At 45.5% G+C, this 144,179-nt stretch overlaps 1 protein-coding gene and 2 long non-coding RNA genes across 8 annotated transcripts in view; 1 reads left to right on the forward strand and 2 right to left on the reverse strand.

The window, feature by feature from the left end:
* LOC128119383 (uncharacterized) overlaps positions 1-1,933 on the reverse strand; it is a 5,506-nt gene extending 3,573 nt beyond the window's left edge. The window contains exons 1-2 of one of the 3 annotated variants that reach the window (XR_008221526.1): positions 1,415-1,933; positions 562-678 (exon numbers count right to left, since the gene is read on the reverse strand). This is a non-coding gene — a long non-coding RNA (uncharacterized LOC128119383). Of the gene's footprint in view, positions 679-1,414 lie in introns of all 3 variants that reach the window. The other 2 variants (XR_008221525.1, XR_008221527.1) reach the window with 2 other exon arrangements.
* Positions 1,934-8,010: 6,077 nt separating this feature from the next.
* Positions 8,011-68,786, forward strand: Prag1 (PEAK1 related, kinase-activating pseudokinase 1). Of its 4 annotated transcripts, none has more exons than XM_052752037.1 (6): positions 8,011-8,320; positions 12,897-13,313; positions 16,181-17,985; positions 49,408-49,565; positions 59,375-60,132; positions 67,228-68,786. In XM_052752037.1, exons 2-6 carry the CDS (start codon positions 13,023-13,025, stop codon positions 68,356-68,358), a joined length of 4,143 nt encoding a protein of 1,380 aa, XP_052607997.1. In that variant the 5' UTR covers positions 8,011-8,320; positions 12,897-13,022; the 3' UTR covers positions 68,359-68,786. The 4 variants fall into 4 exon arrangements, with proteins under 4 accessions (XP_052607997.1, XP_052607994.1, XP_052607996.1 ...); XM_052752034.1 differs by lacking the exon at positions 8,011-8,320 and adding an exon at positions 8,358-8,820; XM_052752036.1 differs by lacking the exon at positions 8,011-8,320 and adding an exon at positions 8,926-9,040.
* Positions 68,787-75,415: 6,629 nt separating this feature from the next.
* On the reverse strand, positions 75,416-80,174 carry LOC128119384 (uncharacterized). The gene is made up of 3 exons (XR_008221528.1): positions 80,067-80,174; positions 79,811-79,881; positions 75,416-77,374 (listed from the first exon to the last, which is right to left on the reverse strand). It is a non-coding gene; the product is annotated as an uncharacterized LOC128119384 (long non-coding RNA).
* Positions 80,175-144,179: the final 64,005 nt, after the last annotated feature.

Genomic DNA, 144,179 nt, shown 5'->3' on the forward strand with positions numbered 1-144,179 from the left:
TCTCACCTCCCGGTCCAGGCTCCTAGGGCCCTGCTGTACTATATCCTATGACAACTTCACCTTCCTTCTGCCTCGGCCACTCACCTGTGCGTGGTCTCCACGGACGTTTTCCCTAGCATCGTCTGGTCTCTGTGCCGCAAAGGGTAGAAGCCACATCCCTCAAAGAGCACTGGGATGTAGTTCTTCCTAGTCCACATCAGTAGATACTCTGATCCCCCAAGAGCATGAAACTGAATAATAGACTAGATAGCCTTTCCCACATCCTGGCTCTTGGATCCTTGAGCTCTCAGATCCCAACATCCCCGGGTAGGTAGGGAAGTCCAGTTTGGCTCCCTGAACCTCAGAGTTCCCACTCTGTGGCCTTGGAGTGCGGTGTCCCTCCAAAGTATAAAATTGTGATCCCACTGACTTTGTCACCTTAAGAAAGTCACGAAGCACCTAGCTGCTTCATTATCACACCATTGGAACTGTGAGGAAAGCCTGGCCTAGCAAGTGTCCTCCGTTATGGGACATTGCTATGTAAAAAAATGGCCTCCATTGCTGGGCGGCGGTGGTGCTCACCTTTGAACCCAACACATGGGAGGCAGAGACATCGAGGCAGCAGATCTCTGAGTTTGAGGACAGCCTGGTCTATGGAGTGAGTCCCAGAACAGCCAGGGATACACACAGAAACCTTATCTAAAGAAACAAAACAACAACAACAACAAAAATGACCTTCATCATTTGATGGAAGATTTAAAACCGTCTGCATTTACTGAAAATACATATCAGACTCCAAACTAGATACAATACAAAACTTAGTGTCCTTAACTTACAAAGTAATCCCTCTGAGGGCTGGAGAGATGGCTCAGTGGTTAGGAACACCTGTTACTCTTCCAGAGGACATGGGTTCATCTCCCAGCACCTTCATGGCACCTCATAACAGTCTATAACTCTAGTTCCAAGGGATCTGATGCCCTTTTTTAGCCTCTGTAGGTACCAGGCACGCATGTGGCAAACAGACATATATGCAGGCAAAGCACCCATACACATAAAATAAAATAAAAACAATTTTAAAAAAATTAAAGTAATCCCCCTGAAGATGTACATACATCCCATTTGATAGGTAAGGAAATGAAAGTCAATAAAAGAACCAAGAAGGACCATCCCCGAGTCAGAGGGATAATAGTGATGTCATCCCTATTTAAATCCTGGACTGAATTTAAGAGTTGACTTATCCAGCACCCTACACTGCCAGATGGTGGTGGCACACTCCTTTAATCCCAGCACTTGGGAGGCAGAGGCAGGTGGATCTCTGTGAGTTCGAGGCCAGCCTGGTCTACAGAGCGCGAGATCCAGGACAGCCAGGGCTACACAGAGGAAACCTATCTTGAAAAACAACCAAAACAAAGCAAAACAAAAGGAGTTGACTTACCTGGCATCCAAGCCACCTCTGTAGATACACAATATACACAAGTTGATATTTATCAAGACATGGCCATCCGGGATAAATGTGGGCTGAACTGACTGGTTATGGAAGGCATAGAATTTTTTTTTCCATTCTCCCTCCGCCATGGCACCCAAATGTAGCTCCTTGGAAAACAAGGACTGGGGTCCTTCTGTCCACCATGAGTCACTGAGGCCAGTTTGCTGAGCACAGGTTACACCGTAGTGATGTGGCTCTCAGGCCTCTCTCTGCAATACAATAGCATCATGGTGTGTGCCACTGGTCAGTAAACAAAGCTGGTTTGTGCCGTGATCTGAAAGTCACATTTCTTGTCCCCTGGACACGAGCAATGGAGGGCCCTGCAAGGGAACGCTGCCCTCATCCCGGGCTCAGGCAGCTGAGTGGCAAGAGATTTTGGTGTTTGTTTTATTATTTTTGTGAGAATCCATTTCTGTTGGGAGACGGCTTCCGTAGTGATCAAAACCCCAGCTCTGTGCCATGGCTGTGAGTCCTCTCTCTCTCTCTCTCTCTCTCTCTCTCTCTCTCTCTCTCTCTCTCTCTCTCTCTCTCTCTCTCTCGTGTCTTGTGATGCTGACCCGGGGTGAGAATATTAGATAATGGGAGATTTATTTAAAGGAGAATTAGAGATAACACTCTTCAGTTCCCTTGTCTGCTTTTATGCTTCTGTGCTGCATCTTTCTGGAACCTGCTTTCTCATCCAACTCCCCACGCCCCCACCTCTTCACCCCTCCCCAGCCCTCCGAACCCCGACCCCCCCCCCTCCACACACACCCAGGCAAGCCTGTCTGGCAGCTCTGCGGGTGTCCCCTCGGCCACGGCTCACAAAGCCTACTTGTTAATCAGCCCATCACGTGTCTTTTGACCCCCTTCCTACCCTGTTTTCTCCACATCTCTTCCAGCCAACCGCTGCTACCACTTCGAAAGGAGAAAAAGCCAAACAGCCCGTCAAAAGAGCTATTATCCTACAGAGTCCTTAGCAAGGCCTAGAGCCTTCCAGTAAATGAGTCCAAGCCGCTCTTCCCCTCCCCCCTCTAGGGCAGCTGCCCCCTGCCCCCCAAACTTTCTCCCATTTCTGGGTCACTGCAGAGCTTGCTAATTCTATGTTCTGTGGCCCCTGGGCATTCTGGGAAGCCTCTCAGCCGCCATCACTGTGTCTTCCCTTTCGGAACTAGCTGGGAATGTCAATCCTCATGTTTGCCACCCTCTGACTATACGTGAAAGGCAGCAGTGGTGATACTGTGCATAGCTATTGAGTTATTTAAATTAGCGGTGTGGTCGTTTGAAGGAAAATGGCCCCCATAGGTTCATAGGGAAGGACACTACTAAGAGGCATGGCCTTGTTGGAGGAAGTGTGTCACTGGGAGTGGGCTTTGAGGTTTCAGATGCTCAAGCCAGACCCAGTGTCTCTCTCTTTCTGCTGCCTGAGGATCTAGATGTAGAACTCTCAGCTACCTCTCCAGCACCAGGTCTGCTTGCATGACCCCATACTTCCTGCCATGCTGATAATGGACTAAAGCTCTGAACTACAGCCAGCCCCAATTAAATGCTTTCCTTTATAAGAGTTGCCTTGGTCATGGTGTCTCTTCACAGCAATAAAGATCCTAACTGAGATAGGGGACCGGTAAGCAACATCTATTTTCTAGAACTTTCGATGGTGGATTATTGACTGGTCTAGCTATGAAAGTCTCCTGCACCTCACTTCACTGAGATTCAAATGAGAAGAATATTAATCGTATGGGTTATGACTAGGAAGATGCAGTTGCATTTGCAGACGTCTCTGCGATTGGCCCGATGGGCTTAAAGACAACCTTGGTAACTGTGTACTGTGGGCCCGAAATGGAAGGAAGTCTTCACCCACCCCCAGATTTTAGACTGGAGGTTTCGCTTCCTCTCTGTCACCTCCCATGTCCCTCACAGAAATCAGATAACATCTGACTCTGGGCCAAACTTTGTGCCATCAGAAGCCTGAAAAGAGAGACGTGAACATTCATTTTTTTTGGATTGGTTTTACAATTGTGATGTACCATGCAGAGAAATACGAAATTTTCCCAGATGGGATTTCCTCAGCCCTGGTTATGAGCAAAATGCCAGAGATGGTGAGGCCCACTGGTGCCAGAGCAACCAAACCCCCAGGGGCTGTGGAAAGACAGGGAATAGACTCTAGGAGGGATGGGACCTCGGCGAAGTTATACTGTTTTCTCACAAAGAGCTACTCAGCAGCAAACTACCCAGGGTTTCCCTAATTTTATAGGATCACAGATTGATCTGTTTCCTTCTCAAGCTTTATAAATGATGGCCTTTTCGGTGACGAAGGCCATGAGGTTTCTCTGACCTATCTCAACTTTCAAAAAATATTACAGAAACAGATTCCCTCTCTCTGGCTCAAACCAAGAGAAGTGTGTGTGTGTGTGTGTGTGTGTGTGTGTGTGTGTGTGTGTGTGTAGATATCATAAGGTTTACCGTTTTATCCATTTTAAATACACAAATTCAATGGTACCAAGTACATTTTCTCACTTTTCTGCACCCATCGGGACCATCCATCTGCAGAACTTAGCATCTTCTAAAACTACAGCTTTATGCCCATTAAACTTGAAGTCTCCATCCCCCCTCTACCAGCTCTGGCCACTCCTGTTATCTGTCCTGCTTCTTTGAAATCGATTGCTCTGTGCATCCCAAATAAACGGAACTGTATGGTGAATGTCATTTTAAAACTGGCTTTTTTTACTAGGCACCATTTCCTCTGTGCTCATGAGTGTTGGAGCAGGCATCAGAACTTTCTCTCTTTCCAGCCTGAACACCAACCAGTCCGCTGCCTTTCCTCCTTGAGCAACATGGCTGATGCACAATCCACATAAAACTAAGATCAGTGATAAATTATAGCAAATTGGTCGTGTTGTTCAACCATGGTCAAAAACCTCGTTTTGGAACATTTTCAGTATCCCTCCCAGATCCCTCGTGCCTATTGATGGCAGGTCCTCATTCTCAAAGCCCTTTAGCTCCCTCTGCTCGATTCCACCCCACCCCCACCCCCCTCACCTCCCCTACCCCCGGTCTCCTTCCTGTCTTCACAGACTTGCCTTTTCTGGATATGCATACACATGGATGATACCACAAGCGGTTGTCCGTGTTCGTCCTCTTTCATTTTGCATAGGGGTGGTGAGATTCCAGAAGAACATAGAGTGTTATAATGCGAATCAATAGTTTAATTCTTTTTTTTCAATGTCTGAATATTAATTCCATTGTACCAAGTATATCACATATTATGCACTCATTCTTGACCTGATGGACACGGGTGCTCTTCCCACTCTGCCTTTTACTGGTTAGGCTGTATGACTGTATGTGCAAGCCTTTGTGTGGGCATACTTTCATGTCTCCTGAGTAGATAGCTAGCATGGGACTGCTGGGTCACGTGACAAATTATAACCTGTAAAGAAATTGTGCAATGGTTTTCCAAATGTCTGTCCATGAGGGAGGTTTCTTTAGGGCAGCCTAATGGACCATTAGGGGGTGGAGTGATGTCTTCCTCTGCAATTCCCTCTCCAACTTCCTAGTCCATCTGGAGCACTGGACGAGAAATTAACCTAGGTGATCCTGCCACTCAGAAGTGTCCTTGCTTTCTTGTGGGCTCACCTGGAAACCAACCCTTTCTACCCAGGGTCACCTTACAATTCTAGAGTGTCTCCTGTCATGCTCCAGCCAGACTGCCAGAGCAGTCTTGGGCCACTCCCACATCCATTCTTTGTAGATACCATTCCTTCAGTCTGGAAAGTCCCCACTGTCCCCAAATAGCAACCTTTCTTGTTGTGCAAAGGCCCCTTCCTCCATGAAAGGATGGCTTGTGTCTCTTTTTCTGGACTGCCCCAACTCACATCTATTCCCTTCTGAGAGTTTCTATTTGTCTCTTACTGTTTTTCCTACAAAATTTCATCCAATGCTTCCTAAGTAGAAACAACTCAATAAATATTCTTTGGCTGAAATTGAATACCTTTCTTATGTTAAGGTGAGAGACATTTCTGTTTCATCCAGATGGAAAAAGACCATGCGTGAGAATTCTTTGGCCCACTCTTCGTGCTGTCTGAGCCCTCTCAAATATCCCAGCCTGCCTTTTCCCAGGATAATTCAATGACACACACTTCGTGATTCGGCCTCTTTGACTTTCTAGTTAAAAACTACTTTACCTTACCCCCAAAGCAACCCTGTCCCAATCTTGTCTCTCAATCTCCTACAGTCGAACTGCTCTCTTGTACAGCGTGGTGCCTAAGCGCTAAAATACCCAAGAGAATGACTCTTGGGGAAGGTCTGATCCGTATCAGAGACCCCAAGCCCCAAGCAGAAAGCACCATGGAAATCAACCAGTCAGTTGCAATCAACCAGTTGCAAAATGCTGTGCATACACAAATTGCACTGCATGGCAGGCTGCAAGTCCCAGCAGAATGTCCACCACATGCATGGGCTTACCAGCTTCACAGCGGCTGCAACACACTTAACAGCCGCAGGAGGAACACTGTGCAGGAGGGTGGTATTTCATGTGCATCTCAGCCACTCTTTTGAAGTTTTGTTTTGTTTCGTTTTCTCTTTTATTCTTCTTTTCATTAGGCAGGCCGAAGCCCTTTTTGCGACCATGTTGCTAGCATTAAAAAGGAAGCCACGTTATGGATCAGCAGCAGCAGCAGCAGCAGCAACAGTATTGTGCATGTATCTCCTGTGAGTGCAGCAAACCACCAGAGAACAGTTTATTGAGCAGAAACCCCAAATTAACCCCTCACTTGCTGTGGTATGCTCTAGAGCCAGCAGTCTTGCTGTGTTGCAAACTTCAATTCTTTTCATCATGTTCCTCGGGTTATTGGTGCGCTAAGGATAAGCTAGGTAAAGAGACTAAAAAGTGTGAACGTGTCTCCTATGTGTTTGGCATGACTTTTATCTATCCTATGAGGTGGGTGTGCCCCCCAGAGAGGACTTTACAGAGAAAGAAGCGAAGGACTTGTGGAGCCCGAATCCTAGGAACCACGGATGTCTCAAAGACCCTGGAAGAGGGCCCAGAGTTACTGAACTGCAAGCTCCAGCTGTATCTGGATTGTGTTTCACCGGTATGGACCATTTTCTACCGGCCTGCTCACTGGCATCTCCCGTCTGGTGTCTTCGTAAGCGGGCTGGATCCTTCATCAGACCTGAATGCTGCTGGAGTTCAACCAGAGTTTTCCTTACATGTTTGTTGAAATGATTTCCCCTCCCGTTGAGAAGAGTCACAGGGCAGAACTGCCCGTGTCTGGTTAGGCAACATGGCAGACGATCCCTGGAGTCAGCAGGCTCTTGGTTCTAATCTCAACGCTGTCACTTTTCACCTGAGGAGCCTAGACAAATTATATGACCTCCTGGGCATGTTTTATGCTGTGTAAAATGAGATAACCAGGTCTTAGCACAAAGTAGGTTCTTTATGAATACTAGTACTACCCCCATCCATCTATACCTTCCTTCCACTCTACCCATACTCTCGGGACTAATGGGGGACATTGAGTGATGAGTAAACACTCCTTATGGTCCCTTTCCACTTCTCACATAGAAGCTATCCATATCTCCCCCTTTCATCTTTGATATAGTCCTGCTGTGTTAATACCACATAAAGAGGAAGAGGGCATGGGATTCTGGGGCGGTACCTTCCTTCTCTCGGTGGAGTTATCCTGATTAAGGACTCAAGTAGGAGTTACACCAAGCCGCCTCTCTGTGAAGCGAGAAAACATCCAGGTGTTTGTGGGGGCTTTTCCGTTTTCATTCAGGCCTGGCACTGAGCGACAACTTCAGTGCCTGGGTGCTTAGGAAACACCCAGGTCAAGGTGCAAGTCTGTCCTACTCAGGCAGCTGGAGGAAGGGAGGGGGACTGGCTGGTTCATAGGCTGTCCTCCTGGGAGTTAAAAGATTTTTCGCCCGAGGAACAATTATCTGGAGCTCCTTGTATCTCAGGGAATGAGTCACGCGCTGGAAACGGTGTAAACACAGGTGGAAGACCTGGGTGCCCCAGCATGATTGAAGGCCAGTCCTCCAGGCCAACTCTAGCATTCCTTTGCTAAACACTAAAGTTCAAAGAGATGTGCTGAGCCATTTGCCAAAGGCCTGGGCGAGAGGTGTTGAGCAGGACCTGGAATCTCAATATTGCTAGCCCTGCTCCAGTCAGCTTAAGGTTCTTTTAGGATAACAGTAAGTGGCAGTGACGATGCCCACGCCCCTTTCACAACCCACCACCCTTGATCTCATTATGGAACTCTCGACCCCTCTCTTCCGCGTTCCGTCCTTTTTCTCGCTCCCCGCCAGGGTCTCCCAGGGTCGGCTGGATGGAGGGATGCAGAAACCACCTACCCCGACACATCTATGTGTGCACTGTGGTTAAGGAAGGCTGGGAGCATCGGAGCTCACCCAAGCCGAACTGTGCTGAGCAGGGATTGAGCTGGGGACGCTCTGGGGGGCTCGGCTCCAGGTCGAGGGGCGCCAAGGCTCGGGCTTGGGGGCGGAGCCTAGGGTTGGCGAGCGAGAGGGCGGGGCGCGGTGCGGAGTTCCGAGGGACCTGGGCAGGGGCGGTCGCCCTCCTGGCTGGTCTGGGGACGAGCGGAGTGGCGGGACGCGCAGGCCGGGTGGGGACGCCCGGCCCCGCCGAGGACTGCGGGGGTGCGGCGGGAGCTGGGCGGGCGGCGTCACCCGAGGCGGAGGGGGCGGAGCCGCGATCGCAGCTGCCACCCGGCCGCCGGGCCCAGGCAGAAGACAGCCGCCCGCGGCCGGGCAAGCTCTGCGCGCAGACACGCTGCAGACAATGCTCGGAGGCGCCCGGAGGGGCAGCGGACGGCTGGGCCACCGACGGCGAGGCTGCGGGAGTGCAGCCCCGAGGTGAGCCCACCACGCTCTCTTCAGATCCCGCTGCTTTTTGTCTGGCGAACGTGGAGGCCCAGGGGCTTTCGCGGGGTCGCTGCGGTGGCCCGAGCGGGCCAGCCCCTGCTGGCGTCCCCCGGGGTGACAGGCGACGGATCCGAGCGCATGGAGAGTCCGGACCGCGTGCGCCGGGTTGTGCCTTCGGTGCAGGCGCCGAGCCGGGAAGGCTGGGGAGTCGGAGGGGTGTTTTCAATTCATTCGAGAAAAGCTCGCTTTGAAACCGGGAAACTTTTCCTTGGAGTTCCGGGAAGGGGGATCGACTGTTGTGATGGTTTCACTGGTCTTGCTGGTCTAGCCACGCTGTTTTGTTTCTTGGGGACTGCTTTCCGCCGTGAGTATTGTCAGAGGGGCAGAGGCCGTCCGGGCTGCTCCGAGGTGACGATTTGGGGGTTCAGAGAAACCACCTCTAGGCAGCAGCGGATCTCCAAAGGAAGGTGATGCCCTTTTGCCGAACCTTGGTGAGCATTCCATACCTGGAGCTGGCTCGCAAGCTTTGCTTGTGCTGCCCCCTCTCCAGCCGGGCGCACACACCCACATGAACCCACAAGCACACGCATGCACGCTTACACTTGGAAAATAGAATCTCCACTTGTGAGTCCTGGGAATGGGAATGGAGGAAGCTGAGCATTCCCAGCTCACATCACAACGCTCGCTCCCTGTCTGTGTCTGTTCTCCCAGGTAAAGCTCTAGCATGGCTTTGAAAAGCCGATTGCAGAGCCCAAGGGTCTAAGGGTGAGGAGTTTTGCAATGCTTTCAGTCCAGAGTCAGGTTTCGAAGGTTTAACTGATCTGCTGCTCTCAACTATCCTTTATAGCTCCTTCTGAGGACATTTGACAGGAAGCCCCAGGGAAAGCAAGTTGGCTTTCCTGGGGTCCTTCAGAACTTTGCTCTCTTTTTTGGTTCAGACTGCAGAAGCTGCAAGTCCATATTTCTCCTGCTGAGTTAGATTGCTCAGCAATGGAGAAAGCAAAAAATAAAAAGTTATGTAAATATCCTAATTTACCCTCTATGTCTGCGCGGGGTGGGGGGGTGTTCGGGTGGTCACCTCCTGCTTTCTGCCTAGACCACTCTGGCCAATGGAATATAATGCAATCTAGATACTTTCCATACATACTTTTTTGGATGTTGCATTAATTTAATTTTTTAATTAATTGATGTTAATTTCTTTGTAAAAATACAATAGAATTTTTAAGAGGAGAATTTTCTGGAATTCTATTGGGGTAAGGCATAAGCAAATTTGGATGCCAATATGAGGGGTATTTAGAGCCAAAATACTTCATTTAATGGATCTGGCCACCCTGATTCTTCAGATTCTTTTTGAGGCGGGGTGGGGGTGTATCTGACAGCTCAGCCTTGTAAACTCTAAGCCGCAAACCCAGTACAGAAGTCTGCAGAGGCAAGGCTGTTCTATCATGACTTGGATCTCAAAGAATGCTGAGATCTTTTTTCTAATCTTACACTGCAGCCTCCCACTGAGAAATGGGAGAATTTGCATAATTCTGGGGGCCCACCTACCCTCTGAGGTAGGAATGTGAGCCAGAAAGGTACCATTCCCAGGCTTTGGAGAGCTGGTACTACCCAGGGCTCTCTGCTCCTGCTTTGTGAGTGTCGCTGGCATATTTGATCATCTTTTTTACTGAAAGCAAACAGAAGATAGTTCCAGGCACAGAAGTGGAACTCGAAGAGGCTGTTCTAGCTCCCTCGACAAGGTGGGAATTCCTGTTTGCAGAGACTAAGAAACCAGTTTTAAGAGGACATAGTGAGTTAATAATGGTGGGGAGCCCAGGATTTCCTTTGTTCAGTGATTTTTTTATTCAGTGATTTTTTTCCTTAAGTTCCTTTGTGTTTCTGGGCAGTTGTATGGTCCACGTTGTGGTCAGCCTGTAGAAAAGTGTCAGAATTAAGGAAGACGGAGAAGAGAGTGCTCATAAATTAGTGAAGGGTCTCAAGGTAACTTCTGGCAAGATAGCACAGTAATCAGGAGCCTACTGAACTCCCTGGGCTATCAGAGGCTAATGGCTACCAAGAAAAGGAGAGGAGACCTTAGAAGGTGGGGTGTCTGGGTGTTCTGGATTGCCTACTGAACAGGAAATGAGATGTGGCCACCCAAACTGCTTCTGTGTGAACATGTGGCAGCCTCTGAGGAAGTGGTTGGATGACAACCTCCTCAGCTCCCCTAGCCTGACCTAGAGCCAGGGAGCTGAGGAGCCCCAAGGAGCTGCTGTCCATGCTCTCTCCCCAAGGGGCACTGGAGCCTTGTCTACAGTAGACGTGGGCCTGAACATGGCTTTCCTGTGACCTGGTGGGTCTAGTTAGACTTCACGCATCAGAGTCCCTAGAATATCAAACTCAACTTCTCTGAAGACCAAAACATTTCCTCCCTCCCACCCTCTCCCACCCCTGCCCCTGCATCCCTTACAAAATTTAGCAGCAAGCCAATAGCTCTCTGGGGCTGGTGTCTGTAGGAGAGAGACATAATGTGGTCATGATTCCTCGACTTGTTGAAAGCCTGTGACCTTTTCTGGAAGATTGGACATAAAGAACCCGCTCTTTGGGTGCCTTGGGGGAGAAGAACCTAGCCAGCATCGTTAAAGAAAGACCCGACAGTGACTGCAGAAACATTCAGATTTTGGAGTGTTCATTTAGTTTAATGATGAAGCCGGTTCCTCATTAACTGGCTGGAGTAGGGGTACATCTGCCTTCTACACTCACTCAAGCTCCTCGTCTGTGAGTGTGGGAGACCAGAAAAGGAGTGCTTCCCACAAGGAGTCTGGAATGATCTTTGGAGCTCTGGGGTGATTCTATCTGGCTAGTCCTGATGCCTGGTTAGAGAGAATTAACCTCAGGCAAATTCTCACCAGAGGAGGTGGAGAATAACCCTCAAGGGCCGTGCTTTCCCTGTTCAAGGGGAATCTGTTTATCTCAGAATTAGCCACAAGATTTTCCCTCTAGAGCACTCTCCTAAAGGATGCCAATTCATCCTTGGTAAAGAAAAAGTAGCAATGAGCGGCAGGCAGATGGATAACGGCAAGCTAATACTTAGTACCCTGAACAAGGTGAAGGTGAGGTGGCGCGGTCCAGTCAGTCATTTGGTTTATCTTCCTAGACCAGCAAACTTGGTGTCCATGGCCAGATTCCAATGTTTGCTGTAAAAATCTGCACCTGTCGAATGGGATTCACAGAGACCTCATACGATGCTGTTTGCATTACCTACGTAATGGCATAGCTCTGTGCACTCTTCCTAAGGCGTGAATTCACTTACTGAGGACTATGGGAGCAAATTGGGCTTTTATATTGAGTTTCAGAACCATTGAGCTGTTTTGACAAGGTGACCACCTCTCCCCAGGGATATGATAGGACCAAACTGTTGGACAACCTCTTCTCTCGTATTCTGCCTAGTCTCTCTTAGGCCAGGACCGTGGAGTCAGGCATTTCTGTCTTCTGTTTCCAACTTGGCATGTAGCACCCTGCTTTGTTTACCTCAGCACAGAATTGAATGGTGTAGAGTAAGCAAGGGGCGGGGGGGGGGGGGGCAGACTTCCCATGATGCCCAACATCCTGACAAGGTATCCCTATGGGACAGGCCAGCGCCACACCTCTCCCCCTTTTCAACAACTTATCAGAAGTATGGATAACAAGTTCCATTTCAGAATCCCTGCCTGCTTCTGTTCCCGTTCAGTTTTTGTTCAAAACCTGCATGTTATTCCCTATAAACCCTCGATTTTATATGGGATACTACCTTGTGGTTTTTGTTCTTGGGCAGTGCCCCAGGCTTTGGACACCTCGATTTCTGGAAGAATGTAGGGAGCAGGTACAGGGCTCTCATATCAAACTCTAAAATACTCAGTGTTTGGGGGACTGAAATGATGTGTGCGTGTGTGTGTGTGTGTGTGTGTGTGTGTGTGTGTGTGTATGTGTGTATGTGTTTATGTGTATGTGTGTTTATGTGTGTGTGTTTATGTGTATGTGTGTTTATGTATGTGTGTTTATGTGTATGTGTGTGTCTGTGTGAGTTTGTGTGTTTGTGTGTGTGCGTGCCCCCATACATGCATGTGTGGAGGCCAGGCATTGATATTTGGTGCCTTCATCCATGGTTGTACACTTTTTATTTTGAGACAGGATTACTCACTAAGCCTGGAGCTCACTGATTGGCTAGATTGCTTGGCCATCAAGACCCTGGGATCTTCTTGTTTCCACCACCCAGTTTTGGGATTACAGATGTGTACTGTATCATCATGCCCAGCTTTTCAGTGGGTGCTAGGGATCTGAACCCAGGTCCTCATGCTTGCATTTTACCTATTGAGCCCAGAATGTTTTCTGTGTTGTCTGTTTGAGAAAAGGGTCGATGCTAGTTTGTACACTTTCTAATAAAGCTGCCTGAATATCAAAGAGCTTGTGAGCTGAGCACCGACCCCAGAAAACATTGGCCATCTTTGCCCCTTTACCTTCTTCTTCCTTGTTTCCAGTCTCATATTGCTAATCACACATCTTCTGGTGGGGTAGATTCCTAATGAGGCAATGATCTGCCTTCCAGGGAGCTGATCTGGAACCCACCTCTGCCTCCTACAAGACCCCATCAGAGCGCTGGGCCCAAGATGAACTCGCATCCTATCGGCTCACAGTGCTCCAGACCCTTCGACTGAACCCCGAGAGCCCAAAAATGTCTGCGTGCAGCGACTTTGTGGAGCACATCTGGAAACCCGGGTCTTGCAAGAACTGCTTCTGCTTACGGAGCGACCACCAGCTGACGGCCGGCCATCCCAAGGCTAGAGCAAGCAGCCTACCCACCGTAAGTCGCCTGCCTGCCAGGCCCGAGAACTGCCGCCTGGAAGATGAAGGTGTGAATGGCTTGGCCTACACAAAACCCACTATTGCTGTAAAGCCCACCATGATGAGTTCTGAGGCCTCCGACTTGTGGACCGAGGCCAGCCTGAGTGCTGAAGTCCCCAAGGTGAGGCTGACTAACCCAGCTGGTATTTTTACAGGAGCTGTTCCGACTCTAACACATGGTAGCTGGCTGGCAGCCAGGGAGGGCTGGTGGAGCAAGAATCCTGCAGGATAGTTGCCTACTAGCTTGCCCCGAGGTTGCCGCTCCCCCGACAGCTGCTGTTTGGCGGTTCCCATCTTCTACCTTTCTATTTCTTCCTGTAGGCTGGTATCCTTTAGTGCAGGATGGCAGCATTTTCTCCTGATTTGGAGACTTATAAAAGAGAAAGCAAAAAAAAAAGGAAAACAAGAGCATGAAATTATTGGCTCTGACTTTAGGTATTTACAGAAGCAGCAACCATTGTACAGTGATTGCCACGCGCCCGCCCCCCCCCTCCGCAGTGAGTTTCATGACCAAGGCCATTTCATCCCTCTCTCCACCCACTTCCCTTCCCTGCACATTGTAGAGGACGCCATAAGCACACATATTTAAAAGAGAAAAGCCTGAAAAGACACAACCGCAATGCACAGTCATATCTAAAATACCAGCAGAACAATTCCTCATAATTACTTACTGTCCAGCCATTGTTCAGGCTTGTACTTTTTCTTTTTTAAATTGTATGTGCATGTGTGGTCACGTGTGTGGGGTGTGTGTACGCGTGTACCTGTGCACCTGCCAGAGGTCCACTAGGGTTTCTTCCTCAGTTTTTCTCCACCTTCTTATTCATTTGTTTGTTTATTTTTTAACGATTTCTTTATTTTTATTTTGTGTGTCTGGATATCTTGCTTGCATACGTGTGCACTATGTGCATGCATTTTGTGTGTCTGAATATCTTGCTTGCATACGTGTGCACCGTATGCATGCCTGGTGCCTGCAAAGGCCAGAAAAAGCTTTCAGATCTCCTGGAACTGGAACTGGAGATGGCTGGTGGCTGCCATGTGGGTGCTGAGAAGTTCCAAACGTAGGTCCTCTGGAAGAGCAGGAAGTACTCTTAGCCGTCACTCCTGCTCCTTCTATTTTATTTTTGAGGAGTTCAACATTTCTCAGCTAGATTGACTGGCCAGTGAGCCTCCAGCATCTACCTGTCTCTGCCCACTCCCCCGGGACTGGGGTTACAGGTTTGTAACACCACACCCAGCCTCTTAGGAGAGTTCTGGGGATCTGAACTCAGAGATGCATGCTTGCATAGTGAACACTTAACCCATTGAACCATCTCCCCGGCCCCCATACTTCTAGTTTTGAAGTACAGGTTTAGCTAGCTTTATCTAGGGCCACTAGATATTTATTTATATTGCCAGAGGTTAGACTTTTCTTCATTTCCTGAACGAAACCCATAGAAAGGTATAATTATGGAGAGGGTATGTGGGCCAGAGCTGCTGGAGGCTGCTGTCTGTGGACGAGTCCCTAAGACCATATGCCTAAGACATTCTAGGAACTCTTGTTCCACAATGACCTCTTCCAGTGTCCTGGATTTCCTCAACCAGGACGGTACATGGATCAGGAAGGGTGTGTGAGTGTGTGAGTGTGTGAGTGTGTGTGTGTGAAAACAAAGGTCAGTTTTAAATCTAGAGTAGTTTATGTGAAGAGAGGCACTTCCTGTGGAGGCAGCAAGCTCCATGTCCCTTTTAGAGCTGTTCCGTTTTCCCTGGGCTGGCTACACCCATTCACCCAGCCAGTCTCAACACCTTCAGCTTTCACCTATACAAGCCAGTGATTCTGCATTCAGAATCCCCTGGGTAAGGAGCCCCATGCCAGGCCTGCGTTGAGGCTATCTGTACAAATGGGAGTGGGTAAGAAGAGAAGGAAAGGGGACAGTGACTTCGTTGATGGGAATGATCAGGTCACATCTTTGTCTTGTTGCCCAATTAGTCCAGCCACTTAAGCAGGTGGGAGCTGAGCTCACGGCTGTAAACTGGCAGAAAGGGCAGCTGTGTGACATAGTTCCAAGGAACGCTTATCAAAAAGCCAGGAAGCCTGAACTCAGCTCAGCAACTGTCCGTTTGCCTCCTGGTCTGCACCTACTTCCTCCATGAGGTGCTTTTAAAAATCATTCAGGAGCTGGGCAGTGGTGGTGCATGCCTTTAATCCCAGCAGTTAGGAAGCAGAGGCAGGCGGATGGATCTCTGTGAGTTTGAGGCCAGCCTGGTCTACAGAGCAAGCTCCAGGATAGTCAGAGCTGTTACACAGACAAACCCTGTCTCAGAAAACCAAACAAAATCATACAAGGGGCCTGGGGAGATGGCTGCTCTCCAGAGGACCCAGGCTTAATTTCCAGCACCCACATGTGCACTCAAAATAGTCTATGACTCCAGTTCTAGGAAATCTGATGCCCTCTTCTGTCCTTCTTGGGCACCGGGCACTCACATGTGGTGCTCAGACATACATGCAGCCAAAACACCCATATACACAGAATAATAAAATAATTTTTTAAAGAAAAAAAAAGGAAAAACAAAACAAAACATCATGGCTTGTTTCTTCAGGAATGTGCCATAGCTGGGTTATCCAGTGACCAGTCAGCAGAAGAGAATACCAAACAAAATTTCAAACTATTTCCAATCCAGAGGAATTCTTCCACCTAGCCATTGACTTTTCATTCTTTTTCAATTTCTGGTTTTGATCTGTCTTACCTGACAGACATAAGCCAAGAAAGAGCATTGCAATCCCTGGGTGGGATGCTTAGCTTAGGATGTAAAGACAGATGACTCACTGGGTACCCTAATCACGATCATTCCACTGGAGAGGTCAAAGGTGGGCACGGGCATTGCTTGCTCACGCTCCTAGGATGGACCTGCATGCTGCCTGGGACAGGTGACAAGGTTATTATTTGCTTTTCATTTTTCCTTCTCTGATAAAGGGTAACATGTGTTTTTTTTAACCCTGGGGCTGTGTAGGTCAACTGGAGAAGAGCCGCCGGCAAGCTCCCGCTCCAGAAGCAGGAAGATGGGCCGATCGTTTACCTAGGCAGCTTCCGAGGAATGCAGAAGCCTCCGGGCTCCCTTGCCTGCGCAGATGGCAGCTCTTGCTGTCCCCCAGCCTACACCATGGTTGGACTTCACAACCTAGAGGCCCGAGTGGAGAGGAACACTGCCTTTCAACCAGTGAGCTTCCAGGAAGAGAAGCCTGGGAGGGAAGAGCTTCCCTCGGCTCAGGAGAGCTTCCGCCAGAAGCTAGCTGCCTTTGCGGGGATGACGTCCAGCTGTCCCAAGGGCCCCAGGCCCTGCCCTTCTCCACAGCCCCTGCGGGAGTCCCTGCCCTCAGAGGATGACAGTGACCAAAGATGCTCACCCTCCGGAGACAGCGAAGGTGGAGAGTACTGCTCCATTCTGGACTGTTGTCCAGAATCCAAGGATGCTGTGCACAGCACCGAGGGCTCTGGCAGACGGGGCGGGGACTGCTCACCCATGTGCTGGGAGAAAGGGACAGGTACAAGACCAACGGACGAGGAAAAGCGGGTTCTGAACTTCCCCAGAGAGTGTTGTGTCCAGGGATCCACAGCAAACCCATCTTGTCTGGGCCCCAAGAAGCCATCCCTCAACTCAGAGGCGGCCAGCTCTTCCGACGGCCTGTCCTGTGGCAGCAGCCGCAGCGGGGCCAGCAGCCCCTTCGCGCCCCACCTTGACAACGACTACTGCTCTCTGGTGAAGGAACCTGCCCTGGGGAAGCAGCAGGACTCCGGCTGCCATGTCATCACCTCTGGCAAATGTGGGGGCCAAGCTGGGGAGCTCCAGCCCCCAGCCCTTCCTAGGGAGGCTGGGCCGCCTGAACCCATCTACGCGGAAAGTACCAAGAGGAAGAAGGCTGGGCCGGTGCCCTCGAGGCCCGAGACCAAGGCAGAGCCGGTAGCCGCTGGCCACAGCCAGGGCCCAGTGTGGACAGGTGATACCTGGGCTCAGAAGACATCCTCTGGCTGGAGCCAGGACAGGGAAGGCACAAATATGGCACCTCAGGTGGCAACCACCATTACCGTCATTGCTGCCCATCCAGAAGAGGACCACAGGACTATCTATCTGAGCAGTCCTGACTCCGCGGTGGGGGTGCAGTGGCCACGCGGGCCTGTGAACCAGGACATACAGGCTGGCGAAGAGGAACCCTCGGCTGTGAAGGGGCTAAGCTCACGGGAGAGCCATCCCCATAATGCGACTGAAAACATGCCCAAGGAGAAGCCCGCCATTCCTCCTAAGCTGTCTAAAAGCAGCCCAGGAGGGTCCCCAGCATCACCGGCAGCCTCCCCTCTGGCTGACCACAGTGATGGGAACACTGGTGGCAGCAGCGTTGGACCCCAGCTTTTGTCTAGAGTTCCTGCTAATCGGACTTCTTCCTGCCCGACCAATGGCGTCGCCACTGGGGACCCTGCCAAGTGTCCCCCACCAGCCACCTCCTCTTCAGCCCTGGACCAGAGACGTCCAAGATACCAGACTGGCGCTTGGAGCCGCCAGTGTCGCATAGAGGAAGAGAAGGAGGTCGGGCAGGAGTTGTTGAGTCAAAGTTGGGGGAGAGAAGTGGAAAATGGTACCACAGACCATTCAAACTCCTCTACCTGGCACCGGCTCCATCCTACTGACGGCTCCTCCTCCTCCGGGCAGAGCGGCAAGGCTAGCACTGGGATGAGCAAATCGGCTTCCTTTGCCTTTGAGTTCCCCAAGGACAGAGGCAGGATGGAGGCGTTCTCACCCCCTCCCCCACCTCCGAAGTCAAGGTGAGTGCCGCTGCCTGTGTGGAAACTGGCATAAGAAAAAAACACCAGTCTGTAGGGCCTTTCCCAGAAACCTTTGCTTCTGCTTGCCTCTCAGGAAAGCCTAGGGCCCATCCTGGAGTGCTGCCTGCCAGGGCACCAGTGTCTGCCCAAAGGCCATTGTGCATTATGTAAATTTTCCCCGAGCCCCAGCTCAGCCTTGAGAAAGCAGGAACTCTTGCTTGGTGTGTGTGTGTGTGTGTGTGTGTGTGTGTGTGTGTGTGTGTGTGTGTGTGTGTGTGTGTGCTCTGCAAACAAGCCTAGAAGCGGGTGTGTGGACTGGCTGTGTGTAATGAATCTTACAAAGCAAAGAAGCACCGGGGGGTTGGGGATAGAGCTGAGTGGCAGGGCACTTGTAGCAGATGTTAGGCTGCGCCTGTTTGATCTCAAGCACTGGGGAAAAAAAAACAAAAAAGCACTTGGGGCGTGGACAAGCTCCGGGATAGAGCCCATGCTTAGTCCGAGTGAGGCCTGGGGTCGGATCCCCACCATCACCAAACCAAACAACACTACCAAGTTGTTGATCCTTTGCCCCCCCCTTTTTTTTAAATCTACCTCCTCCTCCAATCTCTAAGTGTCTTCTGCAGTGTTTTCTTAAAAAGCTCCAAAACTTCATCTGTGGCAACATAGAAAAGAGGGCTAAAGGGGGTCCACCCTTCAGAAATTAGGTAGGTAAAGCCAAGAATGTGTACAATAAACGATTACTGCTCTATTAGGCCTTAGGGGACAGTGTTTGGCTTTTTTTTGTTTTTGTAAAGGAAGCTTTACACATGGTTAAGCGCCTCTGATGTGGGTTTTTCAAAGGGGGGGGGGGAAGAGTACAGTTTGGGGTCAGCATGCTGAAGCTCCCAGCGTTCTCCTTGCCTGGCTACTCGGCTGCTGGTTTAACGCGACTTTCAAAAGCTCCAGGAAAATAAATGTCTTTTCTAAGCTATTGAACTGTGAATGGCATTTAAATTCTGGGGAATTTTTTTTCTCTCCCCTTTTAGTGAAGGCAAAACTGGTTTTGATCGAGAAAGGAATAGCCTGCTGTTACAGAAAGCCAGGCTCCCCAAATGGTCTCTCCAGCCCTGTTGCTGCTGGTGTTCCTTTGGAGCAGCGGCGGCCTGGCCTCTAGGTTGCTGTCAGAAACAAGGGAATTGACCACAGAGAGAAGCCGCCGTGACATTTGGCTTTGAACTTCAAGGCGTTTTAGGCTGTGATGTGATCTAACACGGGCTTGCTTTCATGACCACTGCTGTGTTCTGGTATTCCATTGGCTCCCCACCACGCGGTATTGACACCTTCCAGGGTCATGGGTGATGGTAGACTCTGCCTGGTCCCTCAGCTACAGTTTTTAACTCCCTGAAAGAATGAATGATTCAGTAGCTGAGTTCGCATTATGAGACACTTACTATGGGGGAAGCATGGATTTTTTTTTTCAGGCGTTAGACATCATAACTCACTTCATTCTTAGAATAGACCCCTGAGAGATGAATTTCCAGCCACAGTCCACAGATCACGAAATGGATTGAGAGCTGAAGAGATCTGTCCCTGACGGCCTAGCCACAACTCACCTAACCGTGCACATCCAGGCATATAGCAACAGAGCAGGGTATGAGAGCAGAACATTGCCTGTGTGACTCAGTCCTGGGTGCTGGTGGAGCACCAGATTCAGCATCACAAAGCCAACCTATTCTGTCTCACATATATCAGTTGAGCAAGCCACATACTGCCTCCTGGAGTCTCTTAAATGGGATGCTTATTCTTGCCTGACACCCATTTTTCTAAACTATATTTTATACTTACATATATGTGCCCTTGCACACACACACACACACACACACACACACACACACACACACACACACACACGTGCTGTGGTCAGAGGTCAGTTCGCAGGAGTCAGCTCTCTCCTTCTACCATATTGGTTTCAGTCGGTGTCAGCCTTTGCAGGGAGCCTTTACCAGCTGAAGCAGCGTGGGCTCTCACCCCGTTACTGAAATGAACAGAGTTCACCGAGGAGGTTAGTTATTGTTCAGGTAAAAGGTGCCCCAGGGTGTCAAGTGTGACGGTGGCAAGCCTGTCTTGTAGGAATCAGCCTGTTACAGTCCTGGGAACACCACCCAAGTCTTAGAAAAGTAACTGAAACTTCTCACTTAAGAGTCATAGGACTTGGAGAAGTCTTGGTAACCATAGCAACATGACTCAGAAAGGGTTTTAATTAGCATCTAGGGTGATTCAGAAATCCTAGGTCCAATAAGCTATGACAAAAACCTTTGGGTTATATGTAGCTCAGATAAGGTAGGAACCTCAGAGGTTCTGGGTTCCATTTCAAGAACAAACAAGCAAACAAACACCCCTTTAAACCATGGCATTCAATTTAGAGTAAGTCAAACGCGTTTGTTTGGGGATGCATTCTCTTTTTACCTGTGTTGCTGGCAGGCACTGTCTTTTGGATGTTTACATCTCTCCTGTGAGTAGATAGAGGGCAGACTTGGGACTATAAACTGTCTTTGAAATCTGGAACTTAGGATGCCTTGAATTCTTTTAAGAAAGACTACAAAGGACTGACCCCAAAGTATTCTGATCTCAGAAGTCAAGTTGTAGGCCAATGAGCAGGCTAGGGGCCACGCAGCCCCAGCTGAGTCAATACCAACCATGGGGCACATCGGTAATTATGGAAGATGGTATCAGTTTTCCAAGATGGAAATTGTGGAGCATCTTCAGGCAACATGGAAGGTTAATCTGATTTCCATGCATAGAGCCAGGCTTTGTTTCTAATGATCAGCTTCGTTATGTGTGTTATGTATGCTTAGCACCTAGACAGAGGTTGCTTCATGCAGGCCTGCGTTGTGTTCTACTTACATAGTGTGGAGAAACAGAAACAGATTCACCTGCTTCCTGACCCCTGTCTTGAGGGGAGTGGCTTGGCTTTCTACGGCCCTATACTGAGTGAGTAGCTTATCTATCTGTTTGAGATATTACCTCCTGCTGTAATGTTTTGCAAGACGGACTCTCCAAACCTATTCAAGGTGCCTTTCTTGGCTGAGTCTGGACCCTTTCTTACTGACTGCTGCCAAGGCAACTGCCTACATCCACAAACTCACACGGCTTAGGGTGAGGGACCTTACCAGGTTTCTGGGTCACCTTGTCCCAGTTCAGGGCAGGATTATAAGATAAGGATTGACAAGTACGGTTGGTTGTTGGCTAGGAAACAAAAAAAGAGAAAGAAAAAAGAAAACCTGCAGGCAAGAAGTGTGGGCTGTGCGTGCATGTGTGCACACTTTACCTTCTAGACTTGAGGCAGTTCAATGAGAGCAGCAGCACCTGAGAAAACAATTAGAATCCAATTTCTTTCTGCCTTTCATTTCTGGGCAGACGCAAATCTACTTTGACATGACTTATGACTTTTGAGTGACACGGTCAGTAGAAAACGACGTATCTGGTTAGGGCCAGCAGGCAAGCAGTTCACAAAGAGACCCAAATTAGAAGGCTAGAAGGGTAGGCCTGGGCTCAGAGGTGGACCCAATGCTGGAATAAGAGGACAGGTGGGTTTATGTTTCTCTACAGTCTGGGTCCAGGTAAGGCTAATCCAGAGAAAAGTTTCCCGCGAAAGTAGGAGATATTTTTGTTTTGATGTTACCAAGTTTCTATTTGACCCACTCCATGGTCCATTGTTCTTTCCCTTTGGGGGATGCTGGGAAGCGATGCTGTACCTTGTTCAGCTCCCTCCTGTGTTGGAGGGACATCATCACCGGTAGTTCTTCTCTGTCCACAAAGGCAGCCTCTTTGCTGGCGGGAGGAACCGTTACATCTTCATTGTGTGGTCTCTCCTGAAACTTGGTCACACAGCATGACCCCAAGGACAGGAAGAGCATGAGTAAGGTGGCTGTGTCTTCAGACTCCATATCTGATCTGATGAAAGCTCTTTATTTCAGCCCACTTTGTATTGTAGTGAATTATAGGGGGTGACACTAATGCATAGGAAGTCTTGAGATGTCATAGGCTCATCTGGGTGTCAATTTGAAAAATCAGTGTGTATTAGGAAGCACTGTGTATATGTGTAGCCTTCCTGACCATGCTTAAATAAGGGGTGGAATTGGGTTGGGGAGAATGCATACTGGGCATATTCCTTGGGAGAAACTCCATACCCTCCACACACAGTTTAGCAAATGGAACAAGGGACATGTGTCAACAACGATGTTTCTACTCTGCTATGCCTTAGGCAAGCCAGCAGTTGGCCCCTTCCCATGAGCTTGTAGACAGAATCTGAAAACAGGGCATCTCATATGCCATATAAGCAGGAAGTATTAAAATTAATTCTTGTCTTTTGTTCTATATTTTTTAAACAATTTCTGACTTGATGGATATATATATATATCCTATATATATATACTCTTCAAAGAATTTCTATGCAATTCTGAGCTCATGTCCTTGATTACACCTAGGAGTTAGATAATCTCTAAATCATTGGACATCTACTAATGACCTACTTTTTATTGGGCTGCATGCAAGACGCTAAGAATCCAGCAATGGTGGCTTTTTTCTCTTGGGCTCTGAGGATTTCATCAGTGCGAAGTAAGTGAGGAGGTGTTCAGTCTGACCACCAAAGGCTCACCCCTGCTTTGACTTCCTTGGATGAGGCTGTTCCTCCTAGATCTGTTTCACCGCAGCCTGGGCTCTGTTCAGCACCAGAAATGGGAACTAAGCTCAGTGTGCAGGGCTCATGAGTGACAGCTCTCTCCTTCATGCCCTGCTGACGTCGCTCTCCAGAAAAGCACCTCACTTCTGACTTGACACAAAAGAGGTGCCCAAGAGACGTTGACAAAAGAAGCTGATCGCTTGGGCTATGAAGTGTCCTGAGCCGAGGTCTCTTGGTGGCCCTGTGCTCTCTTCACGCCTCACGTGGGGAGGGTGACACAGCGTGTCTCTCATTACGCTAAACTTGGCCCATGGTTCCAGCTCCTCAAGAGACTGTGAAGTCCCCCAAGTGCATGAGCCATGTCGCATGTGTTCCTGCTTAGCATTTTCACCCCACCCTTTAGCACAGAGCCAGATATATAGTAGATATTCAGTGCAGAAGCCATTTTTAAAAACATTATTATGGGCCGGAGAGATAGCTCCGTTGTTAAGAGTGTTTACTACTCTCGGAAAAGACCTAGTTTCAGTTCCCAGCACCCATTCCAGTTACAGAGGATCTGACACCCTCCCCTGACCTCCACACACTTGCTGTACATAATACACTCAGGCCTGCACAGGTACACATAAAATTAAATAACTAAACATTAAAAAATTATTGCCCTGTGTGATGTGTGGGGGCAGATGTACCAGGCTACGTGTCTAAAGGTCAGAGAACAACTTTGTGGAACCAGTTCCACCGTTGTGAGGGATCTGGGGACCAAACTCAGGTCACCTAGCCTACGCCGACGCCCTTTCCTGCTGAGCCATCTTGCCAGCCCAGAATTTCGAATACTTAAGAAGGTCATAGCACACTATGGATGGAGCAACTCTCCATCTGACTTTTCAACCGACACCCACTGTGATTCCGTGGCTGTCCCCGCTCAAGAGAACGCTGCCACCTTGAGTTAAATAAGCCGAGGTTAATAATTGTTCGTGCTTCAAGGTGGGCAAACACGGTGGAGCACAATGCATTCTTTCATGGATTAATCACTCTCCAGTGATTGTCCATTTCAGTCTTGCAAGGTGGCCTCTGCTATTTAGCTTTGCTTTTTTTTTTTTTTTTTTTAAGCTGAGCAGGTGTGTGGAACCAGTCCCCTCTCGCCACAAGAATGTTCCTTTTGGGTGGTAATCATCTGGAATCTTCTTCCCCAGCAGTGAATTACAAGAGTACAAGAATTACAAGATGTCACTTCTCTGAGCATGAGTTTTTCTTCCTTTCTGAGGGAGGTTAGGAAACACAGACTGAGGTCTCTGTGTGACGGAGACCCCTCCGTCTGCATCTAGTAACCAAAGGGACTTGGTTGCTGTGATGGCCTGACTGCTTTGGGGGGTATGGGAGTAACGAACTGGTAGGCAGTTTTCTCCGTTGGTGTCTCAGGGCATGTTTTGTTATGTGGGGATGGTTGATTTGATTAGCTTTAATTCCTTCTTTCACGATTGAGAGATGAACTAGAGAGAGTCCTTGCTGTCCTCCGCGCCGGCAGCAAGTATATTTCGGATTTTCAGCACCTTCAATCTCTGCGTTGAAATCGTTCAGCATTTGTTTCTCATGGCTTTGGGCAGACCCCAGGAAACGTTAGGTGATAAGCATGTTCATACTCTGCCCATGCAGCTTTGTAAAATTTCCTGCTTCACCTACCTTATGCCCAGTGCCCTAGATGACTTATTCTCCATGCTTTCCTGACAGGCAGACTGTTACACACAATTGTTCTTTGCTAGGTGACAAGGGAAAGCCTCCACATTGAAGACTGTTTTTTTTTTTTTAAAAAAAAAAATAACTTTCCCTTTTGTTTTATTTATTTACTCCTCTGTGTGTGTGTGTGTGTGTGTGTGTGTGTGTGTGTGTGTGTGTGTGTGTGTGTAAAATGACAGCATGTGCATTTATGTGTGCAGGTATGTAGCTCTGTGAGGGTGCATGTAGACAAGCTCTTTCACTGAACCTAAAGCTCACCATTTCTCCTAGACTGGCCAACAAGCCTCTCCGCCTCACATACACCATTCTTCCCCCATCTCTGGAGTCCAGGCCTACACCACCATGTCCGGTGTTTTAGGTGGATCCTGGGCATCCCAACCCAGGTCTTCATTTTCGGTCAATGAACGTTATGCAGTGAGCCATCTCCCAGTTCAATAGCCTTCTTATTTGACTCAGATACTGTTCTTCAGCTAATTATTGTTTCTGTCACCATCAAATGACTCTGTCTTCTCAGTGGTTTGGCTTTCAGCCATTTCATAACCATTTACCTAAATGTTGTCCAACCTCTTTAGAAGTCTGAAACCATCAGGGTGTCACAGTATGCTCCTGAATTGTGGGAAACCCATCAGGATGGCTGCTGCTCTTTGGGAGCTCCATGTTGGCAGTCAAGATTAATGGGAATAAAATAGACTACATAAATACAACTTGTTGAGATCAGTGGACATAACAGGAAGTAACATAAACTTGAAGACAGGTAAGAAAGCAAAAGAGAGACTGGAATTTTTTTTTTAAGATTTTTTATTTTTTTATGTATAGTGTTCCACCTGCATGTATGCATGCTGGCCAGAAGAGGACACCAGATCTCATTACAGGTGGTTGTGAGTGGCTGCTGGGAATTGAACTCAGGACCTCTAGAAGAGAAGCAGGTGCTCTTAACCTCTGAGACATCTCTCCAGCCCCCAGGACTGGAATTTTTAAAATCAGTCATCATTTAAAAATAATTCTTACTAAAATGTGTTGGTAGAACCACAAGTAAGCTTTGTAGCCCAATGTCCTTGAACCAGGAGGGCAGACTCTACTATGCCAGTTTAGATCAGTTAGAATATTTCCCTCGAGCTTTACATGAGAACCCAGACTGTGAGAAAGTTTTCTGCATTTGATTAGTAGTGTCTGCAGGGTGTGCAGAGATGGAAGTTCTGACACATATGCTAGCCATTTGTATAATCAGCATTCAAACCTAAAATTTACCATCTAAGATGCAAAAAGACTCAATAATCATTCTCTGTGTTAACTTAGGAATTCAATAGTCCCTTTATTTTGGGGATGGGAGCCTCTATTCTGTCTAGCCTAGAGTTCCTAAGTTGAGTGTTAGCATTTGATTCCTGACTGGAATGTCAAAATGTCTTGTTTCCTCTCAGTGAGTGATCTATGACTTATCACTAAGTGACTACCTATTCCTTAAGGGGGTACTTCTTTTTATAGACCTCACATTTATTTTTTCAGTCTTTAAAGCTTTTAAGCAGTGTGTGTTCAATCCTTTCCTGTTTGGTTTGTCCTGTGGGCTTTCTATGTCCATGACTAGAAGGTGAGGGATTGGATATGGGAAATGTGTCAGAATCCTGAGGATGGTTAGTCTGAATACGGAAATGAAATATTACGAATTTGAATTAGACAAACAGAACAAACTGATTTTCCTAACACATGCTAGTAAAAGACAGATAGATCATCTTTTATATAAAGATGCTTTCTGGGGACAGAGAACATCTATCAGAGTTGATAGAAGAACAGGGCAGATATGTGTCTATGTGTCACATTTCTTTGGGGTTATAACTGGAGTCTAGAATGCCCCCGTGTATTTGAATACTTCTGTAGGTATAACGTTTATGAGGAGGGACGTGTCTAGCTGAAAGAAGTGGGTCACTAGGGGCTTGAGACCTTGAGATTTATAGACCCATTCTGTTTCCTGTTTCCTCTCTGCTCCTGGCTGACCATGGAGGGAGCCAACTGCCTCACATTCCTGCTACCCCAGAGCTGCCTGCTGCCATGCCTCGCCCTCTGTGAGGGCCTCTATCTCAACCATGAGTCAAAATAAGCCTGTCTGCCCTTTAGCTGCCTTCCAGGTATCTGCTCACAGTGATGAGGAGAGCATGAACACACTTGACAACTTCATTCACAGTTCCCTCCCTCCCACCCTCTCTCTTTCTTTCTTATTTCCTTCTCTTTCTTTTGTGTGTATACTTAAGGAGATGTGCACATGTGTGCATGCATATATGGAAGCCAAAGGTCACCCTTGGGAGGGTTTTTCCTCAAGAGTCATACGCCTTTTTTTTTTTTTTTTTTTTTGAGACAGGCTCTCTCACTAGGATCTGAGGCTTGCCAATTGGTCCAGGCCGGCTGACCACTAAGCCCCTTGCCCCTACCTGTCTCCACCTCCCCAGTTCTGGGGTTATTAATTGCCTCTAGTTCCAACTTTTGGTGTGGGCTTAGGGTTCGAACCCAGGGCTTCATGTTTGCACAGAAGCTCTTTACTGGCTGAGCGATTCCCTTAGCCTCACTTTGTAGCTAGAGTTTTCCTGCCTGGCCCACAGTCAGGACAAATCTCTCTCACCTGCCAGTCCCACAGCCACTCAGACCCAACCAAGTAAACACAGAGATTTATATTGGTTACAAATTGTATGGCCGTGGCAGGCTTCTTGCTAACTGTTCTTACAGCTTAAATTAATCCATTTCTATTAATCTATACCTTGCCACGTGACTTGTGGCTTACCGGTACTTTACATCTTCCTTGTCCTGATGGCGGCTGGCAGTGTCTCTCTCACCCAGCTTCCTGTTCTCTCAATTCTCCTCTCTGTTAGTCCCGCCTATACTTCCTGCCTGGCCACTGACCAATCAGTGATTTATTCACTGACCAATCAGCAACACATTTGACATACAGACCATCCCACAGCATCACTTGCTACTTGTTAAAAATGTCCTTTATCTATTCACGTCACCTCCAGATTTTACAATAGGGAAATTTTCTGTCGACTCTGGCTGGATACCCTTGATCCTCTGCTCACACTATTCTTAAAGCTTGTCCACATTTCTTCCGAAAGCATAAAGAAAGACCCCGAGTGCCTTCGTGTGTGCCAGGCCCTCGTGGCTCAGGGTCTCAGACTCCTTTTATGTTAACGTTTATTTGATCCTTACGCAATGAGGAGCGGGTGTGACTGGAGCCTGGACCATTTACTAGTGGGGGAAGTATGGATCGCTTCTTGGATGATTTTAGCAAACTAGTTTATCATAAGGGGGGAAAATGAAAATAAAACTATACTGAGAGTTTGCTTTGTATCATCATACATGAAGATGGAGTGGGTCTATGACACTGTGAGAGAGGAGGGACTGAAAACTATTCACTCTAACGCATAAGCTTTAACACAGTTGGGCGCTTTCTACCGAATGGAGGCTACCACAAGCAGGGGACCACTGAGTGAGAGACGGAACGGTGACAGAAGATGGAGAAAGACTGATACAGAGGGTGTCTCAGAAGGTCGAAATGCACCGGGGACAAAATGAGGAAACCAGTAGCTAAGTGGGCAAGAGACGTGGGTAGACCGTGGAAAAACCAAAATGTCCGGGGGGGGGGGGCGGGTAAAGTTATTTAATCTTATTGATACTCAAAGGAAGAGAGTGGGGAGTTGGCTCAGCGGGCAAAGCATCTGCTGCACAGGTGTGAGGTCTTTCTGGAGCTCAGACCCTCAGAACCCACGGAAAACCAGAGGCTATAGCTTGCGTGTGTAATCCCAGCGTTACTAGGGTGAGATGGGAGGCAGAAACTGGAAAATCCAGAGAAGCTTGTGGGGTGGTTAGCCTGCTGTGTGCTATGAACAAGAGACTCTGTCTCATTCAAAATAGAAGGCCAGGACCGAGACCTGAGATTGTTCTCAGGCCTCAACGTGCCCACCACAGCACACTCACACCACAGGTACATGTGTGCACACGCACACATACAAAGATGGAAAAGCATGGCAATAACAATAAAGAGAAATGAAATCAAGAAACAGACTTGCCATATACCAGATATATACATCAGGTATTACCCAAATTTTGGCAAAGAGAGGAAAAAAGCTAATATGTCCTATTGGCAAAAGTTGAGGCTGAAGTGATTTTTTTTTCATAAATAATATGATGTTATCTCATAAAATTAGCTATTAGAATACACCATAGCCACATAATCTTCATTCTTGAGAAATACACCAGGGGTCAATCAAGGGACATATACAAGAAAAAACCATTGCAGTATTGTTTATAGTAGCAGGAAGTTTGACCAATCCCAGATATTCATCTCTCGAGAAACAGGTAAGTGAAATGTCACTGAATCTAAAATGGAACTGCCTAGTGTAAGCCAAAAGCAGTGAACTAAAAAATATGTACAAAAACATAGATGGACCTAAAACTGGAGTGAAATTATTGAAGGATCAAGGACACATTGCAGAATACAGTTAATATAAACTAACGCAGGCACAAAGTAGCTGTGTGACATGCCATATCTCTCTGGGCTGTGGGAAGGTTTCTGGCAAGTGAACCCGGGGCCTGGTACCTGCTGGACAAGCACTCTACTGCTGAAGTACACTCACAGGCCTTTCTTCAAGCTTAAGATGGGGTTTCTCTAAGTTGCAGGCTGGCCTTGAACTTGTGAGTCTTCTGTTTACCACTCCCCATGCTCCCAACTTGCTGGGATTACAGGTCTGCCCCACCAGACCCAGCTTCCCTTCCCACCAAAGGAAAGATGCTTTGCTTTCATATCTTTTTATGTGATTTTTTTTTTAAGCTGTGGTAAATTACCTCTAGCATAGAGTTTGCAGTCTTAAACCATTTTTACATGCAAAGCTGAGTAGTAAATACAATCATTACTCCATATCCATAGGAGATGGATTCTAGCACTACCCAAGGATACCAACCTCCCTGGATGCTGGGGCCCCTTGTAAAGTAATTTAGCATTTGCATATGACCTATCCACATCCTCCCAATTGCCCCAAATCATCAGTAGAGTTATTTCAACAACGCACACGGTGGAAATGATTTGTAAGTAGTTGTTGTAGTGAAGTGCATGGCAAACAGTGGTGGGAAACCAAGTGTGAATATTCCCAGCAGAAACCACATTTACATCCAAATACTGTCTCCCTATGCTGGCTAGGCCTGCAGAAACGGAACCTGTGGGTTGAGAGTTGACTACATAGTTGTACAGTCGATCTCCAGAAGTCTGTTCATCTTGCAAAACTGAAACCATACATCAAACAATAACTCACCACTTTCCCTTACCCCTGGCCCTGACAGCAGCCATTCTATTTCCTGTTTCTGGTTCCGCACTAGATATTTCATATGAGGGGGGGTCATGTGCTAGATGTCTTTTTTGTGACGGGCTGTTGCCCTTGGCACAGCATCTTCAAGTTTCATCCATGTCTTGCTTTGACAGAATTTCCTCTTAAGGCTTAATATTCTGCTGAGTCCTGTACTTTGTCTATTCATCTGTTAATGGACACTTGGACGGCTTCCATTTTTATAGCCATTGTGAATAATGTTGCTTTGTGCATGGTCTCCTGTGCCCTGCCTTTGATTTTTTTGGAGTATATAGCCAGGAGTTAGAATTGCTGAATCATTTTATATCTAATTCAAAAAAAAGTTTTGGAGGAGCTGCCACACAGTGATGCCCTGTAGTGCACTATTATTCCCACCAGTGGTAAACAAGGGCTCAGATTTCCCCCCATCCTCTCTCAAACTTGTTACTTCCTGGGGATTGTTTGTTTTGTTTTTATATAGTAGCTCTTCTTATGAGTAAGTATGAAGTAGCATCTCATCGTGATTTTGATTGGCATTTCTTTAATGATTAATAGTGTTAAAAAAAAGTCTTTCCATGTGTTTTTGGGCTATTCTGAACATTAAAGGAGTGTCTATTTAAGGTCTTTTCCCATTTTAAACTTCTGCTGTTGTTACCATTGTCATAGTTACTGAGTTGTGGAAGTTCATATGCACTGCATGTTGAATCCTTATTAGAAGTAGTGTTTACAAATGTCTTTATCCCAGCCCGTGGGTTGCTTTCTCGCTATGTTGAGGGTATCCCCTGATGGATGAAATCGTTTCATTTTGATGCAGTCCAATTTATCATTGTCTTTGTGCATCCCTTGGTTCAATTTCCAGAACTCATTGCCAAATGCAGTGTCCTGAAGCTCTGGTCCTATTTCCTTCTAATGATGTGAATTCTTAAGGCTTTACATTTAGGTCTTTGATCCACATTGGGTTAGTTTTCATTGGTTAGGGTTCAAATCCATCCAGTGTTCTAATCTAACACCACTCATTGGAAAGACTGTCCTTTTCCATCAAATGGTCTTGCCACCTTGACAAATATTGTCTGAACAATGTGTTCAAATAAGTTCCACACTCTTGATTACCACAGTTTGGTGATAACTTTTTAAATTGACAAACCTGAGATTTCCAGTATTTTGACAAGATTATTTCATCTATTTGTTGTGGCTCCAAAGTTCCTGTCAATCTTAGGATGAAATCTCCAGTTTCTGGGGGGAACTAGCATGAATTAATTGTGGCCTTAGATTCACGCCTGTACATTTTTCTAGAAAAGAAATAGGCAAAAGCAAGGATGGCAGGTGTTTGGAGTCATACAGACTGAGGAGGTTGGAGCCGAGGCTGAGGGTAGGGAAGTGGAGTCATTGAGGAAAGAGTGTTGAGGAGCTGACCAGGGAGTGTGAAAAGAGCCCGTGAGTGTTCTGATCCTTCTTGGCTAACAGACTGGAGCAGCATGAAGACGGGGAAGAGTTCATCCTATCAGCTTCCTTCCAAGCAAGGCGGGTAGAAGTGGGGTCTACTGTAAATATACACTGATTTCTAAAGACAAATAGTGGGGTACGGGTGCATCATCTGGAAAGTGGACTTGAACTGTTTGTCAACCAAGAACAAGAGGATGAGAATTCTGAAACCAGACTCACCAAAACCAATAGCTTAGAAACAAAACTATTACCATTGGGCCTACGTAATCTTCATGGGTGGATTGTTATAAATATAGATAAAGACTACAACCAGTGACTCACAGAGTGAGAAGAGGTCACCACTGACTTGGTTGAATCAGCCTCCAGAAATATTTGCTGTCTCATGAAGACGAGACATGAAGAGGAAGATTTTGTCCTAGGGAGCCTGAGGTATTCGAAGGAGATTCTCTTCTGCAAATGATAGGATAATATAATCAGGGCTGTTCTTTTCCTACGTTTTCCTCTACTAAAAGCCAGACAGTGAGTCAAGTAACCTGATTGGCTGGGGGCAATGAGTTGAGTAATTTGATTGGCTGGGGGCTGTGTTGGCATCTGCATCTGGAGCGATGCTCTAAATGATCCAAATGTTTAACACGCAGATTCAAAACGAGGTCTGAAGGATGAACAAATCAACTTTTCCTGGTGAGTTTAGAATAAAGTGTGCCTCAAAGCATCATCTTGGTTATTCTCCCTTCCCTGCCCCCCTCCCACTTTAGGCTCCCTAAAATGCCATAATGAAAACAGAAGCATAAAGGCGGAGTGAACCCTCTAGCCCTTCTGACTTGGTAGTGATAAGGATACTGCTTGATTTACTAGATGCTGATGAAGTCACCGCTGTTACCTCTCCATTTGTCCATCCTATCATCCATTCCTCTGTCTGTCTGTCCATCTAATGAGCACTTTCTATGGGCACGGTATTATTTGGAGTACTTGGTAAATGCTAATCCCAGAACCTTCCCAGCATCCTTAGAGACAAACGTTCATGATTTACATTATACATTGGAAGGTGAAACACAGAAACCAAGTACATTTTTTTCCCAAGACACAGCCAGTAATCTTGGGAAATCCTCGTGTTCTGGCTAAGCTGCCACACCAGTGGCCTCTAAGGTGATCTGGAAACCCATTCAGGAGGTTAATCAATGGCTTGGATGGCTGTTCTCCCACAGGCTCCTGAGGGTCCTGCCTATGTACAGGACAGGTCATGGGCGTACCCTTCTGTGACTGGCAGTGGCTTAGCTTGTCCCTGCTTTCATCCCCTCTCCCCAGCCACCCCTCTTGTGTGAACAGAAGGGTAAAGCTTCCTTCTTCCCTACAGACTTTCCAGGCTGTAAGCTGGAACGCGTGTTTTTAGAGGGTTGTATTGGAGATGAAGGGTCATGGGTTGGGCAATGGAGTCTGGAGTCTAACTGCTGAGTTCTTCTGCGCTTGCCACTTATTCCTCAACTGCTTCGTCTCCGTCTTCAGCCTTTGCTGAAATCTCATCCCAGGAAGTTCCGGGTATCTGCCATCTCACCCCTGAACCTGGCAGCCCAACACATCTATGAGAAAGCATATATTCGTGACATAAACACGAGACTGCTTCTTGAAAACCCCAATGATCCGTCTTTAACAAATGGAGTGTCTTTTAGCAGCAAAATGTAGAATTAGGGCAGATACCTGTTTCTGTTGACAAACTTCAGCCTTTTTATTTTTGACTAAAAGCAACTAGGAACCCTAACACTGTGTGTGTGTGTGTGTGTGTGTGTGTGTGTGTGTGTGTGTGTGTGTGTGTGTGTGTGTGTTTTCTGAGACTATCGATATGCTAGCCAGCTTACTGTCAATGAACTTCCGTGGAGGGAGGATTCATTTTGGCTCATGGGTCAGAAGACAGTGAAGATGGTCAGCTAACTCCTTTACTTTGGGCTTGAGGCAATTCAGAATGTCACCGCAGAGGAGCCTGCTCACCTCCCGTCAGCCAGGAAGCAGAGCGATGGTGAGGAAGGGGCTGCGAACAAACACATCCTTTAGGCGACATCTGCTAAACTTTCCAGTGTCTCACAGTAATGTCTCAGGTGAAGGACCTACCCGCGAGTGAGTTAACACTCCAAGGAGGTCAGAGCCCTGTAGCCCAATCTCTTAAAGGTGCCATCTCTGCACATGGTTGTGCTGGGGACTGTCAGCTTATGAGTTTGTGGGGGACATTGATTCTGTGGGTGATATTCCAGATGCAAAGTATAACAACAGGAAAAACCAGTCTCGCTTGGTCCAATACACTCACTCAGCAATACACACAGAAGACATCTCTAATCAAATATAGGGGTCCTTTCCGTACACATCAGGCAGTCAGTTATACAGAGAACGGTAGCAAGGTGTGTTCTACTTCAGTCCCGTCCTGTCGCTTCCTGCCTGGAGACATTGTCAGGTTCTGTGGTCTAAGGTCTTAGTCCCTGTTTGCCTCTGTCCTCTTTCAGATCCCAATGACAAGCCCTGAGTTGTTTGACCTGTGCTTCTGACTGAGCTGTAAATTGGGCTCCCACAATTCCTCCCCTAGCCTTGATTGATCTGCTAGAGCAACTCAGGAAATCGATCCATTTACAGGTTTATTAGAAAGATCTTCCAAAGGCTTCTGATGAATACCAGGTGGAGTGCAAATAGGTCAAGGGACATGGCTGGGGTATAGAGCTTCTGTGTCCTTTCTGGTGGACCACTCCCAGGAAACAGATGTCTTCAGTTCCCCAGAAGGGACTTTAGCCCCGCCCCTTGGATTTATGATGCAGGCATGATTGATTTAAGCATTCCCCATTAGTGATTAATTTAACCTTCAGCCTTCTCCATTCGCTGGAGCTTGGGAAGTGGGGCTCAAAGTCCCAACCCTCTAATCCTGCCATGGTCATCCTTCCTGTGACCAGTTTCCACCCTATGACTCCTCCAGATGCTGTCAGCCACCAGCCAACTCATTAGTACATAAAAAGATACCATTTTGGAGAGTCTAAGAATTTCAGGAGTTGTGTGTCAAGGACACCAGGACAAAGATTAAATATACATTTTACACTGCCACAGTTTCTCTCGAATTAATTATGGCTTTATCTCCATTTCTATTTTATGTAAAAGATTTATTCTGACTTTTACATGGTTTGCACTAAATGCAAAATTGAGCCAAAGGGGCTTTAAAGGCTGTAAAATCTCATCAGAATGGAGAGGCATTGGTTGCACACGCAAATGAACAAGCCTGCGTTGTGTGCACCAGAGACTTCGTCTGACCACAGATGAAACTGGTCTTCTAAACTTACACATGCAAATAAGTGAGAGGGGAAAGTTCCCCAGAGCAGCCTGTTCCGTTTAGTCTTCTCAGGTGGTACTGAGACACTTGCAAAATAACTCTGAGAACATCGTCACCGAACAGCGTGGAAAGGGCAGATACTCAGAAGTTCGGGCTCGTCATCGTTAGATCTCTCATGTTGAAAGCCCGCTTGGAACACGTGAGAGCTTGTCTCTAAACAAAAGAAAAAAAAAAGGAGCCTGGGAGTGGTGCCTCCTGCCTTTAATCCCAGAAGCAGATGCAGAAGCAGGTGGATCTGAGTTCTAGGCCAGCCTGGTCTACAGAGTAAGTTCCAGGACAGCCGGGGCTACACAGAGAAACCCTGTCTCAAAAATAAACAAAACAGACAAAAAAATAATAATAATAAATTCTTTCATGCCAGCTTTAATTCTATATTCTGCAAAAAGACCATACAATGTATTGAGGTGTAGGCTATTTTTAGACCATTATATTTTGTAGATAAGAGGAAGTTTCTCACTCAATCACAAGTTGCTCAGGATTCCTGCCTCTTGCAGGTTTTGCCAAGCAAGGCCAATTCTTTCTTAAGGAGAGCATTTCTTCTCCCAGATGGCCAGGGAGATCTTGAAACAGAGGCAGTTATCTGAATCAAGAAGTACTTAATAATCACTCTGTGTCCCAGCATGTCCTGCGTGTGACACAGCTCTGTGACCAGCGCCTGGTTTGGGGGTGGTAAGAACCTTGCTTCCCGTGAAACAATTAGAATAGTTCAGCCAGATTTATACAGATAGGCCCAGGGAGATGATTCACTCGGTTCAGTGTGAGTTCCAGAGAGAGAGGGGTTGCCAGAGAAGACTGGAGCAGGGGAGGAATTCGCAGGTAAGTGAGGCCAGTGCTCACCTAAGGGAGGAAGGCTGGAAGGGGAGAGTGGGGGAGTTCCTCTCTGCCTGGACAGGGAGAGGGAAAGGAAATGCTGGGCACTTTGGTGTCGAGCCGAAGAGGAATTTTGTTTGAGCAAAGGATCTATAAGGGAAAGTAGTTGTGTGTTGACCCAGATGGTGTTCCTCTTAGTGTGTGTGGAGGAGTGTTTGTATGTGGTTGGATTCTTCTTTGGGCTGCAAGTTTACAAATAATGACATGGTAGACTTCTTATTAATTATGAAAGCTTGGCCTATAGCTTAGGCTTTTTCCTAACTAGCTCTTATAACTTAAATTAACCCATTTCTATTAATCTACACGGTGTTTCCTCTCTTCTGTCTTGCACCTCCTGTTTCCTCTTCGTGTCTCCTGGTTTCTCCTGCCACCTAGATACCTCCTTCTCTTCCTCTCTCTCTACCTGGAAGTCCCGCCTATACCTCCTGCCTAGCTATTTATTACCTGTTCAGCTTTTTATTACACCAATCACAGTAATACACTTCACACAGTGTACAAATATCCCACATTTCCCCCTTTTTGTCTAAAAAAGGGAAGTTTTTTTAATTCTAACATAGTGAAAACAATTATCAAGTAAGAATTACATTCACAATGTTTAGTCCATATGTATTTTGCAAGTTTGGAGAAAGTACTATGGTATCTATCCTATCTTAGTGAGTCTAAAGCTTTATGCCTAAACCATTTTCTATCATAACATATATTACCATCCTAAAAATATATTTTTAGATCTTAAAACATCTTTTTAGATAAACAGCTTAAGTTTTTACATTTCTTAACCTCATAAACTTTACATCTCTTATGTAAGTTTCTTTTTTGAATTTGGTAACAAGGAAAACTGTAACTGTAACTATCTAGTCTTCAACTCTATCAAAGACCCAAGAAGGATATAACATCATCTGAGTAAACAGGAAGTGCAGAGCAAGCAGCTTCCAAAACTGTAGAAATGAAAGAAACAGCTGGCTCAAGGTGCCTCTGCAATGTTGGGGCATCTATCTTCGGCCTACAGGCCTAGAATATCTGACAGACTTTTTTGCAAAGCAGGAATTTTGAAGGACTGTCCTATCTTGTCTTGGTAAAGTTTGGCAGTTGCTTTCTTTTATGTCCTGCTTGTCCAGTTTGAACAGTATACTGTCAGCAGTTGAGACAAAGGCAGATTCTTGCCCAAATGGCTAGCCTTGCCACATTGAAAGCAAATTCCATATGGAGGTTCCTCGATGTCCATCATCCTCTTTTGAAGTAAATTGCCGCTGCCAGGAGCAAATGTGTCTCACTGGCATGAAAAGCCTTATGTTATTAAAACATTTTAAATGCCATATTCTGTAGGTCTTTGAAGTGTTTGAAGACCATCTATCTATTTAAAATATATCTCTGTTTGACCTTGAAAATATACCTAACATGACTATAAGTTTGATTGTTACAGATGACTAACTATTAACCTGTCTTTCTTTATTATCCTAAATAGCTTTTAAGGACTAGAACTTAGCATTACATTTTTAAATGAGCTGCATAGGTATAATACCTTAAGAGTAGAAACATATATACAGGATAACAAAAATAACCTTAAATTTGTATCAATATACAAAAATACCTTAAAAAAGAGTAAAAACATATATCAAGTATGTTCTAACAAAAATAACCTTAAATTTGTATCAATATACTAGAATCCATACCAATGTAAAATATTTGAGACTAGTAGTTCTTTTTTAGCCTAAAAGTAGATTCAGGGCCAGGCGGTGGTGGCGCACGCCTTTAATCCCAGCACTCGGGAGGCAGAGCCAGGCGGATCTCTGTGAGTTCGAGGCCAGCCTGGGCTACCAAGTGAGTCCCAGGAAAGGCGCAAAGCTACACAGAGAAACCCTGTCTCGGAAAAAAAAAAAAAGTAGATTCAATAATCTACCCTTTCATCCTATCATTTTTATACTATATCCCCCTTTTTCTCTTCATAAAGAGATCCCTGAATCTAATCTCCTTTGTTCAGTTTTTTTCCCTGACCATGATCAACAACTTGCAAACAACCCCACTAAATAATGATAAACATCCATAATCCATTGAATCTCCAAAACCCATCCAACCCACGTCTTGAGAACGTGGGCATTGTGTTTTCTAGCCTGCTTCCTGTTGTCTGGGAGTGACAGCATCTCTAGGGGACCATGAGAAAATTGAAATAATGGTCAAGTCCTGAGAGAGCTGGCTGTATTTTTTATTTAGTGTCTGTGTGGTGGGAAAGTATAGAGCTTTTCTGAATTCTTGGCTAGATAGTCTTTGAGGCTGGACCATCTCAGCTAGCAGTTTTGAAGTTGTTTTGGATGAAGAATTTTGAGAAATCTGCAACAGAGGTAGTCTGAGAAGCTGAACCTGGGATACTTGTCTTTATTGGTGTCTGGTCCTTTTTTTTCCGAAAACACAAACTTTTAAAGATAACATATATATCTGCATTAACACTGTATGGAATGTGCAGTGGACACAAGTCAAGTAAAGATGTTTTTCTGTTTTCTGTTTGAGCAAGTAAAAGGCATCTGTCAGTGTTATGTTTGGACTGTATAACCAAACCTCTATCTGCGCCATATGAAAGAATGGCATGTAATAAAAAGTCAAGAAAGCTCTGTAGCCAACAAGATTTATCATGTCTTATCCAGTCTCAGAGCTATTCCCATGCAGAGGGATCAGCATACACGTCACCTGTCTTGTAGTCTTTTTTGTCTTTCTCCCTCATGTCTGTAGCCAAGATCCTCAGGACATCTCCCCTAGTCAAATCTGATCTCTATTCACTTTGAAGGAATCCATAGCTGTTCGTTTCCTCTGGAAACAAAGGCATAACCTCTCCCTCAACTTAACACATTTCCTGACTTCCGTTTTGAAGCCAAGGCATCTCTAAGGTTTTATAAGCTTTTATAAGCTGGTTGAATTCAGCAGCCCCTTCTTTAACCCATTGTCTCTGTGCAGCTGTCATTCATCCATCAGCATTCAAAAAATTCAAAATCAACAAAGCCACATGCAGGATCCAAATGTCCTGGGTATTTCGCATCCTTACATGGCTTATTGGTTTTTTTTTTTTTTTTTTTAATATTACTTTGTTCTTTCTTTTTTTTTTTTGATTTTTCGAGACAGGGTTTCTCTGTGTAGCTTTGCGCCTTTCCTGGAACTCACTTGGTAGCCCAGGCTGGCCTCGAACTCACAGAGATCCGCCTGGCTCTGCCTCCCGAGTGCTGGGATTAAAGGCGTGCGCCACTACCGCCCGGCCTGTTCTTTCTTTAAAGACTTTATTTTATTATTTTTAAACTATTTTTTCCTATGACCATCTGTATCCATTTTTTTTTAACTTTACCATTTAAGCACATTTTAAACGAATTCTGTACCTATTTAGAGATTTTTGGGTTTTTTTAGCCTGGACCTGATTTTAGCAAGTGCCCACAGCATTCTCTGACCACATGAGCCCAAACTTAAATTGCTAGGCAGTGGCCAGGCCCTTTGATGCTCGGCTCTGGTGGCTGGCTCCCCTCCCCTCAGTTCCCTGAGAGCCTAGCCTCAGGCCAGTGGGTCTGGGAGGGAGCCTCATTTACTGCCCCAGCCCTGGAAGTTGCTGAGCCTACTTTCTGGAGTCTCCACGAGCAGCGGCTGACTGTTGTGAGTGCTCACAGTACCAACTCTGGAGCCCGCTGGTGTGACTTCTCTGCCCACGTGGCCATGCCACGCATTGGAGTGCCAAATGTAGTTAGATTTTTTTTCTTTGGGCTGCCAGCTCACAAATCATGGCATGGAGACTTCTTACTAATTATGAAAGCTCAGCCTATAACTTAGGCTTGTTCCTAACTAGGCCTTATAACTTAAATTAACCTATTTCTATTCATCTACATTCTATCACCTGGTGTTACCTCTCTTCCATCTTGCACCTCCTGTTTCCTCTCCAGTCTCCTGGCTTCTCCTGTGTGCCTAGATTCCTGCTCCTCTTCCTTTTTCTCACTTGAAGTCCCGCCTATACCTCCTGCCTAGCTATGACCATTCAGATTTTTATTACACCAATCACAGCAAGAGACATTCACACAGTGAACATATATCCCACAACATTTGTATGGGTGTTGGGAAGGGGGGAAGATGGGGATATGTGTGTGTGTGTGTGGTGTGTGTGTGTGTGTGTGTGTGTGTGTGTGTGTGTGTGTGTGTGCATATGTGCATGTGTGCAGGAGGCCATGGGTCAATACTAGGAGTCTTCCTCCTTCACTCTCCAATTATTATTATTATTATTATTATTATTATTATTATTATTATTATTATTATTTTAAGACAGCTCCTCACTGAACCTAGTGCTTACTTACTGTATTAACTACTTTTCTGTTGCTATGTTAAAACACCATGACCAAGGCAACTTACCGAAAAGGAGTTTATTTTAGCTTCTGGTTCCAGAGGGTTCGAGTTCATAATGGCAGTTGTGGAAGCAGGGGACATCAGGTTTGATGGCAGGAGCAACAGCCAAGGACTCTCACCTTGAACCACAAGCATGTGGCAGAGAAATCTAACAGAGCTAACCGGAAATGGCACGAGTATTTAAACTCTCAGATTCTCCTGCCAGTGATATACTTCTTCAAAGAAGGCCACACCTTCCAAACCTTCCCAAACAGCTTCACCACATGAGGATCAAGTGTTCAAAAAGATGAGCAGGTCAGGGGACATTTGCATTAAAACCACCACATTATCCATTCGGCTAGATCAGCATTTCTCAACCTCGGCCCATATTCGATATCCTGCGTCTTGGATATTTATATTACAGTTCATATCAGTAGCAAAATTACAGTTATGAACTAGCAACAAAATAATTTTATGGTTGGGGGTCACCACAGCATGAGGAACTGTTAGGAAGGTTGAGGACCACTGGTCTAGATGACCTTCAAGCTCTGGGATCCACTTGCTTCCACCCACCCCTGCCCAGTACTGTGGTTACAGACTTGTACCACCTACCAGGCTCTTCCCCCGGTGGGTTTTTTAATGTGTATGCAGATGCTAGAGGAGACTGTTTCAAAACGAGATTGTTAAAGAAAGCCTGTGATTTTCTTTTTTAATCACAAACAAGTGACAAAAATATGGCAAGCAAGATAAAGTATCCCTGTGGGCACTCTGTGTAGGACTCAACATTTATCTGTCGCAATGATAGCATTGTTCTGAAAGAGTTTGAGCTGGGATTGCAAGACTTTCTGAAGACGTAGCTTGCCTTCTTCCTAAAAGAGCTTAAAAAAGTATTTCCCGGTCCGTTTGCAGGTCTGCAGCGCCAGGATTGTGTTAGTTCCGCTCACTATTGCCTCCTCCGGCTCCTAACAGAACACTCAGCACAGGGCAGACGATGTGTATGTAATGTCAGGGATCCCAGGATCCCTGCTACTGCAGATAGACAGCAAGGAGGACGTGTCGCAATTAACACAGGCATCTGAGAGAAGTTCAAAAAGAGGTGTTCCTAGTCATCAAGCAAATGTGAATCACTTAATAAACTTTCGGAGAGAGAGGCTCAGTACTAGAAAGTAAGTAGAGAAACGCGATGTATTTTTAGAGCCAGCCCAATGAGACAATTGGTGATTAAAGGCGCGGGTCAGCGGCAGAGCCGTCCCTGCTTTCCTGTGCTCCTGCAGGAAGTGCATTTTATAGAAAAGTCAGAGAGGAACTGAGGGAAGCAGAGAGCCCGGAGCTGGGGACCACAGCAGTGTATCACAGCACTCTGGACCACCTCTGGAGCTGGCCCTTCTTCACCTCACAGGTTGCTCCATGCAACCCCAACGTCACTGGCTGGCCAGTCACGGGGCTTATGAGGCCACCCTGATGAGGACAGCACTGGAGCTGGAGGCTAGGATGGTAAGAACTGTTCGTTGTTCATAGAGGCGTTCGCCGACCGTTCAAATCTGAAATGCTTGACCTCTGCTTAGCGATTTCAAAAGGTGTGTAGAAATGTTTAGTGGTTTCCACTTCTGGAATGTGAATGCTAGTCTTTAGGGGTTTTTTCATTAGGTCTTCTCCGTGTTATCATTAAACTTATTAGTAGATGTGATCGATTCCAACACTTGGCGGTGTGTTTATCAAAATTCAAAGAGTTCGCTTCAAACTCCCAACCCAGGGGATGCTTGTGTTTTCAGATCTTTAGCGACAGAGGCAGGAAGCTCTTCTCTAAGTGTATGGGAGCTAAACTAAAGCCAGCCGAGGGAGAGAATGACAGTTTGCATCGGTCACACGTCAGCTGCGCTGTCACCAGCGGCTTCTAGCAGCCATGTGAAACAACTGGACATGTGGTTTCATGCCGGACACTGGCACATGGCCTCGGTGAAGGGTTGCAGCCATTCCGAAAGCTCTCATTCTGGAGGCCCTGGGGGTATTTTTAGATGAGGCTTGTTCCTATGAATGAGGAAGTCTGGCGGATGGTTCTTCCGGCTGACACCCACCCCCTCCGCCCCACCCCACCCCCACCCCATCTCTCTTCCAGTGTAGCCTAGAGAGGCACGCTTACAAAACTTCACTCTCTCAGGACAATGGAGGGAAAAGCCGTTCTAAAAGCACCCGGTAGCAGCTGCAGAGTGAGGTGTATATAGAAAGGCGCTGCGCCACGGAGCGGTGTGTTTCACACAGATCTCCTGTGACCCTGCACACAATCAACAGTGGGAGGCGGGAAAGGAAGTCTGAGCAAGAATAGGTCATGTGTCACAGGACGGAGCCGATATCATGGGATCTATTTCCCCACCAAAGAGAAAAGACCAGTGTATGTGGGTTTTGCCCATTGAAGTTACTTCCTCCGGTCATAGGATGTCAGATTGCATTTTATAGGGGGGTGGCACGGGCTTTGTGAGCAACAAAACAAACTGAATTATCGTCATGCGTATAGCCTTGTTGTGCATCGTTAGCTTTCTCCTGTTGTCACTTGGCCTTACATCTGACAGAACGCTCCTTGGAGGTGCAGAGGCCACCTTTGGGATTTTAAGCCCTTCTCAGGCAGTCTTAAGAAGTCTACTGCACACACAGACTGAAGAATCAAAACCATCTTGATTGTAAGCCTGGGCTTTGATGGCAAGCTTGCCTTTCATTTTGAAATTTGATGTGGTTTGGCTCCTTCCCTGATTAGAGTGGCAATCCTCAAAGAGAGTGGCAGATGGCCCAGGTTTCCAAGGGGGAAGCTGTTCCTGCTGAGAGTCATCGCTTCGGAGATTGGGCTGCTGGTTATATGATTCAGTGGCAGTGAGGATGTAACCCAGGGCCTCGTATACGTAGGCAGGTGCTTTACCCGGTGCACCCCCGACCCTTCCTAACATTTTACTGTTTTGTCTCTTTAAATGGGTCCTCCCCCGCAGTGTATATCAGACAGTATGTCCTCACGTATACCCAAGCACTCCCAAGGCCTCTTGAATTTTGAATTACCTATGGGAATCCGACTGCATGAGATTGACCGGTAGGAAGAAGTATTCTGATCTTCAGAAGCCACAAATTCTGCCTGTGCCTCAGATTGGAACGCTTGCCCAGGCTCCTGTTGGGTACCTCGGTCCTTCCCCACGTGTTCATACACGCATACACTGAGAATTTACCCTGAAACCACGGACAAAAAAAGGATGTGCACTGTGTCCACTGGGTGAGACTCTAAAGAGATGCCTTCTCCATTATATGGGCCAGATTCAGAAGGACTAAGATCTGAGAAGCAGCACCTTCCATCTGTAGACTCTCTTGAGGGGGAGCCAATAATCACTGAGCCTATGGTTTCCTTAGGGAGTTGGATGGATGATGCTCTTCCAGGCCATAGCAGGTCCTTGCCTTCCATTCAGGCTCTAGCGGATCCTGTCCCCTCCCACTACCCGAAGGAGACCTATTTATTTTCCATGTACCATATATTTTACACATACAGTGAAATTCAAGTAATAATTTAACTGATACTCAGGTGTCTTCCCTAAGATTTTTCAAATATTAACATTTTGCTGTTTTTAGTTTTTCATTTGTTTTGTTTACTTGTGAGGTGTTGGGGTGGAACCCAGGACCTGGAGTACATAAAGTACATGCTATACCACTGGCCTGCTCCCTCAGCCCGAGGTTTATCTTAGTAAAACTTGACTGATGCCATAAAAGAGTCCTCCCCATCCAATTCCCACTTCAACTTTGCGTTGTGTGGAGGCCCAAATTACTCAGGGTCTGAGAATCTGAGCTTGCTTTACCCAGCAGAAGTGCATAATGGGATGATTTGACCACGGGCATGGATAGCAGGTTTGGAAGGGTCTGCACTTGGCTGTGTGATGTGCTTTGATCTTGCAAGGGGGAGGTCTTTTGCCTCTTCCCTTAGCATGTCATAAAAAGCCTTTTGAAGAGACCTTCGAGGCTGTTGGGTATTGATCCAGGCCCTCTTGAAGCTATCCTGTGTTTCTTTCTTCTCATCGTCTAGGTCTCTCTTTCTATCTGATATTTTCTTATCCTTCTCTCCTCCTCCTAAGAACCGTAGAATAGGTGGGAAAGGTGGGAGCTGGACTCCCACAGTCCCACACACCATTGACAGTGAGCACAGTTAAAGCCAACAAGCATCATTTATATTTTATTAGATGACTTTGAAGAATAAATCTATCATTATGTATTTTTAAAGCCTATAGATGGTATCACATTGCACTTGCACCTTTATATGAACTGCTTTCAATTTTTAGCATTTTAAGGCTGTACCGCAATTTTTGTGTTCCTTTATTGATGGAGAGTTCTGTCTGTCCTGAACATTCCTGTACATGAACGAGAGTTTCTCTAAGTAGACACTCTATAGTATGGTGGCTGCTAGTTTAAAGTGTAGTTAGCACGTCCAGTGTGCCAGAAATATAAAATATATGGAAGATTTGGAAGAGGTAGAGTGAAAAAAGATCTTAAAGTGACTCATTAAAAAAATTTTCGGCCGGGCGGTGGTGGCGCACGCCTTTAATCCCAGCACTCGGGAGGCAGAGCCAGGCGGATCTCTGTGAGTTCGAGGCCAGCCTGGGCTACCAAGTGAGTCCCAGGAAAGGCGCAAAGCTACACAGAGAAACCCTGTCTCGAAAAACCAAAAAAAAAAAAAAAAAAATTTTTCTTGGCCGGGCAGTGGTGGCGCACGCCTTTAATCCCAGCACTGAGGAGGCAGAGGCAGGCCTGGTCTACAGAGCGAGATCCAGGAAAGGCGCAAAGCTACACAGAGAAACCCTGTCTCAAAAAACAAACAAACAAACAAAAAACAACAACAAATTTTTTTTTGTATTAACGGGGTATGGTGGTTGCATGCTTGTAATTTCAGCACTGGGGAGACTGAGGCAGGAGGATTGCCAAGAATCTGATGCCAGGGTGGGCCATATGGAAGTGCCAGGCCAAGAAGAGCTGTATGAGATCTTGTCAAAAGAAAAAGAAAAAAGTGTGATTCCCTGTTGAAATGGCAGTCCTTTGGTTCGTTACACTGAAATACAATACTAAAGTTGGTAGCACTGATCTTTTATATTTTGAAATGTAACTGCTAGAAAAATTCAAATTACGTGTATAGTCCGCATTATATTTCTGCTCGAGAAGGCTCCTCTAGAACAGGAGTCGGTAACTGTTGCATACCTTCAGCCTTCTGTAAAGAAAGCTTTATTAGAGAGCACCTGCACTCATGTTGAGTGGCTGTGGCTGTTTTCCTGCCATCCCAGCAGAGTTGAGCAGTTACAGTCCATATGGTCCTGGAGCCTCAAGCACTCTCTGCCTTGCTGTTCAAGGAAAACTGTCTGTTGATCTGAATTCTAGAGTAGCTTTTGTGAAAGCCAAGGACCACATAGAGAATATTTAATATTTTCATCTAACACACGTAAACACAAACCTGAAACAAAAGTTATACAAAGCATATTTCACAAAGGCTCACGGTGCATATTTTCTGGTCATTTTTACTTGGTTGAAATGAACCATTGGCTAGTAAAATTTGTAACCACTAGAATGATTCAGCCACCCGTTCTCTGCTAGTGATTTTAATAACTTCGCTCATGGATAAGTAGGCCTCAAGGTGGACACACAGGGTTACATTGGATTAATTTTCAGGATTCATTGAAGTGGTGGTGGTGGTGGTGGTGTGTGTATGTCTGTATACTAATCTATGGTCCCACAAACAATGCAAGCAAGTTCCCATTCTCCTACGTCTTTAAACAATGCCCATTATTGCTAATCCTACTGGATGAAGTGAGAGCATGTTTGGTATGCAGTCTTCTTACTTAGTGAAGCTGACCACCTTTCTGGCATTGACTGACTTCTTAAGCCTTGTTTTATAAATTGTTTGTTCATTTGTATCACCTCAGAAAAATTTTAAAAACTTATTGAGTACATGTGTGTGGTCATGTGCTTGCCATGGTGTACATGTGGAGGTCAAAAGACAACTTTCGGGAGCCAGTTTTGTCCTTCCAGCTTCTGAGTGCCAGGAAGGCTTGGCTGTACTCACCCTTACCCTCTGAGCCATCCTCCTGCCCTCTGTTGCCCTTTTTAAAAAATGGAGTCACTGGTGTTTTCTTCAGGCCTTCTTTGAATATTCTGGATACCAACTTTTATGGTGTGTGGGGTTTGCAGATAATGTCGCTTATTCACCCCAAGGTTCACTTTTTCATTTCCTGTATGATGCCTTCCATCACCCAGAAGTTTGAAATTTTAAAGCCCTGAAAATTATCTAGCCGGTCATCTACATTTCTTTTTCTTTTCTTTTCTTATTTAAGTCATACCTTCTTATGTCAGGTCAGAAACATTTTTCTTGATAGCTTCTACTTACAGATTTAAATACTCCCCATTTTTTTTTTTGAACCACCAAAAAGATCACTCTTGTGCACAGTCTGAGATACAGCATTTCCGTGTCCCGTCATAACTGGCCATTTGATATTTCGGACTGGCTTACCATCTTCTCATCTCTCCAGGGCTGCGTGTGTCACACAGCAAGTTCTGACCCCTGCGGTCCTGATTTGTCCCTTGAGACTCCCGCTTCATATCTTGGTCCTATGATTGCCAGAGCTCACTCTTTACGGATGCCATTTACACTGCAAGGCCTCGGTGACTTTATGGGAAGTTCCAGTGACCTTTCAAGAATCACATAAGCCTTATAAAAATGACATCAGATAATTGAAAAAGAAAAAAAGATGACTCAGTTCATTTTTGTACTTCGGATTTAACCTTTACAAAAGACAAGAAAGAGAAATTGTGGGCTGGCCTCTAAATGAATATAAATATGAAATCTCTAAATGACATACCAATAAAATTCAGCAATGGGTGATAAATTGTAAATAAAAAGTGTCTGTCAGAGCCCACAACAAGCTCATGTTTTGTATTGAAGCATTCTTGGTCCTGATTTGTACTGAAGCATCATTGTTGGTCCTACTTTCTAATGAAGCATCATTTGTCCTGCTTTGTATAGAAGCATCCTTTGTCCTGCTTTGTACTGAAGCAGCATCCTTAATCTTGCTTGCATCCAGCACCCAAGAGCTCCCTTTGCTTTTAAATTTGGCACACTTGCATATGTGTGTGCATATGTGTGTTCACATATGTGCGAACTTGTGAGCCTCTTAGATTCGTTTATTTATACACAGCTCATCAAGTGTTTCCTCAGTGTGTAGAGTAGGCACAGTGCCAACTCAGTAATCAGGGTGCTCAAGTTTCTCCCTTGGTGATCCTCCCTCTCCCTCTCTCCTCCCTCCCCCACACCTCTCTCTCTCTCTCTCTCTCTCTCTCTCTCTCTCTCTCTTTTTTTTTTTTTTTTGAGACAGGGCTTCTCCATGTAGCCCTGGCTGTCCTAGAAATTGCTTTGTAGACCAGGCTGGCCTCTAATTCACAGAGATTCACCTGCCTCTGCCTCCCGAGTGATGGGATTAAAGCCGGCACGGCCACTGCTCTCTCTCTCTCTCTCTCTCTCTCTCTCTCTCTCTCTCTCTCTCTCTCTCTCTCTCTGTGTGTGTGTGTGTGTGTGTGTGTGTGTGTGTCTGCCAGTACATGTGCCCATTTAGTCATGCAAAGGCCTGAGGAAGTCAGGTATCTTCTCTTCCTTTCTACCTTCTTCCTTCAAGATAGAGTCTCCCACTGAAACAGAAGCTCATCCTTTCACTAGGCTAGATAGTCAGCAGGCTGGCAGGATCCACCAGTCTCTGCCTCCCACAGCTACACCTGGCTCCCATCCACCGAACCATCTCCCTAGCCCCTGTTTGTCTAGGTCTGGGGACTGCGCAAATCTAGAAAACACTTTGGAGCCAGCCTCTCCCCTTCATGGAGTTGTCCGTGTCGAAGCTTCATCTTGTGACTTCTGAGAAAGCCATTTCTGTTTGCATTCCATCACAGTGACTAAATGCTCGAGAAAACCGACTTGAAGGAGGAAAGGTTTCAGTCGGTGATGACTTGGATCCGTTGTTTCCTGGTCTGGGACAAGGCAGAACATTAGGGTTGGTGCTAGGAGACAGAGCAACGCTGCTCGCTTCACGGCAGCCTGGGAACAGAAAGACAAACGGGGAAAAGGACTAGGTACAAAACACACCTTTCAAGGACATATCCCCTATGACCTGCTCCCTCCAACCAGGCTTCATCTCCTAAGTGTTCCATTGTCTCCCCAAACCTCATTAAGATCTGAGTTTATAAATGGATTAATCCATCCATGACGTCAGAGACCCGGTCATCCAGTCACCTCCCAAAGTCCCCACTTTCATACTCTGCTACTCAGAAGGCCGAAGCCTCCAATACACGAGCTTTGCAGGCTGATTACAGTCTATAAGCCGTAATGCTACTGCTGAAACACCTGATGGAGAAAATAGATGGTTAATCTTGCCAGAAGCTTAAATAAAGACTATTGCTCCCCGAGCACCAAGAGGTCCTTGTACTTTTGCTCCATTTTCATTTTCTTGTATTTCCTTGTTGGTCTTGTTTTGTGTCCCAGATCTTGACAATGGTTCTAAAACGTTAAGATTTACTCTTACCTTTACCGTCACGGTCACTTTAAATACTTGAAGGCTTTGAAACAAATGCCACTATGGGTCTTGAGGTTGGAAACGACATGATTTCTGAAGAGCATTTTCTATGATAGCAAACAAGCTCCCTCTAAATCTTTCGAATAAAAACAGAGAGAATCCAACCACAAAGAAGCATCTCTCAATTCCTGACTTTAAGGATGTGGACACTAAGAAAGGCAGTTCTGCTGCTAAATCAATACCACGTTGAATGTTTTCCACGGCAGATGCTGCAGTGTGGGTCTTACCACAGTAAGGCGAAGAGGCCATCGAGGAATGTCCATTCAGGCAAATGGGGACTGATTGTGGGTCTGTGTCATTTCACAGTGAAACTGTCAGGTGACAAGTGAGTAGTCCTGTGGCTCTTAGAAAGAGGGCAGGAGGGGGTCAGTGACCTGAACGCTCTGCCTGCTGCTGCTGCTCGTTTTGAGGCAGGGGCTTTGCTCTTACAGTTGGTGTTCACATCTCTGATATGTCGATCATGCTATCTGAGTAATAGAACTAACCGTCTCGTAGGAAGCCAAAGGGTAGTTTGGGCTGAGGGTTAATTTGATTCCGTTTAAGCATTTCACTGGAAGTCTGGTTAAAATGTAAATAAACTTTTCCTTAGGTCCAAGGAGCAGACCACTGAAGCTGTGGCGGAAGGGCGCCAGCAAACAAAGACTGCCCGTGGTTTTAGCCCTAGTTTGCAGTTCAGCCTAGGGCCTGCCAAAGCATCAGGTTTCTGCAGCTCTCCATTCAATCTGTGTGTCACTAGGAAGTGGACTGGATGCTGCTGCATTTTTCTTCTCAAAGCCACACTTCACAGACTATAGTAGATGACTTAAATGGCAGATGGGATCAGATGTAAAGCCAGCTCCTCCCAAGGCAGGACATTGGAGCTTGTCTGAATTCATTGACTCTTCTTCTAGACCCTCTCAGCAAACACCATTCAAGTGCATAAGATTTCATAAGAACCCCTGTTCTTGCTCCGCAAAAGTATTTTTTGTATAACTTTCTGGTGCTGGGCAGCTTTTGAGAGCATGGGAGGCCTGTGAACCACCAGCAGGGTCTCTCAGTGGAAACCAATTGAATCACGTCCACTGTTTGTTCCCTCTCCAGGCACCTGTTAAAAATGAACAAGAGCAGCTCTGACTTGGAAAAAGTGAGCCAGAGTTCCGCAGAAAGCCTCAGCCCGTCCTTCAGAGGGGCCCACGTCAGCTTCACCACGGGCTCCACGGACAGCCTCGCCTCAGACTCCCGGACCTGCAGCGATGGAGGTAACAAAGCTGTCGTCGACAGACAGGCTTGCAATATGTGGAGTCTGCAAACCAGACCTGAGTCAGGCACCCAGATTAGCAAGGCTTGAGCAAGTCCTTTAGTCCTGGTGCTGTTTTGTGAGGAAGTAGACCCTTCAGGGGCTGGTGACGTTCATTCCCTCATGAATACGTGACGAGCTATCTCATTATACCACCCTCTGTAATTAGAAGTGCATTGACTTGGTAACAGGGTAGAAGGAGGCTGCAATCAAACACATGTTGAGGTTGACCAGATGGCTCTGCTCATGAAGCGCTTGCTACACAAGCATAAAGGCCTGGGTTTTGATCCCCATCCCTGGGCACTAGGGAGGCAAAAATTAGAGGATCCCTGAGGCTTGCTGGCGAGCTGGTCCAGCTGACTCAGCAAGCTGCAGGTTCATTAGGAGGCCTCTTCTCAAAAAATAAGGTGCAGAAGTGATTGAGGGAGACACCTGACATTAACCTCAGACCAACACACATGTATGAACACACACACACACACACACACACACACACACACATACACACACACACACACACCATGTTGGAAGGCTCCTGATTCTCTGAGTAACAAGTCACAAGTCATATATATATACATATATATTTCTACAGTGGTCCCTGGAACCTTGGAATGTCTTGATGTCTCATTTACATGCATACTGATGTATCCATATATGTACACAATAGATGTTTACCCAAATGTTTGTTAATTAAAAGGTGAAGGCTTTGTAAGGTCACTGCCCACCCCTCCTCTATATTAACCACTGAAGTACAATGTGTGGATATGTCCTGTTAGGCATATTCCTAAAAAGGAGCTTGAGGCTTTCTGCACGTGTGGATTTCGTGGTAGTGTTTATGACCTTTCACCCCTTAGGCATGTTCTGTGTGTATTTTCTCCCGCTCTTCTCCTAGGCTGCCTTAGCATGTTAGGTTTACACCTGTGCTGGCATGACTTCCTCATTCTATGGAAGTACTTTTTCTCAAAGGGCATTTTTGGGGTAGAGGACACCATGGCACATTCTTATCAACAAACGTGGATTATAAGTTTTCTAATGAGAAAGCGCTGCTAACTCTCACTTGAAAATGTATTCGTCTGGATATGGGGGAAATGTAGCAAAAACAAGATTGTCTTTTTCTGTAGCTTTTCTGGACTCATATCTCTTTCCTTTTCCCATCCCACTGTGCAAAATTTCAGTGAGGCAGATTATTCCCTGAAGACCTGGGTATCTGAGCCATGTACCCACGCCAGCCAGTTTCAATTCACTCTCTTGAGAACCATGACCAGTTCTAAGAGGACTATATACAATGCACCCCTCCCTCAGGCACCACATGGGTGATATCATGAGAAATGGACTGAAGTGCTTCACCATAAATCATGAGCTGGGAAAGATAAGATTAAAACATGTATGACACATGGGTGGATGGGGTAAGACAGGAAATCGGGTTGTCCCAGAACATGAGGGCTTCTAGAATGAGCGTTGAGGGCAAATTCCAGAAAACTTTTTTTTTTTTTTTTTTTGGTTTTTTCGAGACAGGGTTTCTCTGTGTAGCTTTGCGCCTTTCCTGGAACTCGCTTTGGAGACCAGGCTGGCCTCGAACTCACAGAGATCCGCCTGGCTCTGCCTCCCGAGTGCTGGGATTAAAGGCGTGCGCCACCACCGCCCGGCCAGAAAACTTTTTTTGAGAAGACGGCTGTGGCTAGACAAGAGGATGCCAGAGTGGCAGAGCAAAGGATTTTCCAGGGTACTAAAATAGTCAAGAGGAGCCAAAGACACAGGGGAGCACTGCATGCTGGGAAAAGGAGAGCCGTTTGATGTGCTATTCTGGGTGCAGGTGGTGGGGAGCTTCGCTGCATGGTGCAAGGCACTCAGAAGCTGTGTGTAGAGTAGAATACAGAGAGCCACCTGCATCTTGTGAGGACAGTGGTGACACCCAATAGAGGCATTTTCCCATATTAATTTCTGAATAACATGAATCAAAATGAATTTATTTCCACAGTTATTTGTTTAGCACAAATCAGGTATTTAGTGGACAAGAGCCTCCAAATTTAGAATCCACAATCAACAAGGTGTTGTGACCCTTCCCATTTGGGCAAACCATTTCTCTCTTTCTAGCTGCTGCTCTTTCATATGGGTCTGGATCAGGGCTAAGTTTTGAAACTGACAAGAGAAATCCTTAGTTCCACTTCCCACCATGGATCAGGTCTGCTTGCCTTCAGACTCTTTTGTTTTGTTTGTTTGTTTCGTTTTTGAGATAGATAGATTTCATTGCGTAGCCCTGGCTTTCCTGGGACTCACTCTGTAGACCAGGCTGGCCTCGAACTCACAAAGATCCACCTTCCTCTGCCTCCCAAGTGCTGGGATTAAAGGCGTGCGCCACCACCGCCGGCCTGTTAAATTTTTTAATGTAGGAGTTTATCTAAATTTTAAAGTAACAAAATGGGGTTTTTATATCATTGTAAAATTTTCCACTTTATACCTTTATCAGATCTCATATCCCTCCTAGTGCATCTGTTAGGACATTTTGCCTGTGGGAGCAGTTCGTTAAGCAGACAGTCAACTGGGTGGAGGGATGAAGTGGTCTCAGCAGTTCTTTAGATGGAGCTTGGTTCAGGAAGGACAAATGTAGGGTCAGGTCTGTTGTGAGAATGGATGGGTGGCTATTGGGGGAAGTCATGAGTTAAACAGCCAGCAGAAGATTCTTTTGCTTTAAGTGGCCACCTTTGAATATCCAAACCTAAAGCCTTGGACGGTGGTGCAGGTCTGCGATTCTAGCACTTCTCTGGGGGAGGCGAGCACATCAGTAGTGCAGAGTCACCCACAGCAACGTGATTGGTAATCCGGGCCAGCCTAGTGTATAAGAGACGCCAAAACAACTACAAAACCCCAAATAAACACAGACTTACTGTCCTATTAAGATCATTTCCCTCTTTGGTTTAACCAAGTGATTCAGCAGAGGGAGGTTAGAATTTGCTGTTTAACAGAAGCCACCAGAATCGGCAACAGACGGGACAGGGAGCTCTAACCATGCAGGGGACGGCAGAACCTCACCGGATACAAGAGCCAGAAGTACTCTGCCGACTCTTATGGTATAGCTAGCAAGCCAGAGCTCGAGCAACGTAACTGTATACTGTGGCATCAATCAGCTTGTTTTCCTCCACAATAATGCCAGCAAGTCAAAATAATACATGCATGTGTGTGGATGGGTGTGAGTGTGTTTATATACATACTCTGTCATTCATTTGGTAGATGTTTGGTATAAACTATGTGCTGGGTACCAGGACCATTCCAGATCCTGAAGACCCAGAAATAACTGACCAGTCCTTTTCTTCACAGGGTGCATGGCTAGTTCCATACATACAATAAGTGCCGTGGTCAAAGAGCAAGCCAGGAAGGGGGCGGGGAGGGGTGGGAATGCCTGTCAAGGCAAGAGACAGGAAGTCCACAAAGATTAGCCTGTAGTCAGAATGAGTGACAGCCTGACCTTCCAGCAAGCGCTTGTTCCGCTCTCCGACAGGACAGTCACCTCCCGCTCTGCCAAGAAGAGGTCGTATTTTCCAAAGAGATCCTCAGAAAGGCACGGGCAACTGTCTACCTCAATTGAATGCATGCTGTAGTAGATGGGCTTATTAGATCACTTGATCTTAAATCCATAGGCTCAGTCCTATATATAAGTTATGTAAATAACTGTCCTAATGCAGTATATTCCCCCAGCCCATCAAGAACTGGGTCTGGGATTCTGTCCCGGGAGACATTACTGAAGGACAGGTGTTTGTCCCAGAGGAAAGTATATTCCGTTTAAATACTTTCTTTCAGTATCCTGAGCTACCCCATCAGCAAAGAAGCTTTGCTTGAAATGGTTTTCTTTAAACTGAGTTTGAAGCGATTATTACTTCAGTAAGCTCGTACATTATCTATGATTAAATATCAAACAACGTAGAAAGGTATGCGGTGAAAAGTCTCTCCCATCAACCCACCGAGCACCCACCGCCACTCTGAACACTGTTTCTATGTCATTATGAATCTCTCAAGTGTCCTAAAATTCACTTGTATACGTTTTTGTACTTGCAGTCTTTTAGTCAGAACTTTTAGTACAACTCAGTTTTTAAAGTTGGTGTGTGTGTGTGTGTGTGTGTGTGTGTGTGTGTGTGTGTGTGTATTTCATTGTGAGCCACTATTTAAACCCTTCACTTACCAATGCTTGTTTAAGCTGTTCTGCTAGAAAACTAAAGTGGGATCCTGAGGCACACACTAGGGGGATTTGGTTTGAATAGCCGAGATAAATTCTTAGTCCCTAAGAAATAGAGTTGCTGTGTTAAAATGGGGATGTGTTTCAAGTAGTTAGCCTCAACTTGTCCTCTGAAAATGTCAGCTTACCTTTCTACCAACAATGGAAAGTGATTTGGATGAAGTCGTTGTTTAGTTACCTAAGAAGAAAACCCTGGCTGGTTGTGTCACAGGAAGAGGTTGAAAGATGTCAACTCCGGAGCCCTAGCAGGGCCACTGGCTGGCAGAGGAGGCCTGGGGGCTGTCTTCCAAATGGAGACCTTTCTCTTTCCCTCCATGCAAACTACATCGTTGCCTTGATTGTTGCTTGCAGGGATGATCGAATGGTCTGGAGAGATTCCTCACAAATGCCACATGTTCCCATCCAGCTGCAAAATGCTAATAACATGCTTTCAGTCCAAGCCACATTGATCTTCCTGGAAAAGCAAGGCGTTCCTTTGTCCTTTTATTTTTCCATGTGATACTGAGCCTCTTCAGGTTCTGGAACCAAATGAGAAGTTCCACAAGTTCCCTTTGGAAAATTGTGAGGCTGGAGAACCCCTGAGCCCCCACTTATCCACTGGTTGGCAGAAGTCTCCCAGAGTGCCTCTTCCTGCATGCCAAGGTGCCTACACAGGTGGTTTGGCTGTACTTTCCTCATCTTTAATGAGGAATCAAACTGCCCCAGGGTCTGGACAGCATTTCCTCCATCTGATTTATTTCTAACGTCTTACATTTAGTAGATGCTTAAGAAATCTTAACTGACGAGTGGGCAAATCTCAGCTACATTTTGTTGTCAAGTGTCAATCCATAGACTATTCCAAGTTTTGCACACACACACACACACACACAAGTTCACATGGCTTTGCCTCACCCGTGGTTGGGGCAGTGGCTCACACACATGTGCAGAGCTTGGAGATCTCAGGAGGGACGGTGCCTTCTGTCTCCACGCTTGCTCCAGCCTGGCTACAGGCAGAGAGTGGTATATAGAAGAGCTGAACGGTACTCACTCATATGGCTCAAAACAGGGCTGACCACTTCCTCTGTCAGCCCAGCTCTCATTTGGCTGTAGAGACAGTGGAAGTACCTATTAAACCCAGCAAAAAGAGAAGACTGTCATAAGGTAGACCTCACGCTACCACATTTGAACTTTTGCCCTGCGTTCTGAGTGGGGACTAACGTGTTTCTCCCAACCATTGAAGTCCTAACTCCTTCTTTGCTTTCTAAATATAAAGATACCAAAGTAGTATACATCCTCCCTCTGCCCTTGTGCGACCCACCCAGCATTCCACAGGTGATGCTTCCCACTGAAGGACCCTTCTCTTGTCAGAAGTACACATACTAAAGGGACGCTGTGTGTTCACCTCTAACTGAGTATGCTGTGTGTGGAACTGGAGACTGAAAGGAAAACTTGGGAAATAGTGTTGGGAACCCTTGGTCTTAGTTCACAGGCAAAGCTGAAAATTTAGGTCAACATTACAGTGCTTGCCTAGTTCTCAGAAATTCTTCTCAGCCTTTCCTACTGTTCACTGTAAGCCAGAATTTGGAGACAGTGGTCCAAATGCCAGCATACAACCAGGATATAATAGAATTGGTTTCATGTGCCATTGAATGTGAGTCTTTCTGGCCATTGGCCAAAGTCATTCAAGATTTCTTTTTAGGCAGATTTTCCTGGACCGATGACTTACCTGTGAATTATGAAAGCATTTTGGGTGTTGGGGGATGCTTGTCAGGGGATTCAAAGGCTGTTTGCCTGGGGCAGTGTTGAAGAAATGGTTCTCCAAGAAAGAATCAAGAAAATGTCGGGGTCAGCCTGGAGTGGCAGCTCTGTCCCATGCTAGATAAATCAGTTCCAGGTAGAAGGTCACATGTCAGCATCCATTTCCAGGTAGCACAAGTATATCCACACGGGAAAGATTATAGGACCCTGAGATGTGTGCATCTGCTTTCTCCCTAGCTTGTGGTTCATATACCTGGTTGCAGAAATACAGGCATGTGCACATGTGTGTAAAGGTCAGAGAACAAACTCAAGTATCCATTTTGTCATTGTTGTTATTGTTTTAAGGTTTAAGGCATAGACTCATTGACCCGAAACTGACAAAGTAGCCTAGATGAGTAAGCCCTGGGGAATCCACCTGTCCCCTCTCCTCAACACTAGTGATGGAATTCCAAGCTTGTTCTACCATGCCTTTCTTTTTACGTGGGTTCTGGAGCTCAAACTCACATATCTTTACCACCTAAGCTACCTCTCCAGACCCATTTTTATTTAAAAAATGAAAATCTCTTATGTGTGTATATAATACCCAGTTGGATACATGAAGTCCATACTTCAAGTGAGCCACTTACCACTGATAAGCTTTGTGCGACTTCATGCTTCTCTCTCTGCTGGGCAGGTGTGTATGAAAGGTGTTTTGCACCCCATAAGTCTCTCCGCTGACGCAGCAATCCAAATCAGACCAAATCAGACTGAATTAGGAAAAGCCCCAGTTTAATGGGTAAAACATTCCCAGCCCCCCAGAGAGGAGACAGAGATGAGAGACCGAGAGACTAGAAAACCATGTGTCTGTTTTCTGGGATGCAGCTTAAATACCCTGTGGGAGTGGTCTTGAGCACCTCTAGGGGAGGAGCCATGTTTGGTGGGCTTTGAAGGGGTGGGTTGGGACAAAGAGATGGGGGAGGGGAATTGAGATGGATCTTCCACGAGAACTGTAAGATGCAGGAGCATCTCTGCAGTACCTCCCTATCATTAGCTGGAGCATCATGGCACACATTCACAGCATCTAAGAAATTAAACATATTTGACCAACCTACCTGCTAATCCTTGGCGCTGCACCTGCTTCTACACCTAGTACTCCTTACCAGGCTCCCCAAGCAGCTCTAAGGTTTGGATCCAATCAAAACTGCCTACCAACTCAGTTCCTACAGGATTGTCAGGGGATCACAGAATGGTGGCAGGCAGGGGCATCTTCCTCTCAGCTTCCTGAACACTGGTTCTGCACAGAGCCTGTGACTGACATTTTAATTCTCCTTGGCAATCTAGGGAATGAGCGTGAGATGGATTAGAGTCCCTCCATTGTTCCTGATTAGAAAATTCACCAGCCTCCAGTGTGGGGATCAGAGTTGGAGAAAGGAAAGATGGAAGCGAGATACCCATCTGCCCAGAGATTGTATAGGGGTTTCTGAGGTTGCTTTCAGACAAAAATGCATGTTTAGAAAGGTTGAAATGGAGAGTAGTTGAAATTACACATCATTAGTGGTGAAATTCCAAAAGGTACAATCCAGGCCTTTTCCTCCTCCTCCTCCTCCTCCTCCTCCTCCTCCTCCTCCTCCTCTTCCTCCTTCTTCTTCTGCTCCTTTTTTTTAAATGGGGTAACTCAGCTGCATATGACTAGTTTATTCCTGTCACTGGCCCTCAATCGCAAGTAGAAGCATAAAGGGAAATGTTAGTGACATTCAGAGAACTGACATTAAAGATGAAGACAGAGCCAGTCAAGCTTAGGAAATCCAAACAAAACTTAAAGAGTGGACAGGCCTAGACACTGACCTGTTAGTAACCCCTTGCACCTTGAACTTGGGATGGGAAAGGAACCCTGTCTCTAGGCCTCTGATCCTGGAGGCACTGATTCAGGCCTTTGGGTATTCAGATTTCACTGCCCTCCCAACCTTCACTTCAGCCCTTGCCCCAGTGATAATCCACTGGCTGTGTTCTGGTACCCAGAAGGCAAAGTGATGCAGAAATAGATGTACCCAAAGCACCTGCCTTCTTGCTTCTGACCCCAAGGATTCACTCACTAGCAGAGGCCTTCTTGGCTTGGGGAGCCTCATAGGCAGGGGTCATGCCCCTGGATTTTTTATCCAGGGTATGAGGAAGCAAGCCTCCTCCTCCCCGCTCTAACTCTGCGAGCATGGAGAGGAAATGAATCATCTGTAAACTTTGTCCCCATTACTGACCCAGTCCATGGGAGCGGAGTCACTTTCCTGGGGAGCATGAGGCAGGAGACCTGAGGACTCCAGGTTTGCAGAGTCCAGTGTGGTCTCCCGGCCTCACACTGGCTAGTTCTGGAACACTGTCTGCCGTGACTATGAGGGGAGAATTCTTAGACACGGAAAGTCTGCTGGTCCCCACTGTGCCTCTATCGCTGTTATTAACCCGAGCCTTCTGAAAGAAACATAAATCATTCACTTAGCCTTGCTGGCAGGAACACCCAACACTCCCACCCTCGCTGAGCCCTGCCCGCTGTGGGCTAAGCAGGGCCAGGTGGGATAGATAGCTGCTGTGATCCTGATAAATGTGTGTGTGTGTGTGTGTGTGTGTGTGTGTGTGTGTGTGTGTGTGTGTGATAGGCCAGGAAGCAAGAGCAAAAGCCACCACAGGCTGGAAGAGGGCAAGGAGGACAGTGTGCCAGCCCGCAAGTCTTACTGTTTGCTTTTCTTTTTTTGTCTTGAGATAGGGCCTTGTGTAGCCCAGGCTAGCCTTGAACTCAATATGTTGCCAAAGATGATGTTGAATATCTGATCTTTCTGATTTCTCGAATTTCTGCAGATTTGCCTTTCTCTGACATCAGAAAGGTATTTGTGGAAGCCCAAAGAAGTGCACAAACACAGAGATCTGGATTAGAGAGATGGCACAGTCATCAGGGTGTTTGCGATTCTGTGCTACCGTGACGACCTGTGTTCTGGAGCATATATATATATATCATGAGTGGTGACTCCATCTGTGATCCCTGTGCTGGGAAAATAGAGATAGTTTTATCCCTGGGGCTTGCTGCCCAGCTTTTCAGCCTCCTGCCAATAAAGGACCCTTTCTCAAAAAGCTGCGTGGATGGCACCTGGGAAATGACATCCAAGGTTAACCTCTGGCTTCCACAGTCATACACAACATGTGCTTGCGCACACATATATAAACACACATGCGCACACATCTCAGAAACACAGACATCAAAGATGGGGAGCAAGCCCATTTTGCGCTAGTAAATAACACTTCCTTACACCCGACTTTTCAGGAAGAGGACTCAAGTCACGTGTGCATTCAAGTTCACTGTTGCTGTTACGGTGTTGTTTGTGAAGCTCTAGAGTCACTTGCCTGTCTATCATGAGAGAGCTAGTTACGTTGTGATACTTACCTCCGATAATATATTATGACACCACTATTCAGAAGAACGAAGTAGATGACCTCTCCCCAAGAGAAAAGAAAGAAAAGCAGTATTCCAAAGAATGGACACTATGTGCTCCCATGCATGCAGATGCATTTGGGTTATTAGAACAATGCGTGAGAAATTGCTGGCAGAGAAGTCCTCTGATCTAAGGTACTCAGTGCTAAGGGGAAAAGCACCAGGGAGACCTAACTGCCAGTGTACACCATCCATGTAGTTTGCGTTTTATCCACTGTGCACACACCGTTTAAAGAAATAGAAAAGAAATACAATAAAATGAATTGCTTGGACCAATTCAAAAAAAAAAATCCTATAGCACCTGGGCCAGTGGCATTGATCTCTAACCTGATGATTTTCTGCCATTTTTTTTTAGGTCCATCGTATGAACCTGCCCACTCACCCACCATCAGCGGGAAAAAACTCTTTGCTCCTATCCCTTTTCCGTCAGGCTCCACCGAGGATGTGTCCCCCAGTGGTCCTGTGCAGCCTCCTCCTCTGCCCCAGAAGAAGATAGTGAGCCGAGCAGCCTCGTCCCCCGATGGCTTCTTCTGGACCCAAGGCTCCCCTAAGCCACGGACCGCCAGTCCCAAGCTGAACCTAAGCCACTCAGAAACCAATGTGTGTGTCCACGATGAGCCTCCTTTTAGCTATCCCTTAAACTCCGGAGACCATTCCCATCCTGTCTTCTCCTCTTCCGAGCCTCTGGAGAAAGCTTTCAAAGGCAGTGCCCCCTGGGGTCCAGCTCTGGGGCTGGCGGGCAGCAAAGCTGGCTGTGGGAGCCCCAGTCTCCCGTGCAGAGCGGCCACGTCCACCTCGTCTTCCCAGCTCAGCGTGTCCAGCCAGACCTCCTCCAGCAGCACCCAGCTTCAGCTGCACAGCCTGTTGAGTAGCATCAGCAGCAAGGAGGGCACCTATGCCAAGCTGGGGGGCCTCTACACGCAGTCCCTGGCCCGCCTGGTGACCAAGTGCGAAGACCTCTTCATGGGCGGCCAGAAAAAAGAACTGCGCTTCAATGAGAATAACTGGTCACTCTTCAAGTTGACGTGCAACAAGCCTTGTTGCGACTCCGGGGATGCAATTTACTACTGTGCCACCTGCTCCGAGGACCCTGGCAGCACCTATGCTGTGAAGGTGGGTACCATCTCCCCTTCCATTCTGTGGTTTGACTAGCTGACCCACCTCGCCAAGCTTTTGGAAGCGGGCTAGTTAGCAAGCTTCCTTTTAGACTTGGTACTTGGTGATCTATCTCACTCTCTGCCCGGCCCTGGGAAGTCGCGCCATGAGATTCTTAGCATGAGTGTGAGATGTGGTCTGTGCTCTTATGTTTGTGGGTCCGGTTGCAATAGGAAAGCAGATCCAGTGCACAGAGTTCAGACAAGTATTCAGCAGGTTTTTACTCTATGCTACGTATTTCACAAAGATCTGAAGATAGAGGTGTGAATGCGAGATTCCTTATGGAGTTTATAATCCAGTAACAGAAATGGACCATTAAGATGCTTGCTCTTCAAGTGTTGGAGGCAGGACGTTGTCCTGAACAGTGTAGGTGGCGATAACGTTTGCTCAGTATTTACTCTCACAGTTAGATTCTTGGCTGATGGATTAGTTACCTATGCCACTGGAGTGAATCTTACTTGAGATTTTTCTTTGAAGAAACTTGTGATACCACCAGAAAAGACAGATTGAGAACCCTGATGAGTATGTTCAAGGGAGCTCCGTACACTTAGAAGAAGCCTCCCCTCTGTCAAGAGGGTACAGAGACAGCTACTAGGAAGCTCCACATCGTTAGACAGATCACACCAGGATCATAGTTAGACAGGTCACACCAGGATCATAGTTAGACAGGTCACACCAGGATCATAGTTAGATCACACCAGGATCATAGTTAGACAGGCCACACCAGGATCATAGTTAGACAGGTCACACCAGGATCATAGTTAGACAGGTCACACCAGGATCATAATTAGACAGGTCACACCAGGATCATAGTTAGACAGATCACACCAGGATCATAGTTAGACAGGTCACACCAGGATCATAGTTAGACAGATCACACCAGGATCATAGTTAGACAGGTCACACCAGGATCAAAGTTAGACAGATCACACCAGGATCATAGTTAGACAGATCACACCAGGATCATAGTTAGACAGATCACACCAGGATCATAGTTAGACAGGTCACGCCAGGATCATAGTTAGACAGGTCACACCAGGATCATAGTTAGACAGGTCACACCAGGATCATAGTTAGACAGGTCACACCAGGATCATAGTTAGATAGGTCACACCAGGATCATAGTTAGACAGGTCACACCAGGATCATAGTTAGACAGATCACACCAGGATCATAGTTAGACAGGTCACACCAGGATCATAGTTAGACAGATCACACCAGGATCATAGTTAGACAGGTCACACCAGGATCATAGTTAGACAGATCACACCAGGATCATAGTTAGACAGATCACACCAGGATCATAGTTAGACAGGTCACACCAGGATCATAGTTAGACAGGTCACACCAGGATCATAGTTAGACAGGCCACACCAGGATCATAGTTAGACAGGTCACACCAGGATCATAGTTAGATAGGTCACACCAGGATCATAGTTAGACAGGTCACACCAGGATCATAGACAGGTCACACCAGGATCATAGTTAGACAGATCAAAAGAACTGGATCAGGCTATGACCAAGAGAGTAGGCACTGGTAGCAAGAAAATCCTGCCAGGCCTGGTGATCCCAGCTGCTCAGGAAGCTGAAGTTGGAGGATCCAAAGTTCACAGCCTGCCTGGGCTGCTCCGTGAGCTTGAGGCCAGTCTGGGTAAGTCAACCAGAATCTGTCTTCAAACGAACAAGGGGTTCAGTAGTAAAGCACTTGCTTAGCACATGTGAGGTTCCTGCTTTCATCACCAGAGCCACAAGAAATGGAAAGGAGGGAGGGAGGGGAGGGAAGTGGGGAGGAAGGTGACTGTCCCAAGGGAGCTTCTGTGGCATTAGTTCTTGGAATTCATTGCCTCTTCATGTCTGAACCTAGATGCTGACTTTTGGGTAAGCCAAACTTCATGTCCCCCTCCCCCGCAACCAAGGTTAAAAGAAAGGGCCATAGTTTTTTCTATATGGATGGCTGTATCCAGTATCTTTACTTCTTGACTTATGCTGAAGCTATCTCCCCAAATACCCAGTATAAGTTGCAAATATGGGAAGTCGAGAATGCATTGAGTACTCTATCTACTGTCTGGCTCAACAGCTCAGCCAGCGTGAAGTCGCCATTGTTTCCCATGGTGACTAGAAGTGTTTCTTACTGCCCCTGCCCCATCCCAAGGAAGAGTCTTCCTGCGTCTTGCCAGCCGAGGGGAAGAGCAACTTCGCAGTGCAATTGCTACTGAATTTGTATTCCATCTTTGCACCCTCACAAAGTAGAGAAGACATGTAACTGTTTGCAATCGGGGACCATCTGAAGGAGATAGGGTGATTGGAAAATGAGCAAGATGAACTGAACGCCCCAGGTCACCATGTGGACTGGAAGGGAGTTTAGATGTTCAGTGAGTGTGAGAATGTGACTTGCCCTCCTGTCTTTGACCCTGTCTTGTGCTCATGAGCTTCCGTTACTCTGGTCCTACTTCCTGCTGCTGAACCTGGGGGTCTCATGCAGTCTTGAAGAAACTTCATTCAAAGAAAGTGATGGGATTACATGGCAAGAACCAAGGGAGGGCCTAGCACTGAGTTCAAACCTTGGGTAGAGAATCTTTCCCTATCTGTGAGCGACTGTACCAAGTAGCTTGGAATCTCGAGCCATTGTGCCCCAATACATAACAAAAAATTCAGTCTTCCCAGAGGATGGTAGAAGCAGGCATTCCCACATTGCATTAGGAGTTTAAACAGGAGGAAACCTGAAGATAAGCACTGATTCCCATAAAGAGGGTCCTAGAGGGTTCCTGTTTGACTTTCCTGGAGAAGTGGTAGTTCATCATCGAACCATCCGTAAAACGAAGTTTGGAGAACAGTATCAAATACTCATGATGTGATACTGAAATCAGGAAAGGCGTTATGATTTTGCAAATGTGCCTGGTCTGGCGATGGGGCGGGGGTGGAGGGAGGCGGGGAGCTGTGAGCATCGTTTGGCACGTGCAGCTGTTCCACTTCATTAAGCTCTGCCGTCTAGACGGAATACAGTCATCTGAGAGCCCACAGGAGGGGGAGCTGGGCTCCTTCCCAGCCGCCTGCCTGTGTGTCCCTGAGCTCAGTTCATCTGTGTGTGTGAAGCAGGAGCTGACGCAGAAATCAAATGCTGCGTTGCTCCTGAATCCCAGTGAACAATAGCAAATGGGCACCTGCTTGCCCCTGACTCCGGAACCTCCAATCACAGGCTCATTGACCTGCAACATCAAGACATAAACTGGCTCTCAGAGCCTTACTCCATGAATATGTGGCAGAAAGAGAAAAAAAAATCATTAGTTCCCGAGGGGTTTTAAGCTGTTTCTCAGCCATGTAGAGATGAAGTTCATAATTAGGGACCTATGAGCCTTGGGGCTGTGTTTTCTTTCTTCTTATTTTATTTATTTATATATTGCTTAACAGACATGGCTTAGTCCAGGTTTTCACCCATCAACGAGGCTCTGGTTCCAAAGCTTAAAACAAGACAAAGTTTGCACCAGGTTTGAAATTCGAGCCAAGTCCAAGGTCTTTGGAAAGTTCCAGAGCTAAAACCAAGGACAAGGTCCCTTGGAACTGAGATGGGTGGCAGAGGAGGAAGATAGGGATGGAGATCACTGTCACAACTCCATTCCTCAGTCTTTATCTTACTCTGTAGAATGATTTTGGGATGCCCCACCCAGGACTGGGAGGGGACTGGTTAGCTGTCCCAGGAGCAACTGACTCCAATGGCGGGGGTGGTTGTGGTGTGGCCCTTTCTTGAGGCTGCTGCTCACTGATTTGGTAATGCATCCAGCCGGTTACTATTTACCCAGTCCCTTAATTTACATCTCTGTGCAAAATGTCAGTGGCTCAACTGGGGCTCTGGGCCCCTGTGTTTGCTAGACTGGGGCCTTTTATTCCCTGAAGGAAAGACAGCCTTGGAAGCCCTTCCCAGGCCCTGGCAGCTGCTCAGTTCAGGCTTGTAGAGAACTTGCAAACCAGCTCTGGATAGCTCTGCCCCACCACATGGCTACAGACATAATGGCAAGAGCAGTCACCATAGCAACCCTTTCATTGCAGGCTCACCATGGGCCAGGCTTGGTGCCCAAAGCCATACCTGTATCATTTAAGCTAATCCTCAGGAGCCACCACCGTCCCAGTTAAAAGCACAAAGAAAACAGAATGAGAGATAAATGCCGCCGATCATCGGCATTGTTGCTCCCGTATTTGTAACATAATCTGCCCACTGAAATTCATTTGTAACCCACAGATCAATACTCAAAGCGTTTTTCCATCCTCTGTGGACACGTGCCGGGCAGGGGAAAATGGGGATGGCCGAGTGTGCCTGTTTCCAGCTGATGGGGAATCAGGACACACTCTGCACCTGCTTTCTGCTCCGACCAAAAGCGTGTGTTATTTTTGAGTGTGCTCAATGCCTCCCCTTTACACGGGGTGCTTTTCATTGTCTCTGTTGTTCATGAGTTTGGTGTTTAGCGCCCCCTCCTCCTCAAGTGTAATGCTACAGGATTGTTAGTGTTCCTAAGCAGGGAGCCAGTAATGGGACTTACAGAGAAAATATGACTTATATAGTGTGTTGGCTGTGAATTCACTGTCAACACTATAGATTAAATAAGGCTCCTCTAGACAGAAATGCGCACAAAACAAAGTCACATAGCCATCAGCTATTGAAAACACTGCAGCCAGAGTCATTGAAACCTTGCCCTGTATTTATTAGAGGCTGCCCTCATTCCGTATGTGCCAATTCCATATTTGAAGCTCCTTTGTAGACCACAACTACTTCAGAAAGGAATCGCCTGCCACTTAAAGATTGCCAAGTTGATATTTAAACCCATGTCTTCTCCTTCCTGAAACCTGAGCATTTGACTCTAGAGAACACTTCCAGGTGCCTAGTCAGGTAGTTTCAACTCAAAGCCTCAGTTTCCCCCTCTGTTAGAGCATATACTGCTTTGAGCTTTGTGGCATTTAAGGAGACATCTTGTGAGAGCCGAATCGGTGACACGGTGCCCCAAATATGCAAGATCCAGCATGTAACTGCTGTGAATGAAGAGTGAAAAATCTCCACCTGAGCTTGGCGGACAGTGGCTGGACACTCACCGAGTATTTATAGGCAAGGCTTTTTTTGAGGACCTGTCCACACCAATTTCCTTTCATTTAAAAGTGTCCCAAGGCCAAAGGGATGGCTCAGCCAGCAAAGCATGGGCTGTGTGCAAGCCTCTCACCTGAGTTTGAGCCCCAGAATGCACTGTGGAAGGAGAGAACTGGTTAGGGGAGATTGTCCTTTGATCCCCCACCTCCTCTCCCATACTCCATGGCCCACCCTCACACACAGCATCCCCCCCCCCTTGCACACACATAGCATCATCATAACAAAAATAATAAATAACGTTGCATTTAATAAATGAAAGGATTCCAGAGGAATGTCATTTAAAAGCAGCATGGCTGGGTATGGTGCAATGAGACCCTGAGGCAAGATCCTTTACACATGGATTCCAAATCAGTTTTTATTAGAGTACTGAGGAGTAATGTCTGGGGTAGATATACTTTCCGTTTATTTCAAGTCTGCCTCCACAGTAGAGAGATTGATGCATTAATATGTAACCCACTCCTTGGTTAGCTTTATAAAAATTAAAAAAAAAAAAGCTTTATTCAGAGGCTGAGTGAACGCTTTGATTCAGAGTCCCATGCTGTAAGGTCTATGTAGCTGAAATAGAAATAAATGACTGTGAACGGAACTTCAGACTCCAAAAGTCTTGTGGCACTTTGTAACTGTTGTGATCGGTCCTTGGCTGCTGGCATTTTTTAATTGATAGAGAGGTACCTTTCTTCCCCTCCCTAAACCTGGGCAAGGCTGCATGAAAGGCAGAGGATAAGAGAGACAGAGACAGAGAGGGGGAGAGAGAAAGAGGGAGACAGACAGACAGACAGACAGACGGATGGACGGACAGACAGACAGATGGACAGACATGGAGAAAACATCTCCAGTTCCTCCCAGTGTAATTACAAGGAATCTGGGGCCCAAAAGGACCTTCCGGGCTGGCTTGAGACTCTCCAGTTGAGTTGGGCTCAATGCAGGTTATTAGCTTTCCTCTGATGGCTGACCCTGTCATCATGAGCAGAAGAGACCACATCATGGCTGTGTGGAATCCCCCAGGGCACCCTCCCACAGGGGAGTTAGAGATTATGTATCTTGTTTATTCCTGCTTTCAGTCCTGAGGATGGCCTCCAGCCAGCCATGTGGGCTCTGTTTTCTCAGGAGAGCTTGCTGTTTTGGTCCAGCTGCTGTGGCTCTGGCTTGGAGCAGAGTGCAGCTCCTGCCCAGCAGCTGCTCAGTCAGCCCCTTAGGTCATTTTAGAGAGCAGGCATTGCATGTTTACCTGGATCTAGGAAGCAAAGCAACTTAAGAGAACATGACCAAGTCCTAAAGGTATGGGAATACCATGGTTCCTGAAATTCCCTCACAGTGATGTATCCCACACCCCACAAGAAAGGATAGGGGGAGTCAGACTGACCGGGTAGCTTTGTGATATTCCATCCTGGCCACTCTGCCGACAAAGAGCCATCTTTCTCTTGTTCCACAGTGCCCCTAAAGCATCCTCCCGGGCTTGGGCTATTTTCTTTGTGGATCACACTTCCGGTGTGGCTTCTTAGAAGGAAAGAAAGAAGCCAGGCAGTGGTGGCCACGCCTTTAATCCCATCACTCCGGAGGCAGAGACAGGCAGATCTCTGTAAGTTCGAAGTCAGCCTGGGCTGCAGAGTGAGTTCCAGGATACACAGAGAAACCCTGTCTCTAAAAATCAAAAGAGAGAGAAGAGAGGGAGAGAGAGAGAAGAAAATGATGCTTAAACTGAAGTCTCAAGAGATACTGTCATATATTTCTTCCATGTTTTTCTAAAATTTGGACGCTTTGGCATTAACTCTTAAGTCTTTGTGAGCCCCTTTGAGTGATTTCTGAATGTATGATATGCGGGAAGGCGTTGTCTACCTCTTGGTACAGCACCAACTATCCTGATATCTGTTCCACAGAACCACAGATCCCACTCCTAATCTCATTTTTCCTTCTCGCCACAGATCTGCAAAACCCCGGAACCCAAATCAGCCTCTTACTGCAGCCCATCTGTGCCCGTGCACTTCAACATCCAGCAAGACTGCGGCCACTTCGTGGCCTCTGTACCCTCCAGCATGCTCGCTTCCCCGGACACATCCAGCAAGGACCCTGCGCCTGCCGCCCCCTCACATTCCCCTGCCCAGGAGCAGGACTGCGTGGTGGTCATCACCCGGGAGGTGCCTCACCAGACGGCCTCGGACTTCGTGCGGGACTCTACAGCCAGCCACCGGGCCGAGCCTGAAGTTTACGAGCGGCGGGTGTGCTTCCTGCTACTGCAGCTCTGCAATGGGCTGGAGCACCTGAAGGAGCACGGGATCATCCACCGGGACCTGTGTCTGGAGAACCTGCTGCTAGCGCATTGTAACCCTCAGGGCTCCACTGGGCCCTCTGCCACTCCCACCGTGCCCACCACCACCACCACCACCACCACATCCCGGTGCCCCTCTGCCATGCCCACAGCCACCGCTGCCTGCCGGGGAGGGCCTGGTGAGAAGCACCTGCCCCGGCTCATCATCAGCAACTTCCTGAAGGCCAAGCAGAAGCCAGGCGGCACCACCAACCTGCAACAGAAGAAGAGCCAGGCCCGGCTGGCCCCGGAGATTGTGTCTGCCTCCCAGTACCGCAAATTTGATGAGTTCCAGACGGGCATCCTCATCTATGAGCTGCTCCACCAGCCCAACCCATTCGAGGTGCGGGCCCAGCTCCGGGAGCGGGATTACCGGCGGGAGGACTTACCCCCACTACCCACCCTGTCCCTCTACTCTCCGGGCCTGCAGCAGCTGGCTCACCTGCTGCTCGAGGCGGACCCCATTAAGCGCATCCGCATAGGTGAGGCTAAGCGGGTGCTACAGTGCTTGTTGTGGGGGCCCCGGCGGGAGCTGGTGGAGCAGCCGTGCACCTCGGAGGAGGTGTTGTGTAGCACCCTGCACAACTGGATCGACATGAAGCGAGCCCTGATGATGATGAAGTTTGCGGAGAAGGCTGTGGACCGAAGGCGGGGTGTGGAGCTGGAAGACTGGTTGTGTTGCCAGTACCTGGCCTCGGCAGAGCCCGGGGCCCTCTTACAGTCCCTGAAGCTCCTGCAACTTCTCTGAACCACCAGCCAGGCATTTCCACCTCCGCCTTCCACACCCGCCCCGGGGCCCTTGCCTTGCCTGCATCCGGGTTACCCTGGGAAATGGTACAAATGACTGCCGTCCTTGGATGTAATATTTTATACATATATATACATATATAATATAAATATGAAAGACCGAGGGTGTCATTTCACACACGCCAGCCCCCTCTCCTCACAGAGCCCCCACACCACCACCACCACCACCACCACCACCACCACCACCACCACCACCACCACCTCTGTAATTATGTACAGTTCCAGCTTTATGCCAGGTCCTGAGGACAGTTCCACCGACAGAACCAAGCTTAGACTCCGACCTCACTACCCCATTATGGAGTCTCCTCACCCTTTTGTCAAATTGTTATTTAAAAAACAACCTCCACAATAAATAAAAAGTAAAAAAAAAAAAAAAGTCTTACATTGTTGTTGTTGCTATTGTTATTATTATTGGACTGAGTCACAAGCAAAGTCCTTTTACCTCCAAGTGCCTGAGTGCACTATAGTCTTTCGATGAGTAGCATTTATTAGCTACTGCAGAGGAGTGGACTGGCTGGCACCTCTTACCAGGCTTACCAGCAAACCACAGAAGTCTAGGTGTACTGGGTGTGTTGGTGTGGGTAAATGTTCCCTGTTTCTCTTTCCACCCAGCAGGCTGCTAGGAAGAAGGAATCCTTGGGTGGGATCCCAGAGGTTTGAAATTTAATCCCGCTGCTCCAAACCCATCTCCAGTTTGCCAAAGCTGTCACCATTGTGTCACTGAGAGACCTGGCTGAAAACAAAAATCCACTCGCCTAGTTCAAAAGAAGGACCCTAACGCAGTTTTCTTAGCCGGTGTGGGGGCCAGTAAAAGACCAAACAAAAGCGAGCCCGGGACACGCATAGAAGGTGTTTGCCGTGAGGCCTCTACAGTCAGAGATGGAAGGGTAGAGTTTCCTGCTGCATCCGCTTCCTGCCTGCCTGCCATCCCCAGCCTCATCTGACAGCAAGGGAGCTTGGGTGATGCGCAGCGGCCTCCCCAGGCAGGAAGAAGAAAAGGGATACCACGTGACAAGCAGCACACTTCCTTGCTAGACAAGACCAGTGCAGGATGGAACTCTGAGGTCCAGCTGCCAGCAGGAGAGCTCTGTTTAAACCCACCTGTGGCTCTTTTACTTAAAAAAAATCATTTAACAGCTGGCCAAAGGAATCCCAGCACTTGAGAAGCAGAGGTAGTCGGATCTCTGAACTAGAGGCCAGCCTGGTCTACACAGCAAATTCCAGCTAAGCCAGGGCTACAGAGTGAAACCCTGCCTACAAAGACAAAACGCATCAAACTCATTTAACGTGTACCTGCTATTTACTGAAGCTGATATTATATTATTGCTATGTCTTTTTTTTTTAATGCACAGAATGAAGAGACAGTAGATCTAAGTAAGAGAAATAAAATCTAATTAGGAGAGTTAAGTCTTTCCTCCTAAAACCAGATGCACACACTGAGGCCTCAAGGAGAAACATCCCCAAGGCCTTTGTGTTTCTACCTGAGGATCATCTTCCAACTACTGAACCCATTGGTTTCTCATTTCTCGTTAATGGCCATGGACAATTTTTAAATACACACTGTTGGTTAAGCGGCGGCGGCGGCGGCGGCGGCGGCGCTTGTGGCTGGCCATGCCAATGGATGTTGCGGCGGTGGAAGAATCACGAGCCATGGTTACCTTTCTAGAGCTTTATTGGGGGGGGAGAGAGAGAGAGAGAGAAAGACCGCACGCGCACGCGCGGAGTGGGGAGAATACGGAAGGAGAGAGTGTGGAAAGAAGAGGACACAGAGAGAGCATGCCCACTTTTTAGGCTGGGACGCCATCGTAGGCTGGTGACGTAATTAAGGATATAATACACACACACACACACACACACACACACACACACACACACACACACACACACACACACGAAGATCGTAATAGTAATAGATGTCCGGGACATCTAGGGGTGTGATTAGCTGCCAAGCAGATTGTCCCTTTCTGCAGTCACCTCACTCCCTGGGCAAGCTCCATCCTCCGGCCTCTGACAAATGTAAACACACCCACTGTTTCCTCTCACCAGTGATGAAAGTAGCACCTGGGGCACCTTAATAACACACACTTGTCACTTGAGCCTTAAGGAAAGAATTGGCTCAGACCAGCTCTCACTATGTCCATGGAAGGTCTTGGAACTTGGGACACGGAAATCATGATTCTCTGTAGGATCTGTCTTTAAGTGGATGGAGCCCTGTTCGCCTACTGTTCGTTGTTGGGAAATTTCCAGGCTCAAAACCTCTGCCCTTGATGCTGTCTTTTGTTTTCTCATCCTTTCTCTCTGGAAATCAAAAAACAATGAAAAGGGAAGAAAGGAGCATTCTTCTGGGGGACCCACAGGGTCAACTGGAAGCACACACGTCCCCGGAGGTGTATTTCTAATCTCTGAGTTAATGGTACCTTTTTAATATGCCACCCACCTCGAGAAAAGAAAAAAGTTGTATTTGTGAGGACGATTTTAGTAATGAAGCAAAGCAAAAGAGGGAAGGGGGGGGGTGTGAAAGAGGAAACATGGCAGTGATTCTTCTAGTGAAGGGATCGAGACCAATTAAACTTCCTTCTGGACTGCTCCCCAGCCTCACCCAGAAGAGAAAGCACCCTCTAGCAGAATTCCTTCTCATGTAATTTTAAGGAACTATTCACCAAGGGGAGTGAACCTTTATCTAGCCCTTAGTTCTAGAGGGAATTTGTCAAGGAGCCTTCCTTTGAAGACATGGAATAATTAATATCCTAGTAGCTGTTTTGAACGGGAAAGAAAGACAAAGCATTTTTCTAAAATAGGGCAATTTCTTATATCCACCGTGGACAAAGTCTAAGTGTGTGGCGTTCAGGCCTCTTCCCAGCAAGGCAGGTCCCTGGGGTCATTGTGACATCCAGCTGCAAATAACAGATTGGCAAATAACTTCCCTCACGCTACAGTCGGGGGTCAATAAAACAGGGCTTTTTCATTCTGAATTCACCTGGGTGTGCTGCTTGGTCTAGCAGGAGGGTCTGACTCTGCACACAACCGGAAACAATGTTTTGGTGGTGTTGCGCTGTGGGTCAGAAACACCCACGGTCTGAGGACTTGGTACAGCACCAGCACCGTGCTGGTGAGCACTTCCTCTGGGTCTGAGGGTGCAGCTTGGTGCTAGAGGGCAAGCCTAAGCATTGCAGGGGGCTTGGTTCACTCACCAACATAAAAAACAAAAAGTCAGTACAATGAGCCAGAGATTTTTGAAAACATTCCCGCCCTCGCCTTCTGCTTCTCCTCTGCGCTTGAAAACTAACTACTGGTATTTTTCTTCTGTTCTGAGTCAGGTCGCCCCCATATCTTTTGCACATATGTAATTTCTGTTGTTAATGGGCCTTTCCTACTTTCGTGCTAAGAAGTGGAATCTTTTTTTTTTTTTCCTTCGCCCAAATTCTTTCTGTAGGAGTAACGAGGCCTCACAGCTGAGTCCTGAACACCCCTGCCAAAAGCAAGACAGGCACTTTGGGGGTTGTTTGTTTATCATCACACATGGCTCAGCTCTAAAAAGCCCAGGCTCTGTAGAGCTCCAGTTACCACTTTATATAACACTTACTCGTGTTCAAGAGCCAAGGGTTGGAGGAAACTCGTGTGATGTACACATGCACACAAAATATTATGAGCATTTGGAAGAGGGAAGATACATGTTACTTCAGTGACTTCTCTGAAATCTGTGCTTTAGCCACATTGCCAACAGGGCTGGGGAGAAGGCTCAACAGACGAAATACTTACTATGAGAACACGAAAACCTGGATTTGGATCTCTACCGACCAGGTAAAAGCCAGCCAGGCCAGTACACATTTGTAACCCCAGTGCTTGGTGGGGTGAAGTGAGTCAATCCCAAGGACTCGCTTGCCAGCCTGTCTAGCTAAAATGACAAGCTACGGATTTGGGGAGCCAATGATCCTTAGGTGAAGACACCAAATGTCACCCTCAGTCCTCCTCACCTACACCCACAGATGAGCACCCCAGACCATCTTCCCTCTGCTGACATCTAAGAATCTTTCAAAATCTAAAGATAAACCTGGTAAATTTCACTAAAAGTAGTAGATGTTTAATCTTAATTTACTTGCTATTTTTAATAAAGGGTAATGGGGATGGAATCGACTCCACAGAACCCAAACTGTGGGGCCATGGGCAATCAGTCAGTTGGTAAAGTGCTTGCCAACTGTGTAAGTGCAGGCATGAGAACTTGAGTTTGAGTCTCCAGAATCCATCTTATAGAAGACGAAACAAAAATGTGAGGCACGCTGGGGAACCCCTCCTCTTGATAGGGTACCATCACTTTAACTCTTTATACATGCGTAACATGTATATGCATATCTTGGGAATCTTCTACAGTCGTAGGTCTCCATATGGCTCTCTCAAGAGTCTCTAGGGTTAGTTATCCCTCATTCTAGCACATAAAAACCCCAGTACCAGGAATGACCTACCTCCTTTTGAGTTGTTGGACAGTGGGGTCCCAAAAGACCCCCAAGTAATATGGGGTGTTGTCATTGATCTTGGTTATTATCCAGAATTTAACAGTAAGACCCTATTCCTGAAGACACCACACCTTGAGTTATAAAACAGAGAAATTAAGTGAGCACTGATATGGAAGCTTCATCCCTACTGGCTAGCTTCCACGGTGCCAGAAGATGCTATGTATGAAATGAGAGAAGGAAAGTACTTACCAATCTTAGGCAGCTAGAAAGTCTATGAGCTGCAATGGTGACTGTTCTGGCAAGTACACCCACTGGTGCAGTAGTGGAATTAGTTCTATGGTAGTAACCAACCAGTTCCTGGGTGGATTTAAGGCCTACTCCATGAGATGGAACCATTTTCAGGGCCAAGAACCTGAGGCTAGATGGATCACAAGACCTAGGGGAGAACCCTAGAATTTATTCTGCTTAGTGGACATAGAATTAGAACAACTCCCAATGACTTATTGTTACACCCATAGATTAGCACATCTCTGGATATCATCAGAGAAACTTCCACTTGCAGTAGACAGCAATTAATTCAGGGGCCTGCCACTGGTCAGCATGCAGAGAATGAGATTGAAAAATGAGACATCTACATCAGAGCTCCTCCTCCCAAGTCCCAGGAAGTGGAAAGTTAGAAGAGTCAGAGGTGGTGGGTGACTACAAAGAACAATATTTTTTTAGACTCCCCAGGGCAGCACCTTCTATGAACTCACAGTGGTTGTGACCTGTGTGAGTTTAAACCTGGCATAATCCCAGCATGAAGAGGGGAAGTCCTACCCTAAACTGAGGAGTTCCTGCCATTTGATACCTGCTGGAAGAGGGAGAGGCAGCTGTCTTTAAGGTAGCGATCCCTGGTAACTCATCAATATCAGGGCAGGCCCCACATCCAAGAGTATTGGAGCAACACAAATTGAGCTCACAATTTGAGAGAGAGAGACAGACAGAAACAGAGAGAGAGAGAGCACAAAGACATCAAATGGATAGGGAGGGGGTGGTGAATCCGGAAGGAGCTGGGAAAGGAGGAGAAATATGATAAAATGCATTTGCACGAAATTCTCAAAGAATCAATAAAAATATTATTACAAAAAAACTAAAAGCCAGGCATGATGGTGTGCATTTGTAATCCCAGTGCTCGGGATGTGCAGACGTGAAGCTTTCTGGCCAACTTGAATTCCAGACTAATGCGAAGCCCTGTCTCAAGTTTATAAGGTGGATAGCATAGAGGAATGAGAACCAAAGTTGACCTCTGGCTTCTACATACTCTTAATAGGTACACACACACACACACACACACACACACACATACACACACACACACACAAACCTAAAATGTAACCCAGTTTATGTTACTGTTTTAAAAAAATAATAAGATACTTGGGATAGATGCTAAGGGTGAATGCCAAGTCAAGCTTCTCTCCTTTGTTCAGTACAAATTAATATAGGTAAAAGGGTAGCCAGTGTGTAATAAACGGTTGTCCTAGAAACAGAACTTACATCTTAGAAAAGAGTTAGGAGGAAGCTTGCTGGGTTTCATGGTCCCAGGAAAAAATTTCCACATTAACTTATGAATGATTTCATCAATTCAGGTAAAAATGAGATTGGACCAGTACTCAGTGGATCCTTACCAGATCTAGGGTATTTGGTCTTCTCTGTCCCCAACTCCCAGGACCTAGTTTATCCCAACTTGATGGAGTCAGGGGGAACAAAGTCAAACTGACTTCAGTTCTTCCCATTCTGTCACAGTGAGAACTTGAACACACACACTGTACACACTGGTTACATATCCTAGACACTGGTGTGAAGTCGTGAAGTCAGTCAGCTCTTTACCCAGGAAATAGTTATGGTCATTTCTTATTTTGTTTGTTTGGTTTGGTTTTTTGTTTTTGTTTTTGAGACAGGGTTTTTCTGTGTAGCCCTGGCTGTCCTGGATCTCACTTTGTAGACCAGGCTGGCCTTGAGCTCACAGAGATCTGTAGCTTGAGTTTTCCTGCCTGGCCCACAGTCAGGACAAATCTTTGTCACCCGCCAGTCCCACAGCCGCTCAGACCCAACCAAGTAAACACAGAGAGTTATATTGGTTACAAACTGTATGGCCGTGGCAGGCTTCTTGTTAACTGTTCTTACAGCTTAAATTAATCCATTTCCATTAATCTATACCTTGCCACATGGCTCGTGGCTTACCGGCATCTTCACATGCTGTTTGTCATCATGGCGGCTGGCAGTGTCTCTCTCAGTCTTCCACTTCCCAGCTTTATTCTCCTCCTTGTCCCGCCTATACTTCCTGCCTAGCCAATGGCCAAACAGTGTTTTATTTATTGACCAATCAGAGCAACACATTTGCCATACAGAACATCCCACAGCAGAGATTCACCCGGCTCTGCCTCTGAGTGCTGGGATTATAGATGTACACCACTACTGCCAAGCCTGTGGTCATTTTTTTTTTTTTTTTTTTTTTTTTGGTTTTTCGAGACAGGGTTTCTCTGTGCAGTAGCTTTGCGCCTTTCCTGGAACTCACTTGGTAGTCCAGGCTTGCCTCAAACTCACAGAGATCTGCCTGGCTCTGCCTCCCAAGTGCTGGGATTAAAGGCCTGCGCCACCAGCATGTGGTCATTTCTTAAAAGGCCCTTCCTAGCCACTACCTTCTCAGAGGTAACGGTGGTGGTGGTAGAGACAGATGGAGGGAACTGAATGTGGAGGACAAGGCGGGAAAGGAGAGTACAAGATTATAAGACAAGCAGGCCACATTCCCACATGCTTGCATCCAACCCTACGACTATCCCAGCAGCCCTGAAAGTCCATCTTTGTCTGCCTGCCGTTTCCTGGGATCACAAAGACACTGGTCTGTCTGTGTTCTTCTTACACATCTGAAGGAAGGAGGAAGTGATGCCTGTTTGCCCTTTTCTAGATTGTAGGGAGTTCAGTTTCAAAGCTGGAGCTCCTAGATTCCTTAAAGAGTAAAGGACGAAGAGTTTGCCCCTCTGTGGTACTGAAGGTGGAATTTAGGCTTAGGCATGTTTAGCAAGCCCTCCCTGTACTACACCTCAGCCTAGAGCTGGACCACTTCTCTTATGCCCAGGACTGACACTTTCCCTTGAAGCTGAGGACCAGACCCAGGGCCTTGCGCTTGCTAGGCCAGCGCTCTACCACTGAGCTAAATCCCCAACCCCGACACTTCGTACCACCATGATGATAGAAACAAGCCTGTGTTTTCCTAAGGGAGTAATGGGATTTTTCTCCCCTTTCGTCCTCAGCTCACTGGGTTTTTGCTTGTTTGTTTAACTAAATAATAGATGGCAGTGAAAAGTTAAAGATTTTCCAGACAGTAAACCGAGAGGAGTATCTTTCCCCCATGCTTCCATCCCGTTCTCAATTCCTCCCTTCTTCCTTCTGTTCCTAGCCACTCACTATAGTAGCCCGACTGACCAGTCTATGCTTTATCCTCCCTGGGTTTCATTTGCACAGACACCAGTAGCCAGCCCTCCACAACTGTGGCTTCTGTATGTGCTGAGATTATGAATATTCATAAAAAAAACCTTGCACCTGTACTGAACGTGCAGACATTTTCCTTGTCATTATTCACTAAACAGTACTGTGTAACAGCATAGTGTGAGGCACCATAAGCAGGCTAATGTTATTTAAGGTGTAAAGGAGGATTGCACAGGCTGTATGCAAATACGATCCTGCTTTATATAAAGGACTTGTGTATACAAGGAGCTGGATTTTCACAGGCCCTGGATGGATAGCTGTGTACTTCTTTCTTACACTGAATTAGCACAATAGGCAGGCAAGAGCATTTGGCTTTCCTCCGTGCACAGTCCCTCAATAGGAAGAGTCCTGAAAAAGCAAACATCCCCATCTCTCCATTCTGTCAGAATAAGTCTCATCACACCTCCCACCCTTCGCAGGCTTGGACAATCCCAACTCAGCAAATCTAAGTATCTCGTCTGGTCTGGCCTCTTGGGTTAGGCTTTAGAACAACCTATTCTCTTCCATCGGGAAATTAAAGATTGTTTTCTTCCCATACGGAAATCTTCCGGTGTACCCTAAACCACAGTTGGCGTTGGCAGCAGACTCCCAAGTTCAAGGGTAAAATTCATCCTGACATCCATGTTAGCGCCTGGAGCAACATGGCTGGTGTTTGCGTGTGAACCTCGACTTCAAAAAACATGGCTTTGATCTTTTGCAGCAAACCCAACCTGATGACTGCGGCCAGTTCTCAGGGGAAAGCGCTTGAGCTTCCAGACCGGTGCCTAAGGAAGAAGGAGGCTGTATGACCCTGTGCCCTGGCATTTTGGTGGCTCCACTGTGATTAATTTCTTTCCATGACTTTAGAGAGCTTCAACCGAAGGCAGCAACAAGAACTCCACTCACCGAAATCATTTACGGAGCTTGGACCCCGAAAGCCTGGTGCGATTAGTTTCGGCTGGCGCTGCCTGTGAGTCACTGGCTGTGTCCAGCACCTGACTGAACATGGAAGGGAATGAAGCCGGCTGGGTGTGAACCAGTGGAACACTTCCCTGCGGAGACAAGCTTCAGAGAGCACACCCAGCAAAGGGCACAGAGCTGAGTGCCCTCTCAGCCCGCCCCTGTTCACCGAGCCCCTGCAGCTGGGCTTGGCAGGCTCCTCCGGGCTATGAATCACACATCTGATAGCAGCCAAGACCTGGGCCAGCTGCTGGGTTCTGGCTTATCACCCCACAGTCTCTTTTGTTTCAATTCTGAAAAGGAAATAATAGCCCACTGGGGACAGCGTTGGAATGACAAAAACCAAGGGCATTGTTCAGTGGAGATGGAGGCCATTTGTGTCCTTTTGGTAGGATAACCATTTCTAAGCAACACCCAGCACCTAAGTGTTCCTACAAAGGAGCTTTATACTGGGGCTCAGGCCTGGGGGTGGGTGTTGCTCTGCTGGGGGGGTATTATCACATTCCAGGGAACAGGCCCTGTGAGGTCTGGAATTTCTCTTTTGTGGACAATTCTCTGAAGGGGCAAAAAAAAAAAAAAAAAAAAAAAAAAAAAAAAAAAGGAGGTAGAGAAAGACACTTAATATTCCAAGAGAGTGATGTTGCTGAGAGCATGTGGGGAGCCCTGGGAAAGAATGCTACAACTGGTCTCTGTGTGGTGTCTGTGTGTCTGTAAGTGGACACCACTCCCTTTGGTGACCAGAAACTGGCCTGACATTAGGGTTGTCTGTCCAGCTTTCACTCAAGTGCCCCTGTGGTCTGTGGGCCAAAACAGTTATTCATTAATACCAGTGACAGTGTGGTGTCTGATATAAATACTGGAAAATTAAGAATGACGTAATAATCGGCTCTTTGTTTACCTGCCTTCTCTATTCCAGAAGACTTAAGTGAGTCTTGGTATTTAAAATGTTATTCTACCTCCTTACAACATTTCTCCACTTTATGGGGAAATCTGGACAGGTAAGCCAGAGTTTAACAGAAACTTAATGTTTACAAGTGTATGTGATTTAAAAAAAAAAAAAAAAAAAAAAGGTGTATTCAAACCTAGAGTCTGGCCAGGGTGCCTTGCACTCTCTGCTAAGCTAAGCACCAATGTACTATTTGTGTTATTAAATGTCTACTGGGTAGAGACCCTTCAGTGTGTCGGTATTCCCTCAGCATTCAGTTCAAGTCATCTTGGCTCAAGACAGTAACATTTCTTTCTCTCACGGAACTCATTTCACTTCTGGATCACTATATTCTTTGGTTCCGTCATAAGCACACTATTTTTCACTAAGTAGACTGTAAGTCATTTGCCATCATGTCCCAGACAACCTCCCCATCTCCCTAGTCTCTTGTATTGTATACAGTACGTGTTAAGTAAATGCCACTTTCTTGTCACCCTGACAGAAACAATTTAGGAGGGAAAACATTTCTTTTGGCTCCCCGTTTCATAGAAGTTTCAGTCTGTCGTGAAAGGAAGAAAAGTATGAGGGTTGCAGCAGCTCCTGCCATAGCTGCAGAATCAACCAGGTCCAGAAACAGCATCAGCTATAACCTTCAAAGCCCTACTCGTGACTCACTTCTGCCAGCCTGGTTTCATCTCCTAAAACCCCACAGCCCTGGAATGTGTACTGACAATTGAGGACCAAGAGCTCAAAAATGGGAGCCTGAGAAGGACATTCCAATTCAAACCATTACAAATACGTTATGGCGTCTCTGATGGTTGCTTGGCTTACAGATGATGACTGATGAACAAATGATTCCCCACACGCCATACCAGGTTCACAGTGGAATGCTTTCACATGCTGTCTTCCTACAGCTCTCTAGGGTCAGACAGCATCCCTATAGGGCAGCAGGAACATGATCCTCAGAGAAAATGAGTTGCCAGAGAATCCTATGGCTGAAAAGTGGCAGGGCCCAGCCAGAGCTGAGTGTCCTTTCCACCACAGTATACCATTCTCCTTGTTTCTGAAAAATGGGGATGGGCTATCGCCCCAGGACCCACAAACCTCCGCCCTTCATGCTAAGGCCGTAACTTATTTTTCTTGTCTTGGGCAGCTTCCCCTGCAAGCGTGACAGCATCGTATGCCATTAGCAACATTAAAAATTAAATTCAGCCAGGCGTGATGGTCCACACCTGTAATCCGGCATTTGGGAAGTTGAGGCAGGAGGATTACCATGAGTTTAAAGACAGTCTAGACCATAAAAAAGGACCCTACCTCACAATAACAACAAAATATTAAGCCCAAATGATCATTTTATGTTTTGTTAGGCATGCCATGCACATAATATCTGTCTTTCTAAAGCAGGTAGCCATGAGATGAATAGAGAGATAACAGCATCAGTGAAAGCTTCTTTTTGAGGGACTAAGTCTTGCTATACAGCCGAGGCTGGCCTTGAACTCATGGTCTCTTGCCTCAGCTCCTAAGCAGTGAGAACACAGAAATGCTCTTACCAGGTCCAGTTCACACACTACTTTCATTAGAATCATGATCCCAATTGCATTGGCGACATCCCTCCTGGTACCTTGACAGAAGAAAATTCTCTCTTGGACCAACCCCTCCATCTGAGCCCATGCTTTGCCCCAATGCCAGCTTCTTGTTCTAAGACCTTGTATAGCCTTGTGAGATGGGTGAGGTACCTCTCTGGCCCAGCTCCCACCAGCCCGCTGGACCAGTCTCTGCTTCAATATTCCACCCCTGGCAGCAAACCTGCATTCAAACTGCTCTGATGCCATAGTCAACCTCCTGAGGTGTTTCTGCCCGCCAGATTTCTCCGTGTTCAACTCCAACTCGGATGAGAGACCATGTGGTTCAAAATCCCCAATTTTTCTGCCTACCAAATAGGCGATCTGGACAGAGAGGGAGCAAGAGTCCTTGGGTTGCCTAAGCAACCTGCTTTGCGTCATGAGGTTTTTCTCTAGAAATCTTAGTGTTATCACAATGCCAATCTATTGGGTGCTCATGTTTCTGCTAAGACTGTCCCAAAACTCCTAAATAAAACAAGTCTCCTGCCACTAAAAGTAAGTGGGCTCAGAATACGCAACTCTATGCTGAGAGTCACAGAGACAAACCCTTTAAATATTTTCGTAATAAAGGAATACTGTCCCAATTCCAGAAGGAAAAAAAATCCATTCATGAGTTTCCCCAAATTTGGATTTGCATTAAAAGATAGACTTCTATTTCTTGGCAGTGGCCCACGGTGCTTTCATTTGGAGATGCCTCCTACTGTTCTGTTTTTACAGCAGGAATTTGGTTTTCCAGAATCATTTCTCTGGCCTCCTGGGACTCAGGAATCTGACGAAGCTACCCCAGTACTCTAGCACTGCGGCTGGGGGAGTTCAGACTCTGCCTGATTTCGCTCCCATTTCTGGTCTGAAGGTCTGTCCAAATGAGCTAAACCCCAAGCAAATCATTTCACGGGGCCTCATAAAGCCATGTCAGAGCTATGGCAGGAAGAATCGACTTTGAAGGTGCCAGGGAAATTAATCTCCTCAGCCCAGGGCCCTGAAGATCGTGTTGCCGGAAGTACGGATATAGCTCAGTTCCCTGCACACAAGCGCCTTCCTCCTCCTCCTCCTCCTCCTCCTGCTTCCAAACAAATAGCTCTCTGGGGCAGTGATGTCTACATCAAAAGCTACTTGTCACTCCGTGGGCTTCCCAAATGGGAAAGTGTTTGTTTTGGCTGAGAGTGACAATTTTCTCTGCATCCGGAGTGGAGCCTGGCGCTGCCTGCAAGGACTCTCGCTGGCCCAGGGTAAGCTAGCAGCTGCTGGTTCTTCCCAGCTGCCATCATCCAGAAAGGTAACAGGACGTGAAGAGCTGACTTCCCCAAATCTCTCATGATACATACACGCCCGCACGGCAGGGCACGCACGCACTCACGCACGGAGGCACATATGCATACACTAAGAACCGGAGACCACCAAGAAGGATCTGAACCTACTGGCTGAGAAGACCTCAAACCTTATCTCTGGAGTGGAGTTGGCAACACCCAATGCTTGGCAAACCCTGAGATCTTGATAGAGCGCTACATTATCTTTCCATTAAATATGCATATTAATGTGTGTGCACACAGGTGCATGTGCTCCGTAGCACACATATGGAGGTCAGAGGCCAACTTGTGGGGAGCCCATGCTTGCCGACTTTGTTGAGGCAAGGTCTTGCTTCCGCCATAGAGCAAGGTATTCCAGCCTAGCTGGTTCAAGAACCTCCACAGGTGACTCTCCTGTTTGCACCTCCCTTATAGATGTAGGAGGGATAGGATAACAGACACCTGCCATTACATCCAACCTTTTAGGCAGGTTGTAAGGATTGAACTCCAGTCTTTAGGCCATCTCCCCAGCCCTGAAATTATTTTTTTAAAAACTACTCAAGAGGTAAAATGTGCAAATCTTAACAGTTTAATCAGCTCTTGCATCCAGAAGACTCCCAAGGAAATTTGTCCCCATTCAAAAGTTTGTGGACCATGTCATGAATCAAAATCCTGGAGTATGCCATGTCTTCCCTTTGTCAATCCACACAGAGTAGTGAAATCACTGTTTGATGTTCTCTGAGGCCTTAGACGTCACTGCTTTTTTAATTGATAGAAATTGTACATTTGTTTATTTATTAAGAGCTGTAGTAATCTTGGCCAGTTATCCCAAATCCCTTTACTACTCCTAAGATACTTTCAGTTGGGTACCACATGACCTCAACATCCTTAGTACAAAATGTGTTGCCCATCCACCAGTTGATGGATATTTGGATCTGGCAAAATGATTACAATTGCTCTGCACACTTACATATGACACATTTTATTGTTATCTTTATTTTTTATTGAAAATTCATACAATATATGCTGATTACAGTGTTCCTTCCTCATCTGCCCCAGATCCTCCCCATCTCCCCAACCATCCAACTCCACCCCCCCCCTCTCAATCAAACAGGTAAATAAACGAACAAACCAACCAGAATAAAGACAGACAGAAATAGAGAAGAAATAAAGAAAGGAAGGAAGGAAGGAGGGGACAGAGGGAGGGAGGGAGGAAAGAAAACAATGAAAGAGTACAAGAAATACCTGCACACACATATAAACAGAACTCATAAAAACACAAAATCGAAAACATAATATGCAGGCAAAAAACCACTAAGATAAAAGATGCCCTTACAAAGCAATATGAAACAAAAATTAAAAACACCATTGAGTTTGTGTGTGTGTGTGTGTGTGTATGTGTGTGTGTGTGTGTGTGTGTGTGTGTGTGTGTGTGTGTATGTGTGTGTGTGTGTGTGTTGGCCATTTACTGCTGGGCATGGGGGGGGGGCTGTCCTTAAGTATGGTTTATATACCCAGTGAGACACCATTAAAGAAAACTAATTTCTCCTTTACACTTTGTCAATTGGAGATAGCGTCTTGGTTAGGGATGGGAGATCATGTCCACATCCCCCTGTTAGCCCTGGATCCCGTCTGGCTTGAACCTGTGCAGGCCCTGTGCAAGCTGCCACAACATCGGTGAGTTCATGCCTGGATGACACTGCTCCTTTCCATCCCCTCTGACTCTTATCTCAACCTTTCTGCCTCTTCTTCTGCATAGCTCTGTTGTTGTTTGTTTTTCATTCTTTTGGTATTTTTGGGGGGTCCACCACCCAGCTCCCAAGTAAATCACACATGGTGGCTTATACTTAACTATAAATGCCCAGCCTTAGTTTGGCTTAGTTTCTTGCCAGCTTTCCTTAAATTATCCCATCTACCTTTGGCCTCTCAGCTTTCTTATTCTCTTACTTCCATAAATCTTACTCTTACTCCATGGCCTGCTGGGTAGCTGGGTAGCTGGTCCCTGGAGTCCTCCTCATTTCTCTCTCATTCCTTGATCTCTCCTCCCAGATTTCTCCTTCTATGTATTCTTTCTGCCTGCCAGTCCTACCTATCCTTTCTCCTGCCTTGCTATTGACCATTCAGTTCTTTATTAGACCATCAGGTATTTTAGACAGGCACAGTAGCACAGCTTCACAGAGTTAAACAAATGCAGCATAAACAAAAATAACACATCTTAAAATAATATTTTAGCTGGATGGTGGTGCACACCTTTAATCCCAGCACTTGGGAGGCAGAGGAAGGTGGATCTTTATGAGTTCGAGGCCATCCTGGGCTACAAGTTCCAGGAAAGGTGCAAAGCTACACAGAGAAACCCCACCTTGAAAAACCAAAATAAATAATAATAATAATAATAATATTCTACTATATAGCTCTCTGATCTCTGAGGGGAGGGTTTTGATGAGGATTTTCCACTTAGGATTGGGTATTCCAGAGTATCTTACTCTTTGTACATTGTCCAGTTGTGGGCCTTTGTATTTGTTTCCACCTACTGCAAGTAGAAGCTTCTCTGATGATGCCTGAACAAATACACTGATCATGGGCATAGCGCCGGTGCTACTACCCCGTTCACCATGTCCAAGCGAGGGGCTGAGGATTAAAACAGAGACAAGACAGCAGGTCATTGTAGAATGCCCTTTACTGAAGGAGGGAAGAGGCCTTAAGTACAGGCTCACAGCACAGTGGAAGAACCTGGGAGGGCAAACGTTCGCTACAGATGTTTTGCATTCTAGCATTGCACCAATATGCAGTATACGAAAACAAGGAACCTCTGGTAAGCTGTTTTGGAGGAGGGAAACCAGCAGGGAATTAGCTTAGGGAGGACATCTGATCAAGATCAGCAAGCAAGGCAACAGCTACCCAAGGAACAGGGGTCAGGGCCAAACACATGGGTATAGTAGAATGTTGTTAGGGGTCATTATACTGTTTTCCCCTAGGTCTATGTCCTGACTTGTTCCAAATTCTTGGCTACCTGAGTAGTGTCAGACAAAGTTTTTGTTTCGTGGACTGGGTCTTAAATCCAATTATATAGTGGTTGGTTACTCCCACAGTGTCTGTGCCACTACAGCACCAGCATATAATACAGACAGGGCACCATTGTAGAGCGAAGTGTTTGTAGCTGGCTTGGTGTTTACCTTTCTCTTCTGGTAGCATGAAGAGGGCTCTCCAACACCATAAAGGCTAGTCAGTATAGGTGAAGGCTCTAATTAGGCACCCGCATGACTCCTCTGTCTTCAATTAGGTATGTTAGTGTTGTCTTCAGCATTAGGTACTTACCATCAGTTTGTGGAGAACAACCTCAGTAGCCTGAGGGGGTTTTTTTTGTGTGGGGGGGTGAGAGTGGGGGGGATGGTTTCCATGGAGCTCTTTAGGCCAACAATGCAATTAAATGTAACCTATTCCTGGCACCAGCAGTTTCATTTGGCGGCAAAAGATGTCCAGTTGGGGCATTGTCTCCCCCATTATTTGGTGATTCCATTTAGATTTCTTTCAAATATGTGTTTTAAGAAACTTCTAAAGTAAGAGGTTTCCATATAACCCCTTCTCATCTCTCTTGAGTACCTATCTAAGACTGAGTTTGCTGAGTTATGAGTTACATTTTTAAAGCATTTGTATGCTGAATTCATAGAAAACAAAGCCATCTGCATCCATTTAGAACACAAGGGTGCTGAAATCTATGTGAGATTGCTTTGCCTGTGGAGTAGCAGAATATCTAGTCACTCTGTCTTTTGGCTTCCAGTTCATTGTATTAGTAGATAGTATAATTGAAAGTGGTTGAAGTGGGCAAATTAGTTTTACAAGGAGCACCTAAAAGATCAAGTTTGGGGGAAGGAAGAGATTTAGGCTTACGGTTACAGCAATCCTCCTAGAAGCCCTAGGTAGTAACTGGGCACCTAATAAAGTTTCCTTAGCATTTGGGCTGGGCTCCGGTAAGAAATCAGCACTTCGTGACTGTCTGATTCTACTGATGTTTGAGGGCAGTTGGAAGGAGTGACTTCTTAAAAAGATAATAACACAGAAGCCAAGTCCAAGACAGTGGCTCCTTCTTCCCAGCCTTCCCCTCACTAGTGTGGTCTTCAAGCTGTGTGGATCCCCCTGACTTCCACCAGGCAAGCCAGACTTATGCTTAAAGAGCCAGTTGCTATTAGTTGAATGCCAGCTTTCTGTACATCTTTCTAACTCTTTGTGGTCCCTAAGGTGCTGCCCCTGTGGCCTTTAGGGTGTTCTTTATATCACAAACCTTTGTTAGACTCTTAATGTCAGCTGAAACAGTAATAGAAATGGTGATGCACAGAAGAACGATAAACATGAACATACCTGTGCGGTATAATGGAGATGCTTCAGTGTGCAAGGACAACGGATAAGAGCAATAGGACTTGCCTTATGTAGTGGACAAAGAGAAGCTCGAAAAGCATCACAGATAAAGTGATACAAGAGGTACACTCCAAGGACACTTGGAAATCTATAATTTGGACAAGGATGGGATGAAGATTTTATTTTTTAACATATTTTTCGGGTATCACTATTACAACTAAAAATGTAATAGGCTTTTCCATATACACCTGTATATCTCACATATACCCATGAAACAATGTCATGATTGAAATAATGAATATACCCACTTGAAAATGTTTCCTATGGTTCCCTATAAGCCATCCCTTTGCCCTTTGCTCCCACTAACCACAGCTAATTTGTGATTGGTTTTTTTTTTTGAGAGTTTGATACAATGGAATCATAGAACGTGTATCTTTTCATCCAGTATCAAACCTTCTGAGATGGATCTGCATTACTATGTGTATCTGTAGCTTACTCCTTTCTGTTGTTGAGTGACATTTCATTGTATGAATACAAAACAGATGTGCTGTTCCTTAACTTTTTCTTTTTTAAGCTGGTAGTCAAAAATATCAAAATTGTGCCCATTACTAGTGGATACTATGGGTTGTCTGATAGATGTGCAGTATTCAAGTGAGATTAAAGGAATGTATCTCATTAAACACTTATTGTGTCCTTGTGGTGGTTTGAAAGAAAATGGCCCCCAAAGGGAGTGGCACCATTAGGAAGTGTGGCCTTGTTGGAGTAGGTATGGTCTTATTGGAGGAAGTGTGTCACTGTGGGGCCTGGCTTTGAGGTCTCTTTTCTCAAACTGTAGTCAGTTAACTTCCTGCTGCCTTCTGGTTAAGACGTAGGCGGCACCACATCTGCCTGCATACTGTCATGTTCCCCATCATGATGATAATGGACTGAACCTCTGAAACTGTAAGCCAGCCACCTCAATTAAATGTTTTCTTTGTAAGAGTTGCCGTGGTCATGGTGTCTCTTCACAGCAGTAAGAAACCCTAAGATAGTCCTTATGAAAAAGCATTCAAAATACTTTCTTTTTTTTTAAAATACTATATGGCATATGACTGTTATTGATAGTAACAGGTACAGTCACTGTCATCTTTTGATGAGACTGTGTTATCTCCAGTGTGGTGTTATAACAGGTAAGATGGCCAGGAGCGCTCACACACAAACCTTCATTTAGACATACGCTTTCCTCTATCCTGGTAAATACATAAGAGTAGAAAAGACTTCCAGAGTGGGTGTCAGCTGAGTATCTCAGGGTTTTCCAAAGTAATACACACTTGCATGCAGCGTGTTGGAATTCCAATATCTCCACACAAGGCCAGGCTTCTTCATTTTAACTTTATCCATCTGTGTCTATACTGGGTGTACGTAGAAGGGAGTAATTTCTGAGGATTCCCATAAGAGACCATCATAGAAATGATACAAGCATTTTCAGTTTCCTGTTCTATATCACAAATGGTTTTTATAAATATCATCCAAACTAATTTACCATCCTAGCAAAGGCTTTGTGTTACTGGTCTTCACACCTCCAGATTCTTTTGTTTTTATTATTGTTGACCTCCGCTGTGACCCCCAGTTCTTCCATGAATCTCTCTGGGGAACAAGGTAGAAGGAAGCCAGTGAGGTAGTGACAGGAGCCTCAGCCTGACAATGAAAAGGGGTTGGCAAAAGTACCCAGGGCCTAGTTCCAGACTTAGATCTGTGTTCCTGCCCAAACATGAGGCTGGCTTACAGTCACTTGCAGCCTGATTAAAAATACAGCTTTTATTATTTTTTTTCTGCCTCACAAACCACCTATTTGCAATCATGTGAATATGCCTGGCTTCTGCAATCATTCTGCTATTTAAAAAAAAAAAAAATCAGCCCAGGAGTTACATTAGAAGGTAATTGCTAACATATTTTCCAGTTACACAGTTCTCTTAGTATTATTTTAGAAGTGCCACGTCTTTGTTTCCTGAGACAGGGTTTCTCTGTGTAGCCCTGGCTGTTCTAGAACTCACATTATAGACCAGGCTGGCCTCGAACTCACAGAGATCCGCCTGTCTCTGCCTCCGGAGTGCTGGAATTAAAGGTGTGCGCCACTACCACGCGGCCACTTCTGTTTTTCTAGCAGTGCATTCTCCATTCTTAAATGCTGAAGGACCTCCTCATGAATATGATCCCTGGGGACTGGCAAGATGACTCGGAGACTGTGAGCACTCACTGTTCTTTAAGGGAACCTGGGTTTGGTTCCTAGCACCCACATAGTGGCTTATAGTCATCTGTAACTCCATTTCCTGGTGATCTGATCTCTTCTTTTGACCTCTTCAGGTACCAGATGTGCATGTGGTGTACACACATACACACACTGTCAAATTGACTACATCTGGAATTAACTAAAACTGAATAGTGGGACAGACCTATGAGGGATTTTAGCTTACCTGAAGTGGGAAGATCCATTTCTAATCTGGAACTTTGAGATGGAAAACACATTCAATATAGATCTTCTGAGGTGGGGAAACCCACCTCTAATCTCAGCCGTGCCTTCTGCTGGAAGCCTGTAGGACATGAAAGAAAGAAGCTTTTACTGTTCTGCCTGCTTGACCTCACCTCACTAGCACATCCATTGCTTCACTGGCATTAGAGCCTACTTCTTTGGGATTCCATTGTACACTAAAGACCAGCTGAGGCATCCAGCCTCATTGACTGGATGACTCCTGGATTCTTGGACCTTCCATTCATAGGCATGCATTGTTGGATTAGCTGGATCACAGTCTGTAAGTCATTCTAATAAATCCCCTTTCTCTCTCTCTCTCTTTCTTTCTCTCAGAGAGAGAGATTCATTCTATAAGTTCTATTACTCTAAAGAACCCTGACTAATACACAGGCAAAACACTCATACACATAAAGCAGATCTTTAAAATTAAGGTGTGTAAAAGTGTTTACAATCCCATCATTTTGCATTACTGCTAAGTTTGGCAATTCAATCTTGTCCCACCCTGGAGAGTAATTGGACATGATGACTTTTGTCATACAATAGGCAGCCCCAGTGGAGGCCCAAGGGCACAGGACTGACTCTAGGCAGGTTCGGGTTCTCTGATGCTGCCCTTTGTTCTGGTAGTGTTTGGGGGCATTCCAGTGGGCATGGCCTGTGTTCATAGTCACCTCTGAGACCCTGTCTTAGGGCATATGGGGAGGGTGGCACAGGATGAGCTATCTGCAATTGGATGCAGTCAGTCTTAACTTACAGTCAAAGTTATTGAAATATATGGGCCATTCTAAGGCTCTACCTTCACCATTAATAATGTAGGTCAGTAAAGAAGAATATCTCCCCAGCCCCTTTTTTCTTACCATCATTAGTCTGAAATGTCTCTTGAGAGTTACTGTGTCCAGATCATGTTTTTTTCCATATGAAGTCAAGACCATTTGGAGATGGTCAACTCTCATTTTAGCAGGACTTCGCCCCAACTCCTCCAACTCACAAACAACTTCCCTTGCCCCTTTTTTCCTCACGTTACCCTTCTCTTGCTCTCTCTGTTCTCCCTGGGTTCTCTCTCACCTTGTGCCAGTGGGAAGGCATTTCCATGAATTGAAAGACTCCCAGAGAATTCCCCCACCCAGGGGGATTTCCCAGCTGAGTCCTTGGCCCTGTCCAGGTGGCCAGCTCTTCTGGAAGTAGTTCATTTCCTTTCTGAGTTTGCCCACCTCCCAAAGCAGAGCTGCAGACCCAAGATACTAGCCCATCCGCTAGCAGCTGGAGGGGGAATTTTTCCCCACACTTGGTCTTTCCCAGTCTTGTTCTGGCAGAGCAGACATCCTTGATTTTTCTGACCACATTGTCAACACTGCGTCAGTGCCTGTTGCTACCATGTCCTTTGGATATGGCTGGAGACAGATACCATTAACTCTGTTTAAAATCAGAGGAGGGCCGGGCGGTGGTGGCGCACGCCTTTAATCCCAGCACTCGGGAGGCAGAGCCAGGCGGATCTCTGTGAGTTCGAGGCCAGCCTGGACTACCAAGTGAGTTCCAGGAAAGGCGCAAAGCTACACAGAGAAACCCTGTCTCGAAAAACCAAAAAAAAAAAAAAAAAAAAAAAAAAAAAAAAAAAAAAAAAAAATCAGAGGAGGATGGGATCAAAGCCAAGCATTGCATCATTGGGTTCCCTGATGACTCAGAGGCCAATGATGACCCAGATTTTAATCATCTTATTTGAATTGTCATCTGAATCAGCAGAACTCAAAGTGGCTTTTGACTTAATCCAGCCTTTTTCTGTTCCTTGGAGGGATGCTTCCATATATATATATATATATATATATATATATATATATATATATATATGGGGATTTATGGGATGGACTCATGAATATGGAGAAGAGGCCATTACCCAGGCCTTTCCCATAGCGAGTAAGCCTTCCTGGGGCTCTTCACAAGCCTCTAAAAGCCCCTTTTCACTACCTACATGGGTGTGATGGAGAAAATGTTCTATGTTCTGTGGAGGTTTAGATCCCACAGTGGTCCAGAAGCCCGAGTCCTGTGTGGGCAAGCTCTCTTTCTAGCATCCAGATGCCTCTGCTGAAGGTTGCTCACTGCTTGATAGCCATCTTGCTCCCATATGGAAGTGCTCAGGCCTCTGAGAAGGTGCCCTTTGCAGAGTTCCCAGGGAAATTGCCTTTTCATAGGACGTGTTTGTGAAAAGGGAGGTGGCAAGCCGACAGTGGCCATGTACTAAGTGCCTTGTGGGTGAGGCGGTGGTGACTGCTGAAGTCAACTCAATGGAATGTTCTGGGTATCACTCCCTCCAGTCAAGGTTGAAGATGAGGTCTGTGAGTCAGAAGCAAGAGAGGAACCTGGTAGGCATATGCAAAACTGCACACCATGGGAAAAAAAGAAAAAAGAAAAAGAAAAGAAGGAAGGATGTGCTGGCCCCAACAGAGAAGCAGAGAGGACTCAGTGGGCAGTTGCTAGAACCCAGGGTAGCACTCAACTCAAGTCCCACCCAGCTAGACTGTCACGTTCTCTTCTAACAAACGGAAACTTTCTGCTACTTCCTGAATGACCTGGTTCTTCTCTGGACATCTTGGAAGCCGCTGGTCTCCACCAGCTGCCTCCATAAGGAAGGGGGAAATCTTTAACTGTGCCAAGGGCAAGGCAATGCGCTGACCTTACACACGGGAAGGGATCGACCGACACCTGTTGATTCACGGAGTTGAAAAAAAGATCTGCTTTTACACCTCGTCCCAGAACTCCCTCCCTTAAGCGATCACTGAGTCATCTTTTCTCAGAAAGACCAAAGGGGAAAATTCACTACCCCAGAACCAGCCCTGGTGGGTGTAGCACTTTGAAAGATGGAACTCTGGCAGCTGAGAGCATGAGAGAAGGTCGCAGGGGCCCTAACAGTGAGACATGGCCTATGGTCACTCCCCAGAATACAGCACCCCAACCCATACCATTATATTGGTTCCGTATTTCTGGATTCATCCAACTTTAGATTAAAAATACAGGGAGAAAAAGAATCATGTCTACATGCAACATGTACAGACTTTTTCCCCCCATCATCCCTTAAACAATATAGTATAATAACATTAACATGGAATTTATGTTGTAGTATGTATTTTAAGTGTTAGGAGATGATTTAAAGTGTGTAGCAGAATCACAGAGGTTATATGTAAATACTACATTGTTTTATTCAGGGGACTTGAGTATCTGTGGATTTGGATATTCAGTAAAGGGAGGGTGCTGTGGGATGGTCTGTATGTCAAATGTGTTGCTGATTGGTCAATGAATAAATCACTGATTGGCAGTGGCCAGGCAGGAAGTATAGGCGGGACTAACAGAGAGGAAAATTGAGAGAACAGGAAGCTGGGAGGGGAGACACTGCCAGCCGCCATCAGGAGAAGGAAGATGTAAAGTACCGGTAAGCCACAAGCCACGTGGCAAGGTATAGATTAATGAAAATGGATTAATTTAAGCTGTAAGAACAGTTAGCAAGAAGCCTGCCACGGCCATACAGTTTGTAACCAAAATAAGTCTCTGTGTTTACTTGATCGGGTTTGAGCGGCTGTGGGACTGGCGGGTGAGAGAGATTTGCCCTGACTGTGGGCCAGGCAGGAAAACTCTAGCAACAGGAGGGGTATTACTGGATCCCATTTCCTGAGGATCCCAAATGACAGCTCATTTCTAAAGATATGATGGGCCTGACTGAAAATGACTCCCTGCTTGGATGAAGCTGGTGGGACCCCAAACTGGAGTTGGGTAGGTATGTTACTTGGAGCATAGGTTTGGTGTTCTAGGTTCTGAAGGGCTCTAAAGGTCACAGCTGTGGTAGGTCTGAGCATAAAGGACAGTGCCTCATGATAGCAAAGAAGTCTGTGGCAGATGGAGTAATAAGCTGCTTTTGCTGGTCTTTGATGCTCAGTAAACGCTTGATGTGTTTTAGAGCTGGAGCTGGTCCCAGCATCTCTCATTACTCTGGAAGAAGCTTTTTGTACAATCAAGGAGTGAATGAAAAGTAGTGAACTTGATCTCAGCTGGAGTCAATCAATGGACACAGAACTTCAGCTGGTCCAGCCAGGCAGCCAGGGTAAAACCCAATCAAGTGCCTCGTTTACAGGAGAGAAAAGCCTATATTCTTCTTTATAATTGCCTCCTCTCACGCTGACTTCTTTAGACATGGTGATCTCTAACTATGCAGGCTCTCACTGGCAAGACCACTCCTTTATGGGTATGGGAGCCTACTTCTTTAGACTCCAGCATTTACAGAAGACCACATCCAGGCTCATGGGACTGAATAACTACTGGATTCTTGAACTTTCCATTGGTACACAGCCATGGTTGGACTACCTCGGCCACAGCCTGTAAGCTACCCTCATAAATCGTGTGTGTGTGTGTGTGTGTGTGTGTGTGTGTGTGTGTGTGTGTGTGTGTGTGTGTATTCATTCCATTAGTTGTGTCCTTCTAGAGAACCCTGACTAATACAGTATGCAAATAGTCCTAAATTTAAAAAGAATCCAAACACTTCTGCTACTGTCTAGGGATCTTGATTGGGTTTGTTTTCTCTGACAGTTATAGAATTAAAAGGCAGGAAAAAAAAAACTTGAATGTGACAGTTAGGAACAGGGATAATCTCAGACACAGAAAACAGAATCAACTGATAAAGAAAAGCTTTTATTAGGTGTGAGAAAGCACACGCATTTGCACGGGTGTGCATGCACACATACACACACACACACACACACACACACACACACACACACACACACAGCAAAGCACACAAAACGGGAACAATGCAAAGCAGACAGGGGATTCAGAAACCTGAAAATCCAGCTTCATCAAGGGTTAGAGGTCTGAGGGGATTAAGGGGTCTTCCTCCCCTAATTTAGAGTTGGTCAGTGTCAACAAAGACTCCGACAGGCCCACAACTTTGGTATAAACAGGTCCTGATCTGGCCTTGAACTTGTCAGAGCACGTCCATCATCAGAGGGTCCTACAGGGAGTTGGGGGTGGGGGTGGGTAGAGCACAGACTGGCCACCAGATGTTTGTCTCAGGTTGGGAGGGTGAGGAAGAAGTCAGCCATCTTGGAGTTTGCTATCTTTAATACCTAGTCAAGGCCCTTCTCCCTATCTGTCAGCCTACCCGGAAATCTGTCTGACTCCTTCCTTGTCTCTCGCTTCTGGTTTCAGGCATTTCGAACAAACAATAATAAACCTTGTATGTACAGGGAAAGTCAGGCAGAGGCAAGGCCGGACTTCTGATCCCCGACTGTCATCATGAAAACCTTACACAGTGTCTGAATTTAGATGGCTGAGGGGAATACTGAAAACATGCTTCCTTCTGGATCATTCATTGCTCTATAACTATCACCCAGATCTGACACCTTCCCTATCAATAATGTATTATTTGCCTGATGCGGAGAGGAAAAAAAACCATCATGAATCTAACAAGTAAAGGAAGGGAGAAGCCAACCATGACAGGGCTCGCACCAAAGATGACATACAGGCCGCGTGTAACCAACAGTGCCTGTCTAATCCCAGCACCAGGGAGGCAGAGGAAGGGGGACTGAGAGTTTGAGGCCAGCCTGGGGCAACATAGTGAGAGTGTCTGGGGGGGAAAAATGCTACACAAAGGCAGGAAGGATGTTTTAAAGGCAAATCTTCACACAGGAAGTGAGAAGACAAAAATAAAATCGAGAAAGAGAAAAACAGCTTAGGTCACCTGTGGAAACCACTGAGCAAGCTCCTGAGACACAGGACATGACAAAATCAATAGAAAGCTAGGAAAATTATAATAATCGCTGAGGCTTACATAGCAGTGCCCGCATAAGCATTTTTAGAAGCATGAAAGATTGATTTATTTAACTCCTCTGGCTGAGAGGACTGAGGCATCGGAGAAATAATTCGTGGTTGTAGGCTGTGGGTAAGTGAATGCTCTAAGGGAGAAGTGGCTGTGTGACCCAGCATTCACCTAGCATCTATTAGACCCTGGGGTTCAATCCCCTGTACTGAGAGAGAGAGAGAGAAAGAGAGAGAGAGAGAGAGAGAGAGAGAGAGAGAGAGAGAGAGAGAGAGAGAGACTCCACCACCCTAGTATCGCATCATGTAAGTATACAAGGAATAAATTCAGTTGTGAGGTTTGGAATCAGTGTCCCTCTTTCTCATATACCATGTTTCCTGTTCCTCACCAAGCAAGACTGCATGCCCATTATCCAATGTCACGCCTGCTCTAACCTCAGTGATGTCCTTCTCTGGCACTGACGCACAGCATGGGTAACTAGCTGTCTGTCCCGATGAAGACCCTAGGGACCCTGAGAAAGGCGAGCACAGATGTATATACACAAGTGGTCCTAAGAGAAGGAAAGCCAGACTGGAGTCTGTAAAGTCTTACAAAACCTAGAGATTCAGGGAGCCAAGCAAAGGATGGGTGTGTCTGCCCCTCAGATTTGTCCCCTGGTCCAGACCATAGACTCATGCCTCAGTCTTACTGGAATATTGTCAAAGTAGAGGAAGCAAAAATGAAAAACGTGGTTTCTCAAAACATTCATGTACAAGCTGTGTAGAAGTTAGTGGAACCCCCTAAAAGAGAAACTGTTATCCAGGCTTTCACCAACCTGCAAAGTTCAGTGTCCCGGGATTTGCTGTATGGGTGCTGTTGGAAGCAGTGGTAGCTCATAAGTGGCAGAGGCATGTGGCAGACACCCAGCAACCTTGTATTGCTCAGCCCCATGCCTAGCATCTGGAAAAAACAGAATGCCCTACAGGAGCCACTGGATCTATGGATCCATACAGAAGCTGCCACAGTGTCTAGAAGCAATTTGGAGACCTGGCCCTCACAGAAACACTTAGCAAAGTGATATTTAAACAGAAAGACAGGAAGAAAGAGAAAACCATCTTATTCACAAATAGATATAAGAACATGCTCCCAAAGAGTCCCTGAAAACCAAATACAAGGCAGGGTCCAAAAAACAAGTGATTGCTGTAAATGTAACTAACCTCCAATGAGAAGGAAACCCAGCCAGCTTTGTGGAAATACTGAAGGAACTTTCATTTTGTCTTAGGCTTTAAGTAAGATCAATGATTTAGCAGAAAAATGTGTTCACGTGCAATTATTTTCCTTCGAAGGAAGAGCTATCGGCCTTGAAGGAGAGTTAGTTGTTACAGGTCCAAGTGTTTCATGGAGTTCATGTTCGTTTTCATTTTCCTTTTTTAATGATTGCCAATGAGACTTCTTCCCCTCATTTGGATAATCCCAGAGTGTTTCCGCGGACAGAATCCAAGGCTCAAGAATACAGAAGTTGCTGGATGGTGGTTGCACACACCTTTAATCCCAGCACTCGGAAGCAGAGGCAGGCGGATGTCTGAGTTTGAGGCCAGCCTGTTCTTTAAAAGCAAGCTCCAGGACAGCCGGGGCTACACAGAGAAATCTTGTTTGGGGGGAAATAAAGAGAGGAAGTTCCATGGCATTTGGGTCAAGATTTTCAATACAAGGCTCATTTTGTTGTTGTTTTTGTTGTTTGTTTTGGCTTGACCTTCTCTATTCATCTGAGTGACATTTGATTCACTGAAAAGGGCAAGACTCTGAGCAGCAAATACTATGATAAAATATTCATCTCTTTAGCCCGTTTGTATCCCACATCGCTTTATTTTGGAGGGTTTGTATCTAGACAGTGTTCTTAACTAACCCCCACAGTGACTGCCCTGGTTACACCCCATACAACAGAGACCGTTCAACTTGAACAAAACAAGAATTTTATACTGTCTGGCTTGTTCTTAATTCTTCCCTAAGGGCCTATTTGGTTTAGCATCAAATACTAGATTAAGAGACTCTAAACTTTAGCTGAACAGCCACTCAAGGGATTTAAACATGATCTCTTTACACAAAGGGGAGTTAGTGTACATCTGACATCCCGGGCACAGGGAATACATGTTTATACATGGAACTAATCTTTTTCCTAATGTTGGTTGTTTATCAAAAGCAAACTAGAAAAAAAAAAAAGAACCACCTTCCACCACACTGACCTATTCCAGATGTGGAAACTGTTGCATCAGGACCGCCTCTATCAGTTTACACTGAACAAAATCAACGCGAAAGAAACTCATAGGGACTTCGCATCAAATCCGTGTGGCTGTCTGCGCAGGTGTGTTTTGAGTGTCTGTACCTCCGTGTGTTGGTCTCTCCCCTAAAATGTGACGACCACGATGGAACAGGTAAGCATGAAAAGCCTTCACAGCAGATGACGTGAGTTGTCACAGGCTTTGTTTAAGCCTTGAAAAGCACTCAGACTTTGGTCTTCCGCCACCCATCTCAAGGCACCAAACAGAAGCCACGGTGTGTCGCTTCATTCTGTAATCAAATCGTAATAGAAACATGCAGGGAAGAGAAGAGGAAAATGAAGGGAAATATTTCCAGTCCTGCAGATTTTTTATTTTTTGCACAGTAAGCTTCCATATGCCATCTTTTTTTTTTTTTCGTGTGTTAAATATCATCTTAAACAGTTTTTAAAGAGACATTGAGTAGTAAGTCTTGGATGTGAGAAGGCTTAAGGGACACCAGACAGGAGCTCTGGCCCTCCTCTCCAAAGAGCTCCAAAATTCCAAGACAGAAAGGTAAAGTCCAGAGCAGCAAGCTTAGATTAGGCCAAGTAATGGAAGAATGTGCTAGAAAGCTCAGGAAAGGCAGAGGAGAGTCAAGTTACAGCAGGCAGCTGGGCCAGAGTGGCTCACTAGGACATGCTTTTCATGTCACTGCACCAATAAAGCAGACACTTTCTTGGGTTTTTTTCTTTTTTCTTTTCTTATCTTTTTTTCCTATCTTTTCCCCCCTTCCTTCCTTCCTCTTGATACAGTCTCATTTTTTTCCCAGGCTGGCTTCAAACTTACTATGCAGCCAAGGCTGGCCTGGAACTTCTGATCCTCATGCTTCTACCTCCTTATTGCTGTGATAACAGGCATAGGCCACTTCCTAGCTTATTGCATGTGAGAGTAAATGCATTTAGTATGGTAACTACATTTTTACAAATAATCATTTCCATAATCCTTGTCTGCATATCAAATAACTTGATGGAGGGATCATACAAGGGTTGTATAATGAGGCTTCACTGTAGAAGAAGGAAGGATATGCATATCATATATATGGCATATACACATATTATATATGGTATATATATGTATGTGTGGGTGAGATATATGGTATATATATATACCACATATATATGCATGATACCATATTTGTGTATGATATGTGTCACACATATATATACCATGTATGTGTACTATAGATGTTGTATATATTTCATATGTATGTTGTATGTATACCATATATATGCACACCATGTATATGTTTATGTATATCATATATATGATATGCATATCCTTCCTTCCTATATTATACATATGTTAATAGCCTAAATAGCATATGCATACCATATATGTAAAGTTATATTTTTAGTTGTCATGTTGTAAGTCTTCAGGCTATTTAGGTTCTTAGATGTCTTTGATTCTCCAAAGGTCTAAGTCTTCTACAAATGGAATGATAGTAGTAGGCATTGTTGTGACCTCACTTTCACCCAGGGTGTCAGCTCTTCTGCCAAGCAGGCCTCCTGCCCGGGTAGGGAGGGTGGGGAGATAGCAACAGCAACCAACTAAAAGATTAGGTGCTCTTGGAGGGGGGAAGAACAATTACTCACAGCTCCACACACATCCTGTCGTTATCCCGCCCTGATGAATAGTATGTGACCAGAAACAAGGAAGTGATAAACTGTCTGGAATGGCTGCATCTCCTAGCAGGAGAAGGTGGGGCAACTGAGTGATTTCACACACATGCTGGAAGGGGAGGGAGAGAGGTCCACTCACCCTGCAGCCTGCTGAAACAGCTTCTGAGATTCAGCTCTAAAGAGAGACGTCTACAAACCCCCAAAGAATGTCAGGTCTCAAACTGACACATAAGAGCGTATGAGGCAAGGCAAGCGGGAACCTTGGAGCAAAGCTTTGCTTATGAAGTGCAACTTGGTCCAGTTCCCTTTTCCAAGCTCAGAAATAACATGACTTAATTAACATATTATGAGTTTAATTATTCTTTCTTTTTTGGTTGCCAAGGATTAAAGCCAATCCCTTACTCACACTAAGCACTCATTCTGCCGCTAAACTATACTCCCAGCTCACCACAGATCTATTTTCCGCCTCTCTAAGTATGCCACCAGGCAGCAACTTACTTTTAGAGTGACCGACTTGGAACTGCAGGTAGCCTAGTGGCCTCACAGCTAAGTTCTCATTGATGGCAGAGAATCCCTCTGTGGATAGTGACACAGACCAGTTATTCCTGTGGTATCACTAGTATTTTGAACAAATCATGATCCAACGAGACCGTGTCATTGTAGCTGCAACATGTCTAATCATCACCAACTCCTTGTGGGATAATATGGGGCTGGGTTTGGATTCCTGCGGAAGTTGGCATCTCCCTCGCTGAGACTATGTGCCCAAAATGATACCGTGGCAGGGGCGCAGCGGGGTCTCCTCGGAAGGGACAGAAAATAAGTGCTGCGTGATTTCTTCTTTCTCTTTGTTCTGATTCGGTCTCTTGTGGGAATGGGAACTAAAGGCCAGAAAATGAACCACTGAGCACCAGCCTGCTTCTGAGGAACCCAGTGACCGGCTGTGGCAGTGGGAGAGGAAGGCATTCCTTGAAAGCCTCTGGAATCCAACATTGGCAACAACATTCAGCGTGGGTGGATTTGGGACTACTGGGCAAGGACTTTGCGCGGGTTCTCACCCTGATTGGAGGCTGTCCCGAGAATGGGACCCCTCCGAGCGTCTTTGGAGGCAGCGGACGTGGAAAGGACGAGCAAGCAGGAAATGAGGAATGGAGCAGGTGTCTTGGGGACACGAGTGTGGCTTGCAGGAAACACATGTGACTATTTGGAAATTCTCAGCAACGTTGTGCTTGGGAGGAGGGGATATGACGTCTTGTGTCTAGAAATGCCCGTGTGTGGCACCACGGGTGAAATGGGCTCCTCTGGTTTCTGGTGTGAAAGAGGCCAGGCTGGCTAGCAGCATGTGGGCTACATTTTTGTGACACCTCAGTGGCTCCCTTTGCAAGCGGGTCTAGCTAAATGACCGACCCCCTCATTTCGGAAGTCTATAAGCACCAGATACGTTACTGACTCTCAGAGAAGTACTCTCCCCCAAGTTATAAATTGCTGTTGTCAGTAGGAACAATTTTCCACTTCTGCTTTCAACAGTATAAAGCATGGTGCACTCAAAGCCATCCAAGCAGTGAGAGATCCTGAACTATAGTTAAATGTCACAGAAAGAGTGATGCATGATCTATTATTCAAATACGGATATTTTGAGAGTGAAAGGGGGCCATCATTATTTATTATGCCGGAAAAAATGGACAATAATAAGGCTTACTCTGAGTAAATGGGGTAATCACCACAGGCGATCTTCTTTTTAAAACTTTAGATTTGTTTTATGGGTCTGGGTGTTTAGGATGCGTGTTTGTGTGTGCCTGGTGCCCAGGGAGAGCAGTGGATCCCCTAGAATTGCAATTATGGATGGTTGAAAGCCACCATGTGGGTGCTGGGAATTTGCTGCCAGTCCTCTGCAATAATATGTACTCCTAACCACTGAGCCATCTGTCCAGCCCCAAGGTTTTCTTCTTATTTTTGACTAGGGCTGAGGATGAAACCAACTGCCCTGTGCATTCCAGGCGACTGCTCTAACATAGAGCCGCATGCATAACCAGCCAAAGGTGGTTTATTATTGGTATACACGCACTTTGATTTTAAATGGCAATTTTTTTACTTTTACAACAATATGGACTGCAGCTCAAAAGTAGCTGGACCATGGTGAAACCAACCTCAGCCCTATGATGCTGACCTTTCCTGCCAACATGGTAATAAAGAGGAATAAAATGCTGACTATTCTAGAAATCCACAGAAGATTGGAGCAGACACTAAAGGGTCTTCTTGAAAGGAGAGCTGAGTGTTTCAAGGGGTGCACCATCACATCATCTATATAGCCAGGGATCCCCAATTCCTTTACCCCTGTTCTTCTAAGTTTCCCCTACCAGCGGCTCCTTCCTTCTGCCTCCTTCTCCATAGTTCCTCCACCGATATTCTTTGATTTGTCTCCATCCTGATCTCGAATCAGTTCACTTCTCATCTTCCAGCGGCTCTCTGATATTTAAAATGTACAAAGGGGAAGTACCGGGATTGTGAATCTATGTGCAGGATTGTATTTTGTCTGTATGTTCCTCTGTTGTTGATCTCGTTAAAATAAAACTCAAGCGCCGTGTTGGAGAGCTTGATGACTCCACTCTGAGAAACCTCAAGGTTCCAGGACCAGGTGCGGGGAGGGAAGAGGAACAAGGGGTGGTACTGCGCAGGCGTATCATGGAGCTCCACCCACACAGTGGAGAAACGAGGCCCTTTCTGTCTTGGTTTGTTTGAGGCGTGAGGACAAGACACCATTTTCTTATCCCATGGTGACTTTAAAGCCCATTAGACATCCACCCACGCCCAGGGCAAAAGGTAGTTTGACTGTTGCAACTTGAAGGGCTTAGTAGAGATTATTAGGCTGTTGTTGCTGGGATGTTGGGTCCGACTGCCTCTGCCTGCTGCCCCGTCTGCCTCTTACACCAAAGAGAGGGGCCTTCAGAGGACCATTCAGAAAACTCAGACTCAAGAGGGAAGCCAAGAGACAGCAGGTTTGATTTTTGACTCCGTCCCAGGAATCTGTGATCCCTAGCTGGCTGGCTAACAGTTTTTATGGCATGGTGAAATAGATTGTCAAGCTTGGGGTCACAGCCCACAAATGTTAGGTGGATAAACCAATTCGTGAGCGGTCTGTACAGACATGATGGGATGAACCAGTGACGAACAGAACAAATACGGACACGTCTGAGACCTGTCCCACCAGCCGTATGCCGCTGAAGGGATTGCCAGCTGCCTCCCCATCCCCCCACCCCCTCTAAGGAGTCTGCAGGAAAGCTCAAAGACGGTGGGGAAGACCCAAGCAAAGAATGTGTTCTCTGCTCTCTCCCAAAGTGCAGGTGGAGAGGGTGAAGCATTGGCAAATGCAATACCCATTCCGCTCAGCTGGGGGGTGGGGCTACCTACCCATGACTGGGTGGATCTGAAGCTGGCAAGCTAGGGCCGACGGGCTGCCAAGCCGGCTTCCATAAACGCAGGTTATTGGAAACCAGCCACTCCCGTTCACGTACACATCCGTGGTGCTCGAAGACAGAGCTGAGGGATTGCCACGGAAGACAGTCTAGATGCCGAAAATAGCTGCGGACACCAACCCCCTTCCCCCAGCATAGCTTCTCTCAAACCCTCAGAAGCATCAGGAGTCGTGAAAGAGCTGGACATCCATTGGCTTGCACATCCAGAGGATTTGAAACCCTCTTAAGGAAAAAGTATTTTATCATTCAAATACTCTCCCTGTATCAACCTGTTAGTGGCAGCAAAAGAAAGTAGATGACTCTCTTTCTCATTTATGGGAGCAACCAGCCCTTAGCAAGCATCCTCCGGGGCATTAGGTGTTGCAGTAGAAGGAAGGATGCTGTAAGGCTTACCATACGTCAGACTGGAAATTGTGCTCATCCCATACGCTTCGGCACCATCCATGACTAAGTAGGGAAGTTGATTGGCTCTTCATTCAGCCGTGAGAAAAGAGCTCCCTGAGTACATACCCCCTAGACCAGCAGTTCTCAACCTGTGGGTTACGACCCCCGCCCCCAACTATCCCAAATATCAGATATTTACATTACAACTCATAACAGTAGCAAGATCACAGTTATGGAGTAGCAACACAAAAATAGTTACATGATTGGGAGTCACGGCAACATGAGGGTTGCAGCATTAGGAACGTTGAGAACCACCGCCATAGACGAAGGGAGATGAAAAATGGACTTCTCTTCAAGACAACATCCCAAGTTCCTGAGTGTTAATTATATAAACTGATTCCACGTGTATTCTTTTTTCTTCATATCGGAAGGCTGGGTTCAGAGGTGGCTCTGCCGTTATTTGCAGCATGCCAGACAGTGTCATCCTCCAACAAGTAAGGTCTGAGCACACTGAGGGATTTCTTCTGGCACAGACATTTTCTGATTGCAGAGCTCAGGGTCTGCCGTCAAGAAAGGACCTGTCTTTTTTTGAGGATCTTTCAATCCCATTTCCTGTAGTCACTGCAGCTTATGCAGATGTGTGAGCAGTGACTCAGAGTGTGCCTGCATCCTGCCTCTGAGGCAGCCTCTTGGAGCTTTCTGATGGCATCGGGCTCTCTTTTTCACAGGGCAACATTGGCTGAAGCGGGCTAGCCTTTGCTGTGAGGTGTGGTGAGGGTTATCCAGGCAGGGGTTAGGCTGTGCTTACTGTTTGCCAGCCCCACGGAATTAGAGACTGAAACAATCATTAGGGTCTTTGTTTTCTCATCTCCATTGTTGACGAACTTTCCCAGAGACTCCTTATGCGCAGCTGGCAATGTCCTCAGCTGGATTAACGCAGCTGGAGAGTAAGAGGCATTTAGAGACCCATGCTTAGGGTTTAGGCCTTCCAAGAGCCTCAGTCTGTCTTTCCCTTGAGCCTACTGGTCAGGCTTTGGTCAAAACCCCAGGAGGTCAGACTTTGGTAACATGGTTTCCCTTGAGGCTAGGTCTTCTTGGAACAAAATCCTGTGGAGATAATTTCAAAAAGCATGCACCTGTTTCTCTGCTGGAACTGGAAGGTCATCTTTCTCTGGTCTTCAACAAGAGAACCTGCTAGGTCTCCTGGGCAGTGTAGAGATTCCCTAACTGGAGACTGCCTCCCCTCTCCTGTAAACTCAGGCTAATCCACAGAGCTCCAACAATAAACACACCTACTATGGAAGTTCTGTTGCTGATTTGGGCTGCCATGCAGGCGGCTGCCTCCTGCTCAGCTCCTAGTAAGCCGTGGTTCTTCGCATCTGCCTGTCATTTCTTGGAGGGAGGGGGGTTTTGGAGGGAGGGTGTTATCAAAGTGTTAAGGGTAAAAGCCCAAAGCCCTAACAAGCTAGGCTTGGCCACTCATCTTCAATGGGCCAATTAAGGAGACAAGGTAACAGCGAAGAGCTGAGAAAGGTGAGCCATTCAGGGTGACCACCCTGGGAAGAGGTCCCATGGCTCCCTACACCTCTATCTCCAGAGCAGGGACCTGAGGTTTAGGATTAAATGGAGGACAAGAGGGAAACATAATTAAACAGTCCTGGCCCATCTTGACAGAGAGGCTTAAGGCCCCCTACCCCTCATTCCACTCCCCCCCCCAGAGATTCCTGGGAAACTTTGAACCTCTATCTGACCGTTGGATCAATTGTCTCAATAGTCTGATAGCCAAAGGAAAAGACACAAGTAGCTTTCTTGAGACCCTCCTCATTCCTGACAGGGAATGAATTCCTCATTCAGCCAGGGAACCTCAATCCTCCAGCAGTTCTATGGACAGCCATGGAGTTCTACTCTGTCCACTTATTTTCCTGGTTATAAAGACAGGAGTGACATTCTTCAAGATCTTTACATATTGACCAGAAAGCAGAATTCCTCTCACGCATATAGGTGAAATATATGAAATCATTGATACTGCACAAATATTTGCCCCACACGATGGCAATTGCATTTGCTCAAGCAAATTAAAGAATAATAGCTTTCGGCTGGGCACTGGGTGTAGTGGACATGCCTTTCATCCAGTCAGGGCAACAGAGTAAATAAGACCCTATCCTAAAAATAAATAAATAATAAAGAAAAGGAAGAAAAGAAAGAATAATCGAATCCAAGGAAATTGCCAAATTTGAAATTCAAAATCATTCCAGGTGACTCTAGAATTATTTTTAAAATTTACTATAATGTACAGCTCAGTGGAATAAATCTCTAAAGCAATTTGATTTGGGGACATTCAGGACTTTCACAGGTATCTTACTCCAAGTCCTTTAAGCAACGTCTGATGTGTGTTTTATTGAAAAACAATTCCTTTCAGCACTGTATTGTGTAAATATCTTCACGTAGGGTTTCTCAAAAGCAGATAGAATCACTGTGGTTTGTAAGTATCTCAGCCTCAAAACTCCCACAGCTTCCTGTGGAAATGGGGCCTGTACCTGCGCAGCCAGCCTGAGAACGGACGATGCTGTCCGGTCACAGATACTTGGGGGAGGGCATGCACTTGTAAACCTAAATCTGTGTACAGAAGAAACCATTTACAAGGAACTGTTTTTAACAAAGCCTCAGTGACATATGATTCCTATGCTGGCAGGACTAGCAGAAAATTCTGGAAAATCAATGCAACTGGTTGCATCCTTTCTCTGAAATACAACAAGCCCAGGAAGTCTGCTTGGTCCTTAGAAAAAAGAAAAAGGACCCATGTGTTTTCCTTGGGCTGTCCTTGCTGACCCTCCTCTCAGAAAAAGCAGCCGCTGCTGCCTTTGCCAAGGATCTTTCACGTCCAGTTTCAATAGTCTCCTTAAAGATACTACCGAAGACTAGATGTGGGTTCCCAGTACAATGGATTGCGTGATCTTCGCACAGAAAGGTAAACAGACAGAGGTAGAGACAGACAGGCCCAGAGAGGACAAAAGCAAACCACTTCCTGCCCAAAGAGTCTCGTCATCTTCACTGAACTCCAGCACTGGGAAATGAGAAGTAGAGCAGTTACTCAACAGTTGGCCATTTTTTCTGTCCTACCAGAAATGTCTGAGGTAAGTAATTAGCCCCCAGCAGCTCTGAAGATGAGCGGGGGAACTAAGAACCCATTATAAGGCTTCAGGGGACTGTACTCATACACACTTAGCACACCAGCCAAGAATTCATAAGCTACACGCACAGATTCATTTGCTCAGAGACAATTTAATTCCGGAACATCCTTTCCTTAATTTCCAACAGTTGACTATTAATTATAGAAGGTGTTTAATGGGAGGGCAGGAAGCCAGATGGATCTGGCAAATGCTACTGAAGAAAACTCAGCCTAGGACCCTTAGCTTTCTCATGTAACATTCCCTGTGTTGGACTACAGAGTAGGTATTACCAGCCTTTGACCTCAGCGGGCGTTAGAGCTTCTGGATAGATCTAGACATCAGGATTCCTCAAGCCTTGATAGAGGTCAGTGCTACAGCTTCCCGATCTAGGGTGACCGAGACCCTTGCTCTGAGCCCGACGGCTCTCTGGTATTCTTCCACTGGCCAAGGCTTTCTCTTTCTCATCTGTGGCTAGTTATAATCTTTAAGCCTTCGTCCGTTTGACTCTGTCCTCGTGACTTCCGCCATCCCATCGCTCCCATCCTTACCGCCCCCTGGAACTGTTTAGCCGCCTCCTACGCAGCTGTCAATCAGGCAGCCATCTTGTCAAAGCAGGCAGCCATCTTGTCAAAGCAGGCAGCCATCTTGTCAAAGCGGCCAGCCATCTTGTCCCTTTTGCAGCTTTGCCGGCTATTGCTGCTGCTGTAGCAATACAATACTGTCCCTGCTCTCACAGTCAGCACGCTGCCTCTTTCTTCACATTACTAGCTTTATCTGCATTCTGAACATAGAAAAGCAAAGGCTACCCGAGAGATGAGGCACTTTTTTATTGGGCTTGATGTCACACCACCGGGGAGACAGCATGGAGGGTGTCTCCTAGCAAATTCACTAAGTGAGCTAAAACAGCCTGCTAAAGAACAAGTGTCTGTTCCCATCACAACACGTTTTACATGCAAATGAAGGCTTGTGTTTGCACCAAGCATAGCATTGTCTCTTTAGCATCAATCATGGCTGTCCTTCTGCTAGTTCATCAGGGGAAATGTCCCCTCTCACCACCACGTGCTTAGATAGGAATGAAGTTCACCTAGGTTTGTCATAGCAAAAAAAAAAAAAAACCCATGTGATACAAACTGCTTCGTATAGCCCTGGATGAAGCTGTAACCTTCAGAAGCCAGGGCAATCAGCTATTACTACATTGTATTCTCGAGCCACTCACAAAGTGCTCAGGGTGGCTGGTGCTGACATAAGGACAATGTGGTTTTGACTGACAGTCTTTCTGATCAAGGCATCAAGGGCAGCAAAGGAGAATTCAATGGCCGCTAATCAAGGAGTCCAGTTGGCTCATCCCCCACAGTCTTGCTGACTTACAGGAAATTGGACATCAGGTATATTTACATTAAGAACTTAAAAGAACTCACCATCAACACCAATGGTGATTTTTATAGATTTTAGTGGTGCTTTCCAAGTGCCTAGCATGGGTCAGTGAAGCATACCTGGATGGAAGAGTCTTTCCAAGACAAGGTGCATGGGAAGTTTCCTTACCTTGAGTGTAACTCTAGTGACTGTCACAATTAGTCATCAATGGGCACCATACCCATGTCCTATGAGCCCCAGAGACTCTTTTTAAGGTTACTTAACTGGTTTGGTCTTTCTTTTCATTCTTTCTCTTTCTGTGCATTTATTTTTGTGCTTTGAAGGCACTTGTCACTGTAACAACTAAACTAAATTCTGTAGCCTGGGTGTTCACTGAAGAACACGGTTTGCGTATTTTTACTAGGAAACAACCTCTAGATATATATATATAAAAAAAAATCTAATCAAAGCAAAATTGATCTTAGAATGCTCTTGGATGAATTAGTGGGCAGAAAATTGAGGCATTCCACCTATAGTAAAGCCCCAAAGAGGCTATCTTAGTTAGGGTTTCTATTGCTGTGAAGAAACACTATGACCATGGCAATTCTTTTTTGTTTGTTTGTTTGTTTGTTTTTTGTTTGTTTGTTTTTTTGTTTTTCGAGACAGGGTTTCTCTGTGTAGCTTTGCGCCTGTCCTGGATCTCGCTCTGTAGACCAGGCTGGCCTCGAACTCACAAAGATCCGCCTGGCTCTGCCTCCCGAACCGTGGCAATTCTTATAAAGGAAAACATTTCTTTTTTAATGTGTACTGTTTTGTTTTGTTTTTTCCTGCATTTATGTCTGTGTGAGGGTGTAGGATCCTCTAGAACCAGAGTTACAGACAGTTATGAGCTGCCATATGGGTGCTGAGAGTTGAATCTAAGTCCTTTGGAAGAGCAGTCAATGCCCTTAACCACTGAACCATCTCTCCGGCCCCTAAAGGAAAACATGTTATTGGGGGCTGGCTCTAGTTCAGAGGTTTAGGCCATTGTCATCATGACATGGCAGCATGCAGGCAGGCATGGTGTTGGAGAAGTAGCTGAGAGTTCTGTATCCAGATCCTCAGGCAACAGGAAGAGAGAATGACACTGGGCCTGACTTGAACATCTGAAACCTCAAAGCCCTCCTCCAGTGACACATTTCCTCCAACAAGACCACACCTCCTCCAATAAGTCCATACCTCCTAACAGTGCCACTCTCTATGAGCCTATGTGCTATGGAATAATCCTTTTGTACACTGTAAAGATTTGTCACTCAAACTGGTTTAATAACCTATACTACAGGAAGTATAGGTGGGACAACCAAACTAAGGATGCTGGAACAAAGAAGGCCAGAGTCAGAGGAGAGACACCAGCCAGATGCCGAGGAAGTGGGATATGTAGAAAATGAGGTAACAAGCCATGAGCCATGTGGTAAGGCATAGATAAGAAATATGGGTTAATTTAACTATAAGAGTTAGCTAGTAACAAGCCTGAGCTGTGAGCCAAGCATTTACAATTAATATTAAGTTTTTGAGTGGTTATTTGAGAGTACTGCTGGGACAGGAAAACTCTGCCTACCAAGGGACCATTTTCATTCCACCACATTCAAACCACCACAGAGGCTTCTAAAAGATTTTCTTGAGCAAAGCAACAAGTTTTATGTGCACACAAATAACCAAGCAGATCTACTTCCAGTAATAACATAGTATATCTTGCTCAGAATGAGCCTAGAACCTGAGCATAGAGAACCTCACCTTAGAACCTTGTCACAATGCTGTCACTCCTGGGTGACCAACTTATTTTGTACTTAGAAAGACCTTGCCCTAGAGGAAAAGGCAGGGAGTGGCTCTGCCTGTGTTTCCTGTGGTTGTGGTGGGACTAAGGGAAAGTAGAAGAGGGTCTGTGAAAATTTCTAACCACAAGTATTCAAAACTAGAATGCTTGCTGTCTGTGTGACTTGAAGACCACAGGCTGAAGCTTAAAATAACTCTCAGCTGGTAGGGTCCTTTGGGTAATCATGTTCCCAGACCACCTGGAGATTGCCCCAGGCCTGTAAACCCAGCTGCCCACTCAGGTAAGAAGGAAGACAGGCAGCCGAGAGGAAGATTCAGCAGAACCATGGTGATAGTTTTGTTGTAAAGAGACAACAGAGACTGACGTGGTGCTTAATACATGTAAAGGAAAGACAGAGTGAATTGAGAGGATGGCAAGGGTGTAAGAGGTTATGAGAACTGATGGGGTTGACCTGAAGAAGAACCAAGGCACAGGCAGGTGTGGTGCTGCATGACTTCCCAGTGAGAAGCAGGAAGATCTCTGTGAGTTTGAGGCCAGCCTGAGCTACATAGTGAGTTCCAAGCCAGCCAGGTCTACGTAGTGAGACACTGTCTTAGAAAGAAAGAAAGGAAGAAGAAGAAAGAGGGGGGGAAGGAAGGGAGGGAAGGAGAGAGAAAGAGAGAGAGAGAGAGAGAGAGAGAGAGAGAGAGAGAGAGAGAGAGAGAGAAAAGAGAGAAGAAAGAGAGAGAGAAGAAAGAAAGAACCAAATGAAAAAATGGAAATTGGAGCCTCAGTAACTGGATAACATATTCTTTAAAAAGACAGTCAGCAAGATTACACTGACAATAACACAGAGAAACATGGAGACAGGAAATTCTCGTGCCTGAAAAATATGACAAACAGTAAAAAATAATCTAATCATCATTCGGGGATGTCCTTCAGAGAGTCCTAGTACACTCAGGAGGAGAGAATCCCTGAACCTCAGGGATCTGCCCAGCTTGATTGACAGATTCTCACACCACTTACCTAGCACAGTCCTATCTTTCTACAAAAATGGGAACCCACAGCCTCAGTGACTCCCTGGAGGTTTGGGTTCTAGTAAGAGAGAATGATCTCACATTGGACATGGAATCCCACTCCAATCCCTGGTCAGGTGTTTCTTCTGTAAAACAAGAAAATGTAGACTAGCATTAGGTAATATTTAGGGCTTCTTCATCTTCAAATATCTGGAAGCCAAATAATAAATTAAAAATACAGACTTGGTCGTTTATGGACTTAGATTGTACCATTCAAGGAATACTTCAGGACTAGTGTTTTTCTTCTTGTTTTAAATAATTTTTGTGCTGGAGGTTGAAGCTATGGCCAAGTAAATACTATACTACTGGCCTATACCCCCCCAAATCCATTTTAACCTTTTATTTTGAGACATTCTTGTTTGAGATAGGTGTTCACTCTGTAGCCCAGGCAGACCTTGAACTTGGGATCCTCCTGCCTCTGTTTCGAGCTGTGGGATTATAGGCCTGTGACATCAGGTCTAGGTAGGATGGTTTTGAGAAGAAAATAGCATTTGAGTTGTAACACTGGGGGGGGGGGGGAGAGAGAGAGAGAGAGAGAGAGAGAGAGAGAGAGAGAGAGAGAGAGAGAGAGAGAGAGAGAGAGAAGACAGAGACAGAGAATTGGTTTCACTGTGTAGACCTGGCTGCCCTGGAACTCACTAACGGACCATGCTGGCTTTGAACTAAGAAATCCATTTGCCTCGGTCTCCTGAGTGCTGGGATTAAGGGCACGGCCCCCACACCCGGCCTTTGCCTGAACTTTTTTAACTGCCTCAATCTCCATCACACATAGAACACACCACATTTCCTTTTCATCCCTTGCAGCAGTCTATCTCACGCTTCCTCGCGTATGTGAGTCACCTGGGGGTGGCGGCGGGGGTGGGGGCGGGGGTGGGGTAGGTTTACAGAAAACCTCTGAGTCAGCAGGCCTGGGGAGGGCTGGAGAGTCCGTAACTCTCACCAGGCAGAGTGCGCATGCGCTTGCCTGCACCCACAGTTCAGCGGCAGCTTGCTACCTCCGCAGTGTCGGTAGACCTCTGGTGGCCACGTTGGAAATGTGCATTATTTGTCTCGCACTTAAATTTTTTCTGAAAATAGTAAAAGCTCTATCTCCCCCAAAGCACCAACTCTACCAGCCTTGTCATTGGCAAAGCCAACAGCGTTTACCGATTTAAACTCTAACTGGCACAATATTGGAACAGCCAACATAATTCATTAGTTTGGACTCCTAATTTAGGTTTTGATGTCACTCCAACCGGACCACACAGCCAAACAGTGATCGTCAAAGAAGGGACGTGTTTAGTCTACATAAATACTGAAGTGGCTGTGCTTTTTCCAAAAGAATACAGGAAACCAGTCTAGTGTATCCTTTATGTGCAGTAATGAATGATTTACAAGGGTTCTGACTTTATTGGTATTAAAAAAAAAAAACTCAATCTTTTAATTTGGCTTTCCTTCTCCTGTCAAGGGTTGCCATAAATTGTATTTCTTATGAAGTGTTCTCTAATTTAGCCCTTCTTTGAATCAGACTAGCCTGCTCTTTAATTAGGAAAAATGGGGGCAGTTTTATAGCAATTTTAAATTTCTCAGCCTTTTGGCTCCTCTCCGTCTATGCTTCTGAAACAAAAAACAGAAAGGGTCAAGCATTTGACCAAGTGTCAGTGGCTCAGATTAAACAGAGCATCTGAGAAATACTCAGTTTGAGAAATACTGCAATTTTTCTGTTGTTTTGTTTTTTGTCTAGCTGCAAGTATGTTTTTTGTTTTGTTTTGTTTTCATTTTGAATGTCAATAGACATATTTCCTGGTCTTTTCATGTATATAGCTAAATGTTCCAGAAGCCATCCCAGTTTTTCCAAATAACCACAAAATTATTATCCCTCTACAATGGGAACATCTGGCCCCAAGAATGTGCACACTCTGACCCAGGGGGTTCCAACCTTGTAAATTAACATCACTATCAACTTGACTTTGATACAAACCTCTTGTTTTATGGATAAGCCAACTCAGCAGAATAGAGTCCCACGCAGATGCTGGGCAATGGTGTGTTTGCTGGTAGAAACTTCCCTGAGTGGAGAAATGTCCCGTGTTCTTGCATAGGACACGTTGCATGAGATCCCAGGGTGCATTTGTGTTCTTTGCTGACTTTCCATAGTCTGCTTATAAGGTCCCAAAGACGTTCTTTAGAAAGAGTTTTATATGCTTATTTAAAGGTTTTCTTTTTCAGCCTTATAAAAATAACCTGGTACTTAGGAGAATCGTCTGTGCAGGCAAGTTCAAAGACTTCTGCTTCAATTGGCAGTAGGGAAGGTTTTCTTCATACAGGCTTGGTGAGATACATAATAAATGCTTAGGTATAGATATTTCTACATCTTGAGAGTCTGTAAAGTCACACATATCTTTATATGCATCTGGGACTCAGGGATCTGCCTGTGGTTCATAGATTTAACAAGACTTCACCTGGGAAGAACCCCATAGTCACCAGTTCACTCACCTTAATCCTTTCATTGTATTGCTAAATGTCTGCAGGACAGGTTACCGTGCCTAGTGACAGGTTTTGCTTATAAGCAATCACTGACTTTTCATTACAACAGGTTACAAGGAAGAACAGAGCCTCAACAGATATCTTTCCAAATACGGAGCACTAGACAGACCCCATCTTAAAATCTCACTTAAGGCTGACGATGAAAGCCAGAGGGAGATGCTTTAGCGCCTCTGTGTTTGGTCCCTGGCACTGAAAACAAAGGAGAAAGAGATCATTCTCCCTTTGATAATTCTAATCCCACCAACCCCTTCATGCCTTTCATCCTAGGGAGTTCCATTGAGTAAGGCAGCAAACACAAAAGTAATTATCCATGTGAGTGTTTGAGACAGAATTGAAAGCAAAGACTTGTGCACTCATGCCTTCTGCAAGAATTTAGAGACACGGAAAAAAATCCAGTATTGGTTAAAGTAAATATGTTGTTCACTATCCAAACATGCAATTCAGACAGGAAACTGAACGCCCATGTTTTTTCATATATGTGAACACACACACACACACACACACACACACACACACACACACACACACACAATGACAGAAATCATTTGGAATTTTTAAACATTTTGGAAGTCTATGAAAGTTCTTTTCTTTAGAAGTTAAGAAAAGACAGAGACACGCACAAAAGGTCAGCTGAGACTCGGGTAGGGAAGAGTCCTTCTCTGAGAAAGGAGCAACTCACATCCTTCTGGGATTCTTAGACTCTAAATATTAAACATTGCACTTTGGTTTGTTATATTCACTGACTTCTAAAAAAAAAAACCAGAAATATATTTAAGATGCATTCTTGTGCACAGGGAGTGTTCTAGTCATTCCCACGTTGACCTAGAATCAATTTAATCAGATTGCGGTCCTCCTACTCAGAACTCAGAAGGAACAAGAGTTTTCCCACGGTAGAGGGACGGGAGATGTGGCTGTGGATTCTAGAATCATCTCTGGGACCTAGCCCAGGTGCATTCTCAGACTGTGGGTTGGGTGTGGCGGGGCAGTGAGGCATCGATTGCCAGGAGTTGGGCAATGTACAGACAGGCAGATACTGAAAGTCAAGTCCCCAAGGAATGCCAAGTCGGAGCCAGAATAAACATTGTAAAACTGGGTCAGCAATCTCAAGGGCCAAATAGAGAAGGAGTCCTAAGGTAAAGATGCCAAATGGGTTAGCAAAACAACAGAAAGAATGGCTGAGTGGTGTCTTCTAGAAGGAGCCAGAGACTGCTCTCCGAGGTCAGCTGACTGCATGTAGAACTAATATAGATCCAATGTAACGCCAGCCCCACCAGTACCTCTAGGCTCTTACCCATGGTTTTTCCCTAGATCTGTCTGGTAGAATGCTCCTGGGAGGCCTGGAGCTTATATTTCTAAGGTAGATGAATGTGCCGTTGTCACAGTAGATGAAAGTCACCGGAGCTGTGGCTGGGATCAGTGTCTCAGGTCAGACAGTCACTGGAAAAAGAGAGGGGGTAGTGGTTTGAGGAGCGTGGTCTAGATAGTTCCAGAAGGATGAAGTGAAGCGTTAATCTAATGAATCTTCATCAATAAAAAAATCAGGAGTCAGATATCGGGGTAAGAACCTGAAAGATCAGAGAAGCAGGGAACAGCCACCAGTCACTTCCTACCTCTACCAATCCTCTCTCCAAAAAGGCCGAGATCCTCTCTCAGACCTGCCTTTCCACTTCCTTTCTCCTCTCTGTCTACAGTCCTCCAAATCTCTATGGTCAGCTAGCGGCTAGCTCTGCCCTCTGACTCCAAGCAAGCTTTATTTGTCAGAACACAACCAAAGCATCACACAACAATGAAGATGGAAGGAGAAAGGTACAGAGTCTGCATAAAGAACTCAGGTGGTCTTCTGATTTCTTAAAGTTCACCTCTTCAATACTGGGAAAGCTAGCATCTTTCACTGAGATGTCCTTCTTTAGGGACTGACAGCCACTGCCCGATGATTTATTTTGACAGTCGATTGCAGGGACATCTAAGTGCCAGTCAAGTGTGAGTCTATTAGAAAATGGCTTGTCCTTGGGGAAAGTGTACAGTTCAGTGTTCTAGCTGGAGCTGAGGGGAACACATTAGGTATTTTGATCCCCACTGAGCTACAGAAGTCTTCTGAATTGCCCTTGTATTACAGTAATGTCGATGAGTTGGCTATTCGAATGAACTGCAGTCATTATCACTGGGCATGCAATTTTCATTGATTGTATCCCACACTCCGTGAGCAGTCCCTGCTCAGCACCAAGGGTGCCTCACTCCTTTCTCCAGAGCTCCACTCACTCGCTCTTCTCACTTCCCACTGCCCCCAACAAAATGTCCCAGTCGTCAGACACTCTGCTCCAGGGCAGACCTGATTTGTCCTCTCATTCCCCTTCATCATGTTTTTCAGGAATAAGCACCTGACCCAATTTTAGCTAACGAGGGGACACGTGACAGAGGTCCGGGATATTCCGTCATCCTCATGAGAAATAGAAGAAGCAGGAGGTTGCTTGGGAGCTGCTGACTTGCAGCATGACTGAAGTTGAACCCTGCTCAGGGAAGAGCGTGAGCCAGGAGAATCAAGAGTAGCAACCAGGGCTGGAGGCACAGCTCAGAGGTCAGGGGTGTATACTGCTCTTGCTGAAGACCCAGGTTCAGTTCCCAGTACCCTCCTAACGGCTCACAATCACCTGTGACTCTAGATCCAGGGGGATCTGACTCTTTTGGCCTCTGTGGGTTTCTGCACTTGCATACACACACACACACACACACACACACACACACACACACACACACACACACACACACACACATAGTAAATTTGAGAGGGAAATGGTGGCGGTGGTGGCGGGCACACGGGGTGAATGAACATGAATCAGAGTTTAGATACACTGTCCGTGAGCAGATTCCTGTTCCTCTGAGCTAACACATCTTTTTATTATTTAAGCCAGTTTAATCAAGTTTTTTTTTTTTTTTTTAACTACAGTCAATGTGTCTCCCTGTTCTAGAGATGAGGAAATGGAGCCTTAGGGAAGCTGAACAATGTTTCCCAGCTTACACCAACTTCTTCAAGCTGTGGGGCACTGACAACATTGCATACCCATCACCCTCTTAATCAGATCACCATGAAACCTCACAAGATCAGGCCTGTTAATGCTCCCTCAAGAAGGGTCATTAGACCTTCACCTGAGATTCCAGTCTCTCCCTTCTTCCTGTGCGTCACCCCACCCCTCACGCCAGCTCTATAAAGTTCTGCCCTGGCTGCTTGCCATCTTTGGAGGTGGTAGAGTATGCAGGAGGTTGGAGGTTAACTGGAGAGGGAACACTGTCTTCAGCTGTTGAGGCTAGCGTGGGACTTTCCAGCTTCGAAACTATCTTGTAGTCACGCCTACTCCTGTGAATAATCCTTCAACCATGCTCCTGGCAGAAAGCTCAGTAAATTCATTAGTTCACTAAGTTAGAGTTGGATGAATTGTCTCTTGGGTCTGTTGTTGATTATCTATTTGGGGTGAATAGACATTTGTTTACATCTCACCAGGAAAAGCCACATGTGAGTGGGTTGGAATTTGAAATGTCCTGAGCCTGTTTCTTCTTCTTCTTCTTCTTCTTCTTCTTCTTCTTCTTCTTCTTCTTCTTCTTCTTCTTCTTCTTCTTCTTCTTCTTTTCCTCCTCCTCCTCCTCCTCCTCCTCCTCCTCCTCCTCCTCCTCCTCCTTCTTCTTCTTCTTCTTCTTCTTCTTCTCCCCCTCCTCCTCCTCCTCCTCCTCCTCCTCCTCCTTCTTCTTCTTTTTCTTTGGAAAATGCTTATTTTATGTGTATGCATGTGTACCACATGCATGCAGAAGCCCATGGAAGTTAGGAGAGAGCACTGGATCCTTGGCATTTGAGTTACATGCAGTTGTGAGCTTCCGTGTGGTTGCTGGGATCTAAACCAGGATCCTCTGCAAGAGCCATAAGTGGTCTTAACCTCTGAGTCATCTCTCAAGCCCTGAAAACCTATTTTTATTATCCCCACTGAAAATATCACCCCTGGGCAATGTGATTTAGCTACCTCTTAGTCCCAAGATCATACATAGACTATGAATGTGAATGAAGAGGGTTCCGGCGATCCCGATGACTCCCCACCCAGGACAGTCATCCCTTGTTGAGATGCATGTCCTAGAACTAGGATGGACTTTTGTAGGCCTAGGACTGCAGGAACCAGGGACTCAGAGTCAAATACACACGATGGAAGGAGTCTCTCCATGTCACATAAAGACTCAGTCATCCTTCATGAGTCTTCCTAAATGTTGTTTGCTTAGTATGGATCTCCCCTAAGTCCAGGACAGGACTGGTCCCTGCAGTATGTGCTCTACTTACTATACATCCTTGTTCCAATGAAGCTATTAGTTAACATCTGTCTTTCCCGAAAGCTGCAAAGGCCTTCCATTTTTTTATTTCATTCTTAACCCACCTGTCCATCATTCATGTGATGAGTGTACTGATTGAGACAAAGAGGATGTCTATGAGGAATGGGTAGTCCTTAGTGGAGAGCTCTGTGGAGGCAGGGGAAATGAGATTCTAAAGTCAGGTGTTGAAAAGGTTGGCTCCTGGGTGGCTAGCAAGATCATGCTGCAGTGTCAGAGTATAGAAAGGGAGTAGAAGTAAACAGAAGAGAAATTTTATTCATTTCAACCTATTGATAGAAATTTCCACATGTATAAAGACAGGAAAACATTACATAACATCTTTATCATCAAGATATACACATATAATTACATGCATACACACACACAATATAAGCTTGACCTAATTCTTTTGTTAAGATAGTTACAAAAGAATTATCAGGGGCTGGGTCTGGTGCATGCATTTAATCCCAGCACTCAGGAGGCAGAGGTAGGTGGATCTCTGTGATTCAGAGGCTAGCCTGGTCTACATAGTGAGATCTAGGACAGCCAGGGCTACACAGAGAAACCCTGTCTCAAAATAACAACAAAGAATTATCAGGTTACATAAAACTTTTTAGACTGGCTTGTCACTCACAATTTAGTTCCTTTGGGAAAAAGTATTTTAAGGGTGCTCTAAAAGATGCACTGTGTAGAGACTTTTCATAAAATATAACTATTGCTTTGTATTGAAACAAATTGTGTTGAGCATGAGCTTTCTTCAGTAAAGACTGCATGTTCCAGTCTGGGAGTGTGCTGTGGGATAATCTTTCTGTACTCTGTGAATATGTATTACTCTCATTGGTTAATAAAAACGCGGTTTGGTTTATAGCAAGGCAGAATAAAGTTAGGCAGGACAATCAAACTGAGGACTGGGATGAGGAAGGGTGGAGTCAGGGAGACTCCAGCAAGCCACCCAAGAAGCAAGATGCTAGAGGACAGGTAAAGCCAGGAATCATGTGGCAATACATAAATTAATAGAATTTCTTAATTTAAATATGAGAGCTAGTTAGTAATAAGCCTGAGCTATTGGCTGAGCATTTTGTAGTAAATATAAGCTTTTGTGTGTTTATTTGGGACTGGGCAGTCGGGACAGAAAAACTCTGCTTCCATTTACAGGACTGTAGTTCAGCTGTAGAGCACTTCCTTCGCATGGGTGGGACCATGAGTTTTATTCCTAGCATCATTTACACAAATACATGTTCTCAAGGATGCTGCTACACACAGAATTCTCTGCAGCCAGTCTTGGAAGAAGAAAGAAAACAATAGCTAAGGAATCTCAAGGTCGTCAGAAGCAAAGGGAAGGTATGTGCCTAGGTCAGGTGGAGAGCTCACCCTTCCCTCCTTCCCATCAAGGGCATCTGTACAGCACATTTCCCACAGTGAAGTACACATAAAGAGCCTGAATTCATCATTCTGTTGGAAAGAATAAAAACATATCCACACTGCCCATGTAAAGTCAGAATATGCTGGGCTGTGCTTCCGCTGAAAGAGGGACTTCACAGCCCGTAGAATAGAGTCTTTAGCCCAGTGGGTTCTCAATCTTCCTAATGCTGTAACCTTAGAATTCAGTTCTTCGTGTTGTGGTGACCCCAACCAGAAGGTTATTTTCATTGCTGCTTCATGACTGTAATTTTGCTACTGTTATGAATCGGAATGTAAACATCAGGAAACCTAATATTTCACCCCTGTGAAAGGGTCACGATCCACAGATTGAGAACCCCTGCTTTGGTCTCGTGTTCCACCAGCTTGAGGCTTCTCTCTCTGCTTACTCTCCTCCCCACTTTATGCTCTTTAACCTTTCTGGGTTTGGAGATTTGTAAAAACCGCATCCTTTTCACACAGAGTCCTGTTTACCTGCCTGACCTCCCTCCCCTTAGTTAATACCGATGTATCCTGAAGGGGGGCAGGCGGTGGTCAAATCAGTCCTCAGTGGTTGGGAAGGCCTTCCTATGCTCCTCACAGAGTCCAGCTGCCCTACCTTCTCCTCTCACAGGGTGTTTATCTATATGGTAATTAAGTAGATGGTCAAATTAGGTGTTGACTGTTTCCTCCTTTCCAGGGTTCAAATTTAAGGAAATCAAGCTTGCTTTTCCTTCCCTCCCGGGGAAACCAGTGTGGGCCTGAAATGCTGTTTTGAGTGTTTCTGCTGAATGAATGACAGTGTGATTTGGCTACGCCCCCACACCCCCACCACCCTGCCTGCCTTCTCCTCTCCTTCCGCTTTCATCCTAAACTTCTCATCCTCTGTTCACCCAGTAAAAGTAGGTGTGCTGTAGTGACATCGCAGTCTTCGATTTCTTCCTTCAGCTTAACAGCATCCCAGTGCTGGTGGCCTTCAGCGCCTTCAAAACTAACTCAAGCTAATGCTTCTGTCCATAGTTCTCATCCCAAACAACAGCTTGCCTGACCTTGCATCGAGCTGCTCTCCCTAAACCCTTACACACCACTCTTAATGCAATAGGTCTTGTTTATTAATCTCAGCAAATTCATGGCCCACTTCTTTCCTAGCCTTTCTGAGCAACAGGACTCCTGGACGCAGCATCCCCCACCCCTCCCAGCTGGGTCCTCATGTGTGAAGAGGTATTATGGGACAAGCGACAGGTGGGCCGTTTCACAAGAGAGGGCCACGAGGAAGGGCTTCCAGGAGGTTTTATTTCCCTTCCTCTAGCATCTTCTTATTGTATTTTCACCAATGACTTGGAGGATAACATAGATTACAGTTATTGTTGTTGTTGTTTTGTGGAATTGGCAGGAAGTATTCATAAGCTTTAAACTGGAGGGAAGCTGAGAATTAGAAAAAGAAACAGTAGAAATATAATTTAACTAGATGAGAAGAAAAGCAGATCATTGCAGGAAGGGGCTTGGAGGAACTTAAGATTGGAGAAGGCCTTGGCTATCCGCAAACACAGCTATCACATGAGGAAAAGAAAATGGAGTCCCAGTGAGAAATGTCCCTATGTCTGAGTCACGGTGACACATGCTGGAAACTAGCTCACTTCTGGCTGGCAAGAAGGAGGAGCTGGTGGGTGCAGTGAAAACAGCCCCAAGACTGCTGTCTGAGAACCCTGGGGGAAAAAATGCAAGTTCCACTTCTTCCCCAAGTCTAACCTCAGTAGAGTAGGTCCTTTAGACTGTGGGAAAGCTTAGAGAACATCCAAGTCAACATTCTCATCTAAAAACAAAGAATTTGAGCCAATGGACGAAAGGGTCCCCTACACAGACACACACACACACACACACACACACACACACACACACACACACACACCACACACCACACACCACACACCACAAACCAAGCAGGATTGAGAGGAGGAAGGGAGGAAGGAGAAGGAGGAAGGAGAGTGGGAGGAGAAGGGAAGGAGGGGAAGAGAAGGAAAAGGGGAAATTCAACACTCTTTCTTCCAAACATGGCTACTTTATGGGATTATCAGGAAAAATAAATAGGATGTTATTTAGGAATAAACCTTTCCACATGTATTTTGTAAATGTATTTTTTTTAAAGGAACAACCACTGCTTATTCTCAATACCAAGCAAATTAGAAATAGCTGTCAGGGCTGGAGAGATGACTCAGTGGTAAATTAAACAGGCTGCTCTTGCAGAGGACCTGGGTTCAATTCCTAGCACCCACATTGAAGCTCTCAACCACCCATAACTCCAGTCCCAAGTGACATGATGCCCTCTTCTGGCCTCTGTAGACATTGCACACATGTGGTACACAGACCTATTTGTACAGGCAAAACAGCCATACACATAAATAAACAAAATTTACCAATAACTGTCACCATCAAAATAAACAAATTTATTACTCTCTAATGAGCTGTGAAACTGTTTAGATTGAGACAGAGAGAGAGCTAGGGAACAGAGGCGGCTGTGGTGGAATTGAAGGCTCTGAAAACCAGCTACAGACACTCACTGTGTTCATCTCAAAGATGGCAGGAGAAAGACCATGGACCCAAATCATCATGGCCAAATTAATTAAAGCAAGCATTTTAATTCACGTACAATTTAATTCCTGCCTCCCCTTAAGGTGGGGTTTGAGAGGTCAGCATTGGATGTGAGGAAGACAAGGCTTTTATGGCTCCGGGGTAGGGGGTTTCCAAATGGGGGATTTGGTGAGCAAAATAGGCAGAGTTACAGGAGCAGAACGTAAACATAACAAGTTAGTCATAACGACCTCCTGAAACAAAGACATGATTGCAAGGTGGTCATGACAATGAGTAGTCAGAACAAGGTAGCCATAACAAACCTTTGAAACAAAGGTAGGGTTGCAGGATGGTTATTAACTTTCTGAAACAAAGACACAAACAATTGCCATTCCTGGAACAGGCAGTACAGAACCATTTGTAGTTAAGGTCACAGGTGGGGCACAGCCCAAACCTCAAGAAACAGAGGTTTAATCACAAACAGGAATGAACCTAGCTTGTCTTTACTATAAGATGGCTTTTAAGCCTAAGATGGAGGCAGGCTGGCTCTTCCATTGTCTCCAGGTTATTTATTGAATGTGTATGGCAAGGCCCTGGGGTAGGAGCTGGGGATCCAGATGTGATACACGCACCCCACTTCTCTTACAACTTTGTAAGAGGAGATGTAACAATTACTTAACCGTAACACAAGTAGGACAGGATGATGCTGGAGCCCCAGTGGGGACAGAGGGAAGGAAGGACATAGCCTCCCAAGAGAGATGAGCTCATGGTGAGGAATTACTAAGTCAGAAAAGAATGCTGCTAAGGACAGAACTTTCTAAAGTAATTTCAGACTCACTTATGTTCAACAGTAGCAGAGAGTATGTATGGATAATGATTAGTAAAGATATCATCAGGATGAAAGGTTGTGCAGGAATTATTTGCTATAAACAGGATAGAATCTTCCTTCCTTTAAAAAAAATGGATTGCCATCTGTCTGAGATTGTCTAACTATTTTAAGTAAAGTTCCCAAGACTCATTCAACTCCTAAAATGTTATTTTTACAAAAACACAATTACTTCAAAATCGACTACAAGCATGACCAAATGCAGACAATTGCTGCTTATGAAACAGTGACTCATCTCCCCACAGTGTCTCCTGAAAGCTGACTGCTCTCCAAAGCTGTGTGGTTATATATAGACACTCTCATGCTTACAAAACTCATCATTTACAAGTTGTCTCTGGAGCCTAGCTATTTTTCCAGAACAGAAACACAGTAACTTTGCTACCAACAGATGGCAGTCATGGTTATACTGCAATGTTCCACGTGGAATACAGATTAGCAAGGATTTAACTATTCGTCCACTTTGTGTTTGCTCTTTTACACGTAGTGCCGAGGCACTTTATGGGCATCACTTACTCTGTTGTCCTCAATAAATGCCAGGACAATAAAGCTGTTTAAAGTGCTGCTTCTAAGTAGCTGACCATGACAATGAGCAGAAGCCATTAGCCACTGGCTCATAGGAACAATGCAATGTGTAAACGAGAGCTATTCTTATCAGCCAATGGTGTGGTGGAAATGGAACACCCAAACAAAAACATTCTTATCATATACATCTACTTAAAATAATAGGGGAAGAACATGGTCAGGTCACAAAGGACTGTTCTAGGAATTAGGCCGAGCCAATGAGACAAATCAGCTTCACTATTCAAAGTGTCTCTGTTTCTTCTCAGCAGCTGTCAGCATGAAGTATCAACTGTGACCTTAAGACTTGCTTTGGATATTGACTGCTTGACCAAGCAGAGCCTACCAATTCCCGAGGGAAATTTCATTTTTGATTTTTCTAGCCTAGGGCTGGGGAAATGGATCAGGAAGGGTATTTTCTCACCTTACATCTGGGTCCTCAATTCCAAGGATCAATGTGTCTGTTTCTATGCCAGTATCCTGATGGTTTTTTTTTTAGTAAGATAGCTCCGTAGTATAACTTGAAAGCTGGGATGTAGATACTTCTAGCAGGTGTGTGTGTGTGTGTGTGTGTGTGTGTGTGTGTGTGTGTGTGTGTGTGTGTGTGTGTGTTCTGTTCTAGCTTGTTTAGGCCACCCTGAGTCTTCTGTGTTTCCATATGAAATTTAAGATAATTTTTTTCAATTTCTGTCAGGAATTGTGTTGGGATTTTGATGGCGATTGCATTGAATCATTAGACTGTTCTTTATAGGGTGGCCATTTTCACAGAATTAACCCTGATAATCCATGACCACCAGAGGCCTTATCGTCTTTTGGTGTCTCACTCAATTTCTTTTTTCAGTGTCTCAAAGTTTTCATTCTACTAGTCTTTCACTTCCCCGGTTAGATTTATTCTAAGATTATTTATTCATTGATTATTCATCTATTTTTGAGACTATTGTGAATGGGATTGCTTCCCAATTTCTTTCTCAGTACATTTGCCATTTGTATATAGGAATGTTCTCAAATTGGAGAAAATACATCTTCAATAAACTGGATAGCTATACATAGAAGCATGTAAATAGACACTTATTGCTCATTTGCACAAAAATTACTTCCAAATGGATCAAGGTCTCCCTGGGAGACCGTCACTTCTTACTAGGTCTGGTATGTGGGTACATCACAGTTTCCTTCTTCCTGGCTGAAGAATTCCAGCATAAGTGTCCTAGACAAACAGCCATGTTTTCATGTTCTACTCACCCCAGAAGTCTCACAGCATCACTTCCAAAGGTTTAAAGGGAGGGCATATATGAGACACTTCTTGATGGGACGGTCCAGAGATTCACAGACATGTTTTAGAGACATCACAAAGGCCTGTGTATGGTGTGTGTGTGTGTGTGTGTGTGTGTGTGTGTGTGTGTGTGTGTGTGTGTGTAGACATGGTGTATATGTGCCTTTGTATTCTCTCTCTTCTTTCCCTCCAGACTACAACCTAGAATGTAACTCTCAACTATCCTGGACCAAAAGGGAGTCCAGGTGTCACAGAGACATGAAACAGATGCGCACATCCACATCATTGTGGAGCATCACAGCAACCACTTGCCACCACCTAGAGTCTTCTTTTCTTGCTTAGGAAGATGACATCTGGAGTGCTCCACACACAGCTAAACCTAATTCATGCTGATTATCAAGGGCAGCAGGATGAGCAGTGAATACCCTCAAGAGATTAGGCAATGAGTAATCCTATGATAGTATAAGAAAATCATTTCACCAACCTCTTATAAGTGCGACTTATTAATTAATTTTTACTTGGTAGGAAGAAATCTTGTATCTGACTTGCTACATGTAGTCAAAGAGAAACCCTAAAATAATGAGTAATCTGTAGGACTGAGACCGTAGGGCACCTGGTGGGGGGGTGTCCTGAAGGAGGTGGATCTGGGAGCTAAGCTCCAGTGCTCATCTTATTACATCATATTATTGTATTCTTTGATCAAATCTCTCACAGCTTCTCAAATCTGAATACTACCATCAAAACTGGAAAGTCACCCACAGTAAGTTTTAGAATCAATTGATGAGTTTGGTTGGGGGTGGGGCACGTCCCAAGGTCTGCCTCACCTAAGGAAGGAGTCGTCGAGTGAAGGAATAATACGGTGAGTCTGTATAAAGTATGTAGGAGAAACAGGGGTGAACCACAACAACTAGGATCAACACATTGCTGTCTGAACTCCCCATGCTGGCATTTTTCAGACAGCAAAATCCCCAAACTTTACAAAGTGCCTTTGAAATTATTACTATTGTTATTATTATTATTATTATTATTTTATAATTCTCTATCCTCTCCTGTTAACTATTTGGGATTTGCCTGCATGTTACACATTTGTGTGAGTTCTTTTTATATCAAGGATTCCAGCAGAATCCTTGATGCTTTTTAATGTCATTCTTCATCACTCATCACTCTAAAATAAATAAATAAATAAATAAATAAATAAATAAATAAATAAATAAATAAATAAATAAATAAATAAATAAATAAATAGATAAATAGATAAATAGATAAATAAAGCAAGCAAGCCAGCCCTGTAACAGTCCTGTCTTGGGTATTGCCAAGAATTCAGCACCATGGCTCCTCATGAATGGGCTCTTGCAGATAATTGCTGCAAGGCTTATGGTTTACTGACCAGCTGGGGTTCATAGAGAATTATTGACTCGGAGCTAATTAAATTGTTGCCTGCCGCTTTTGAAATGCTGCCAGAGCATCCTTGCTGTCATTAGCGGAGTCTCTCAGTTGGAGGCTGTGGCTGAGCTCTAACAAGGGCATTTTATAGTAAGTGCTTGCCTGGGGTGGTGCAGGGAAGGGGGTAACCACAATGGGACAGCTTGACTTATGTTAAGGGCATATACACAGAAATGTCAGTGTGAGAGCTTTTAAAGGAAAGTTTTTGGTTCTCATCCTTTTCATTTTTTGTTATTGTTAGAGTTTCTCAGATATTGGACTTACTACAGCTTCTGGGGATTTCTTTTTCAACAGAAACTCCATTTGGCAACCATCTTGATTTCTTTTTTTTTTTTTTTTTTTTGGTTTTTCGAGACAGGGTTTCTCTGTGTAGCTTTGCGCCTTTCCTGGAACTCACTTGGATTTCTTTTAACATATATAACTTCCAGGGACATTTTTAAAGAACGGATTTTGGTACAGAGGTGTGAATATGTGTCATGTGGGATAACGTCACATGAAAGTGTAAACTTTTCAGTTTGGGATATGACTCAGGGAGCTATGAGAAGGGTTAGAGATGCCCCTGGTTAAGAGCAGCCACTGCTCTTCCAGAAGACTCGGGCTTGATTCCCAGCACCCTTCTGGCAGCTCACAACTGTCTGCCATAAACAATCATCTTCGCACAATTTACAAATTTGGTCTCCAGTCTATCGTCTCGTGTATCTCAACTGGAAGTAGTTCAATTATGTATTATTGTCTCTTAGAAACAATGATAGAAAGGTTAAGGATTGTCCCTCAAGTCACTAGTAAACTACAGAAACTCCAACTGCTGCAATACTCTGCCCAACTCAGTCTTCAAGTATTTTATACCTCACACTGCCTGCCCATCAAACCATGGAATTTACAGCTGTAGTAAAAAAAAAAAATCAAAAAACCTCAATTCGAGCCCTTCATCCAAGGCATGCATGATAGTAGCTTCAGAAAGAAAGATCTGCCCACGATGGCCTCCTCTGGAGAAGACCATCAGATTGCAATTATAACCTAAAAGCCCTCTCCACCATAGATCAAATAGAAACTCTAAGAAGGTTCCCATAGCTACCTAAATCTTTCCTGGTGACAGATATATCTAAAGAACAACCTAGGAGAGGAGGGATTAATTTATTACTGATTCAGGGATACATATTCCATCATGGCATGGAGGGCACCATGATGGGAGCATCTCCCAGGTGGGAGCACCTCCCTGGAGTAGCATTGGGAAAAGAGACTAGGGCAGAAATGGGGCCAGGCTATAATGCTCAATGCCTGCTGGCAGCAACCCATTTCTTCTGGCTATGCCTTGTGTCCCATAGGTTCCACAACCTCCCCAGTGTCATTGGAGAGGATGAACTGTTGAAACACTTGAGACATTTCACATTCAAAGCATAGTGAAAGCCTTGAAGGAGAATGCCTTCCTTCCCCAGAAGGAAGAAGTTTGAGACTAACTTGAGAATTTGAAAATGTCAGTCACCTTCCTGCTAACCAAATGCTGTGGGAGGCAAATGGCATCCCCCTGCATCAGTGAGCTGCTGTCATAGTCTGAGGAGTCCACCTGGAATTTCTCCCTTTCCACAGGAGAGCCAAGCCCCATGGAATTGCCCTGTCTTATTTGTATGTTTAGTACTTCCAGGAGTATGTCCAGGAGACAATGATGTCATTTTACCCAGGTGGCCTCTGGAAGCAAAGAAACCATACAGCCTTTCCTGTTGTAATTCAGGACAATGGCACCTACAGTTTTGTGGAAACAGCTCTCTTAAGGACTTTACAGGAGTCAGAGAAGAGCCTATTGGTATAGAGGATAAGGTGTCAAATTTTGTGTGATGTCAACTCTTTCTGTTGTGGCTCTGTGATATAGGAAACCTGGGGTGGGGTGGGGGTAAAGTCTGTGTTACTGTGTTAACAAAAGCATGTGTTAAAGATGGTAAATACATTTACCACCGTGTCTGCAAGAACGATCAAATTGCTCGCGAAATGGAAATTTTTCTCCTAAGGGGTTCCTTTCCCACCTCCTCCTTAGATCATTACCTCTGATTCTTGGAGTCTGTCTTTCTGGGGCTTCCTTTCGACTCCCAAATATCTCAACTAATCCCCACCTCAGAGCATCCACACATGGCCATCATTTCACCCGGGTCGCTCCTGCCCCGCCCGACTCTTCTCATGTCCTTCTTTATAGCCATATCTCATTAGATTCTTTTATGGCACTTCCTAAGGTTTGAGGGAAGAAATGGTTGATTTTTTTTAAACTAATTGCACCCCAAATTATATCGACATTTGAAGTGGTCATCTTAAAACCTTAATGTTTGTTCCAGCAATGCTGTCAATCTTAACAATGTTTTATGCGCCCACTCTGTGTCCCTGTGAGATAAACGTTACCAACCATGAAATACACTTATGTTGTCATCCTGGAGACTAGAGAACTTATTTTATGTGGGCATTTGATCTCTTTGACATAATACTTGTATAAGCAACTTAAGGAACGTTTTGTTTTAGTTCATGGTTTCAGAGGGCTCAGTCTGTGGTTCCTCAGCACCGTGCAAGTGGACAGAGCACCCTGGTGGAGGATGCTGGCTCCTCAGCACTGTGTAAGTCGGCAGAGCCTGGTGGAGGGCATTTGTGGTTAAGAAGACTTGTCATCTCATGGTAGTCAGGAATCTAGAGAAAGAGGGAGAGAATCAATAACAGAGGTAGCAGAGAGGGAGGAAGGAGACTGAGACAAGATATTGCCTAAAAAGTTCCCCAGTGACCTATTTCCTCCAACAAGGTCCTACTCCCTAAAATTTCCCAAACCTCTCAAAGAGTGCTACCAGCTGAGGGTCAAACTTTCACTACATGAGCCTTTTGTGGGACTTCTTTATGTCTAAACCATAACTGAACCCAATCGTATCTATAAACACAATCACACACCACTACTTAGTGACATTTCCGTCAGTTGCAAACTATGTCTACAAATGTGTTTGCAAAAGATTGTTATGGAGCTGATCAATCAATATCACCTACTGACATTACAGATGTCATGGATTGCAGGGCATTCCTCACATGGCCATCATGATGCTACTGTAAGCCCCAACTATGACTCAAGTAATGGAAATCTACAGAGCAGAGTACTTGACCATGACAGATGGCTGTGTCACAGGTTTCAGTGTTTACTTTTCTCTATTTTAGTGTTTTCCTTCTACTCACTGAAACAAGTGTAGTGTGAAAGAGGGTGTCGTGTCACACTGACGACAGTCAACTATGTCTCCTGATAACAGCCTCTCTCGATTGCATCACGCTCTCTGTGCTTGATTTAATTTCATGTTGCGCTGTCCACCTCGGCCCCAGGGTATCAAGGTCTGCTCCAGAGACTAGGTGTGGGTAGGCAACACAATTTATGTTTATGTGGGCACACTCTTACGATGTACCCAAATCTCCTAATCATAAGCAAGAGGCATGACCGTATTGGGAAGGATAATCCTTCACGGTTGAGACTCCAACGACGTGAAAAAAAGTGTTCTCTTCCTAAAGTGATCAGAGAAACAGTGTTCTCTGAAGCAAACCAGCCACCTCTAAGATCAAGTTCTCGTTCAACTGAGAGTGAAGTTGCTTAGTCATTTCCAGCACAGGCCTGTCTCTTCTACCACTATGACTGGCTGTGCCTGTCACCTCTCACCACCACCTGGTGGCCTAACAGGTGTAGAACAGTACAGAGTGGCTTTCTTCACTTAACACTTAATCCCGTTTTGTTAAGAATGATAATGGATTAAGAGTGATAATTGCTAGACATGATGACTCAGTTCTATAAGCCCAGAGGCTGAAGCAGGAGGATTGCTGTAAGTATGAGAACAATCTGGGCCACCGAGTGAGTGAGGTTCAGGTTCTTTCAGATCCCAAAGCCCCTGTCTCAGAAAAATAAAAACAAGTAACAAAAAACGAATGACCCATTTTAGGTTCTAACTAAAATAAAATGACAATGTACACTTATTTCTTTCTACCTGGAGAAATTCACTAAAATGGAGATAATGAAAGAAAACTGTTACTAACCCACAGAGACCAGGAGAAGGGGAGATAACTTACAAGGGACAAAGGCCGTACAAATGCTTCAGGGACAGAAAGAAGATAAAAGAGGCAACTGATTCACACAACAGCAGTAGCGAAGACCAACAGCAGCCTGTGTGAGGGGGAATGGTGGGAGGTTGTGCTGTCTTGCTCTGAAGGTCCCTTGCTCAGAACTTGACACTGTGTGGTGGGGAGGGGTGATGAGACATGGTACTGAGTCTGTTCAGCTCCGATCCAGAGAGCAAGGGGTGGGTCCACTGGGAGAATCTGAAGCCAGAGCTCTAGTCTCACAGCCAGCTGGCCTTCACAGGCCCGAAGGACAAAGAGTAAGTCCACACACTGAATGGCGGCCTTGTCTCCACCTCCTTCCCATACTCTACCTGTGCACTCTCTATGGAAGGAAAAGATGGCGGTGGTGGTGGTCAACCTTAGGAGGAGAGAACTTAATTGAGGAATTGCTTCCATCAGATTGGCCTGTGGGGACACCGTGGGGGCATTTTCTTGATTGTTAATTGAGGTACAGACCCAGCCCACTGTGGGTGTCACCATCTTTAGGCAGGCAGGCCAGGGCTGTCTAAGAAAAGTGGCTAACTAAGCCTGGGAGGAAGCCAGTAAGCAGTTTCTCTCTGTGGTTTCTGCTTCGATTCCTGCCCTAACTGTTAGGATCCTGCCCTCACTCGGGCACATGCGCAGCTTGGGGTCTTGCGTCTTGCATCTTCAGCAGGCACTGGATGACATGGTCATGCAATCTGCACCTTAAAAAGGTGGATACGGACGCCCACCCTCTCTCTGTGTTCTCTTTCTGTTCCCTCTCTGCTCTCTGCTCTGCTCCGTTCCCTCCCCCGCGCCAGGGCCTGGCTCCTCTCTTTCTCCCCCGCCCCCCTTTCCCTCCTAATAAAGCTCTAAAACTAGCATTGGGTTCTGTCGTGATCGTGACCTTTCCACACGGTAACCAGCCCTGCCACCAGCGCTGTTTATCATAACTATCACTAATTTCCCTCAATGATAGATCAAAATCTGGAAGTGTAGGATGAGGAGACCCTTTCCTCCAAGTTGCTTTTGGTCAGAGTGTTTCATGAAAGCAACAGGGCAAAGCAGAATGAGCACACCACAACACCACACACCACACAGAAGTCTCCTGAGCAGAGGACAAGCCTGGGAGTCTTCGATGAGACTAGACCGGAACTAACAAATGGGAAATGAAGGTAGGAGAAACAGAATACTGGGAAGGAGGGGAAATGACGCTTATTGTTTGTTACTGAAAGAGAATGTTATACAAACCCAAACAAATTAAAAAAAAGAAAGAGAGAGTTCTTTGAAATTCATAAAATTTATATAAAAAAGGTAACTGAAACGTATAAAAATGGTAACTTAACTGAAATAAAAATTTATGTTCTCAAAGACTGAAGTGGAGGGAATTCTGTGAAAGCTCAACAGAAAAGAAATGATGTGAAATAGGAGACGGAAGAAAATTGGAAGTTGAGAAGAAACCTAAGGAAGAAAACTGATGGATAGTCTGACAGAATTTTTCAGGGAAAGAAAAGGGGAAGGGACAAATTCTGTTTGTGACTTCCCTTGGGGCATTTCCTGTGTGTTATGATGGCTGCCTGGCTTTTGAGTGAAGACTTGGGACCTTCCCTTCTCAGGGACATCCTTGAAACATTTAGCAGAACCCACCAGGGTCCATTCATTTTAAGCCCTACATAGAGTTTGATAGTGTCCTTAATACCTACTCTTCTACCAGCAGCAGATTCGGGGCTCTCCTGACTTTTTTTGTGTGCGGTTTGTGTGACGTCACAGTGTTGCAGTTAATACTATGTAATCCTTCTCCTTGTCTGTGCCTGAATACTTCTCAGGAATTTATCTTAGAGCAAGATTTCTGTATCATCAAATATGAAAATTTTAAATTAAAAAAGTCAAATGGCACTTTTCTTATAACACACTGATTTATACTCCAACCAGGTATACTCTGCACACCTCAGCCAATATACTGAGTGTTAATGACTCTCTTCATTGCTTTACAACCTACTAGGTTAAAAAAATAACCTCCTATTTTCTTTCTTCCATATTGTTCCTGTAATTTACATTGCTGTTGTCAAGGCAGATTTTATTTTCTGTTTCTTTGTTTTTCATGGCTCTCTGAGCAATAGGCTATTGCTTACACACACATGTAATATGCCTCAAGTATCTTCTAGAAAATGGATAGCCTCCACACACCTTCCCAAATGCTTTAAGTCTTTACATTACTAGAAGTACTGTGTACAATGGGCAGGCTCCGTAATCCGGATTTGGCTGAATCTGTGGAAAGGGAGGGTCCACTGTACTAGATGCCTGTGGCATGAAGGAGTTTAGGGAAGCAACTGGGGTTTTACAATAGCCCTGGAAAGGATCACTCACGGACTGCACCAACCATAGCAGTCCCAGTGTGCTTTGCAAAACCAAAGCCATAGGAGAAGGTTGCAGGGGATGACATAAATGTGAATTAACAGGTATCATGAGGTAATAAGGGAGGAGGATGCTGTGAACTTACACTTGTTAAGAGGTACAAGTGGACAAAAATCTGACAATAGACCACTGAAGGTATAACCCCTGTCAGCCTGAAATCAGTACCTAGCCAGTGATATTCACTTAGCAAAAAGAGAGAAATGTTGACATTTGACTACCTGGCAGACATGCATATATCATTTAAGATCAGAGACCTGTGAAAGGTTCTTTTTTGTTTTGTTTTGTTTTTCGAGACAGGGTTTCTCTGTGTAGCTTTGCGCCTTTCCTGGATCTCGCTCTGTAGACCAGGCTGACCTCGAACTCACAGAGATCTGCCTGCCTCTGCCTCCCAAGTGCTGGGATTAAAGGAGTGCGCCACCATCACCCAGCTGAAAGGTTCTTTTTGACAAGTGACTCATTCACCAAAGAGCCTGTAAGGATGGCCATGTACCGTATCCAGCATGAGGTGAATGTTTGGTTTTTATTCACATATTATCGTCAATTATTATCCATTTTGGATCTTTGAAAGTGTGGTGTAGGGGCATTTTCAGATTTATCAATTGAGATACTTTATACAAATCAGAAAGTGTGGCATATGACTGGCACTTCCTGCTGCATTCATGTTTTTCCAGTTTTCTATCAATTTAGCATGACTAATCTTCCAGCAAGCCTCATCCATCTGAAAACATGTCCAAATGGATGGAAGTTTACCACTAACGGGACCGGATCACTGGAACAGTGGGGGTGGGTGGGGGGATGACTATGTGCTTTGTGCTTTTTGCTTATCTATATTGGTTTTCGAAGTATATATTGTCATTTGAAGCTATATTGAAAGAAACAATGTAATAAAATAATCATTTAATATCAGTGCATCTGGGCCTGGAGGGCAGCATGGTGGAAGAGTCACCTGGCCCTCCCTCACATCGACAGGACCTGCTCTTTAGTGTTTGTTGCTGTGGAATGTTCCTTTACACTGTGTGAAGACGTGTCACTGTGACTGGTTTAATAAAAAGCTAAGTGGCCCATAGGTAGGCAGGAGGTATGGCAGGGACTTCTGGACAGAGAGAGCTCTGGGAAGAAGAAACGTGGAGTCACCAGCCAGATGGAGAGGAAGCAGGATGGGCAATACAGAGTAAAGGTGACTAAGCCAAGTGAAGGAATGTAGGTAAAAAGATATTGGTTAATTTAAGTTATAAGAACTAGTTAGGGACAAGTCTGAGCTAAGGTTGAGCTTTCATAATTAATAATAAGACTCCGTGTCATTTTTGGCGAGCTGGCGGCCCGAAGAAAAATCCTTCCACAGTTTGCCATTGTGCTTAGATTCCCTTTTTTTTATTTTGGTAGCAGTTGGAGGTAAGAAAGGAAACCCAAATCTAGACACTGAAAAACAAATCCTGTTTTGTTGTTGTTGTTTTTGAGACAGGCTCATACCATGTACTCCTGCCTAGCTTAAAATTCACTATGGAGCCAACGCAGGCCTCCGACTCACAGAGATCTGCCTGCCTCTGCATCCCAAGTGTTGGGGATAAACGTGTGAGCCACTGTACTCTGCATCTCCCTGTTTCTTCCACTTCTTTTTCTACATTCCAGCCACACAGGCTTGAAGGAGATTTTCGGCTTGGTATTCTAGTGTGCAGTTAATCATCATCGCCACTAGGTGGTGCTTGTGTCTCTACAAGGGAAACCAACTCGGAGCAGCATTCATTAGTCCTCAGAGAAGTTTTTTAGAAATCTGGGAATTTAATGAAGCTCCAATTTAACTCAACAGGGAAAATAAGAATAAGTTATTTCTTGACAAAATTTTATGTGATCAGAAAAAGAAGTTCCATAAATTCCTCTTTCTTCACAGGAAAACATGATGACTGATTTCTGTTCAAACAGCCCACATTCGAACTCTAAATGTATATTTACGATCATGGAAGCATAGTTCCTGTAAGGAAATGGTGCATGGTGCCTACTTCAGGCACAGGACTTGGGGGCTCTGAGCTGGATCTGACCTGAAAGCCTCTTTCCTGAAGACTGGCTTTCACAGTCTTAGAAGGTACAGCATAAGCTGCCCAGGGAGCGAGGTAGCAAATAGTCCCACACAGCTGTGGCACCCACGAACGGCAGCAATGGCCAGCGTGGCAAGATGTCCCTAAGGCTCATGGAACAACAGTGTGTAGGTTCCTCAACGAGCTAGAAATAGATCTGCTGTATGATCCAGCTATACCACGGGCGGGCACATACCTAAAGGACTATCTGTTCTCCTGCAGAGACACTTGCTCCTCCATATTCATTGTGGCTCTGTTCACAATAGCCAGCAAATGGAAGCAGCCCAGATGCCCATAACAAAATGTGGTATATTTGCATAATGGAATATTATTCAGCTATTAAGAAAAAAAAAGGTGAAATCCAAAGCAAAGGAGTGGATCTGGAAATAATCGTTCTGAGTGCTATAATGCAGATGCAGAAACCTCCTAAATGTATGTTTACATAATTTATCACTTATGAAGTCTTTGTTCAGCCCCGCCTCTTGACGTTCACAGCTCCCACGGCTTCCCAGCTCGCATAACCTCTCATGGAATTTTGATTATGCATGTGCAATACTTCTGTTTTCCTACTAAACTAAGTTTTGAAGGGCGAATGTTGGCACCCACGTGGCCGTGTCAGAGCAAGGCACAGAGCAGACCATAATGAGTAATTTGGGGGACCAAAGAACTAGATTTTAAAATGATGCTAGCTTATTTAAAGGACCTAAGTTTTCTCCGGGTTGCCAATGTTAATCTTCAGATATTACCAAAGTAGGTTTCAAAGCTTGCAGAAGAATGCCAATAACTTAATGACCAGATTACATTATTCTAATAAATGCATGGGTAACTTTTGACCTCCCCAAATTCCATTCTCTTGTAGAGTCTGTTCATCTTTTTTTTTAACTTTCTTTTTATTGATTCTTTGTGTCTTTCACCTGTTCATCTTTTTTTATCTTGAAACAATTAAGAGGTTGCCCATAGATAGTGTGAAAGCCATGTAGTCAGCGACTGCCAGGCATTTGTTGGCCGATTCCTGGGCGCCTGAGTTACTGGAGTTTTTCAGATACTCTGACCTGGCGGAGGGACATAGGTTACCTGTGCAGGTCTCACAGCTCACAACTCCTCGGAATGGACTTGTGGTAACATCTCGGGAGCCAAAGGCGTGATGCCTTTGAGTCTGTAGGGCAGCTTCATCCTGGACTCCACACTTTTCCCATCCGGGCAACTTTTTCTGTACCGAAAAATCCCCCAACACCAGGTCCCTACCATCAGCTGCCACAGACAGTCTCGCCGCATTCCTTCACATGGCTGGGTTGACAGCTTTGTCATCAATCTGAAATTAGAACCAAGTTTCTAGGGCTTCCACAACAAAACACCACAAACAACAGAATTATTCCCCCATAGGTCGAGGTTCAGAATCTCTCTCTCCTCTCTTCTCTCTCTCCTCTCTCCTCCCCCCCCCCCCCCCTCTCTCTCTCTCTCTCTCTCTCTCTCTGAAAAGATTCCCCCTCCCCATCCCTCTCCTGTCTCTCATTCTGTTATTCAGGGAATGATCCTCTCCCACTCCCCCCACACTCCCATCCCCATCTCTCTAGGGAATGATCCTTGTGAGCCTCTTCTGGCTGTGGTAACAGTCACAGGCTTGTAGACTCTGCCCTCCTGCCTCTGTGGTCACAGAGTTTCCTGTGTCTGTGCCTGCTCTTGCCTCTCAGTGCCCTCTCTTCTCCTCCATGATGTGATAGCAATCACATGGAATTAAAGACGCCTTCTTCATCGGGACCTCATTTTAACTTAACCCCAACTGCAAAGATGCCATTTCTGTAGAGATTTACCCTCTCAGGTGCTCAGGGTTAAGACTGCAACATAGCACATTTGGGTGATAAGCAGCTCAACCTACAGCAAGCAGCTTTAGTCAGCAAAGCTAAACACTAAAAATAGCCCAAATGCCCTTCAACCTGGGAATGGATGAACAAACATGGTATTTTTATACAACAGGATATTACTCAGAAACACGAGCAAATGACTTACTGGTGTGCACAACACCTTGGATGGAACTCAAGTGCCTCGTGCTAAATGAGAGAAAGTGGAGAGCCACACTCACCAGTGGTTCTGAAGGGGCTATTTATAACATTGTATATGAGAGAAACATACAGCACAGAAAACAGTATTTCCAGGTACAGGGAAGATGGGAAAAAATATCAAGAGGGACTTGGGACTGATAGATGATTACCACCAGCATTTTGGCATTAAGGCTGGCTTGATGACTGTACATGTTTGTAAAAAATCCACAGAAACATACCCCAAAAGAAAGAATTTAGCATATGCAACTTATACACAGTAAGCTTGACCGATCCATCCACAAATGGTATATGGGAAACTGGATTATCAATGGCTATGGGCTGAATAGAGTTTGTTCCCCAAAATATTTGTGTTGAAATTGAATCCTCATCAGGACATGCAGAATGGGACCGGGAGGGACGTGAAGAGGTAAGATTAGGGCTCCACTTTTGTTCATGGGTGAGTCTGTTCATGTGATCGATGGAGTCGTAGCACAAGAGGTTATCGAGAGAGAGAGGATCTGCTGTGGAAACCAGTCTGGCTTGGTCGCGTATATGCTCCCCATCTCTTGCCATATGATGCCTCATGCCACCTTGAATGCAGGCCCTCAGCCAGGGGCCACAAGTGTGAGCCAAAGTAAGCTTACCCAGGGGCTGGGGAAATGGTTCGGTGGGTAAGAGCCTGTGCTTTGCAACCCCGAGGAACTGAGTCGGAATCCATGGGGCATGTGCACACATAGACACACACAGACACACACATGTCCATATACACAGAAAACAACAGCAACAACAACAAAAGAACAGGCTATACCTATCCTGTGGTACTGTATAAAATACCAGTAAAAACTGGAGAAGACATCCACATATGAAATACACACACACACACACACACACACACACACACACACACACACTTCCCTGTCTGTGGTCGTTTGAAAGAAAATGTCCCCCATCGGCTCACGGGGAGTGGCACTATTAGAAGTTGTGGCCTTGTTGGAGGCCATGGCTTTGCTAGTGTCTCAGTCACTTCCTGCTGCCTGTGGATCTGGATGAAGAACTCTCAGCTCCTTCTCCAGCACCATGTCTGCCTGCATGCCACCATGCTTTCTGCCATGATGACAATGGACTAAACCTCAGAAACTGTAAGCCAGCCCCAATTAGATGTTTCCCTTTATAAGAGTTGCTGTGGTCATGGTGTCTCTTCACAGCAAAAGAAACCCTAATAAGACACCCTCACACACAAAAATTAACTTAAAATTGATCACTAACTTCAAGGTAAAAGCTAAAGCCACCAAACTTCTTCTAGAAGAAAATAGAACAGAAAAGTCCTCAAAACCCAGGAGAAAAGTAAAGATTTCTTAGGTGTGATACGAAAAGCAGAGACTATATAAAGAGAGGGAGACAGAGACAGACAGGGAAATGGGACTTCACTAAAATTTTAAACATGTCCTTTTTACAAAGGAGTTCTCTCTGGGATATTTGAAGAAGCCTCTGACGACTTCTGGAAACAAATGATGTCAATGAGCAAGATTCGAGCAAGTGTTTTTAAAAACGGATAAGCATAAAAGATGCTAACAGTAAATAGACATCAAGCAGTGCTGAGAATGCTTTAGAATAGCTAAAGCAAAACAGACAAAATAAGTGTTGGCAAGCACTGGGAGCAGCTGATGGAAACAGCCAAGCACTGCATTGGTAAAGGGAGTGTAAACGGGACTGCCACTTTAGACAATTAATCGCCAAGTTTTTACAAGGTTAAACATGCATTAAAATATTATTATTTTTATTAGTAGTAGTATTTATGTGTGTGAAACAGAGAAATTGAGAGAGAGAGAGAAAGAGAGAGAGGGAGAGAGGGAGGGAAGGAAGGAGGGAGGGAGGGAGGGAGAGAGAGAGAGAGAGAGAGAGAGAGAGAGAGAGAGAGAGAGAGAGAGGCATGCATGTGCCATGGGATGCTTGTGGAGGCCAGGGAACAATCTTTTAACCCTTCCTTCCACTGTGGGCTCCAGGTACTGAACTTGGGTCATCAGGTTTTTGCTGCAAGCTACCTGCAGGGCCATCCTTGTGAATCCCAAACAAACGATTAATATTCGCCTAACTTTTAGGTATGTGAAAGTAAAACGAAAACACAGTTATGCAGATTTGTATGTATATCTCTCTGGAGGGTCATGATTCCTGGGGTCATAGGAGAACCCCATTTAACCTTATTAAGGAGCTTCTAGAATTTTCCAAAGTGACTGCACCCTTTTGCATCTCCTAAATTAATAGGCTCCAGGAGTTTCAATCTTCCACACTCTGAGCACCACTTCTGGTTTTCCATGGAGCTCTCGTTCTTAGTTGGTGGCGGTCTGTGGTTGATCAGGAGAGCACCAAGGATAACGTATGGGTCTGTTCTAGCCCCACTGATGTGGAAATATTCTTGAAACTAAAGGCACATTTTTCTTTCACTCTCCTATCTTGCACAGGATTTCTTAAAACCTTTAAAAAAACAAACAAACAAAACAGCCTTTGCCATGACATCTTGTTTTCTTCCTTGGAAGTGTTATAACGATTACTCTGCCTGCCAAGGATACGTCCGTATGTTACTGCTTCTTTATATCTTATCTCCATGCTCTATTTGTTCCAAGGTCTATGTTCCTCCCTCCCTCCTCCCTCCTATCCTCCTTCCCTCCTTCCCTCCTTCCTGCTTTCCCTTGGAAGAGTCTGACTTTGCTTCCTGGAGTAACTGATTCATGTGGCTCTGCTTTATATCGGAGCCAAGTGAATTGAGGATAGGAACGCATTCATTGAGTTCTCCTGGAAAAATTCTGAAGAGTGAAGAAGACATTTCAAATATGCACAGATCATAGGTTTTTTTCTGGTGTAATTATTATATATGATGGTTCTGTTTGTTTTTGAGTTTTGATTTCTGCCAAGTGAAGTTCCACGGAGATGAGAATACCCCCCTCCCCCTCAAAATTTGAGTGAATAATACAGACCATGTACAGGTAATTATAATACCTGTTTAGACTAGCTTTTCATCACTGGGATAAAAATACTCGAGACAAATCACCTTACACGGAGGAAAAGAGTATTTGGGGCTCATGGTTTTCAGCCCATGATCACTTGGTCCCCGTTGCTTTGTGGCCAGTCAACATGCCATTGCAGAAGGGTGCGAGTGAGGGACGCCGCTCGCTCACGTGGCTGAGAAACGAGCAAGGGCTGGGTGCCAATATCGCCCTCAAGAGCAAGCCTCAGTGTCCAGACTTCTTCCCAGTAAGCCCTACCCCCTGAAGGTTCCACTCTCTGCCAATATCGTTGCCGCCACAGGTAGGTGGCCGAGCATTCACCGCAGGGGCTCTGAGGGACGTTCCCACTCTGAAGCATGACAGACACTAGAATCACAGGAGATAGTAAGTGTGAAGGAGGAAAGCGGATAGAGGATTTCTTGCTGCGTGAGGGCGGAGATATTTGTACGACAAGAGAAATGATGTTTTTAGTTCAGCCTTAGAGGAGACCTAGAATTTTACCATTTAGGGCAAAGGAACATGGCTTCCGAGCCCCAAGAACCAGGGCAAAGTAAAGATCCCTGAGCCTGGCTTAGGACAGCTGGGAAGTGCGGCAGGCTGAGGTCAGAGCTGAGGAGCTGGACTTCCTCCTGCCCTTGACTAGGACAAGCAAGTGGGGAATAGAGGATGAGATCAGCATGAGGAAAGAGCATCCTTGGGAATCAGAGGACAGAGGAGGAAGGGGAGGGGCTTTCAGAATAATTCAGGGCAGAGGGAACAGCTGAAATAGTTGGTCTCAAGTAGTTCAAACGCTTTTGATTGTGACTTCTCTAAAACAAAACTGAAGCCATGTTCGTCTTTGTATATTTTTAGGTTGAGTATACATTTTTTATTGTAAATTTAAATGATAAAACATACCTTTCAGCTTATTTTAGCCACAGTTTAGAATAAAATGACATACAATTACATACATGTACCTAGTAAAATAAATTTTTACTCCACTCTCCTTCAAGAATGTTATGTGCATATGTCTTATACTTGAAAGTCTATTATTGTTCATGATTTTTTTTATAATTTTTTAAAAATTTATTTATTTTATGTATATGGTGCTCTATCTTCATGTGTACCTGCACACCAGGAGGGCATCAGATCCCATTACAGATGGCTGTGAGCCACCACGTGGTTGCTGGGAATTGAACTCAGGACCTCTGGAAGAGCTGCCAATGCTCTTAACCATTGAGCCATCTCTCCAACTCCATGATATATTTCTTTACAACCAGAAGTGTGTTTGTTTTTATTTACATATTATAAATGTTTATTTCCTAGGCAACAAAGCTTTAGCATGAACACTTTCCTCTGGATTGACTTTCTTCTGGCTGGAGTGTATACATGGAATTGTAATTAGTGATAATTTAGAAATGATCAAAATTCTAGAGGTGCATTGTAGATTTTGATAATTTATTGAGACTGTGTCTACCAATGAAATAAACAGAGTTTTCTCCCAGTCAGACCGTGGATCCAATAATACAGATAAAGTGTTATTAAAGGACACAGGGTTTACCTTTCAGGTGTTTTTATCACTGTAGCAAGAAAAGCAATTAAGCCAGCAGGCAATGGAGACGCTACAGACTTTCTAGGCTAATGGGGCTGTCTTCAATCCAGGAGAGTCAGTATGTTTTATGACTCGATCCCACAGGGTTTTAGTATACAGGATTTGTGGAGCATTCAATTGGGCCTTTCAGAAGATAAATTTGTACCCCCCCCCCCCCATCTTCACAAGACAATTGACTGGGAGATTTGGAAAACCTTATCCTTCAATTCAGTGGAGATGACCGATGTGACCGAGTTCTCCGAACAGCTGTATAAGCGGGAAGAATTTTTGCAAACATCCTCTTCCCGCTCTGTGGGATGTTAACACTTTGAATTGCTGATTTCCACCTTTGCTTTCTTTTCTGAGTTCCTGGCACAGAGTTTGGGAAGCGTGAATGAGTAAGCTGCCATGCATAGATGGAGAGAGGGGGATTACGGCCAAGAAAGTACATACTTCCAGCTTCCTCCTTAGCCCCCATACAGCCCTGGACAGATTCCTGATGGCACGGCCCAGAACTTCCACCATGAAGGAGAAGCATGGGAGACCTTGATTTTTTTCCCTCAGTTATTTGCGTTTATTTTTAGGACAGAAACCAAGCAACTCCCTTGTCCAATCACAATGGGAAGGTACACAGTGGCAGATCCCTAAGGCCTCTGTTAGGGATTCGTGTCCTACAGTTCTTCATTATCTCTGGTTCCTACAGTTCTTCATTATCTCTGGTTCCCTGAGGAGAAAATAAGCAAAGAGTCTCCCAAGCAACCTTCCCTCCTGACTTCCCGCCTCCTCCACGTGATGACAAGTTCCAGGGTGTATCGTATCTATCCGAGGATATTTTTAGCTTTGAAAAACAATCTTTTAGGCTAGCAAATTGCTAGAATCACATATTCGTTATCTTCTGCAAGCCAGCATTGGTTTGGTTTACTCTTCTAGGTTTGAGATCTCAGGCTCATGCTGGAATTCTTGATTCTGCTGATCTGTTTCTCAATCTGCCAGGAGACCTGGTTTCTACTGCCTAGTACTCTCTTGAGTCTGAGTCACCCCTCCCCCTACTCCACCACCTCCACCCCCACTACCCCGCCCCCAATCCCGTCCCAGTCCCCAATTATCAGCTTTTCTTGGCTCCTGAACATAACTACAGAGGATCTGAGCCTCAGGTTCCAAATTCAGGTGTGAAGAAAACACTGCCATTTTTTCATCTTAACAGAACATCAAACACTGATTCTGAATTTATACTGTGGTGGGATTGTTAAGGGGGAAAAAATCAACTTCTATCATGTTATAAATGTTTGCCTTCTCCAAATAAAAGTTTTCCTTCTCCCACCACAAAGTTGTTAGGATCCAGTTCTTTGGGGAAAAGGCAGATCTCAGTAGTAGAGAGTATATTTAGCCTATAAAGCCCTAGGTTCAATCCTTAACCCTTAAATCCATCAATCACGTCTTTGGTACTCCTGTTTTCTGCTTGGTGACATAGACCAGACTCTGCAGCTGTGCCTGCCTCACCGCAATAGACTGTGTTCATTTGAACTGTGAGCCAAAGCAAACACTTCTTTCCTTCAAAAGAAACAACAAAACTTTGAGGGTGGTGAGATGGGTGAGCAGGTAAAGGCACTTGCCAGGCCTTGAGACCTGTTTAATCTTGGAGTTCCGCATGGTGAAGGAAGAGAGCATACTCACGTAAGCTGATTTTTTACCTCCACACATATGACTCATGATGATTCTCCTACTCACCCCCTGACCCAGGGCAGGGGGCTCAAATGTACTAAACATTTTGTTTACAAGTAGCTATTCACGTCTCAATAAACAAGTTCATTACAGATCTGGGGAGTCTGTTGTTTCTACACTGTTCTTGGGGTTCAGGGCACATGAGACAAACTGGAATACTGTAGCCTATGGTCTTCATCTCCTTAGTTAATCTCTCAGCTACTTCTCAGTAAGATCTTGTTAATCAAGAAATGCCCCTGAATGACACAGAGTCCCCCCTTTCTCCTAAGAACCACAGATCTCAGAAAAGTTTTCTTCATCACTAATCTCAAGACCTTGCTTCTCTCATCATTCCAAATCTTCACCTAAATCTTTCACTTGCTTAGATGGTGATGGTGATGGTGATGATGATGATGATGATGATGGTGATGATGATGATTGTTGTTCTTTTTTGAGACAGGATTTCTTTGTGTAGCACTGGCTATCCGGGAATTCACTCTGTGGACCAGGCTGACCTGGAATTCAGAGATCCTCCTGCCTCTGCTTCCCAAGTGCTAGGATTAAAGTCAGTTTTAACAAGGGACAGAACATCTACCATTAGGGTCTCCCTACATCATGCCAGGCTACTTGCAGAGGTCAGAAATGTAAAACAGGTATCTACTTCGAGAAATCTTAATAGTGGCTACACAAATCATGGGTGTGCAGCAGCTTAACAGTGAAGAATACATTTAATTAATTACCCTGCCATGTATGCACAGCTGTAAAAATCTGGCTGTAGCTCTTCACACAAACAAGGTTTATCCTACATATACTCTCTGATGTGGATAAAGTCTTCACTCCCACACGATGCTCTAAGGCCAACAGTGTGAAATATCACTATTTTGCATCCTGCCTACAGATTCCTAAGACAGCAAGAGCTGTTTCTGAGACCGTAAACAAAAAGCAAAACTCAAAATTGCAACTGCAAATCTCTCCACCGCTTTTTATGTAGCTCTAGATGGAGTTCACTCATCTGCGGGGACTTTAGTAACTGCTGCAGGCTAAGCCCAGAGCGGCGGCAGTTCCGTGGATGTCTGTCTTAGAAACAAACACTGAGGCTGTGCTGCAAAATGACTATTGAAATCTGCACGGCGTCCTCTTCCTAAACCTAAACCTAAACGACAGGCATGTCCTGTCGTTCACCTGTGAGGGTAGATCCTTGACTTCCCCCACTGATTCCCAAGAAGAGCAAAGTGCTCTAAAGCAACATCAAGACACATACACCCCCCCTTAAATCCCAGGTTATATGTACCATTTTCTCCACGTCCAGTTCCTCTGTATTCCTGCCCTACAGTGCATGGCTGCTTAAATGTTCACAAGAACCGTCTCCAGGCTTCATGTGGCTGACTTGGTTACAGCAGTCATGGCTGCCTCTTGTTTCAGTAACTGCTGTTCCTTTTGGGGTTTGTTTGTTTTTTCTTCAATTACTATTTTTAAAAAGGGGAATCTGGAAGTGAAACCTCATTCTCACTACCTTTCCTGTCACAGGAAGTGACGTCCTCTGACATATGCCACTTAAGGGTTAGAATATTTCCCTGGACAGTGGTGTCACATGCCTTTAGTCCTAGCACTCAGGAGGCAGAGGCAGGTGGATCTCCATGAGTTTGAGTCCAGCCTGGTCTGCATAGTGAGTCCAGGACAGCCAGGCTACATAGACCCTGTCTTCAAAAGCATTAAAATCTTTCATAGTCTATGGCTCTGACGATAATTAGGCTGTAAAAATGCCATACTATAAAATCAGTTTATTTTCTTTTTTTTTTTTTTTTTTTTTTTTTTTTTTTGGTTTTTCGAGACAGGGTTTCTCTGTGTAGCTTTGCGCCTTTCCTGGGACTCACGTGGTAGCCCAGGCTGGCCTCGAACTCACAGAGATCCGCCTGCCTCTGCCTCCCGAGTGCTGGGATTAAAGGCGTGCGCCACCACCGCCCGGCCAGTTTATTTTCTATGTTCTGTCCATCATCTACATTTGAACTGCAAGAATGATCTGGTCTCCACAGTTTAGTATCCTTATTGTTATGTCTTCATACTGATTTCTGTTCATATTTCCTACTATTGAGCCATAGCAAGATGACACCAACGTCACTATTACAAGCACATGGGCATTCAATGCTTAGCCATCTAGGTTTTATGTACCTCAATAGGGAACTTATCAGTGGCAACAATACAGACTCAGACACAATGGTCAGAATCTTAGATCCCAATTACCTTCCTAAGGTCGGATGTCCCTTAGAAAAGCCAGCTTACACAAGAATACATTCCTCATCAATCTACTGATTTCATTTTGGCATCCCATCTTCTAATCTCCAAGTTACATGCTGCAGAGTAACCATGTTGTAATGGCAAAATTGAATCACGCATTTCCGTACATTAGTCCCTTGAGTTATTTTTAATGATCGAATACTATTTAAGTTTCTCTTCGCTGTTTAAATTAAGTGTTGGTTATTTCTGTCTTTGCTGTTCTAGAGTCACTGAAGTGTATTCCACCTATCACGCATGGAGCTTTATTTTTAAATTACTTCAACCCCTCCCAAATTCTATTGGCTCTTGAGTATGGACATTTAAATGATGTTGATACATTTATGAACTATCACTGCCTAAAAAGATTATCAATTTACCCTGCTTCCCAAAATACAGGGCTGAATGTGACTTGAGCATGTCACAACAGTGTTCCCAAACATCCTAATTCCACAATGCACCCTTCACATGCAAAGCCTATGCCACCAATCATTTCTGGAACCTTCACTCTTTTGCCTTTGATTACTTGATACAGCAGTCAGGTAGATCGAGGCTCCCCAGGTTCAAAGCTCCCCTGACCACCTGGCAGCTCCACAATCCTCAGGCAGTTAGTCACTACACTCAACCCTTCCGGCTCCTGGCCCGTGCATGAACACTTTCCTTACAGGATTTTTCTGAGAGTGAACTGTGATGCCCACTATCTTAGGGTTACTATTGCTGCAATAAAACACCGTAATTTTTTTAAATGTGTACTTCTTTATGATTGTGTTTATCTGTGTAGGTGTGCATGTGCCAGAGCATGGATATGGCAGTCAGAGGCTAACTTGTGGGAGTCAGTTCTCTCCTTCTGCCAGATGGGTTCTGGTGACTGAACTCAGGTCAGCACACTTGGTGGCTAATGCCTTTCCTGGGCTGTCTGGCCCACCCTAACCATTTTTAAATACTGTCATATTCACACTGGCTTATGCAGAAAACGCGTTCTTACATTTGTGTCCTTGGGGATGTCACTCATCACTGGTCAATGCCGGTGATGTTTCACTGTCGGTTTTCCTTAGTC

Source organism: Peromyscus californicus, unplaced genomic scaffold (genome assembly GCF_007827085.1).
Source record: "Peromyscus californicus insignis strain IS unplaced genomic scaffold, ASM782708v3 Scaffold_23__1_contigs__length_62951481, whole genome shotgun sequence".
NCBI classification, from domain to species: Eukaryota; Metazoa; Chordata; class Mammalia; order Rodentia; family Cricetidae; genus Peromyscus; species Peromyscus californicus.

Excerpts from the sequence above, each read along its gene's own strand:
- Prag1 (XM_052752034.1), top strand. The coding sequence starts at position 8,800 with ATGCCCTTTTGCCGAACCTTG. Across the intron at positions 8,821-12,896 it reads TGCCCTTTTGCCGAACCTTG|GGAGCTGATCTGGAACCCAC; the intron begins GTGAGCATTCCA and ends TCTGCCTTCCAG. Across the intron at positions 13,314-16,180 it reads TGAGTGCTGAAGTCCCCAAG|GTCAACTGGAGAAGAGCCGC; the intron begins GTGAGGCTGACT and ends GGGGCTGTGTAG.